The sequence below is a fragment of the Rhinolophus ferrumequinum genome, chromosome 19, assembly GCF_004115265.2.
Source record: "Rhinolophus ferrumequinum isolate MPI-CBG mRhiFer1 chromosome 19, mRhiFer1_v1.p, whole genome shotgun sequence".
Lineage (NCBI taxonomy): Eukaryota > Metazoa > Chordata > Mammalia > Chiroptera > Rhinolophidae > Rhinolophus > Rhinolophus ferrumequinum.
In genome coordinates, this window is record NC_046302.1 from 31,809,697 (window position 1) to 31,953,875 (window position 144,179).

Consider the following 144,179-nt stretch of genomic DNA (forward strand, 5'->3'; position numbering starts at 1 on the left):
ACCTCTGACAATGATGATGGCCACCACAATGATATCAGTAATGATGATACTAGCTGATGTCCTGGAGATTTTACAATGCAACAGGCATGGATCAAACCACTTTATAAGCGTTGACTTATGTCGTCTTTCCCAAAACTTTATATGGCATTTACTATTATTATTTTTGTTTTAAAAACAAATATACGAAATAGCAGCAAAATTAATGCTGTCATTGACATCCAGAACAACCATCTCCTGAGCACTACATCCAGAATTTTGCCGTCATTATCTTAAATTGCCCCTATAGCCTGATGTCAATGAAAACAATGTTATCAGCATTTTGCAGATGAGGAAACTGAAGCACAGAGTTCAGTGACTTGCAGAAGAACACACAGCTCATAAACACGAGAGTTAAATTCAAACCAGTCTTTTTGTCTCCAAACCCCTTTATCATTGCCTCAAGTTTCCATGGGTATGGAGCACAAAGTACAGGTATCTTGAAAGCCTGGGCTTTGGTCTTTTCAACTCTGCCTTGGAGAAAACCCCACTTCCCAGCTTCCCCGGGGACAGTAGGCACTCTGAGCTACAGAAAGTGCATCTGCCACTTCCCTGTTGATTCTCACTTGTCTGGAGATCCCTGTAGACTTGGCTTTCAGAGAGAGAGCCTTGGACATGTGCCTCAGTTCTAATCAAGTTGGACATGTGGGAAGAAGAGCTTTCCTTGTGGTATTTCTATATTTCTTTTCCTGGCCCCAGGTTAAACACAGAATCACAATGGAGCATTTCTACAGGGGAAAGAGAAAGAGGTCAATGGAATTTCTTCTGCATTTACAAAGGTCTGTGGCTTGGGCAAATTTTTATTCTGGTGCTCATCTGATCTGTGTCAGCTCACCTTCTCTGTGCATGTGCACTGGCGGGTTGGTGGCCAATATTTGCTTTGACAAGACTCGATTTCCCAGTGAGCACAGTCGTTTAGTGCAGCAAAAGAAATGTGTGCTGCCAACCACATGCTGATACTATTTCCCATCCATAAAGCTTTCCTGCCTGGCAGTCTATGGGGGATAAACCTCAAAAATTATCTGCCATGACTGACAAAGCTGGGATGTGCATCATTCTGTGATCTTAATTATTCTTTGATGATTTGGAAAGATTTTATGTAAAAGGTATGATCGTATCTCAAAGTATAGAATTCTAGAATATTAGTGCTGGAAGGGACCTTAGAGATGATTCAGTCTTTCACACTACATACAGACAAAATGAATCTCAGAGAAGTGACGTGTCTTGTTTGAAGTCACATAGGCTATTTTTTATCAGATTCTAGCTAAGATTCAAGGTCTAGACATTGGCCAGCCTCCTTTCAAGTACATTAGGTTGTACTTTTGTTCCACAAATATTATGTACATAACTCAAATACCTACTTGTTTGTTTACTGAATAACAAGAGGGGTTCAGGTAGCATTGCTGGGGCAGAAAAAGGGCAAACTGGAACAACAGGGCATACACCATGGGTATAGGGCAATAGGCCAACCACAATTTTGTTTTCTCTCTTTTACTCTCATTGTCTCTCACTGTCTGTTATAAGAAATAACTCAATTGTCTATAAATTACGTGTTCTAAAGTTTTAACCTTAAAAACATACTTGGATATTTAGAAAGAACACGAATAATCATAATTTTGATATACTAAAAATCAAATTCTCACTTATATCTATTTAATTTTATTAAACCAACAAGGTAACTACGTTGGGTAGCCCATCCGCTTATCAAAGCTCCTTAGAGGTTCTATGTTTAGTCAGAAGGCCGGGGAAGTGCAGGAGGGTATAAGCTATTAGCAGGCAGAGAAAACGAGATTAGAAGTAGTAGTGGGTATTCTGTCACTTGTAAAGGAACCCAATACAGGACCATATAACTGCTCGTCACATGGACTGTGTGATGACAGACAGTCCCTTCCTCTGGAATAGACAATAAGGGCATTTTATTATTACACAAAAACTTATGCTTGTAACATCAAGCCTTCAATCACCAAGAGTTAAACTTTCAGGTTTGGGTTACGTTTAAAAAGGCAGGAAAGTGGATAGTTCCCTCCTCTTATGTAAAAAAAAAAAAAAAAAAAAAAAAAAAAAGTGGCAGTTTAAAGGGGTCAGTGTCATTTATCTGGTAAATGTTCAATTTTTTTTTTTTTTCCAGAGCTGTACTTGTGGCGATTGCAGCAACCAGAATAACACTAAACACTGTCAAGTCCTCAACGAAATCAGAGGGCTGGAGAAAAGGGTATCTGCTGAGACACATTGTCTCTTAGATATTGGGGACAGTTCATTTTGGTTAAACTTAAGAAAGAGCATAATTTTCTACTTCCTCTTTAGTGCAATTCTGTTTCCATCATGTCCCCACTTCCAATGTCCTTCTCTATTCATTATGTCAACAGATCTTGATTTGTCCAAATCAGTGGTAGGGGTTTGGGAATACTGCATTAGAAAGACGCTTTTTTTTTTTTTCTTTAACAAGAATATTGGATCTTTCGGAGAGATTTCTATTTTCCTATTGTAAGATGCCAAAGAAACATCACATCTCTCATCGTGGAAAAGTGTGAGCACAAAGCTAAAGTGAATGTAAATTAAGTGCTCATCATTTCATTACTTACTATGTGAGATACAGTACGTAATGAAATATTATCACTTACTATAAAATATTAAACCTGTAATGTTTGTATTGGATTCTCTTGGAGTTTCTTGAGGTCCCGTCCCCAACTGAGTTATGTAATTTTCTCAACCTCAATCTTAATTTTTGTGGGTGGACAAGCAGTAGCCTTTAGTTTTCTAGAGTTTCCAGAGAGGACAGAAGCTCATGAAGACATTCAATTGCTCCAATTCATGCCAGTGTCTAAAGGTTAACATTTCCTCTAAAAATAGCTGAAGAATTTAAGAGGGTACTGGGAAGGCAGAGGAGTAGGGAGCACCAGGAATCCGTTTTACCCACCTAGACAATAATTGCACTGGCAGAATCTGTCTGATGTAATTACTTTGGAACTCTGAAGTCTATTGAAGCCTTCCAACTTCCAAGGGAAGCCTCCAGTGGTAAATTGTGGTTATTTTCAGTCAATTTCAGCTCTTAGCTCATAAGCAACTACCCATCCCCCACCCTCCAGCCCCATCGCAGACCGCTGGGCACAGGCAGCTTGCACACAGCTTACCGGAGCCAGGGTGCAAAATAAAGAGATTGTCCTCCAAACATCAGGAATTTGTATTCTGATCAGTGATTGCTGTTTATGATCATGAAGGTGCAGACAAAGGGGTGGGCATCTATTGTTCCCACTTCCTTTGTTATAAACTCCTCTTCTTCCTTGATCAGAAGCAATTTCCAGGGGACTTATAAGTCTGATACCTTCGTTTTTCTCCTTCATTTTTTTCTCTTTTTGGGTTCTAGATACTGAAGAATAACAACACATTCAAAAGCAACCACATATATGAAGAAAATTAGAAAGTTACTACACATGCCCAGGGTAACCCTCAGGCTCAGAAAAGACCTGAGAAGCCTTAAATGTATAGCTCAGGCTGATCCTCCACCAAGAGACAACCTATAACCATAAAAACAAACAATAAAACTAACAAAACAGCAAATCCTTGGAAAAAGAGATTATAACTACAAAAGCTATCATAGTATTAAATTCAAATGGTGTTTTCAACAAAAAAATCACAAGGCATACAAAGAAACAGGGAAGTATGGTCCGTTCAAAGGAAAAAATATATGAGCAGAAAATATCCCTGAGAAAGACCAAATAGTGATCCTACCAGACAAAGACTTTAAAATGGCTGTCATAAAAAATGCTCAAAGAACTAAAGAAAAATATGGAGAAAGTCAACAAAATGACATATGAACAAAGTATAAATATTAATAAAGAGATTGGAAACCTAAAAAAAAAAAAAAAAAGAAATTCTAGTGTTGAAAAGTACAATAACTAATTAAAAAAAAATCACTAGAGGAGGTCAACGTTGAATTTGAGAGGCAGAAGAAGGAATCAGTGAATTTGAAACTCAATATTTGAAATTATTGAGTCTGAGGAACAAAAGCAAAAAAGATGAAAGAAAGTGAACAGAGAAAAAAGGACTTGTGAGGCATCATGAAGTGGACCAACATACAAGTATTCATTGTGTAAGTTCAAGAATAGAGACAGAAAAGGGCAGAATGATTCTTTGAAGAAATAAATGCTGAAAACTTCTTAAATTTAATAAATTACATGACTATAAACATCTAAGGACATCAACAAACTCCAAGTGATATGAACTCAAAGAGATCCACACTTAGACACATTATAAACAAATTGTAGAAAGCCAAAGACTAAGACAATCCTGAGAACAGCACAGGAGAAATGAATGACTCAATACATGCAAGGGATTCTCAATAAGGTTATCATCAGATTTCTCAATAGCAACTTTGGAGGCCAGAAGAGACAGCTATATTCAAAATGTTGAAAGAAAGAAATTCTCAATCCTATATTTGACAAAACTGTCTTTCACAAGTGAGGGAGAAATTAAGACATTCCCAGATAAACAAAAGCTGGTAATGGCAGTTTATTACCAGTAGACCTACGGTGCAAGAAAAGCTAAAGGAAGTCTTGCAGGTTGAAATTAAAGGACATTTATATAAAAACTCAAAGTTGTATGAAAAAATAAAGATCTTAATAAAGATAAATACATGGGCAATAATAAAAGCTACTATTATTGTAAAGTGGTGAGTAAATCCAATTTTTGTTCTACGTGATCTAAGAGAATAATACATTTTTTAAACAACACAATTGTTGGTCAAAAAGCTAGTATTATTGTAACTTTGGTTTATAACTCCATATTTTGATTTCTACATAATTTAAGAGACTAATACATTTAACAAAAGCAATTGTTAGTTTATGTGTTAGGGCACACAATGCATAAAGATGTAATTATATGATGTCAATAATTGAAAGTTTGGAGACAGAGTTCTACAGGAACAGAATTTTTGCATGTTATTAAAGTTAAACTAGTATAAATTAAAATTAGAGTGTTATAACTTTAGGATGTTAAATGTAATCCCTATAGTAACTGCAAAGAAAATAGTTACACAATACATAAAGGAAATGAGAGAGAATTAAAACTTATTACTTTAAAAAATCAACCAAACACAAATGGAGAGGGTAATGCAAACAATGAGACACCCCCCCAAAAAAAGCTATAAGGCATATAAAAAACAAGCAATAAAGTAACAGAAGTAAGTTCCTCCTTATTAGTAATGACTTTAAATGTAAAGTGAGTACTTTAAATTATTTTCAATGTAAACTATTCAATCAAAAGACAGCAATTGGAAGAAAATATTAAAATAAGTGAGTCAATTCTACGCTATCTACAAATGACTTAGTTTAGATCCAAAGACACAAATAGGTAAGAAATGAAAGGATGGAAAAGGTTTCCTGGGAAAATAGTAACAAAGAGAACTGGAATGGGCTATAACCATAATAGAAAAAATAAACTTTGAATTAAAAATAAAGGTTAAGAAAGGAAAAGGAAAACGTCATCAAAATGGTGGCGTGAGGTGAGCCTCTATAAATCTCCCCGAGAATTTACAACTAATTGAACAACTATAACTCCACAAAGGACTCCCTGCGCAGCAAACAGGAAAGACGAAGAGGCCCACTACTGAATTCACCTAAAGGTGGGCAAATCCCATGAGCAGGGGAGGAAGGAAGAGAGAAGTACGGAGATGGAGCTTCCCGGGAGCAGGACACAGACCTAGCTCAGTGCTCCGACCTCACTGCATCCTGGAACTACCGCAGCTGTGGGAGAGGGAAGAACTCGGACTGCTAGGGCTCCGTTTATGGCCCACAGGGCTGATGGGACAGCATACAACACGGCTGAACCCAAGGCTCACGGCAGATACCTCAGAGAAAGGACTAAGGGAAGAAGGCTGAAAACAGTGGTTTAAGCCCTCACTGCGAAGCAGAGAACGGAATCCTTAGGCACTGAGATTAGCCGCCCCCTCCCTACACTCCCAGAGCTCGCCCTGTCTCCACCTGCGCAGTGCTAGAAGCGGAACAGCAGCAGTGTCAGATCAAAAGAACAGAATATTTGCTGTTCTGAGAACTGTGGACCACAGACACAGATTCGCAGTCCAGCTAGTTCTGGGAAAGGGGAGGGAGCTGTGGAAGCAGGACCGGCTGTGGTGGGGGTCACCGCCATTGCTCTGGGCCACCTCTCACAACTCACCCCACCCCTGGCCACACTTATCTGGGTGGATCCCTGCAGGAGTAAACAGAACTGCTGACACATATGGGCTCTGAATCTGGTGCAGGAAGAGCTTTGAAACTTCAAAAGCTCTCTGCATACCCACACCAACACTGCGCCCTGTGACCCAGGCGAACTATTGACAGAGGAGAAGCCTGTCTCCCAGGGAATCCCCCCATTATGTGAGAAGCTGGAATAGTGTAGAGAAAACACAGCACTACCGTGTGAGAGAGAAAAAAAGGCTGCAGTCCGAGAGAAAATAAAACATTCTACCAACAAGTACTGGAAAACAAAAGAAAGACCTCTTCCTATCAACCTGTTGCAGAAGCCACTCCTGTAAATGTCTAGAAAGATAAATAATAAATCAGTAATTGTCATGAATAACCAAAGCAACAAGACACCTCAGAAAGAAAGTGAAAAGTCTCCAGAAAAGGAACTTAAAGATATGGAAATATGTGACTTAAATGACAGAGAATTCAAGATTGCAGTTCTTAAAAAACTCAACGAGATGCAAGAAAACACAGAAAGGCAGTTTAATGAACTCAGAAACACAATCAAAGAAGAGCATGAGCATTTTACGAAAGAGAGTGAAATTTTAAAAAAGAACCAAATAGAATTTCTGGAGATTAAGAACTCAATGGAAGAAATTAAGAATGAAATAGCCAGCTTAGGTAGTAGAGTTCACCAGACGGAGGAAAGAATCAGTGACATCAAAGATAGAAACCTGAAAATGACATGGATGGAAGAAGAAAGAGACTTGAGACTTAAAAGAAATGAAAGAACTCTACAAGAACTTTCTGACTCCATCAGAAAGAGCAATATAAGAATAATGGGCATACCAGAAGGAGAAGAAAGAGAGAAGGGAAGAGAGAATATATTCAAGCAAATTGTCAATGAGAACTTCCCAAACTTGTGGACAGAACCGTATCCTTGAATCCAAGAAGCAAATAGAACACCTAATTACCTCAATCCCAACAGGCCTTCTCCAAGGTACATTGTATTGAAGCTGTCTAAAATCAAGACAAAGAAAGAATCCTCAAGGCAGCCAGGGAAAAGAAGACAGTAACCTACAAAGGAAAGCCCAATCTGATTAGATTATCATCAGATTTTTCAGCAGAAATTCTACAAGCCAGGAGGGAGTGGAACCAAATATTCAAACTATTGAAAGAGAGAAATTTTGAGCCAAGAATAATACATCCAGCAAAGATATCCTTTAGATAGAAAGAAGGAATAAAGACCTTTCCAGACATACAGAAGCTGAGGGAATTTTCTAATACACGACCTGCACTACAAGAAATACTAAAGAAGGCTATTTGACCACCATCAACAGGGACAATTTGTGGCCACCAAAACATAAAAAGAGGGAGAGTAAAGGCCTGAACCGGAATATGGGAATGGAGAAAGTAAGCGTGCTAAAGAAAATGGAATACTCTAGATATCAAACTTTCTTTTACATAAACTTAAGGGTAACCACTCAAAAAAAAAACCCAGAACTGAAATATATACTATAATAAAAGAAGAAACAGAGGGAAACATCATAGAATACCACCATACAGAAATAATAGACAACAACAAAAAGGCAAAGAAACAATGGAGACACAGCCTTACCAGAAAACTAGAAATAGACTGACAGGAAATCCTCACCTATCAATAATCACCTTAAATGTAAATGAACTGAACTCACCAATAAAAAGGCACGGAGTAGCAGATTGTATCAAAAAACTAAACCCAACCATATGCTGTCTCCAAGAGACACATCTCAGCTACAAGGACAAGCATAGACTCAAAGTACAAGGGTGGAAATTGACACTCCAAGCAAATGGTATCCAGAGAAAATCAGGTGTACCCATACTGATATCAGATGAAACAGACTTTAGAGTGAAAAAGGTCACAAGAGACAAAGATGGACATTTCATAATGGTAAAAGGGAATACACAACCAGAAGACATAATAGTCATCAATATTTATGCCCCCAATCAGGGAGCACCGAAATATACCAAGCAACTACTAACAGAATTAAAGGGAGAAAGTGACCAAAACACAATTATACTAAGGGACTTAAATACATCATTGACAGCTTTGGATAGATCATCCAAACAGAAAATGAATAACGAAAAAGCAGCCCTAAATGACACATTAGATGAAATGGACAAAATTGACATATATAGAGCACTTCATCCTAAAACATCAGACTATACAGTTTTCTCTAGTGGACATGGAACATTCTCAAGGATAGACCATATATTGGGGCATAAAATCAGCCTCAGCAAATTTAAAAAGACTGAAATCATACCAAGCATATACTCTGATCACAAGGCTTTGAAATTGGATATCAACTGCAAAAAGAAAGCAGGAGAAAACACAAAAACATGGAGATTAAACAACATACTTTTAAAGAACGACCGGGTCAAAGAAGAAATTAGAGGAGAGATCAAAAGATACATAGAAACAAATGACAATGAAAATACATCCTACCAAAATTTGGGGGATGCAGTGAAAGCAGTTTTAAGAGGGAAATTTATATCATTACAGGCCTATCTCAAGAAACAAGAAAAATCCCAAATAACCTCATGTTACACCTTAAAGAACTAGAAAAAGCAGAACAAATGAAACCCAAAGTCATCAGAAGAAAGGAAATAACAAAAATCAGAGCAGAACTGAATGAAATAGAGAACAAAAAGACAATAGAAAAAATTAATATGACAAAGAGCTGGTTCTTTGAAAGGATCAACAAAATTGACAAACCCTTGGCTAGACTCACTAAGATAAAAAGAGAGAAGACACTAATTAACAAAATCAGAAATGAAAAAGGGGAAGTTATCACGGACACCACAGAAATACAAAGGATCTTCCAAGAATACTACTAAGGACTATATGCCACCAAATTCAATAACCTAGAAGAAATGGACAAGTTCTTAGAAATAGATGGCCTTCCTAGGCTGAACCATGAAGAACTAGAAAATCTAAACAGACCGAACACCAGTAACGAAATTTAATCAGTCATCCAAAACCTTCCCAAAAGCAAAAGTCCTGGATCCGATGGTTTCACTAGTGAATTCTACCAAACCTTCAAAGAGGATCTAATACCATTCCTGCTCAAACTCTTCCAAAAAATTGAAGAAGAGACAGTACTCCCTAACTCATTTTATGAGGCCAACATTACCCTGATACCAAATCCTGGTAAGGACAACACAAAAAAAGAATACTACAGACCAATATCTGTGATGAATACAGATGCAAAAATCCTAAACAAAATTCTAGCAAATCGAATACAATAATGCATTAAAAAGATTATTCATCATGACCAAGTGGGGTTCATCCCCGGGGCACAAGGATGGTTCAACATATGCAAATCCATCAATGTGTTACATCACATAAACAAAATAAAGGACAAAAATCATACGATTATATCAATTGATGCAGAAAAAGCATTGGACAAGATGCAACATCCATTTATGGTTAAAACACTTAATAAAATAGGTGTAGAAGGAAAATACCTTAACATAATAAAGGCCATATATGATAAACAACCCTCAGCTAATCTCATAATTAATGGTGAAAAACTGAAGTCCTTTGCTCTACATTCAGGAACATGACAGGGCTGTCCCCTATCCCCTCTGCTTTTCAACATAGTGTTGGAAGTCCTTGCCAGAGTAATCAGGCAAGAGAAAGAAATAAAAGGCATCCAAATTGGGAATGAAGAAGTTAAATTGTCACTCTATGCTGATGACATGATGCTATATATAGAAAACCCTAAAGACTCCACCAAAAGGCTATTAGAAACAATCAACGAATACAGTAAAGTTGCTGGCTACAAAATCAACATACAAAAGTCCATTGCATTCCTATATACTAACACTGAAATCTCAGAAAGAGAAATACGAAAAACAATTCCTTTTGCAATTGCAGCAAAAATAATAAAATACCTAGGAATAAACTTAACCAAGGATGTGAAAGACCTATATGCTGAAAACTATAAGACATTTTTAAAAGAAATTGAAGAAGACACAAAGAAATGGAAAGACATTCCATGCTCATGGATTGGAAAAATCAACATAGTTGAAAATGGCTATATTACCCAAAGCAATATACAGAATTAATGCAATCCCCATCAAAATCCCAATGGCATTTATTTAAAGAAATAGAACAAAAAAATCATCAGATTTGTTTGGAACCACAAAAGACCCCAAATAGCCAAAGCAATCTTAAGAAAAAAGAACAATACTGGAGGTATCACACTCCCTGACTTCAGCTTGTACTACAGGGCTACAATAATCAAAACAGCATGGTATTGGCAGAAAAACAGACACATAGACCAATGGAATAGAATTGAGAACCCAGAAATAAAACCACATAAATATGGACAGATAATTTTTGACAAAGAAGAAAAAAACATAACAATGGAAAAAAGACAGCCTCTTCAATAAATGGTGCTGGGATAATTGGATAGCCACGTGCAAAAGAATGAAATTGGACTGCTATGTGTCACCATGTACCAAAATGGATGGGAGGAGGCTTAAAATAACTCCAGAAGAGTAGCTGTAGATCGAAGATAGTATCAGTGATGTATGCACAGACTGAATTCTCCATACCTCATTCATGGTCTTCTTCAGATATACACAAAGGGACAACAGAAAGAGGCTAATCAAATCTGATTTTAAAAAATGGGTCCAGGGGGGTGGGGGGTGGGAGACGAAGGTAAGGGAGATCAAGTATATGGTGATGGAAGGAGAACTGACTCTGGGTGGTGAACACACAATGGAATTTATAGATGATGCAATACAGAATTGTACACCTGAAATATATTAATTTTACAAACAATTGTCACCCCAATAAATTAAAAAAAAAGGTTACAAAAGACAAAGAAAGACATTTATTACATATTAATAAAATGTTCAATACAGCAAGAATATATAAAAATGATAAATGTTTATGTATCTAAAATAAAATAAAGATATGCAAAGCACCAATATATAAAATCATGAAAATACATGAAGCAACACTGACGACATAACTGAAGGGAGAAATATCTAGTTCTACAGCAATAGTTGGAGACTTCAATACCTCACCAATAATATGTGAAACAATCAGAGAGAAAATCAGTTCGGAGACAGAGAACTTGAATAACAGAATAAACCAATTAGATTTAGTAGACATACAGAGCACTCTACTGAACAATTGAATTTACATTCTTCTCATGTGAACATAAGACATTTTCTAGAATTGACTATATGGTATATCATAAATTAAATCTCAATAGATTTTTAAAGCAAGACTGCATTCAAAGTATCTTCTCCAATGATAATGGAATGAAATTAAAAATCAATAACAGAAAGAAAATTGGGGAAAAATTTAAATTTGTAGAAATTAAACAATGCAACTCTAAAACATTTACTAACTCAAAAGAGAAATCATAAGGGAAATTAGAAAATATTTAGAGATAAATGAAAATGAAAAGACAAAACAATAAAACTTACGGGATGACAGAAAGGCATTGATAAGGGAAAAAAGTATAGCCATAAGTGCTTACATTAAAAACACACACACACACACACAAAAAAAAAGATCTCAAATCAACAACCAACTTTATAACATAAGGAAATAGTAATAGTAATAATAATAATAATAAAAAGTACAAACTCTATCCAAAGCTAGCAGAGGAAGAACATAATAAAGATTAGAGCAGAGAGCCATTGGGCCCCACAGGACAGCAACTGCATAAGTCCACTCTACTAAGACCAGGAGACATAGAATCTCTACCTAATGCATAAAAACAAACACAGGAAGGCAGACGAAATGGGGAGACAAAGAAACCTGCCCCAATTAAAAGAACAGAACAAATCTCCAGAAAAAAACAACTAAAGAAAAGAAGACAAGCAATGTACCAGATGCAGAGTTCAAAACACTGGTTATAAAGATGTTCAATGAACTTAGCGGAAGAGTAGATGAAGTCAGTGAGAAGTTTAACAAAGAAATAGAAAACATAAAACTTGAGATAGAAAACATAAAAAGAAACAGTCAGAAACAAAGCATACAATAACTGAAATAAAGTACACATTAGAGAGAATCAACAGTAGATTAGATGAAGCAGAGGATCGAATCAGTGATTTAGTAGATAAGGTAGCAGAAAACACCCAATCAGAACAGCAAAAAGGAAAAAAAATCCAAAAATGTGAGGATAGTTTAAGGGGCCTCAGGGACAGCATCAAGTATATCAACATTCACATCATAGAAGTACCAGAAGAAGAAGAGAGAGAGCAAATAATTGCAATATATTGGAAGAAATAATGATGGAAAACTTCCCTAACCTGACAAAGGAAATTGACATACAAGTCCAGGAAGTGCAGAGAGTCCCAAACAAGATTAACCCAAAGAGGCCCACATCAAGACACATCATAATTAAAATGTCAAAGGTTAAAGACAAAGAGAGAATCTTAGAAGCAGCAAGAGAAAAGCGGTTAGTTACTTAAAAAGGAACTCCCATAAGACGGTCAGCTGATTTCTAAACAGTTTAGAAACTTTATAGGCCAGAAGAGGTTGTCATGAAATATTCAAAGTGATGAAAAGTAAGGACCTACAACCAAGATTACTCTAACAGCAAGGCTATCATTTAGAATTGAAAAAAAGCTTCCCAGACAAGAAAAAGCTAAAGGATTTCATCAACATCAAATAAGCATTACAAGAAATGTTAGAGAGACCTCTTTAAGAAGAAGATAAATAAATAAATAAATAAATAAATAAATAAATAAATAAATAAATAAATAAATAATATATTAATAATAAAATGGCAGTAACTACATATCTATTAACAACTACTTTAAATGTAAGTGAATTAAATGCTCCACTAGAAAGGTAAGGTGACTGAAGGATAAGAAAACAAAACCTTTACATATGCTGCTTACAAGAGACTCACTTCAGATCAAAAGATGCACACAGACTGAAAGTAAAAAGATGGAAAAATATATTTTATAAAAATGGAAACAAATAAACAAACAACTGGGGTATCAATACTTACACTGAACAAAGTAGACTTTAAAACAAAGGCTATAACAAGAGACCAAGAATGACCCAGTAATCTCACTACTAGGTTTTATCCAAAGAAACACAAAACCCTACTTTAAAGGGACATGTGCATCCATATTTTTATTGTGGCATTGTTTACAATAGCCAGGATGTAGAGGCAGGCTCGGTGTCCACTGATGGATGAGTAGATAAAGAGGAGGTAATATATATATATATATATATATATATATACACACACATACACTGTATACATACACTGGAATATTGCTTGACTGTGAAAGGGAATGGGTTCTTGCCATCTGTGGTGGCATGGATGGATCTGGAGGGTACTGTGCTGAGTGGAGTGTGTCAGACAGAGAAAAACAGATGCAATGTGATTTCACTTATATGTGAAATCTAAAGAACAAAATAAACAAACAAAATAAAAATTCATTGATCCAGAGAACATTTTGATGTTTGACAGATGGCAAGTAGGTTGGGGGTTGAGTGAAAAAGTGGAAGGGACTGAAACGTACAAACTAGTTGTTACACAGTAGTCATGAGGATGTAGTGTATAGCATAAGGAATATAGTCAATAAAGTTGTAACAACTATGTATGGTGTCAGATGGGTACTAGATTTATCAGGTTGATAGAGGGGAGAGGGGTTTGGGGGCAGGGTTAAAAAGGTAAAGGGATTAAGAAGTACAAGTTGGTAGTTACAAAACAATCATGGGGATGTAAAGTAAAGCATAGGGAATATAATCAATAATATGGTAATAACTATATATAGTGGGAATTAGACGAGTCAAGAGGATCACTCCTTAAATTATATAGATGTCTAACTACTATGTTGTACATCTGAAATTAATATAAAATAATACTGAATGTCAACTGTAATTGAAAATTTTAAAAGGGGTTGAAAATATGAAGAGGAATATGAAGTTTAAATTTCCAGGCATAAAACAAGTCATGAGGATGTAATGTACAGCATAGGGAATATAGTCAATAATATTGTGACAGCGTGGCACAATGTCAGATGGTTGCTGGACTTACGATGATCACTTTAAGTATTTAAGTGTTGAATAAATATGGTGTACACCTGAAACTAATATAATATTTTATGTTAGTTACGTTTTATTAAAATCTTAAGAAAAAATATAAATAAAGTGATACCTCCTTAAAGACTCAGGCATAAACAGTTTCTTGAATACAGAGAGTGCCAAGAAAATATGTACACACTTTAAAAAAGGAAAAAACTGTATTAAAATTGTAATACACAATATATACCGATAACAAAAGATGAATATAAATCATGTGTATACATTTTTTTGGCACCCTCAGTATTATTAAGGCAAATTATATAAGAAATCAACTTTTTATTTAGACTAGAATTTTATTTTAGTGATGTTACTACTGGATCGCCAATGAGAAATTACTTTTTTGAGCATCTGGGACCTTCTCATAATATAGGTTAACATGGGAATGAAAGATTATTAAGGTGCAGAGTGATCTTCTTCACTATCATGCTAAGTCTATATATACTTGGAATCTGGCCTTGATCTTATGACTTACTTTGACCAGTGAGACATTAGCAATTGTTCCACAAGAAGAGGCTTGAAAGCATGTTGCGCAGAGTTTGTCTTCTCTATTGCTCTTTGGAACCATGAGACCACTATATTAACAAGCCTGGACTGGTTTAATGGAGATAAGAGAACACATGGAGGAGAGATAAGTGTTCCCAGCTGAGCAGCTCCCACTCAAGACCAACCCAACCACTAACTACTGGGCATGAATTGAGTCAGCCTAGATCATCCATCCGCAGTCACACCAGCCAAAACCAGAAAAGCTACCCACCAACACTGACAGTTATGATAAATAATAAATATTTGTCATTCTAAGGCCCCCCCCCACACACACAAGCTTAAGGCTTTATATTATATCTCTATCAAATGCCAGAGGTAGAAGAAATCTTAATTGAACCTACCATTTTATAGATGAGATCGTTGAGGCCAGTGAGTAAAAATAACAAACTATTGAACCAATGGAATCTATTTTAACAATAACCTAGAGACTTAGTGCTTTGCTTATTAATGTAGAGGATAGAATGGTTTGTAAGACATAGCCCAGCCTTATAAAAGTCTAGTTTGAGAGTCATTGCTACTCTATTTAACTCAATAAATAACAGAGTGTCATGGCATTGATAGTAAATGTTGTGTAAGATCATATTTTTAATCCCAATGATCCTAAAACCTGCTTTTGTAAATAAAGTTTTATTGGAATATGAACATAATCATTTATGCATTGTCTATGGTTGCTTTTGCATGATAACCACAGGGTTGAGTAGATGCCACAGAGATGATACGTTTCTCAAAGTTTAAAGTAGTTACCCTGTCCCTTTACAGAAAAAAATAAAATAAAAAAAAGATCAACTCTGTTGTAGAGAATAACTTCAGTGAAGGCTTGAAAGGCTGTAGAGAACAGGTGAAAACCAAGATAGGTATTGAAGATAGGCAGCATTTGGGGGGGGAAAAAAAAAAAAGAGCGAGAAGGGGAGAGGGGAGGAGGGGAGTGGAGGGGGAAGGGGAGGAGGAGGAGAAAAAGAAGAGAGTATGTCTAAAAAGGGAAGCAATGAAAATGGAGGAAAAAAATAGATACGGGGTAGAGATTGTTAATGGATAGGAGAGGCAGAGAACGGGTAGGTGGCATGAAGACAGACCACAGAGAGTCCAGGGCCAGGCAGAAAAGTATCAACTGTAAAGACGAGAAATATAAAGCTGTGGAAATATTTGGGCTATGTGAAGGCATGAGGAAAGCTGTGTTTAAGGAAGTTTAACCTGACTGAGACAGGAAATGGGATGTGGAGCCGAAAGCCACTCTGATGACTTACAATGGTGATTGCTGCAGGCTAGAAGGTCTTGTTCAGGTAAGTTTTCGATGTGTTCCAAGTCTCCCAAATGCAGCACTAGTTCGCTGTGGACTGCCACCGTAGGGAGAATAGGAAGTCAGGCACAAAGTGGCAAGTACTACACAGGACCAAAAGAAGATACTACTCAGACCATAGACAAGAGAAAATCCCTGGCTGCCCTTTACCCTGTAATTTTTAAGGGTATTAGTTATCACTTTCAATTATTTACAATGAGCTAGGTATTGTTTTTTATTCATTAGCTCATATCATTTTTTTTTTCTTTTCAAATGCAAAAACTGAGGCATAGATACTAAGGATATTTCCAAAGTTCCGAAAGATCACAGGCTAGTAGGGTGGAAATTTCTAACTAGATTGAGTCTCTGAATCACGGTGATGCCCTGGCAGCCTATTGGCGGCTTCATATTTTTTCTCTATTAAAACTGCAGGGACTGGTGACTACTAGTCTAAGCCCTCATCTTAATGATAAGAAGGTGATACTCCAGAGAGAGGGAATGGTAAGTTAATTGGCCATCATTTCCTCTTCTGCCATTTCTTGGCAACTATTGTTCCTGCAGTTCTGGTGTTCCATGGTCTTAAGTTTGGGGTGGTTGGTCCTCAACTTAACTAGGAGGCCATTTCTGTGATCTTGTGGGAACTCATTCTATAATTGTCGGTTAATTATTTCTAGGGTGGGCCATTTGAAGGAGATGAAATCATGAACATTTGACTATGTCTGATGTGCAATGTCTTTTTAAACAGATTAATAAGGGAAGAGGAGGGGAAATGAAAGAATACAAGAAAACAACAGTTTACTGAACGGTAGCAAGAGAGAAGCTGTATCTCATACGATGGCATTGACCTCAGGCCAATTCTTTGGGGAATGGAGAGAATAAATTACCAGGATGTGATTTGAGAAGTGATATCCCAGTTGAGCCAGGAGGTCTTTGAAATTAGAAGGTCATTTGTGTGGTTAACAATGTTGCCGCAGCCAGTATACTGCTTTCTCTGGAGCCACAGTAGAGAAAATCATCCAAATAAGTGTGGGTTATTATTTTTTTAAAGGAAAGCTGAAAAGCATTTACTTAGTCCTTAGTGGTGTAGCAAGCAATGTGGAATATCTTTCATCTAAATGAAAAATTGGCAACATAACTTTTATGCCTAGATACTATCAGGGAAATCAAGATATTAATATACAGGCTGAGAGAAAATGAAGCTGAAATGAATTCTCTCCTTTTATTTAGTGGCTGAGGTTGGGATTTTTTTTTTCCAGTGGTAAGTGAACCAAATACCATTTCTTCTGGCTAGTTGTATCTTCTGGTTAATTGTAAGCTCTTATTGCCTGGCACTGTTTATGTGTTTCTACTGCATTTCAGAGTACCTAATATTGTGCTGGGATATAAAAAGTGCTTTGAAATGCCGGCACTTTGTTACGTGGTTTATAATCCTGACTCTGTAAGACTATTGGTCAAACCAAGAGATATTTATGGAGTGCCCATTATAGAAAAGTGTCTTTCCCCATGTGTTATTTATTAAGGACGCTCAAACACATTTTAAACAACATGAATTGTGCTGAGGGAGAAAGATGTTGGACCAGATCCCCAAATCCTCAGATCCTCTACTGGCCGTCTGACACCAGTATGTGTATGACAGGGTGAGATGCTGAGCACATATGTTGGGCAAGTTTAAGACTTGTTTTACTTCTATAACGTTCCGTACTAACAGCCTACCATGCTCTCCTCTGCTCATTCTCTCCTTGGCTCCTCCATGTTTGTCACTTCTGGTGCAGAAGGAAGGCAAAAAAGGACACTTCCAAGACCAGTGAATGGGGGGGGGGGGTCACAGTTGGGAGTTGGGAGGATTATACTACACTTAGTGCATGACTTGCAGAAAATATGTAATATGTTGGGATGATACATCTGTTTACCAACCTCAGTGACCTTCAGATATCAAAGCCAGTCTCCCGATCTTCACACAGAGAACAAATTTTGAGCACTGGGGCAACATTGTCCTACACTATTCAGAATTTTTCATTTCGCAATGAATTAGGCTAAGGGAGTACAGTAGTATCTATTGAGGTTATGACTAATATTATCTAAATATTTTACATGAGTACAAAGAAAGAAAAGGTCTCATCAGTGCCCTTGAGGAGCATACAGGCCAAAGGCTTAGAAACTTCAAAGACTAGAGACACACATGGCCAACGCTTAAAGGAAAAAGGACATTAATATAACTATATACTATTCATTTATACAATGGCATGGCTATAGAGCTCATTAAATTCAGAGTTACTACAAAAGTCAGTGGCTTCTCTACCCTTCAGGAAAGGACTGGAGATCCAGTTTAGCAATAATCAGAAAGAAGTGTTTTTGTAGAAAAAGAACATGATTACACATGATTATATATCTCCTATACCTGGAACTGGGGTATGAGCAGTGGAGGTGGGGATGGGTGTGAACAGATGCTATTCCACCATCATATTTTGATTCACACAATTCACATATTCACAGCATTTCTACCAAGTATCTTCTAGAGCATCATAAAGCCTGGCTATCGATGCTTTGTTATCTCTATGGTGAATGAGCTTGGAATTTGTGCTTTCTTTCAGGAAGGTCTGGGTTCAAATGCAGTTTTGCCGCTTCCCTCACTGTATCACTTTGGACAAGTTTCTAATCCTTTCTGAATTTAAATATTCTCACATGTCAAGTGAGATTATTATAATACTTAATTTAGGGCTGTGGATGTGAACATGAAATAGATTTAGTTAAATATATAAAGTCAGTGTTAATTCTTTAGTTAACTTTATAAGTTTAGTTAAGTACTGTGTCTCTCTGAAAATAAGAGCAGGTCTTATATTAATTTTTGCTCCAAAAGACGCATTAGGGCTTATGTTCAGGGGATGTCATCCTGAAAAATCATGCTAGGGCTTATTTTCCGGTTAGGTCTTATTTTCGGGGAAACACGGTATGTAAAGTGAATGCTAGTGAATGTTAATCCTTTCCTTTCCATACCTTGGAAGAATAACCAGATGGTAGAGTGGTAAAATCATCTGATTTGGTGTCAGAAGACCTTGATGTCACATGCAGCAGCTTGGGTGTGGCCTGGGGTAAAAGCAGGGAGATTCTGTGCCTCAGTCTCCTGGCTGAGAAATGAGAGGGTTCATTTGAAAAAGAGTACATGAACATCTTCAAGAAGGTACATGCCACAGAAAGCTGTGGGGGAGGAAGCAAAGACAAGAATTGCTTGGAAGGAAGGAGGCATCTTTCAAACTACCTGAAATTTTTACCAAGATCAGACCTTTATCTCAGGGATTTTGCAAAAAGTATATACTTTTATGGAGAACTAGGCTAATAACAATGTGACTATAAACTCTAAATAGCCTAAAGAAATGTCCCTTAATATTTAAGATAATGTCTATCATTTATGAGTGCATATTATTACCAAAACTGAGTTGGTACTTTATACAAAGCATTTCTTTTCTCCCTCAAGATCCCGTGGTAGGGTGGGGAAACTGAGTTTCAGATATAGTTCCCACAAATCAGAAATAGTGTAAATGGGATTCCAGCTCAGGTTTCTTTGGCTTTAATTGGAGTCTGCCCTAAACCAAAGCATTTCTTGTATCCAAATAGGTGTTGGCTTTTCAATTTGATACTGTCAAGAAACAATGCCTATTCAGTTCCTGAAGCCAGAATCTAAATCTTTCTTGGTATGCCTCCTTCAGAGTTTCCTTCCAGAAGAACATAAAGAAATCTTTCTTATTCTTTTTTAACCACAGCTGGTTTGAAGTCCAAATGTTTTCCTAACTTTTGATTTTACATTTACTAACCAGACTTGATTTCAGTTATTTTAATTTTGAAAAACCAAAACCATGTTCAAAGGACACACTTTTGCCCTGATTGGGAAAAGTTCGTTTTGAAGGCAATTCCAAACAGCAATTCCAAAAATGGCTCAGACCACGAAACTGATTATATGGCCTCTTCAGTAGACTGCTTTGACGATGAAAGGACTTTTATTAAAGTTTATATACTGGCATGGATTTTAAAAATTTAGCCTCAGTGCCTTATTAAATTCCTTGACTTCCTCAGTCCTGAAGTATTCCAAAACTGAAATGTGGCAGCTCCCCGTTGTTGGGATACACACACCAACAGAGAGAAGAGTATAATAGCAAAAGAACATACGGAGTCTCCCCGATCTCTTATGCCACTTTTCTGAGTTACTTACCCTGGAATCAATGGTTTTAATCAGCAGTTTGTTTTTCTCCTAGGGAATCTCATCTAGAACCCCCATGTTTACAACAAATAAATCTACTGCTGTAGAAGTTAATGTGTGACTGAGGGACCCAGAGCTTGACCCATTAGTCTTCTGCTAGTTGTGAGAGGCAGAACAAAGAAAGTATTCATGGTAGCCCATAGATTTTGTGGATACAGTTTATAAATATTGCTAAGATTGTCACCGGGGATTCAAGGGGATGTTTAAGAGAAGACTCAACCCGGAGTTCTTGTCTCTGCTAAAGAAAGCATTCAAGGATGAGACAGCTGTAGGAAAGTGCAGGGAGTTTATTAAAGCGAAAGTACACACTTGAGAAGGAATTGCAGACAAACTCAGAGATTAAGTCATGCTGTGCGAGTACTGAGATTGGGGGTTTTGAATCCCTCTCAGGGGCAGAACTTGGGGACATGGCATTGACCTCGTTCTTCTGTCTCCTCCCAGTAGGTAGGACCCTCATTTCCCAGCTCTTTTGTTCTTATTTAGTTCCTCTGGGACTGTCATGGTGTCAGGTGTGTGAGGGGAGTTGTATTGTAGTAACTGTAATGTAAATGACATTATAATGACATTACAGTTTGCTAAAGGTCAAGTTCCGGTCAGGGACACTGGCCCTGCCAGATAAAACTGGTTCTGTTTTTCTCTAGCTGCAGGTTACTTGTTACTTGTGTAACAACGGAAGTGCCTCATCTTGCAGCTTGGAGGGGAGGCCAATTCCCTAGACTACTTATCCTGCCTCAGTATCATTCATGGATTTTCTTAGATATTGCTTTAAAATGATAATTTTCTTGTATACCATATCCTAAAGTGTTAGACTTCAGTTTCCTGACTCAAAATGAAGTGGCTGGACTACCTGGCTTATCTGCAATGCTTCTTCTGATTCTAATAATTTGGGATCCCAGATTCTACTGATGACCGCATTCAAAAAGCGAGGTGAAAAATCTTTAGTGATGCGCTTCTCATACATGGCTTTATTTCATTAGAAGTGTGCTAAGGTACATATCCTGAGGAAGTTGGGATTCAAGTAACTTTCTTCCTCACTCTCTCCATACCAGCTCCTTCTATGATTAATCCATGTAATCATCTTCAGAAATATGTATCATTGTGTTTTACTGACATTATAGTGTTCAGTATCTGTACATATGTTTCCTATCTTGGCTCATTCCATTCACTGACATCAAACATTGTAATTCCTACCAGGTCACAAAATGCATCCAAATATATGGCAAATCATGCAACTAATTCAACAAATATTTTTTGACCAAATTACTCGCTTCGGAGCTAAAAGAAAAAGTTATGTTAATATGTTGACCTTTAACCTTCTGTATGACCTAGAATGCAACAATGTTGTGTTTAAAATGACCTGATTTGGAGACATGAGCCTTAAGGTCTTTTGTGACTCTAAAATACTGTTAATCTCTCTTCACTGTGCTAAACAGAGAAATATATACCTATTTCATACCTAAAACATAGTCCTGCCCCAAACAGATATGGAAAATCCTATTGAGAAAGGCAACTAGGGCTCCCTTGTAGGAGGCCCTGCATGCTCTTTTAGGCTATTTTAACTTGGCTTGTTGCCAGTGGAGAGTCTTTGAAGGCTTTTGAATAGGACGGTACTGCAGATAACACTTGTAGATAAAATAAGATAAAATTCTGAGGGAGACAAAGTAATGGAATATGGATACGATAAGTTCTCCCTTATCCATGGGGATACACTCCAAGAACCTCAGGTAGATGCCTGAAACTGTGGATAGTAACAAATCCTACATATACTACATTTTTTCCTATATACACATACATATGATAAAGTTTAATTTATTAATTAGGAACAGCAAGGCATTAGCAATAACTAACAGTAAAATATGCTGTAATAAAAGTTATGTGAACATGCTCTCTTTTTCTCTCAGCAAACTAGCATAACTTTCCTTCTTTACAATTTCTCAAATAGAAGATTTGTTCTTACTGTAGGTCTAAGCAACCTCAGGATATGTTTTTTTTTTTTTCCTTTAAGTCGAGAACTTTCACCTTTTCACTTAAAGGAAGCACTTCACGGCTTCTCTTTGGCATATCTGAAATGCCAGCAGCACTACTACTGCTCTCTGAGTCCATTATGAAGTAAAACATGGGTTACTTGAACACAAGCGCTGTGATACCATGACAGTCAATTGAATAACTGAAACAGCTATTAATACTAACTGACTAACAGGTGGGTAGTGTATACAGCATGTATATGCTGGATAAAAGGATGATCCATGTTCCAGGCAGGATGGTGCAGCATTGCCAGAGATTTTATGTTACTCAGAATGGAGCACAGTTTAAAACTTATGAACTGTTTATTTCTACAATTTTCCATTTAATGTTTTGGATGGTGGTTGGTCACAGATAACCAAAAATAGAGAAAGTGAAACCATGGATAACGGGGGAACTACTGTAGTATGGTATTAATTAGGGGCCTCCTTATGGTAGAGGGGAAAGTTGGGAAGACTTGTGAAGAGAAGATGGAGTAACCTATTACATTTCACCTTGGCACAGTTTCAACAAAGTAATTTGTCATGTTAATATTGTAGCCCATATCATGTTAATAGTGTAGCATCGAGTATTATTGTTTGCCAATTTACAGTAAAATCAAATAAACAAAAAACAATAACAAAAAAACACAAAGTACAGAAAAAGAGATATGTTTTTGTTTTTTTAAATACATATATTTCTTAATAATCTTCCAAAAGAAGACAGAGTCATCAGTATACCCACATCTGCCTTGTTTTCAAGGCAGGAAAAGGAGAAATTTAGGGGCAAAATTCTCTAAGTCCCTATGGGAATCAATAAAGCTTGAAGAGAAAATAAAACAATCTAGTTAGAATTTATATGAATGGGAGTAAATTTTTTGAGAATTTCTATATACACATTCCAGCTTTACTGTGTATTACCTACTGTCTTGCCATTTCTTTGACTCTTTTTCTCACTTATAAAATTGAGAATGATAATACTGACTTCATTGATTTATGAGGATTAAAATCAAGGAACACTGTAAATTAATCAGAACAAATTAAATTTAAGAAAACAAACTTTCTCTAAGGTGATTGTTTTTGTTGTGATTGCTCAAATTCATGTTAGAGTTCCACTACTTAAAACAGTTACCTATTTAATCTTTCAATTCTCAGTTTCCTCATCTGTAAAAACAGAACACCAATAGCAACTTCTTCTTGGGGTACTTGTGAGGAGTAATGAGGTTACAAGCATTGAAAGAAAACAATGGCTGACACATGGTCAGCCTTCCATTGATGATAGCAATTATTGTATCTATAACTTATACATATTAAAATTAATGGCGGATAAAGGAAAAGAGCAATCAGGTTTTGATTCATTTTAGATTGTTACCCTGGGTGGTAGAAAAAGAAATACTATTACTGACAATAAAACAACCTTATTACTGGATTTCTTAAGAAATATAATGAGACAAAGGCAAAAAGACAATTTAAGTATATTACCACTTCTTTGTCAGAAAGGAAATAAACACACACACACACACACACACACACACACACACACAGTGTAGTGCAAGACTTACAATGTTAATTTGACACACTACTCCAAATCATTTTCCAAAAGTTTCTAGCATATGCTAAGGAAGATAATTTGGAGAGCAGAATAAAGTATAAAAGATGAGTTTTAAAATTACATAGAAATTTCCTATTAAGAGGTATAAAAGACTGTTATTATATTAGTACATTTCCTTCCAGTCTTTTTTATAGTTTCATTAGTTAAATTCATACTCTCTATGAAATGTCTTAACTCTAATTTTACTTAAAATCATAGTATGAGCACATTCTGACTTTGTGCAAATTGTAACAAAAATATATTAAATAATTATACAGTTTCCCTCATATTATTTCAAGATTTCAAAAATCTAAGTAATAGATGTCATTTTTACATGGCCCTTGTTGTCAAAGAGGTTAAGAAGTTGGGAGGTTAACTAAATCAGTGTTCATTGACCACCAAATGAGAGTCTTTCTATTGTACTAGCCCTAGGCGCTGAATAAATACAAACTACATGGAGAAAAACAAGATTTCAGCTAAATACAAAGAATCAGGGTTTAGGATTTAGGGTATAGATGCTTGAGGGGAGAGAGAAAAAGTGGGAGGAAGTGGGATACAAGGGAGGAAGAGAGGAGAAAGGGAGGAAGAAAATCAAAGAACCATAAAGCAGTGTTTTTCAAGCTGTGGTTTGTGATCCATTGGCAGTCATGATCAGCATTTATAAAGAAAATAAAAATGAATAGAGGAGAAAATATTAGAGAGCATTACACATAATACTGGTAAATATTGTTTATGAAATTTTGTTTCAGTTATATTATGCACCCTGTCATGACAGAAAATGTATTTCTGACTAGATCTTGGCAAAAAAAAATGTTTAAAAAACACTGTGTTAGACTGCAAAAACTATAGTCTTTGCATAGTTACTGTCATCCATTGAACGTATTCCTTAACTTTATAGAAACTTAAGATCCAGGAATAAAAATGATTTGCTCATAGTTATAGAACATATAGTCAGAGTTGGATTCCGTTCCACTATCCTTTCCACACTGTACCAAATATTAAGTTGTGAATTGTATATTTTCCTGCTGTCAAACTCACAATCCAGGCCTTGTTCAGTTTGCTTTCAGATTATTTTTAGTTCTAGTGCAAGCCTGATGACTAATTGGAACCACCTATGTCTTGTTTGTCACATCGAATGGAGGGCTTGGACAAAACCATGGTATGGAGACAGGACTAAAATTACAGTTCCCGATTCAATGGCGTTTGTACTTTTAGCTCTACAGTGTTTTATAATCTTGTTGTAAATATAGTCAATGTCAAATTGTATGGTGATGATACAAAAGAACACTGTATGTGCCAACAGAACATTCTCAGGTATTATGCCTTTAAGTTAAAATTTATCGAAATAAAATGAGTGGGGCAGGGAGGGGGAAGATAGAAGCACAATGCAGTTTGCATTCTTCAGAAGCCTTGCTCAATAAGTACTGAGTTTTGATCGATTGATACAGTGTCATATTTGACTAAAGAGGTGGGGAAGTTGCTACTGTCACTTTGTGCTCTATGGCAGCAGAATGCACTATTGATTTTATATGTTGGATGGGTTGTCAGTGTATAGTGCATTGTTGATTTTGACTTTTATAGCCAACATGTTTCCTTTAATTGGATCATTTGTAAAAGAGAGGAGGGGACCTGTTCTCTTTTGACAGTGACTGATTACAATCATTTCATGTTTGTCAATATTTGATAAACCCACTGTTACCTAACAACATGGCTGCCTTTCTGCATGTGTTCATTCTGATTCCACTTCTCTATTTACCCCAATATCACTTGCAACCGATCTGCCCCAATTTTCACTCACGATTCACTGCTATATTTACTTTCAGCAACAGACATTCATTTTTTTTCTTAAGTTTGCCAAGCAAGTTTCTTCTGACATTGACAACCAATCTACTTCCCAACAATCTCTTTAGTCTCTAGCCCTTGCTGATCCCTTTCTCTTTGGTGACTGTTACAAACTGTCAAGGTATGCAGGGTGTCACAAATATCCAGCATGAAATCTGTAGTTGTCATACCTTTTGAGCTATCAGATCCGACGACTTCCTATCCGAAAGAATCACCGATTACCATTGACCATCTTTGCTCTCTCATATTGGAATTACTCCATGCCTATGGACCATAACCTGTAAATTCACTTTGGGTGGAAATCACGGTTCTTAGACCATTTCAGTTGTTCCAAGAAAGTGCCATTCTTTGTGATTAAGAGGAATCGTTGACTGTTGTTTTAATTGTGTCCTAGAGGCCCATTTATTTGAAATTGCTAATTTTATCTTTTATATTCTATAGTCCTCTAGTCTCTCCCCAGAAGGAGAGAAAGATTGCCAATTTGGTTGTAGTCCTTGTTCTTCCATGCAATAAAAAGAGAATCTTCCCAGCCCCCATTTGCACCTAAGTTTCTTAGACTCGGTCTTAAAACTGTTTCTGAGGTAAGTTTATTAGCAGTAGATAGAAAAAGAGTAGACTGCAATTAGGAGATATGAATCATGGCTCTGGACCTTGGGCAAGTCATTTAACTATGTGCACCAGAATGTATTCACCTATGCATTATGAAGGTTATACTAAATAGGTTTGAAGATTTCTTCTACAATTCTTTCTAATTCCATTGTTCTCACTGACCAGGCTGCAGTGCTCCCTGATAGAAGCTTACAGGGCAACCTATGTATTTTTCAGAAAGAGACCTTCTAATGTAGGTAGACAATTCAAGAGGTTGAGGCATCCTACTGTTTACTCTCAGGACAAATGTTGCCAGACTGCCTCTAGATGTTCTCTAAGTAATGATGGATGATGATACCGTTACTCTTTTTGTTGTTATTGTTGTTTTCTACAAATCATATGCTTTGTTGACAGGTTTTCCTATTTGTCCCAAGGGTGAGTGTTTCAGAGACCAATTCCTTTTAATTATAGGATTCTGACAGCCTATAGTCAAATATAGCATATTGGCTGTTTGCAGGTACAAACATTCGCTGTAATTTCATTGACATGAAAAAAAAAAATACAAGTGGAATTACTGAGATTCAGAGGAAGATATTATTGGCTCTATGGGAAGCAGAAAATACCAAAATGCTGCTTTGTAGGCATTTCTCACATAGCATTATATACAAGGAGACAGTTTCATTTATTTAGAATATTTGCAAATCTGGTTTAATAATATTAGGAAAAAATGTTGTGTGAACTTGGGATTTGACACACAATGTAAGTACTGTCATATTTAAGAGCTGAACTGACTTTACTAAAGATAGATTGGAGTCTGAACTGAGTGGGGCAACAAATTTGAGATAGTTTTATTTCTTTTTTTCTGATCATTACCTTCAGCTGTACACTGTCAAATTTCTCTTTCCATCCAACGTAATATATGCAGCTCCTAGAGTTAACAGGTCACTTTTTGGTGAAACTCAATCCCCTCCAAAAGGGACCTGGTGGTAGTGAGTGGGACCTGCTTTTCAACACCCCCTCCCCTCCTGCCTCCTTCATTTCTCCTCTGGTGTGTTGATTCATGGTAAATTGACGGAATAGATCAACTATTTCTTACTTAATTGTGATTCTGTCGAGAGCCTCAGTGTGGTGGACATTCAAGTTGTGGCTCAGAGGGGCACATGTTAAGCCCTATAAAAGACAGATTGGTTAATGTGGAAAATGTCTTCTATTGCTTCTCTTCACTTCCTCTTAGTTCCAACCTGTGGCAATGTACAAGGTATTTCACACTGGGTGACATCCAGGATGAGTGATATATTTTGGGTGAAATACATGCAAGTCATTTCAAGCCTGCCCATGCTTGATGTATTCAGTTGGCCCAACGGAAACTCACTTTATACACCTTTGCTACTTCAGTGATATGAGTGCAGTGGACGCCCCCCTCTCTTTGTCCACAAATTTTCTCCAATTCTTTTTCTCCTGCTCAAACAGGCCCAAGGTTAGATCAGCTAGAATGATGTCTCAGCAGATATTTAACCAGAGAATGAAAATCAGTTTTTTGGTAAACACTACCAGTATCTACAAAGAATTGGATATTGAAACACTCCTTTCTCAACAGGAAAAGGAAAAAAAAAAAAGTTACAACATTCTCTTCCAAATTGACATCTCACAGTTAAGTACATTTTCTTGAATTCCTCGTTTTCCTTTAGAGAGGCTGAAGTTCTGAGGAAAAGAACTGGGTCCTACAGGTATATGCATTGCACACAAGTTACTTTTAATGGTGTGTAACTTGGCACTTGTTTTCAGCTTTGTGATTTTGATTTTAAAATCTGAGTGGAAAATTCCATTCAATATCATTCTACATAACCTGAATTTGTGCTGTATTAAGATAATCTGAATGTATTGAAAACTTCATTTTTTTCTTGAGAAGGCCAAATTATATATTCATGAATAATGTGAGATTTAAACTCACACTATTAGATAATAACAAGACAAAAACCATTATGTGCTTAGGTGTCAGCAGTTTTACCCACTATTGCTTTGGCATCATCAGACCCAATGTGCAGATGGTGAAAAAGGAAAAGTATATCTTAATATTATAATGAAATAGTGGTCTCCCACCCACACTTTGAAGACAGCTGCTTAAACATTGTCGTAAGTACCCTTGGCCAGGTCAGGCAAGCCTAAGGATAAGTGACCAGAACTTTTCAAAGTTCTATCTATTCAACATTCCACTATGGTTGTGTGTGTTGAAGAAAGCTAGATCCAATATCATGCCAATGTCTAAAACTCTACAGTTCCTGTGTTGTGGTTGCATAATCTTAGGGAGAGAACAGTACAGAACGTCCAAAACAAGTACAATAAATAGTTCTAATATTTTGGAGGGCATAGTTCCATCAAAATGTCCCCGATATCATTTATGACAAAGGAACGTTACAGAATGTGTGTATCATATTTCTTTAGGCCAAGGAAAGAGAGAGTAGACAGGTATAAGTCCAGTGTGTTGGTAAAGCCCTACCAATTAAAGAGAGAGGAAATCATCCCCAAGCAGGTCAGCTTCTATACCTGGGCCACTCAGCACTTAATGTTCTTAGATCTTTAAAGGGCACATTAGCCAAAGACTAATATTTAAAATGCAAGGTAGGCAGTGAATTCTCTCCAGCCTTATTGTGCAGTGTTGTTGGCTTTATTTTTCCCCTTCCTCCTTTATTTTCTGCGTTTAAGGGTTTCAGTCATTTTTATTCATTTCAGCAGCAGGTGTAAAATAGTAGGCTGTCATCTGCCTTTTTGTAGTGCTTCAGGCCAAAATTATAAATGGGTTGACATTAATGGCAGTCCAGAATTTAGTGCTGTATTGGTAGATGGTATTGAAATGTTTTGATATGACAGATGAAAGCCTGCTGCTGAAACTTCAGTTAGACTTCAGCTGGCTACATCTGGCAGGGATTTTCTTTTCTTTCTTTTTTTTTTTTTTTAATGCTTTGCTGTTGGTGTCCAGTTTTTAAGGCATTTCTTCATCTTTATACTCCATTCTTCTTTCTCTCTTTTCCCTGATGTTGAATTTTTAATTTTTTTTTGTTGTTGTTGCCTTCAACTTTTGGCATGATTGAGAGCTAATGGAAAGTGAGGATGGTTTCTCTCAACTAGAAACTCAAACACCTTATCCTTCATCAAACCTCCTGAAGAAGGAAATGCCCAAGGCATTCAGAGATCTTCCACATGGCATTCACATGTCCTACACACACACACACACACACACACAGGTTAAAGTAAACATCAGGAGAGCCCTGGCAGGAAGAATTCTCTATAGTTGGCTATATAGGTCACTTTGCAGAAAAATAACAGTGTTCCATGTTTAAATAAGTTTTTGAAATGCTAGTTAAACAAAGATGAATGAATTTCTTTTCCAAAGAACTCCTCAGAGTTTTGAAGAGTGATTTTCAAGGTATGTTTTCTTTCAGTCACTATGGTCCTTAGGTTGTTACTTCTTCAGGTCTCTTAATTAATTTTACTTATCCATGGAAAGACTTGCTGTGTTAGAACAGACAAATGTTGACCTTAAGTACTTTATGTGAAAGACTATCCTCCACATATTACTTTGCTCAGGAGCTTCAGAGATAAAAATGTTTATTTTCCTGCTTCGTTGTGAATGCTGTACTTGTTCACACACATTTTTCTCAGTTACATAAGGTGGGCTATGGTACTGGGTGGCCTCAATTGCAAATTTCCTATTAACTAAATTTTTAGAAACTGTATAATCTGAAGAGCCACATTATATATCTCATTTCTGAAAATTTAAGAAGACTATCTGATCCTTGAAAATAATCTGTATCTATATCTATATTTATCTTTGCCTTTACTGTTTGAAATGTCTCTTTAAAGATTTACTCCATTATTTCTCTTGAAAATATCTGAGAATCTACCATCTCTGAGACTGTCAACAGGGGATATCTTTACATATAAAATTTCTCAATCCTTTGAATATTTCTAGATTTCACTATGTAAAACATTTGGAAATTGTTCAAATAATCTCAATGTTTACCATATATATATATCTGTCTCACAGGGAGTAGAATGAGACTTCATTCTACAGTAGATAACGTAATGTGGATGATTAGAGAGGCAATCTGGCACTTACTCCCTTGAGAGAGGGGATTGCAGGTAGGGTCAAGACAATGGAGGCAACTTCTAGGATAGCCAAGTAAGACCTAAAAAATTATGTAGGAGCTATATTATGACTAGCCACATTTGTCAACATAAAGACTTGGAAGTTTTCTCTAGAGGCCATAGGGTTACCTGGAGATTTTAACCACTGATGTGACATGGAAGAACATTTTGTGTAGAATGTGGAACAGCTGCATTTGACAAGAGGTACACTGTTTGACATAAACAACTATAAAGGTAGTACCATCAATTACCTGGTAGAATCTTCTCTCATTTGAGACCTACTGTGTGATAAAACAATAAGAACACTACTTGACAATAACAGATCAAATCAATTATGATGACAATTGTCACAGTCTACCGGTTGTTGAAGGGAAAATGATGATTTTATAGTATTTCTCTAAAATCTACATAACAATCTTTCCATACATTAAATTTAATTAAATTTAACATTTTTTCAATCATGTCACCAGATGATGGGTACTGTGCTGAATACCAGCAATAAAATAATGAACAAGACATAGCCCTTGCCACCAATGAGCTTCAACTGATTGATTGGTGCAACCAGGTGAGTGACCAGGAAATCTTCAACCCAGAGTAGTAAGTGCTACCATAAGCATGTGTAAAGGAAACCCAGAAATAGCTGTACATCTTTGCTTTCTTTACATTTTTGTTGGGAAAGGGGAATGGCAAAATGAGACTTGCTGAAGAAAGTATTATCCTAAAGGTTGGTAATACTACTACATTAAAAATAAAATTAAAATGTAGATTAGTTTGCTAGAGCTGCCATAACAAAGTACGACAGAGTAGGTTGCTTCAACAATAAAAATGTATTTTCTCACCGTTTGGGAGGCTGGAAATCCAAGATCCAGCTGTCCATAGGTTTGGTTTCTCCTAAGAACTGTCTCCTTGGCCGGCAGACGGCCACCTGCTACTGTGTCCTCACATGGGATTTTCTTTGTGCACGCTTGGCATCTTTTCCTCTTCTTATAAGGTCATCAATGCTATTGGTTTAGGATGCCACCTTTATATCCTCATTTAACCTTGATTACCTTCTTAAAGGCAATATCTCCACATACAGTCACATTGGGGGTTAGGGCTTCAAAATATGAATTTTACAGGAATACAATTTAGTTTATCACAAAAGGGAGTAGATATTTTTTGTGTTCTATATTCCATTTCACTAAAGTTTAGCTAAGTGAGCATAGCTAAGTTGATAAACTAATTCAGACAAAGGTGTTAACAGATTTAAAAATAATGTAATGCCTAACCTCTCCTGGCATTATTTTCTTTGTAAATCGGTATCTCACGTGAGAGTTCTCAGCTTTAGAACAACCTGAGGCAGGAGGCAGTTGAAGGCAATGGATGGATTCTGATAATACCCAAAATTACACCCACCATGGGATCACCTCCATAGTCTATGCGATAGGGCCAGTCCTGCAGTACTGTGCTGCTCTGGAAGAAAAGAAAATTATCACATATGGGATCCATACTTCGCTTGTTGTGTAGTATCATGACTACCTACATACCATTTATTCAGATTTGAATTGGGAAAACACATACATGAACACACACACACACACACACACACACGAACAACAACAGCTGTAGACGGATTCTCTGTGCTTCCTTTCCAGGTGTTGGGTTACCACATGTGCACAGAAAACAGTCCTAGGTTAACGACCTAGAAGGAAGGCTGTCTAGGTGTAGGTGGAAAAATCTGTGTAGGGAGAAGAGTGGAGAGATAGAACCAGAGTCCCTCACCCATCAGCAGATGGCAGGCATCCCTGGTCCTGGGGAAGTCCTGTAGAGGACCAGAGTTCTGACTGCTCTTGGGGTCTGAGAAACTGTAGGGTGCACCATAGATGCTCCCTTATTTATTTCAGTCAGAGCAACATGTTTCCATTGACTTCCATCAGCTGGGTTTCTGGCTGTGATTTCATTTGAATAAAGTTTTCCAATTGTAGGTTATAAAACTGGGATCTCAGGAATTGTGGATTAATTGGGTAAATCCAAAGATTTTGGAAGTATGTTCAGAGAAGCGGTTAAGGAAACAAGTGGAAGAAGAAGTGGTCTTTTCCATGGATTACCCCTCTTCTCCTCTGGCCTATTGACTCAGGATCCACTTACATCCACTCCATTTACATCACACCTCATTCCACAGCCTCAGAGTCTGCGGCGTAACTCTTATGCTCTGATCACTCACAGACCTCTTGGTCTCCAGTACGAATTGTGCCCCGAATCAGACATAGGGTTCTGTGGAGCGGAAGTCATATGTTTCCTTTGTTAGCATCCCCACTGGACATAGTATTATGCCCGACATGTGGCTATCCAGGCATTTGACATGTATTTATCTGACACCTACTATTTAACAGGCACTCTTTTCGACTCTGGGTTTATAGGGTTGAATAATTTTTTCAAGTTTTCCACTTTCATGGAACTTAACAGAAATGCTTGACTAATTGGTATATGAGATTTCCTGTGTGATAATGTCAGTGGTGCAATTCCATAAGACCCAAAGTTTTCAACTTATAGTTAAGAAAGTAAACAAACGATAGCAACAAACTCACTTTCTCATGTTTGCGCAAATCCAATTCTTGCTTTCTTTCCTTCAGCACATGACAAAACTACAGGGCCTCCCAGGGGCAGAAAGAATCCATCACAAGGGACCTGGAGTTATATTGGAAAGAATTCCGACCAAAGAGATTTATGAGGCAGTATAGTCACTGCTCAGAGGAGGGGAGGGTAGTGCTATAGCTTAAGATGTTTAAAACCTGGCTGCAAGAGAAGCAGGAAAATGCACCACAGGGAACAATTCCCTGCCAGTTTCTGAGGGATGGAAAAATGACTTAATGGCACTTTCACTGTCTTAACTTAGGTGATTTTTTTTCTAGTAAGCAGACATCTTCTATAATTCCCTTTGTAAATAGACTCATAAGATATAGATGTGCCTTTCCCTTATGTGACTTATACAAACCACTATTGTTGTTGTAGTTGGCTTACATGGAGTTGGAAATTCATGATTAAGTGATGAAATGGACTAGACAGGCTAAACTAAAAAAATCATTTCTTTACCCAAGTCCTGGGTCAAATCATGCTCAACTCCAGAGGCCAAGAGACACTATGGGGCTTTAGAAACTAAAAGGCTCATAGGCTCAAAAAATTGGAAGGGAGCCTGCAGGTTATCTATTTGAAACTTTGACATTAGATGTCAGTGGGCTGGAGGTTTTCATTAAAGCGCCTATGGGTGGAAAACTTTAAGTAGTTGGGAACGAAAACATAGTATATATTAGAAGTTCCCTGAGCATCTGATTCCAATTTTTTGTTCTAACATTATATCCCTAATGTGCCTTCTAAATTCTACCAGAATGCCCTCTAGTACCTCTAGCACAGTATCTCAAACAGTAGTTCTTATTTACAGCTAAGGTGCTCTTAGCCCTTCTCAGCTTGGCTATCATAAGATTCAGCTCAAATTCCTCCTCATTCAGATTAAAAAAAACAACAAAGCCAAACAAGGAAAAGCAACAAACTTTCCAAGCCAAGAGGCCAAGACTACTTGCTAGTTCTTTTGAATTCTAATGAAATACATTGTGTGTTCCACCTGTTTGGTCTTAGAATGAATTGGTTTGCATCACAAATAACTTAAACACAGACCATCTTTTTGATGTGGACCTACTGTGACCATTTCCTGTGTCATCCAGTATAGTAGAGGCTTGACTGATACTTATGAATTAGGAGGACAAAGTCATTTGTAATGCTGGAGAAACTGACTGGAAATAGAAAGCAATATGAGTGAGAGTATTGTACGTTGATCTATCAAATCTTCAAGGGACAGCTACATTTCCATGCAACCTAAATTATTCCAGATCATATAAAAAGGCAAAGCTTTTCAGCTCATTTTAGGTAATGGACATAAACCTGATACCAAGCTTGGTTAAGAGCATGTATGTATGCAAACACATATGCATGCACACACAAGGAATAACCACACCTATCAATATAGCTGGAAAAAAATGCTAAGCAAAATATTAGCAAATTAAATAATGTACCATAGCAAAAGAATGATACACAATGGCCAAATGAAATTTACTCCAGGTGTGAAAGATGGGTTCACCATTAGGAAAACAATAAATATAATGTATTACATCAATAGGTGAAAGAGAGAGAAAAAACATGACTGAATAGATGTGCATTCATAATGTTCAAATTTATTTCTGTTACTAAAATAAACAGACTAAAGTGAAAGAAAGTTCAGAATGAACTAGGAATATGAATAAAAACTTGTTTTCCAAACTATGTACGAGTTCACCTTATTTGACTACACAACTCCAGAGGCATTCCCAATAAATTCTGGAACAAAACAGAGATGCCCCCTAGCACTGCTATTATTCAACAAGTTTCTGAAGTTCTAACTGATACAATAGGATAATAAAAACATAGAGATATATATATATTGTTAAGAAAGTGACAAAAAGCCATTACTTACAGGTCATAAGATTGTCTACTCCAAAAACTCGGTTAGTCAAAAGAAAAATTATTTTGAGCTAACAATACAGTAAGGCTTATAGTTACAACGTAAGTACATATATGCTCATACATATATTCATATGCTTCTTAAAGATTATTGTGAATAATATAAAGTGGCTAGATCTCTGTGAAATTATCAAGAGTTGTGGATGTTATTCCTTTGTATTTTGTGGCATTATTTACCTATTAATTTTTTTAATATATTACTTATATAAAATATATTTCTTTTTCTCCTTTAGAAAAGGGGTCTTGGACAAAATGTTGAAAACAAAGAATATTCGATGTTTCGTCAAACTTTTTGAATCCTTTCTCTAAACTGTCACTTCCCTCCTCTGATCTACTTCCTTCTAAGGTTTCAAAGGCCAATCCAAGTTCTAATTAGTTCTGCTACCCACAAGCCACTACGGTATCTCTAAAAATAACTGACCACATTTGTACTATTAGTTAAGAAGTAGATGTAGCCGCATGTGCTAGTCTTCATTTTTCTAGAAATTAGTTAGAAGATGCTTTTTACTCGTAAGCGAGACCGTTCTTTCATCTTTGAATCGCAAAGTATACTTTGCATTAAAATTAAGGGATTCTAGACCAACTATCCATCTAAATGATTGGCACAGTGCCCAGGCTCTACTATATATTTGGACTTCATGGAATGTAGGCGGAGGTCATGGAGAGGACGTGACCTCCTGACCGGAGATTTAGACCCAGGCAATGGTGGCTCCTCACCTTCCTGCTCTGTCCTTGGAAGGTACATTCCACCCCCCATTTCCCACAGTACCAACTGTTTCAAGGCCGCAGCTTTAAAATAGTAAGGTTCTGTTGAGATCATCTGGACTGAATACTGGTATGTGACTGAACCCTGTTAAGGCGTCTATATAAACATTGAAGATTCTGGCAGGCAGGCGTGGAGATCCACTCATCTTGCCCAAGATAAGCTTCATATGTAAGTTCCCTTGCTTATTAAAACTGCCACCTACTAATCTGGAGTGGCCTGCCTCTTTCTTCAGTCTCTACTTGCCCTCCCTATGCAAGGACCAATTCGTGAACCAACATGAAAATTGTATTTATTTATTTTTAATCAGAAGGAAAAAGCAAATATACTATAATAATGATGACTAATATTCCATTATAAATCCAGCCTGGATAATATTTGTCTTTATACCAACACAGTCATAAAATATTTTTTAATAGAGGGACGGGCCTATGAAGTAAAGTGCCTAGGGTCCTTAAAAGTCATAATGCTGTCCTGAGCGATTCTAGTCTGAATAAAACACTGAACTTCAAAAGGACTTCAAAGCTATCCGAAGGCCAAAGGATGTCACTCCTTCCGGAAGATTCTGTGGCTAGTCCCTTGACAGACCTGAGTATCCGACTCCTGCATGCTTTTCACTGCAGCCAGAACTAAGTCTCTGAATCCTTCTCAGAACTTACTGTTGCAGACGCTAACAACCTCTACTCCTATACCACAGAGCGGGGTTTTCAGTTTGCTCTTATAAGCCATTAGTGACTGAAGTTAAGTTAGTATTTCTTAAGTGGAACAAAAGTATCAGAGAATATGACTCTAATAAAGCCAAGATTCATTTGGTTTTGTTTTTGGTCAATGTTATTGTTGTTTTGGTGATGGCTGCTAAGGATTCTTGAGAACTCAGAGGCGACAAGACTGTGTTTTCATTTGAAAGAAGGAGCTGAAAAATCAGGACAAGTGAAGTCTTATCTAATGAAACATAGGTAGTGTGATTCCATGGAAATAAATTAGATTTGACTGATAGAAACCAAATATCAGGAGATAACTTCAAAGATAATATTTTGGAAGTGGGAGATGTCTAAAGGGGAAAAGAATGTATTAATTGTATAGTAAAGAAACAAACTTTTGTCAAAAGATGAGTATATGTGTGTGCTTCTGTGTGTTTACATGCTGGGTCTCCATGTAAAACGTATTTCATACGGGGGGCCACAGTTAAACAAAGTTCTAAAGCCACTGCTAAAAGCACTCTTAGGAGAAGATCCCATTCAATCTCAGGCTTTTGTCTTACTCTAGAGGGGAAAAAAAAAAGAAAAAAGGCAAAGGGTATGGGGGAGCCGAGGGGAGAGGAGGAGATAAATGGCAAATGTCAGGGCTTCTTCTGAGCAAAACATCTGTTTATCAAAAAAAAGAAAAATAGAAAAAAAAATTAATCCAATGCCATTTTTCTTGAGAATAAAACTAAAGCAGACCCTGAAATGGCACTGACATCGGTGGTCCAAGCATCCCCTACTGCTTTCTATTAAGTTTGAAAGAATAGGAATAAAAGCTCCATGAGAGACTTCAGTTTCATTATGTTCCCTGCAGTCTAAAAAGCAATGGTAAGAGGCGTCAAGGTCTTTAAAGAAATCTGAACAATCACAACAGCTTCCAAATGTTTACTTTGAAGGAAGGAACATGTATTTTTCTCCACATGAAAACAACAACAAATAAAGCCATCATTCCCAAATCTGAGTGCACAGATGAAGCAATGTGGGAAATGGGCTAGGAAGGCCTTGACTCCTTGTCCAGGTCTCCTGGGGAGGACTGTGTCGGCAGTGAGGCAGATCAGCCCTCACCTGCTCTGCAAACACCTGCCTTGTTTCACACCAGCTCCTGGGTTAGACATAAAAGCTTAAAATGTGTGTATGTGTGTGTGTGTGTGTGTGTGTGTGTGTGTGTGTGATTTTAACTTACCTACTTGAAATACATCTGTGATTATCTCTTTGGACTTTCTGTTCATGTTTAAAGTTTTTTTTTTATAAGATGATGTGTTGCCCACAATCGAAATGTAAATATTCAGAGAGATAATGCTAGTTAAGTCTGGCTATCACCAGTGAATGACACTATAATATGGGTGCCCAAGAAGATAGTATTGAATGAATGAATGAGAATTCCATTAAAAAACAGAATAAGAATTCTCATTCACCCTAATTCCTTATGTTGGTTAATTCGTTAAACTCTATCCAGGTCTCATTTTCCTGAATAAAATAGGGAACGATATTTTATAATCTCTAGTCTCTCCATCCTATGGAATGTTAAGAGTCTCACTCCATACCACATGGAAACATTTGTGATTCCTATATGATTGAGTAGAGTATATCCTAAATACATTCGAACTTGACTGTCAATAATAGCATTATTTATCAAAGTGTGGACAGATTTCATCAGTATCACCTGGAACACTTGTTACCAACAAAGGCAGGAATATGCATTTGTAACAGGCAGTCTAGAGTATTGTTAAACAAAAAGGATAATTATTGCATTAGGACACACCTTTAGAGAAATCCTAGACAGTATTGGATCTGGGGGAAGAATGGCAGCACGGGAAAGGGGGTATTAGGGTTCAAAATAATCATGCTTGGTACCCCGAGGTGTAGTTATTTACTTTCTTACACTAAAGGGATGTGGGGAAGGACCCACGGTAGGGCCAGCACGTTTTGTCCCTGTGTCTAGGTTAACAAAGTTCTGTTATTTAAGACAGTCCAAAGAACAAATCCCTGCATGTTTGAGGATAATCACAGGCTTTGGAATCAGACTGGTTACTTGTACACAGCCTCGCCAGTCACACACTGCACAGTTACTATTCTAATACTGGCCTTAGAAGGTTGCTGTGAGAATTCTATTAAACAGTCTATGAAAAGTGTCTGGCCAATAGTTGCTACCCTGGCTTTACTGTCTACTTACATGTACTATTATCTTCATTCATTTATTTATTCATCTGGATATATTATAAATAATAAAAATTGTAATGATATCAATTATGGCTAATACTTAAAGCTCTGCAATGTTTTACAAACATCATCTCCTTTAGTTTTCATAATGCCCTGAGAGATATATTAGCATTCTCATTTCATGGAAAAGGGAATTGGGACATTGATAGGTGACATAACTTCACAACATTATCTGAATTTTCTTATCACCACTTACAATGTACTATTTTGGGGCTGGACATGGACATGTATACAACAAAGACCTCAATTTTTAAGATTCGTTTAGGCCAGATGGAAGACATATACATATAACTAAAACAAAGTGATATTAATAAGTTCCAAGGGTTATGAATCAAAGGCTATAAAAGTTTCGGGAAGAAAGAGGTCATTTCCAAGTATAGTAATAGGGAAGATTTCAAGGAAGAGGCACCTTTTAAATTTAGCCTTCAAAGACGTGTGGTCTGGTAGGTAGAGATGTAGGCAGGTCTGTTAAAGAAAAGGGCACAGCCAGAATAAAGTTGCAGAAATGGAAAAGCACAGAGTATGATGGGAGAGGAATACATAAGCCCAAAGTAGGAAATGTATGGAAAAGGTGAGGAAAAAGAAAAATGACTGATGTTCAGCGGACACCAGTAAATATTTATAAAACGATTGCAAAGGTAGTCTGAGGCCACTTGAGAAAGCCTTGAATGTCAGGCCAGGTTTTGGACTTTTCAGGCAGGCACTGAGCAACCATTTCAGATTTTTGAGTCAGAAATGACATGTTGAGAGCACATTACCACATTGGAAGCAGTTTCACAATAGCCCAAAAAGGGGAAAGACAGGAACAGTGATAAATCAGAAAGCAATTGTAAAATAATGGGCAAAAGTGAGGTTCAGAAACACAATGGGACCAGTGCTCATGGAGAGTAAAGGATGGAAGGTGATGAAAGATTTTCTAGAATTTAGCATATAACCTTATTCATACACAGAGAGAAGTGCGCGCGCGTCCACACACACACACACACACACACACACACACACACACACCCCTACTCTATAGTCTCTTAACATAGGACTATACATAATCACCCAAGAAGGCAAATATATCCTCCTCTTGGGAAAGAAGACCAAGGCACACCATTTATTTTTCATTTTCGCATTAATTTTAATTACAGAAATGGAATGTGTTATTCTACCTTTAAAATTGCATATCATGGGTGCATGCTGAGAGCCCTTTCAAACTGCATTTCAAACAATTCAATTTCTAAGGTCTGTGTTAAAGGAGATCAGGAGGAACAGACACCGTATCATTTACATATCTGCATTTCAATATGAGTTTTTTTAATGCCTGCCCTCCTTTCAAACAAATGACATCTTTTGAATCCTTGAATAAATACTTTTGGGGTTTGTGTCCCAAGGGAGGCCCCTGCTTAGCTAGAAGACAATAAATAGACTAAGAGCACCAGGCCTTAACTGTCAGATTTCTAACCTTCCCCAGTGTTTGCAAAGTGTTGGGCTATTTCTGAACCAAGATTTTGGTAGGTTCCGGCTGTCATCAACCCGGAAATGTGTTGTTCACCTTCCCTTCCCTGTTTCTGAACACTTTGTCCTGCAGCACAAATTTCTCCAGCACAGACAGAAAATATAAAATGCATGAGTCCTGGTAATCATACAGAGGAAGAGCTCCATTTGCATACCCTTCATAATTCAATTTAATTTTTTTTTTTTTTGTCAAGAGTTCTGAATGCTTTGTGTTTGCTTTAATCAGAATGTTGACATTTACACTGAAGCCAATTTCTCTTTTTCTCCTCCGTGTTTTGTTTAACCACGACAAGTGACAGCAAACTGGAAAGAACAGACTTTTTAAATTGGCTCCTTGCCCAGAATGCATCATTTCTCTTGTAGCTTTTCCCCCCTTTCTATGCATCACAAGAGGAAATGTGAAAACATACTCTGCGAACACAAGAGTGAGGTGTTAGTGCTTTTAGATAAAGATTTGTGTTGTATTTTAAAACTAGATTGCTGTAGAGTTTCAAGCTATTAGTAGGAACCTATTACGCCGTGGCTGTGGGTCCTTGGAGAGATATACTTAGTGTATTTCAGTAATTCAAGGCAAATAGAAAACTATACGTATGAAAATATTTAATGGCAAAAGCATTAACTGCTGAAGGCTGCAGGAAGCAATAAGCAAGCATGGCACCTGCCATTAACTCTTTCCAACAATATTTTCTCTGATTTTTCTCTGTCATGCCCGAAATGGTGGAGGCGAGCATCGATGTGAAAACAAACCAGCAGATATCGGCCATTCAGAAAAGCCTCAGTGAAGCAAATCCCCTGCCCTTTTTAACAGAACATGCTATTGTTGGGTTTCACGCTTGATGTCAAGCAGTTCTGTGAGAATGTAGCTTCTATTTGAATTAGAATTTGTCCATATATTTGATTCCATGGTTTAAACCAAAAATAAGTTTGCAAATGGCTTTTGTCAAACACAAGAAAAATACAGCACCAAACATCCACCTGGTTTAACTAAAATGTGTCCCTTCATGGAATAAATATAATTCTACCTTAACAAAGGGACAGCAAACAGGAAAACATTGGGTTTCAAATAAACCAGATACTGAAACAATAGATTCCTCTGATAGAGTATAATGTTAGTAGTCACTGTGGTACCACCCTACCTTCAGGAAGAAATCCCTCCAATGAACTCTTGACAATATGTCTCCTTCCTGTGTATCAGAAATCTGAACTAAATAAACTTCAGAGAATTATTTGAAGGGAATCAGAAGAAAGACCTAATGAGAGAATAATGCACTCTTCCCGATCTTTCTATTGCTTTACTAATGTGAAATTACACACATTGGTCAACAGAAAGTACAGAAATGCAGAAAAGAAGTCACCTGGACAATGATCTCTCACTCTGGGTCATGATTTACTACTGTGAATTCATTTTCAGTTGCTCATAAACAGTATTTTGTTAACTATAAAAACATAGAATGGAATACAACAAATGTTTGTACCTCAGTAAGCGAGGTGTTGTTGCATGAAACTATTTGTAAAAAATTATATGTGTGTATGTGAATTTAGTCATGATGTAAAAAATATTTCTATTTGTCAGCAGTCAAAAATTTTTCAAAAACACAGAAAAATGTAAATGCACCCAATTTATGCCAGACCTGTCCACTTGCTTATTGTGCCTTAAAACTCACCATTGCAATTTTTTGAAATGAAAGTATTCCTGAAAACTAAATGTGAGTTTACCAAATACCTCTCTTACCCTCAGAGGCCCCTGGAAGAAGATAAGAGCACTTGCTACTTCAGTAAAGAGAAGAAACAATCCCTGGCATATGCAGAAGAAGAAATACATTTTAATTGAAAATATGAATAAGTGAAGAGTGTTAATTAATATGGAGGACAGACCAGAAAAGGAAGGTAATAGAAAGTAAAAAAAAAAAAAAAAAAAATCCGTCTCAAATGTTACCAGTTGCTGACAAGGAACCTGTTAATGCCTATGAAAGGGTTACAAGGATAGAATGACTAGAAAGAGAAAGGCCATAGTCAAGTTACAAACCTAAGATTTTGAAAAAATTATTTGGGGCTAAGGGTAGCATGTATTAGTTTCCTAGGGCTTTCATAACAAAGTACCACAGACTGGATGTCTTAAAACAACAGAAATTTATTCTCTCACAATTTTGCAGGCTACAAGTAAAAAATTAAATCGTCAGCAGGGCCATGCTCTCTCTGAAGTCTATAGGGAAGAATCTGTTCCATGTCTTTCTCTTAGCTTCTGGTATTACTTACAATCCTTAGCTTACAGATGTATCACTCCCATCTCTGCCTCCATTGTCACAAGGTATCCTCCCTATGTGTCACCATGTCTATGTCTAGTCTCCTCTTCATATAAGATACTTGTCGTACTGTATTAGGATCCACCCTAAGGGCTTCATCTTCATTTGACCACATCTGCAAAGACCTTATTTCCAAATAAGGTCATATTTAAAGGTACCAGGGATTAGGTTTTCAACATATCTTGTCAGGGACTCAATTGAACCCACAACAGGGGGATTGATTAAAATGTTTTCATACCAAACCACTTTCTGAGATGATGAGGAGCAGGAGCAGGAATAGAGTTAGTTGTGTATTTATAACGAAAATTATCTGTCAACACGAAAGCCCTGCCCAAGGCTATGAAAAACAAATAAAATATTCTGGGAATGGAACTCTTCGCAGGGTAGACCAAAACCAAGGAAGGCGGAACAAAATATTTTAAATAACAAGTTTGAAATCATCTGACTACTTACAAGGAAGTGAAGAGTTACTGGGACAAGATCTGAAAGAAGACTGATGTTTGAGGCTGCTTTTTCCCTCAGGATATCTGCCAATTCTAGAAGAGGGGCTGGGGAGCTGAGATGCTAAAATGTTGAAAGCTGTTAATGACAGACTCACAGAGCTAAAGAATATTGGAATTCAAACCCTGCCAATGGAGTCTCTGGTAGGTTATACTCACCAAAACTTTCAGCTGGGTTTCCAACAGCTACATACTAGGAATAGGCAGGATATAGAGTAGCATTTGTGGATGTTAGAGTTCAGCTTTAAATCATCTTAATGCCTGGATGGATTAGGTGGTGTAGGATTGTTAATTCTACTACCAGCTGCCAGAAGCGTATATAACACTTCATGGAGGAAAAACATTATCCATGGTTTCAATAATTTCTAAATTTTATAGGCCTAGCTTCCAGCACTCAATGGAAAATAACCAGGTATAAAAGAACACAAGAAAATGTGATTGAAAAATAAACAATATACAGTAGATGAACCATAAATGATCAATATGGCGGAATTATTGCACATAAAATTTTAAATGGTTAAACATAGTAGACAACAAGAAATGATAAAAAGTCACAGAAATTTTAATTAAAAGAAATAAAAATGAAACTAAGTATTTTGTGGGTGGAAGAGAAATAGAGGCCTGGAATAGATAAAAAGAAAATACTCAGAGACATAACAATATGAAATATTTTTATAAAAAAGGTAAAAATATTAAAGCCATAGAGAATATGGAATATAGCAAAATGTTCTAACAGAAGTATAATTTGAGACCCATAGAAGAGATAGGAACTAAAAAAAAAAAAGTTTAAGGAGATAATGACAGATAATGTGTCAAATTGATGAAATACATCACTCCACGTTTTCTAAAAATGCAACAAATATTAAGCTGGATTAATAAAACAAAATCTTACATATATCACAGTAAAATGGTTTAAAGTCAAACATAAAAAGAGAATGTTCAAAGCAGCAAGAATAAGAAGAAAGGACAGATTTCCTTCAAGAAAGCAACAATACAACAAGATGAGAAGACATCATTCTTGGCTGACCATGAAACTTTGCTGACCCTTGAGTGACAGCTATGAAGCCAGGCTTAATAATAAAACTAAGACAAAAAAAAAAAAAAAAAGTGGAGACATGGGTGATTAGTAGACTTGACACAATTAGTCCAGACAAGTCATTGAACAAACAAAAAAAGCAGCAATAATAAGGATCCTGTGAAGGGAAATCAGAATCTATGATATATAAAATGTCCAATTTTCTCACAAAATATTATAAGGCATGCAAAGAAATTGGTCTTTATGTGGAATTTCTGAACTCCATACTCTCCCTTCACTTTGAAGAAGTTCTTTTAATATTTCTTGCAACACAGGACCACTAGTGATGATTCTCTTAGCTTTTGTTTGTCCAAGAAAGCCTTTATTTCTCCTTAACTTTTAAAAGATAATTTAATGGGGTGGCCAGTTAGCTCGGTTGTTTAGAGTGTGGTGCTGGTAGCACTAAGGTTACTGGTTTGATCCCCGTATCGGCCACTGTGAACTGCACCTTCCTAAAAAAAAAAAAAAAAGAAAAGAAAAGAAAAAGAAAAAAGATAATTTCACTGAATTCAGGATTCTAAGATTATGGTTTTTATTTTTATTATTTTTTTTTGTCTTTTTTTTTTCCTTCTAGCACTTTAACTATTTCATTCCAAGGTCTTCTTACTTGCATGGTTTCTGGTGTGAATTCCAATGTAATTCATATCCTTGTTCCTCTCTAGGTAAGGTGTTTACATTTTTCCCTCTGTCTTCTTTCAAGAATTTCTCAGTATGTTTTTGTTTGTTTGTTTGTTTGTTTGTTTGTTTTTCTTGTTATTGTTTTTTTTTTTTATTTTGAATATGATATGCCTAGATGTTGACATTTTGGAATTTATCCTTCTTGGTGTTTTCAGTTCTTCCTAGATTTTTGACTTCATCTCTGTCATTAATTTTGGAAATTTCTCAGCCTTTATTACTAAATGTATCTTCTACTTCTCTTTTTCTTTCTTCTGATATTCTCATTATGCATGTGTTGCATATTTTGTCATTGTCCCACAGTTTTTGGATATTTTGCCCCATTTCTCTCTCTCTCTCTGTTTGGTAAGTTTCTATTCACACAACGTCCAGCTTAGTGATTCTTTCTTTGGCCATATCCAGTTCACTGACAGGCTTATCAAAGACATTCGTCATTTCTTTGGTTTGTTTCTAGCATTTCATTTTGATTCTTTCTTAATTTTCATCTCTATACTTACGTTATCCATCTGTTCTTCCATGTTGTCTGCTTCTTCCTTTAGAGCCTTGAGCATATTAACCATAGTAATTTTTAAATTCTTGATTTGATAATTTTAATAGACCTTCCATACATGAGTCTACTTCAGATGCTTGCTTTATCTCTTCAGAGGGTGTGTGTGTGTGTGTGTGTGTGTGTTTTCTGTCTTTTAGCATGCCTTGCAACATTTTATTGAAAGCTAAATATGATGTATTGGATGATAAGAACTAATATAGATAAGATTTTGTGTAAGGTTTTGTTTATCTGGGTAGGCCTCATCTTGTATTTATTATTTGTCATAGTGGTATGTGTTAGAGACTTCAATTTTTTCTAGTGTCCTTGTTATCTTGTTATTGCCCCCGCCCCCCATTGTTTTGCGGTTTCCCTAGAAATCCTTCTTAAACAGTCTAAGACTTACAGATTTTTAGTATAATCTAGTGTTATACAAAGCCTCTATTTACGTGATAGTAAGGAATGAGGTCAGGGGAAGCCTTTTATAATGCTATAATAAGATCTCAGTCTTTTAGTGGGTTTGTACCCTTGAACTGCAATTTTCACAAGTATTTTATCATCTTTTGTTTTCCTCTTTAGGTGAGATAGGAAGGCTAGAGTTGGCTGGAGTTGTGTAATTTCATGTCCTTCATCCCAGACAAGGCTTTGGTGTAGTATTTTCTCTTACTTTAAAGGCCTTAGTAGTTGTGAAGAATTATCTGGGCTTAATTTAAAATGGTTATTTTTCTTGTGTATATTTCAAAATGGTTATTTTCCCCCTCCCTCTGGCCAGACTAGAGGAGATTTTCCTCTAGTATTCATCCTGAGAAACTGATGGGATTCCTGAAGGTATAACCCATGAAAGTGTGGGGGCCTCCAAACAGACTGAGCGTCTACGAGTTTGCAACTCTCAAGCTGGTTTACACTCAACTTCTGGGGATTTGTTCAGTTGCCATTTAAATGTTCTGAATATTACTGACTCTGGCAACTTTCGTAAGCTGATCTGTATCTCTGTACTTGCCTGTCTCTCCACTTTTTAGGGTGTTTTCTTATACTGTGACCTCAGTTCTTTGAAAGACCTTTAAAAAAATCATTGTTTTTCAGTTTTCTCAGCTTTTCCCTTTCTGTGAATATTGGAGTGATGACTTGCAAGCTTTTTTACATATTGGACCAGAACTGGAGACTGTATTGCTTTGATTATTGTAGATAGTGATTATTGTAGATAGTAATATAGTACAGTATAATACATGTATCATTTCATATATATTGTATGTATTATATTACATTATATATCATATATCATACCGTATATTTATATGTTATCAGAGTTTACTAGTGTTATCATTTTACAAAATTGAATGAAGTATATACAGTTTAAGCCCCTTTATGTTTCTTTATACTCCCCTATTTAATAGACCTTCCATACATGAGTCTACTTCAGATGCTTGCTTTATCTCTTCAGAGGGTGTATGGGGGTATGTGTGTGTGTGTGTGTGTGTTTCTGTCTTTCAGCATGCCTTGCAACATTTTATTGAAAGCTAAATATGATGTATTGGATGATAAGAACTAAAATAGATAAGCTTTTTCCTCTACATACATTTAGGGGAAGTATTTCCTCTATATACATTTAGGACCACACTGGGGAGTGTTTTAAGTTACTTTAACCATTAAACAAAATTTAGAAAACTCTAGAAGAGTAGGAAAGCCTAATGTATTTACCCATAGTCTTGCTTATACTGTGCTTTCTTCATTCTAATATCCCAAGTTTCCTTCTTTTATTTCCTTTCCTCTCGAAACATTCCTTTAATTCCTTTAGGGAAGATCTTGTAACCCACTGTCTTCATTTCCGTTCATTTGAGAATGCCTTAAATTTCTCTTAGTTCCTGAAGGATATTTAATTGGATATAGGATTGTGGGTTGGCAAATCTTTTCTTTGGGATTTGAAAAATGTTGCTTTACTTCCATTTGGTCTCCATATTTTCTGATGAGAAATCCAGTCTCATATGAATTACATTTCCTCTACAGGGAAGGTGTCATATTTCTCTGAATGATTTCACGGTTGTTTGTTGTTGTTGTTGTTGGTGTTGTTGTTTTCTTTTCTTTAGTTTTTGGAAGTTTACTTATGATGTCACTTATATGTTTTTGTGCATTTCTTTTGGATTTTCCTCTGAGATTCTTCATAAATCTGTAAATTATTTTTCTGGCCAAATTTGTAAAAATTTCAGTCCTTTCTTCAAATATTTTTTCAGTCATACCCTATATCTCCTCTACTTCCAGAACTCTGATGACATGAATGTTAAACCTTTTGTTGTAGTCCTACAGGTCTTGCAGTCGCTGTTCATATGTTCCAGTCTTTTTCGTTTGTTTTTTATTCCCTCTGTATTTCTGATTAAGCAATTTGATTATTTCCCATCTTCCTTACATTCTAGTAAGTCCACCCACTGAGATTATTTTGCTTTTGTTTTTTTCAATTCTAAAATTTGCACTTGCTTTTTCTTTTTATCCCCTGTTTATTTGGTGACCATTTCTATTTCTTTGTTGAGACTTTCTACTTTCATTTGTTCCAAATGAGTTTGTAATTGCTTATTGAAAATTTTTTCTAATGGATGCTTTAAGACTTTTGTCAGATCATTCTAGTATCTGTCATCTCAGTGTTGTATTTTTTCATTCATTGTGAGATCTTCCTCATTTTGGTATGACTAGTGAGTTTTGATTAAAACTTAGATACAAAAAATGGTCTCTTTTGTATTCTATTAAGAGACCATTTAACCTTCTTATTTAAACCTTTCTATTTTATCTGGCTTTCTTGACACCACTCCGGCAGGGGGAGGGTGGTGCTGCCTCTTTAATCCCAGGTGAAAAAAAGTCTAGATTCCCCACTTAGGGGATATTGACAACTGAGGAAGGGGGCCCCTCTTTACTGACTGCTAGGCAGGGTGGAAGTTACCGTCCCCATGTGGTCTTCACTGATAATGTATGTAGAGGTGGGTGTAGCCTAGGAATTGCTTAGTGATGGCTAAAGTCCTAACTCTCTGCTAGGCCTCCTTTGACTTCATCCCATCATGGAAAGAGAGGGGCTTCTTATTAATGTTGAATGGAAGTAGAAGTCCAGCCTCCTCATGTGGTCTCCACTGACACCACTGGCAGGGGTGCTCCTTACTAGCCAGTGGGGATAAAAGCCCAAGCTCCTTACTTGATCTTCTCTGATACCACTCCACTAGTAGTTTGGGGTGCCTCATTACAGTCTCATAAGGTTGGAAATATAGGTCTCCCATTCAGCCTTTACTGACCTGGATGGAGACTCAGCAACAGTTTTTGTTGCTGTTGTCTGTTGCTTGTTTGTTGTTTGTGATGTTTGGCTAGAGTTGAGCAGTTACTATCTAAAAGTTTTCTCTTTTGCTAGGCCTTCCTTTTCTTTGTCATTTGGCTGGAGAGAACAGCCTTTTGTTGTAACTTTTTCTTTTTCCCTCTGCACTTCTTGGTGTTTCTGGTTTGTTAGCTTCTTCAGCTCCAAGTCTGGGACGTGTGAGGCAAAAATAACAAATCCAGGGAACTCACTGTTTTTATTGTTAAGTCCTGAGATCTTTAGCCTATTTGTCTTATTCTCTTCACATTTCAGAACCATCTTATGTTTACTCTATTTAAAATGTCCGTAGTTAATAGTAGTACTTACCAAGAGTAAGAGGAAAAAGTATGTCTACCCCATCTTTCTGGAAGTGGAGATACTCCTCTTTTACTTCCCCTCAAATAAACCAATCTTCCACTTATTTCTTGGATTTCTATTCAATAGTCTATCCACCTCACACACTCTTGCCCACATTTTTATCGGGATGGCATTGTATCTCAGCTTAAATGTTACCTTCTTGAATGACCATACCAGAACAAACAATCTAAATTTTACAATATCATTCTCTGTGACGTGGCACTGTGCAATTTTATTCGTAATGATTAACATGATATTTTCTTGTTAGGTTTCTTTTTATATTTTGGTACCTATTTTTTGTCACTGGGATATAATATCCATGAAAGCAGAAACCTGGTCTATCTTGATAACTGCTGTCTCTGTATATTTCGAGAATATTTCTTGATACAGAGTGAGCATTCAACAACAGTGTGTTGTATTTGAATAACTAATACAATTGTTTTCATCCTACATTTTCCTTATTTAGTCCCTCATTACCCCCTGAAGAAGAAATATATTTCATCACATTGATAATAAGTGCTTTTTTTGCCTTTCTTGATAAGCTAAAGTTACTGGCAAGCGGGAGCAAATGTCTGATTGACAGACTTATGGCTTTGTGGTTACATCCTGAGGATAATTAACTATCCTATGCCAGGTGTGACCCCTGCTGAGAGTCAGCCTGTGCCCAACATGATGACAGAATTGGCCCCAAATGAGGCCACAACACTTGAGGATCTATAGTGACTCCTGAGGTTTTAATGAACCGAAGGCCCTGCCAAATATGAAAACCAAGGCAGAATTTAGGGACCAATTGACTCCCTAAAGAGCCCATGCAAATGATTTGAGAATTTTAGAAAACACGTTCTGTGGTCCCTCTTGCCAGTTTGAATGATTCCCAGCAGTGATAATATAGCCCTGTCATATTTTCTTGCATTCATTTTGTATATTTCACTTCATTTTTCTCCATGTCTGAGGTCAATAAATAGAAACTTAGTGTTTTCCTTTTAGGTTTTTCTCACCTTTTAACATGCAAATACTTCAGGGAAGGGGGACAGCTGGTCAGTCATTTTGATCTTAATGTAATGAGTTTATTAGACCCAGTCTGGAGAGGGAATTCTGACACAGCGCACACTATCCTACAAACATGGCTATCTTTTGAAGCTTACCAGTACTGGAAAATTTCCCCATAGGGGTATTTCTCATACATGTAGCAATGCGGTGACTCTGATTCATGCAGATGGAAGGCATGGCATGGAAAAATAACTGTATCTCAGAAGAAAGTGCCAGTATGGAAAGAGGAGTTATTTTGGGGGAGGTGTAGAACCTTGTATTCTAATTTCATTGGGTTTCATGTAATGAATGGTCAATGTGTCCAATGAAAAGTCTGCTTAAAGTCTTGTTATCATTTTAGATAACCGAGTCCTATTATCTAAATATCAGATTAATTGCTATACATAAAATACAAAATTGAACAATGTAGTTTAGAATGACATGGCAAGAGAGAAAATTAGATTTCTTAGACTGGGATGGCCACCTAAAAAGGTGACATCTGAACTGAGATTCAAGGCCATTCATTCCTATTAAGATATGGGAAGGAGATTTATAGGCAGAGAAAATAGCAAGTAGAAATCCATGAGGGAGAGACCAGTGCAGTTTATTAGATGAAATAAAAAGAAAGACAAGAATATAGAGGGCAGGGCTTTTTAGAGTTGTATGATCCTTAAACTATCTTTTCCAGAAAAGATAAGTACAAATGAATATTTGGTGGGATAACAAAATAGAAAATGACAGAGAAGTAAAATCTTGCTTATAAGACGTCCCAAATTGGGGTTTTGTGAATGTCATTTCTGATCTGATTATAGAATTTTGTGCTTAAAAATAATTATTTAAATAAGTCCTGAACAGAAAATCCAGAATGGTAGCTGAGGTCAGGAGCCCTATCTTGGATTTTCTGGCTCTAAAAATTTAAAACAGATTACAGATCTCTGCTTTAATCAATGAAAATGGACAAACCTAATTTTTGTGGGGAAGGACTTACCAATAAAAATAACCTTGATTTAAAATTAACTCCCTTCTCCTTATTTTTAAGTCTTATTTATTTATTTATTTATTTATTTATTTATTTTATTATTATTTTTTTTTTTTTTGATAGGGGGCCAGCTAAATACTCTCTATGATCCTCTTAACCTGGAACTCCATCATGGGTACAAACCATAGATGACTTTCCATATCACAGCAGTATAAATACACTTGCCTCCAAGCTTTTTGATGGGGCAAAAAAAAATGTAACTACGTGACATACTTGCATTTATGAGGAACGAGATGAGATAACAATGTGAAAACTTCTCCATAATTAGGCTAACCAATTGATGGATGGATGCTGAAAGATTTAAATATCCTTTTTCATTGGAACAGAGAATAAACATTTGTCTAAATGCCATTTGTCTGACTGATGGAGCTATTCCATCTCAATAAAGATATAGAGGTTCAAAAAAATGGCATTTTTTAAAATAGACAGAAACATACTTCTCCAAATGTTATTATTGTAAGATTTATGTTTGGACCTGGAAAGTGACATGGAATAAGGCCCATGTTACTCTCCCATCATCCTCTCCATTGAAAAATCAACCCAGCCTGCGCTTCATGGGGCCTACGCCTCCTATAAATGTTACTATACGTATGTGATAACAGGGTATAAGACTGCTCAGAGGCAGTGCAGGGAGGTCTGCCCAACCAGTGATCATATCCTGGGATCGATGGTAGATACTGGGAGTCAGAGAGTAGAGCCCTGAGATTTAGGATCAGAGATAATGATTCAAAAGTGCTGGGCCACAGAAGAGAAGTAAGGCCAATGCCAGGCGATTGGTCCTTCTGTAGATCTTTGCCATGAAGCACAAGATAAGTCATAATGTAGAATATAGGAGACAAACTAGTATCCTTTCCTTTCTCACCCAGCAATAATGTATTCTGAAATGTTGCTGGAATTGGCAGGAAAGGAGGGATTACATCCACTGAAGACATTCAGCCAGCACCAAGTCCTAAAATAGTCAAAGTATTATTCTTTGGCCAGTAGGACTTCCATAAAGTACTTAGGTCCTTTTAGAGACAGTAGAGAAATCTAGGTTGTATATGCTTATGTTGGGGGTACACAAAGCGGGGGCTTGAGCAAAATCTGTGATACGGTGAGTAGATGTCAAAAACAAGAGTAACCATATTTGGTGGGATAGAAGCCATAGCATTATTGCCTCTACCTGTGGGTTTCTGGGGATGGGCACATGAGTCACTGCATCCAGAACCAGGAGATATCTTTCTGTGGCTCTTGCTACACAGGAGAAGTCGTTGGTCAGTAGACTTCTGGATCTACTCTCTGTATTTCCTCCCCTCTCCAGAGGTCAACCTGGCTCAAACCCCAACCCTCTAATCATGTGTTTGGTCTTTCTGGTCATCACCCATATCCTGAATTATCTCATCTCTTAGCATAGACTCAGGTGTGATCCAAGAAGATTAGGAACAACAAAAACACTTTTAGTAGGTTGGTGCAAAAGTGAATCCTGTTTTTGCAATTATTTTTAATCTTTTCAACCACAATTACTTTTGCACCAACCTAATACTTCCCAGGAACCAATGGCAAAGGCCAAATTCTTTATTATATAATGACTTGAAAGAAAGCAAGCAAATTCCTAGATCTGTTGATCCCAAACCCACTTCCAGATAAGGCATTAGGAGAGGTCTAGATCAAGTGAGTATTGGTCTAGCTTGCATTTTTACCAAGAAGTTAAAAATAAAAACAGGTAAATATGAGTTGTTTGATAGTTCTGGTATATTTTCCCCTGGAAGATCCCATGGCTCTGAATTTGCAAACATAAGCCACCATTCCCATTGCACTAGACTTATTTAGATAACAGCCTATTGTTTGTGCTGACTTCTTTTGTTTTTCTCCTATTATGTTCTCATATTTAATAAGTGTTTCTTTATATTTTCACAATCCTAAAAATTTAGTGGAATAGAGTAGGTAAATAATAATGTGTAGTATTATGTTACTTGTCTAAAGTCACACAGCTGGTCAATGACAAATTTGGACTGTGAGATTATTAAAAGTTCAGGATTAGTATCCTGAAAGCTTGGGTTTTTGTCCCAAGTTTATAGAGCCTTTCTAAACTTTAGCCTGTCATCTCGAAGATGGAATGCAATGATACATCCAACCGCCACAGAAAGGTATCTCCTGGTTCTGGATGTAGTGACTCATGTGCCCATCCCCAGAAACCCACAGGTAGAGGCAATAATGCTATGGCTTCCATCTCACCAAATATGGTTACTCTATGATGACATGGGAAGCATGTCGAACATTTTCACGGAGCTTGCACAAAACAAACCTTCAATAAACACCACAAATTAACTATTACACACTGATATTTAATAAAACCCACCGCAACTGATAGCTAAAGATCTTACCCATTGTATTCCACTGCCATTGAAAAGAAAAAAAAGGATAATAATTTCATTATTGAGGAATTTCTGGGCTGACAGGTTCTGGCTATTTTACCTCTTTAAAAAGTTAAGGAAATGTGAATATTCTCTTTGTTTGATCCCACAATTCCTCCACCTTGGGGCACTATGTAAGAGAAGAAAATCAGAAATCAGAAAGTAGAGATCTGACTTGCTAAATGAGACACCTCAAAAACATCTCAGATCAGCTGCACATGAAATCTTCATTTTGAAGCTTTTGGAGTCTTGCAATTTTGAGTCTTGCAATTTTCAGGTTATGCTACCTCTTCACAGAAACTAATTCTGAATCTTTATAAGTTATAATAAAGTCACATGGCATTATATTTTTCTTCCTGCTTCAAGTGCTGTCTCCACTTGGGATGTTTTGGAATCTGGCCATCCAATACAGGGTTTTCTCTCTTGTTTAAAAATCTTATAAACCTTTGTTCTGTGCCCTGATAGCCACATAAACTTTGTTTCCTGAACTCATTTACCCTTTATCTCTTTAAATGTGTTTTCATTGAACTTTAAAAATATATTTGAGGAGGGGTTTGTCATGAATCCAGTACATGCAGTCTTTTAAACAATTAGCAAATGGATCAGAATCCTTATGAATAAGAGATACTTCAGAAAGACACTGACAACTATCTTAAGTAAAGGAAATGAGAAGAAAGCATGAATGAATTCTTTTTAACTACTAAGTGAGAAATTCTGAACTTGATGTAAAACCTAAAATCCCATAAAGCACCAATAAATTTGTAGGTATGAAAATTAGGGAAAAGAATGTCACGACAAGAAGCACCATAAGCAAAATCAGACCAAAAAAAAAAAAGTACAACACACAATACTCAAATCACAAAAGGCTAATTTCCCTAATACATGAAAATATTCTCAATCACTATTTGTAAAAGACAAATAGAAAAATAAACAACATATATAGTCTCAGAAAATAAATGTACATGGATTTGATTGTATGAAATAATTATAAACAAGACTCATAATAGAAAAATGCAAACTAGAAGAGCTATGAGGTGCCATATTCAATCTATGAGATTAGTAATGATATTTAAAAATGTCATGACGTATCTGCTGCCTTTGTAAAGGTGAATTCTCATACATCACTAGTGAGAGTACAATGTGGTACAACATGTGTGGGGAAAATTTAGTACAAATTGGTACAACGTGTATGGGGAAAATTTGGCAGTAGCTGTCAAAATTACAAATACACTTACTCTTTGAGGAAGCAAATCTACTGCTAGGATTATATCCTGATGGGGTATGTTATTAACTGCAGTTTGCTTCTAATAGCAAAAACTTGCAACAACCTTAATGTGTGTCAATAGGAGATTTAAATTAAAACATAATTGAAACATAATTATGGTATTATGTTCTAGCCTATTACCCTAATGGATGAAGGAAATACTATTTAGCAGTAAAAAATAGAATTAGAAAGTCTTTTGATACCAATGGGAATGATCCCTAAAATACCTTGTTAATTGAAGAAAAGAAGGTACAAAAGTGAGTGTGAAATGTTATAGTCAGCTACCGCTGTGTAACAAGGTAGGAGGTGGAAGATATTTATACATGTTTTTATATAACTTGCCTGAATATGCTTGGTGCAGCTCTGGAATGAAGGCCAGGAACCTGAGATCACAGGTGTTTGTAATGAAAGGAACTGGTATTTGGCACCAGAGTTCACATGGAGACCATTCACTGCACTTTTATTTGTATCTTTGATTTTTGAATCATTTTAATCTCTTGCCTATAAAAATATGCTTTAATTAAATTTTAAAAAATAAGCAAAAAATGTCTGTAGTTACTGCTTTGGATTTTTTTTCAGTTAAATATATATTCTATTACATTATTTCGATGATAAGTCTGATGAATGAATAAAATACGGGACACAGGGAGATAGAGGAGCAAAAGGGAACATAAATCATCCTCATAAGAGAATCTTTAAAGAGTTAGTAGAAACAAGTATTTATCAGAAAGCTATCTAAATTAAAATGAGAATTCCGTTTACCCACCTTCTGAGAACAGAGCTCGTCTGCATACTGAGGACTCCAGGTTGTCTACCATAGAGCATCTGAAATGGCAGGGACTGGCCTGGCTATGGTACCTGGGTATCTCTTAGTCAGCCAGGTGACCCTGAATAATTTACTAGATGCTCTTATCTTTTCATTTTGGATTCCTACTGGGAACATTTCCTATGGGGAATGTCAATAGAAAAAAAAAAAAATCATCACATTTTAGGGAAAAATACCTCTTCCTCATTTCCCTGTTTCTTAAAGATTTCATCCATTAGGATGGTAGGCTAGAACTCTCTGTAATGCTCCTTTCATTCCCTTTTCCCCCTTATTCTTCAATGCCAATGTCATTGTCCTGTTTTGTGACATTTTTCATTTCCCAGGTATAGCATGCAGGAGAATCAGTTCAGTCTTCTATGGCCTCATCACATCTAAATAATCAGTTAAATATTTTATTCTTTTTTTAACTTTATGGAGGAATGATTGACAAGTATAATTGTATATATTTAAAAATATTTTCCATTCTACTGTCATTATTAATAAAGTAGAAGGACAAAGAAGATGCAATCTGGAACAATATTTTAGGAGATCCTTGGAGCAAAAAGCTGTATAAAAATGGAGGAGTAGGTGACAGTGCAGAAGGACAGGATAGTGGGATTTACAAAGGGCACATTCAATTCATCCAGAGAAATGAGGTACACAGGCAAGACATATAACTCATGAGTTGGGTAAAGGGTCAACATGGCACTCTCTGACTCTGGAGATGGCACTAAGGCTGTAATGAAACAATGGATTGGGAAATGCATTGCAGATATTATGCAGACTATGTCTTAGCATTTTACGAGCATCTAGAATGATAGGTATCACCAATCAAGTTCTTTGGGAAACCTACTCTGAGACAAAGATTGACACAAAGTTCATTGGAGAATGCTCTAAGAAGCAGTGTCTGTGGGAGGGGAGAAATGAAGGATGCAGGATCAGGCAGAAGGAGAATCCGGACTGCAATACAGTAGCAACAGAGACCTAAAATGATTCTTTGGGGGTCTGGGATTAGCCCTAAAGAGTTATTCCAAATTAGGGCAAAAGGGACAGGCTTTTATCTTCCTCAGAATTTTACTGTAATTCCAGATAGTAAAGAAGAGCTGATCCCTAGGAAGGGGGTATGATCTTAGACAGAAATGCTTTCTTTAGCCAAAGGCCAATTTTGGAAAAATATAGACTGGGCTGAGAGCTGTCCACACTCCAGCATGTGGGGAAATTAACACTTCAGTCCTGATGGTGGGCCTTTGTTCAGCTACCACAGCATCCAGTACAAATGGGGCTGATCAAGTTACTGATGGGATATTAATCATAAACTGCTAGATATACCAAAAATTCAGTGCAGATGAATTGCGTTTCTTTAAGAATAGTGTGGATGGACCCATTTTGGATCTCTTTTCAGAAAAGAACAAATTGTGACTCCTATGAGTTATTCTAACAGTCACTTCCAGGATGTCTCCAGAATCTGATAGAGGAGGATTTGTGTTTGGCACTGGCATTAACCTATATTCCTGGCACAGGTCTTCATCCCTTCAAACACACACCTGAGAACTCAAATAGCTCACAGTCGGAACTGCCTGCAATCTTACTTGTGATAACAAAATGAAAAGGTTCAAGCCAAGAAAATTTTTAAAAGACATAAGGCATGACAGATGATACCTCACACCAAGAAAGCCAAGGGCAAGTTAATCCACCCTTACCTGAGGGCATTCAGATACGATGAAAACTGTGTACAAATCACAGCTGAGCCCTTCCCAGTCAGCAGGACCAGAAGCAGGGCTGGCCATATGTGTAGGTGAAGGAAGTGACTGCCTACACAGTATGATTTTGAGGGGCCAGGAAAGCCCTAAGTTTCCAAAGTACTTCCGCCAGATGTAGTTTATTTCCTGAAATTCCACCATGCCTTACTTATGGCTCTGATTCTTGTTAAAAATGTAAACACCATTTGCAATCATCAGTCCAAAAAAAGGAGGGACAGGGAGGTTTATCCTAATCATGCCAGGAACTAGCGTGTGATCTTGGATAAAACTCTTTTCTTTGGGACTTAGATTCTGTGGTTTGGCACAGTGTCTGCAATTCTGAGGCCTTTTGCTATTCCCCAGTGCATGTGTGGCTTCTGGATATTGCTTATTTCAGACCATCTTCATCATTATCAGCACCTACTTTGAAAGTTTGACTTTGGTTTTGTTGCTGCTATTGGATATCTGAAAATTTCTGTATCTTAAATATGGTAACATTTTTAGGCTATAGAACCAGTACGCTCCAATCAGGAAAAATTATGTGTCTTTTCCAGGAACCCCCCCATTAGATTGTGTGTGCGTGCGTGTGTGTGTGTGTGTGTTAGAAAAAAGAGGATAAAATATGCAGATCTCACCTCTAAATCTGAGCTCTAATCCCATTCTCTACAGTCTCTCTGGCTATTCTCTTCCAACTCTTCCAAGGCAACTGATCAAGAAACCATCACACAAATCAGAGTGCTGATAGTCTCTTTGGATATTCTTCAGTTCCAGAGTAGGGTGCAGACTTGGCCCCACTACCATATTTCCAATTCTCCTTTCTTATTTGCTCCTCAATTTCCCAATATAGTGACTGGTATGTTTTAATTTTAGTGGATGGGTAAATGAATGGGTCGATAGGCAAAATGAATAACAATTGTGAAAGACAATGAAAAAAAAAACAATACAGTTAGCAGAAAACAATTAGGGATGGGATGCTAAAGAAAATTATTTACTGAGCAAGATTAAGGAAATCAACAAAGCGTATAGAGATCCCTGTGATTAATAATTCAGGAAGCCACTATCACCCTTCAGTCTAAATGGCAAGGAAAAGAACTGTCTGGCAGGGTCGGTGGTGTGAGAGGGACCCACGGCCAGACCATGATGACAAAACAGGGAGGAAACAGAGAGTCTCTCTGGAGTCTCTCTCCTTCTTTCCTTTCATCTCTTGCTGGTCCTTCCACTGCCCAAAACCAATTGGAAGTCAGAGAGCAAAAAGGGATAACCGGGAATCAATCTTTAGCGGTCAGCAGCCAGACTCCTATTGGATAGAGAAAACAGTTGTAAATGAGGGCTATACATGGAGAATAGTAGAACAAGGGATATGAGAGCAAATCTTCATGGAGGGAAAAATGCAGGCAGGCACAAAAACTTAGAAAGAGAAGGAGCATTCACCAAGAGAAAGAGAAAAAAGTCATGTAAAGACACTGGAGACAAATGACAACGAATTCTAGTTTTGTAGGGTTTGGGTAAGAATGGTTCTGACAATGCCTTCCACGAATTTTGGTTCTCCTTTAATCCAAGGTTCTCTCAAGTAGCACTCTTAAGTGTCTAGTGCATTCTCAAAAAGGGAAAGCTTGGACAGTACACTTTACGGAATAAAATAATTACAAGAATTATAATTATTTCTAAACTACTTGATTACAGGCACTGTGCTAAAAGCTTTATCAAATTGATCTAATTTCATTCTCACAAAACCTATGAGAGATATAATTTCTATTTCACGGTTGAAGAAAATGAGGATAATGATCATATAGTGACTTGCCTAAAATTGTATAACTAGAAAGTGAGGGGACAGGTCTGTACGGCTTCAAAGCCCCATTCTCTCTTAAGCACTGGTTAATTATTTAGCCATACTGGTTTGTATGTAGATCATGGGTGTGGACTTTTCTTAAAACTGCATTTGAGCTAGATGATTCAACTAGGTTTGTTATTGCTGGCTACTATAGGCAATTAACAAGTGGTTGATATCTCCATTAGAGGGCCAAGGAGAGAACTTAAGTGATTCACATAACTGTTGAGGAGATCAATATGATGAATCAATTTGGAAAGCCAAATTTGTTGTTTACTATCTGTTTAAGACTAGACTGTGGCGTTCCAAAGAAATACGCCAGATACTTTAGGAAACCAAGTCGTATGTGAAATTAATTAGAACCTAAGTGTGAACACAGTAAATTATTTTGGTAAGACACAAAATCTTTGCTTTCCAGGTAGACTGCCCAAAATGTAAAAAAGCAAAAACAAAAACAAAACAAAACAAAAAACAAAACTTTCACAATCAGTTATCAAGAGCAAACTAATAGTCCAAGAAAACTTTGGATTTTAAAAGAGAAAAAATCGAAATCCAATTTTGCACCATTGCACTTCTGATATTAAAACTCATTCTTTAAAAACTTAAATAAACTCATTCCAATCTTAGCTTGAGCACATATAAAATTCCTTTCCCAAGATTCATTTTCCACAAGACTTCCATCATTTTTTTTATTATATCTATTCAGATTTTTTCCTATGTTTTTTTCCTCCTTATTCTGAAACAATCCGTTTTGCTTTCCTTACCTACTTTTCATGCACGGTTGTTTCCTATCACCTTTATTATGTCTAAGTAGTTTTAGTTACATATTCTGATTAGAATTCTTAATCCTTAGACTCTTTAATTCCTAGTAAAAACTGAGAAGTTGTGGAGTGTCTGTTTCACTAGCATCCTGTGGACTGGCAAAATTTTAAATACTTTTAATAATTTCTAGAAGTGTATTCTTCCCTACAGTAAATTTTTCAATGCGGCACAAACATGTTTACCCAAATAGACCCAGATACCTTTAGTTCCTCTATAAAGAAGAGCCAAAAGAGGATAAACTTATGTTCAGTATTTACTGTGTCAGTATTTTCTTATTTGGGAACAAGCTAGATATTCAATGAATATCCCTTATTTAACTTATTTCAGTATAACTTTAAAGTTTCAAGTTACAAAAAATATTTTAAAAACTGTTTTTCAGTAGACTTAACATAAAGCATAATTTTTGTTAAAACTTTTTGTTTATGAACGTTTATCTTACTTACATCTATTTAATTTACCTGTTCTTAACAATTCTGTTTAGATTACTCATGATAATTTCATGAGACATTAAACATTTAACTATCATCTTAAATTATCTTACTTGCTGATAATTTTTTTGTAACAGAGATAACATGAGCTTAGTTGACTTTTAGTAAACGTAGGTAGAAAAAAAGTATGATAGTTAAGCTGATAACTCTAAAGTCATGCCTGTTTTAATTAAACCAACATACTTAAACTAGCTTTTTAGAGAGAAACCCACATTTCTGCCCAGCCATATTTTGGGGCCTCCCACCTGACGGTTGCCAAGCCAAGTTGTCAGGACACAAAATAAGACATACAAGAAGGCAGTAGCTTCTCCCTGGGATAGAAAGGATTGATAACCAAAGGTCGCCAAAAGCAAATTCATGAGCTACAATTCAAAGTTCTAATTCCTACAATGTTTTCTCCTGCCAATTTGAATTTGGAAAGAAAGGGACAACATGAACCTTTACCTTCATCTCTGGACCAGACACATGGATAAATATGTAGGAGAGCTGATTTTGGTAAGAATTCTTACGCTTTGCAGGCTTCATCACTTTTCTCAGGATCCCATCTGCAGGTTCTGGAGTGAGTGGAGTGTCCCAGCAGGTCTCATCCTAGTCATCAGAAAATGTAATGGAGTGAAAACAAATTTTTCTCTACCCTTTATAGTGAGGGCTTGACTGAGGCCCCTTTATCTCTAAGGTACCTCATAAATGTATAAGCCGATCTAGTTAAAAGTTATCCATTGTGGCCACGGCGATTCAAGATTATCTTTGGTAAAGTTAACCTGCCTTAATATAAAATTTTATTCACCAGAGATGTCATGCAGTGTGTCATGGGGGTCTCTGGTCCCGCTCCCTGCACAGAACACAGGATATGGTGAGGCCAAAAAGGAACAGCAATAGAACCATGGATGGGGGTTCATACCACTGTAGTCTCGCTGGCAGCTGGGTTGGAAATACAGGAAGCAGGAGCCACACGATCTGCAGTCTGCCATCTGCTTCTCTGCCAACCAACAACAACCCTTTGCTACCGGGTTTCCCGGAAAATAAAACCTAGCAGGACAATCAGCTCTAATGCGTCTTTTGGAACAAAAATTAATATAAGACCCGGTCTTATTTTACCACAACATAAGACCAGGTCTTACATAATATAATATAATATAAGATAGGGTCTTATATTAATTTTTGCTCCAAAAGAGGCATTAGAGCTGATTGTCCGGCTAGGTCTTATTTTTGGGGAACACGGTAACTGCAATCCGCTGTCTGTGCCAACCAACCAACTTTGCTAGCCACAATCCACGCTTGCTAGCTCAGCCATGGCAGTTATATCTGTGGCCAATGGCCAACTGGTTACAACTGATGGCCAACTAGTTACAGCTGATGGCCATCTAATTACAGCTGAAGGCCATCTAATAAGTGAACCAGCACCTTTCCACGTGAGGCTGAGAGCCTGAAACTGCTCTCTGGGACTCTGTCTGCACAAGAGGCTTCATACAGGATGCAATCCAGTTTAAGTCAGACCCAGTCTCATCCAAGACCAAGTCCAGTTGCTAAGTCGAACTCAGTTCGACCCTGGATCTGGTCCGGTTTCTAAGTAGGAACAAGTCAGAACCTGGATCCAGTCTGATGCCAGTCAGGTTTCTAGGTCAGACTTAGTTTGAATCCTGTCGGTTTCTGACACAGAAATGCTCAAATAAAGTCCAAAAGCTCAGGACGAAAAAGCTGTGGAGATAGGATCTGAGAGGGATTGACCACTACATCCAGCGTCAGTGAGAAGGCAGCCCAGCTCAAGGGGATCAACAGGTATGTACACCTGGTTGCTCATTGCTCCTGGGGCTGTAAAGTTCCCGCTTTTGACCCCAGATCTGTTAAGAGATAAACTGAGGCATATTAAAACTTTAATACCTTATTTGAGCAAAAATCAATTTGAATCAGGCAGTATCCACTGTAGCAGATAGAAAGGAGCTCCAAGGTGCTGTACAAAATGAAAAGATTTTTATAGCCAGAGGAGGGAACAGAAAAGTTATACTAAGGAAAAAAAAAGTGGGTTGCTTATTGCAAAGTTGCTTTTCTTTAAGGGATGGCAGAGGTCTACGTGGCAGATTACCTAAATAGTGCTGAGCAGTCGATTCCTGAATGGCTAGTTTAAAATTTCATTTCTGCAAGAGACAAAATGGTAATGAAATTTTGGTTTGGTGACATGAGGCTTACCATAAGCAACTCTATTTTGGGCCTATTGTCTTGTTTTTAACACGGGACACATCACCCTATGTTGTAAATATTTACCTAGTTCTCTCTGTAATTAGACCATATGTTTCTTGAAAGCACAGCCTATGTCTTTTACTATCTTTGAATTCTTAACCCTAGCAACTTATCTTATCTGTAGAAGTCATCATTTTTTAATTGGACTGTCATGACTTATTACAAGACTTTGGAAAGTAGAAATCACTATTTGTGTGTACGTTATTGTCCTTGTATCATCTAAAAACATAGTTGAAGTCCTTCAACTTTCTTTGTGGACTGAATTTTTGTATGCCATATTATCATTTAAATTCAGAGGAGGAACTAGCTATTCCTTAGGAACAGTTTGGTGAATACTCTTGTAAAGGAAAGAATCACCTTGGAGTTTAAGAGAATTCTGATTTCCATACATCAGGTTTGCTTCAAGCAGTGAAGATCTGTATGTGGCAGGATAGAGAAAGCGGGGAAGCATAGCTTTTGGGGCTGGAAAGGAATTTAATATGTATTTTAAAATACAAATTGCATCTTCACATGGTGAGGTCCATGTTGTGATGATGGAAAGCAAATCTGTATTTTTGTAGCCAGGTTTCCACTACAATAATCTTAAAGCCACTATAAGATGGAGGTGCTGATAACCATGTGGAAATAACAGGAAAAAAATTCATACATAACTTCTCATTTTCTTAATAATGACTTCCTTATTTGTCTGAGTTTATTTCACCTCAACTTGGCTAGAATAATAATAAAATATGAATGCTTTAGAAATGAAGTTTTCTTGTTTGGTTTTTCTTGTTCCCTCCACTATCTCACCAAACAATAGAACTGATGTAGAGGAAGGCAGACGGCAAGTTAGTGGAGGAAGAGAATCAGTGAATGTGGGAATGGAGGGTTGTGGAGGGAGACAGTTAGAAAGAAGACCAGGAAAAAAAAACAGCATTCACGTCTAGTGTCTAATGGAACAAACATGCAACACTAGTAGAAAATATCTGCGTTGATTGTTATTTTGGTTTTGCGGGGGTTCTTTTGTTTGTTTTAGAGTGAGGCATTTGATACATACGATAGTTTTGTATTCTCTTTCTTTTTCATTCACTGAACAAATAATCACTTATTGAATAATTACTAACCACTTGTTTAGGGCACTGGGAACAAAGAAGAAAACGACACCCAGGTATGGTCCTGCAGCGATTATCGTCAGCCTATACAGGGAGAGTCCTTTCTGGTAGATACTGGATGTAATTCTACAAAATTCTCTAATTAATTTATTCAGTAACTTTATTTGTGAGTCCTCATACACATTTCATGAAGGGTAATGAGAGGTAAGAGATGAGCTGCCATTGGGATAAATCCTGGAGGAGAGGGCACATGCACATAGTCAGATATCATGGCAGTTCTCTAAAGTCAAGACATGACACGGGGACTTCCTAGGGAACACACACAACACACACACACATCCTGACTAATGTTTTGACAGTTTTCTCTGCCTGATCCATCTCCTCACAGTGGACAAGGAGGGAATCAGAATCATTATCTTCTTATAAAGTATTATTGTTATAATTATTATATAATTCTTTGTAAATATTAAGGATTGCATATTATATTAACTTCGGTTTGATTACAGAAATTACTGTCTCATTCACTTTTATCACAGTTTCATATACCTTTATAAAGATATGAGAAAATAACATTTCTTTTCCCTGTTTTCTTTTTTGGCTGGACCTGCAGTCTCAATCAAAAGAAAATTTTCTGAAAGGGCATGCACCTCTAAGTCTTGCAAATATCTGATGTGCTCACAGTGACAAGCTTTAGTTTGCTGTTACACTTTTCACACTTAGCTAAGCCCACTGTCCTCTTTTCTAAGACCTGCCCCAGGTAACATCCTGCTGAGTATTTTCCCTTCTCCCACTCCCAGAACCCACAGCCCTCATTCTCAGGTTCACTGACAAGCCGCTCAGACACTGGAGCTGATCTGAACCTTTCCTGCCCCTTCAGGCCCTGTTCCCATTCTCCCAAGTACAGTCACTGTGAGCATAGACTGAGCTGGTGCCACACCAGCAAACATTTCCCTTATAGCTATCAGAGGCCCTAGACCTGCATTCTCTCCAGCTGGTGACAGACGTTATAATGATAAGACCCTTCTGTTCACTCCATTTGACTTTACCTTGACTCTTAAAATATCCATCAAAGATACTTTTTTTTTTTTTTTTAATGAGAGTGACTTCATGCCTTATTGTTCTTAAAGGTGAGTGGTTCCTGAGCTGTGATGGGGGGTGGGGGAGGAGTGCAGTTGGAGCTCATTAAAATAATTATGCATTTGGAACAGTTTTTCTGAGAGTGATTGGATATTTCCAGTTGACAAGGAGCAATACAGGGTTCATTTTCTTGCTGTCTTTGTCTGGCTGTTCCTAGTCTCCTGACACTTCCACAATGGGATATAATTCCAGAGCTGTTATGTTTGATCATGTTTGTTCCCATATATATCCAATTCTTAAATTCCCCCAGAGAGGTTGATCTGAGTTTAAAGTGAAATATGGATGACTCTATCCTTTAACCATATTCCCTATTGCTCTCAAATTAATGCTGCTGGCTGCCAAACAACACAGGGCTTTTCTGGTGGTATTATAGAACCACAGATTGTATTCTATAGGAGACCATAAAAGTTACTGCATCCAATAGCAGCATTTTTATATAATGAGAAAACAGAGATGCTGAAGTATTAGACCAAGGTCACGTAGCTGTTTAGTGGTATCCCCTGGCAGGAACATCCCAGACCCCTAAAAAAGGGCTTGTCCTATCTCATAGCTCTATCTCTGTATTCATTTTATTCTATCACTTTCAATTCAAACTGTCACATTCACACATGATGACAGTAGAAGAAAGGGGAAAATGGGCACTTAGGATTCAGTTGAAAAATATTAACTTATGTCTCACCTGACTCACATATGAAAAGAGTATTATATGCCCAGTGCAATGTAATTAAGTCCACAGTCTGTCCGGTCAGTCTGCCTGGGAGTGCAGCTCAGCTCCATCCATTACTAGCTACGTAAACTTGGGCAAGGCACTCACTTCCCCTGTTTCCTCATCTGTAAAATGGGAATCATTATAGTACCTTCCTCATGGAGTTTATTGCTGGGCTATGTGAGTTGATCCATGTAAAGAGTGAGAACAATGTTTGGCGCATGGTAAGAGCTAGATAAGAGTGGATTATTATTATCATGAAGTCTTTTGCACTGAGAAAACTCTAAGTGGAAAAAATCAGAAGGAACTGGAAATATCAGAATTTCACTCAATTTCTCTCTCTCTTCTGGCATGTGTCTGCCTTATGCTCTTCAAATTTATTTCCCTTTACCTAGATTAGAACCTTGGAGTATATGTTTGTTTGATTTTAACCTGCTTATGTAGTTCAGGACCAAGCACTGCTTTCCCATAAAATGCATGTCCAGGAGAGGTTTGGTGAATCAGAGACTATGTCTGGGAAGAGGCTGGATGTATGTGAATGATTTCATATCAATAGAACAGAGCATTGGATAAGAAATAAGGCGCTTATCCTGTGTTGGCATTATCTTTTTGTTATCATGATATTGGAAATTCATTCATTCAACAAATCTTAGTAAGTGTCTAGAATGTGCTTGGCACTCTTCCACCTCAGTGGACAATGCAAGTCAAAATCCCTGCCCTGATAGTGCTTATAGTCTATTAAGGGATGATGCACAACAAAGTAAATAAGAAAATTAGATGTGTATGACAGGCTGGAAAGTGCTATGGAAGAAAATAAAGGAGAAGAGGTATGGCGGTATTGGGGAGGTTGGTGTAGCCAGGATAGGGAGGGAGGGTCTCAGAGCAGAGACAAAGTCTTTCAAGGAGCCTCAGGAGAGAGCAAGTGAGGTGGCCTGGGTGGGAAAGAGCGTGGTGTGTCTAGGACAACAAGCAAGCAGAGTGATGGGGACTCAGCAAGTGGGGTAAGGGTGGTCAGTGGTCTGAATGAGGTCCAAGGGGTAGCAAGGCCCCAGATCATTTCAGGACTCATAGGACATTGCCAGGCAGATAGTATATTTTGACAAGGTAAGTGACATGATCTGACTTTCATAAAACAGAATCACTCTTGTGGCTATTTTGAAAATATACTATGCTAAGGACTTTGCTAGCAACATCCAAGTTAATTACCTACACTGCAGGTGGATCGTTTTTTTTTTTTTTTCCCAAGATGAAAATAAAGTTTATAGAGGCTTGTCGTAGCAGATCAGAGATTCAAAATCAAAAATGCCTATCTCCAAATTCTATATTCTTAACCATTCATTCTTTTTTCCTCCTACATTCCTTTAAACCTTAGTCATATTATGGCTCTAAAAGAACTTTTAGTCTTTATTTTCCAGCAATATGCTTCTCCTTTGTTCCCTTAACATTTGTGAGTTAGAGAAGATCTGCATGTTTTCTCCATGCACATACTAACCTGGGGAAAATGTGTGTGGGAACCAGATGTCAATTCGCCAGGCATATGAGATAGTCTGACAAACTGACATGAATCACATGGATTGATATGGGCTATGCTGAGATTATCCCAAATATAATATGGATCGATATTGTGAGGACAGGCTGAGGCAAAGTGAGGGCTTAGGGACATATCAAATCTATCTTCTCCAGAGAGGACAGTGCTGTCTTAGAAATAGGTTATACTCCAAAATCAGTTATTTGCTTAGAACACAGAGGAGACAATGCCATAGGCAAGATGTTAGGTGTGCGGACTGGCACACAAATCTGATTTAACTGACAATGTCCCTGTGCTATAATAGCCTTCACAGTAACTTCTCAGACACCCTCTCTCCCTCACCCCAACAGTCTATTGCCAAGTCAAGTAAATTGTTTTGCTATTCAATATTCTTACAATATATTTCCTCCTTTCCTTTTCTCCTATCTCCATTTTGCTATAGATGTTATTATTCTTACCTAGAATTTTCAAACAATAACAAAAAAAAAAACAACTTTTTTCGCCAGTCTCTTCTCACTTTAATTTTTCTTCTTTCTATATACCTCACACAATAGATGATTATCTGTTGCCAACAGAATTAAGTATGAATCCAGTGCTAACACTCTAATCTATGTCCTCTGGCTTATTATCTACTGCTCACTTTATTCCTGTCAAATTTAATGGTTCATTTTTTCCCTGATGAAAACTACACTTTTCCACTTTTTATGATTTTACCCAATGCTTTTTTTCCCTTAAAAAAATTTTTTTCCTACTTCAACTATCCACTATCAAAATCCTTCTGTAAATAATACCTCACAATACATCTTCTGTTTTAGTCAAGGTAGGCTTATACTGCAGACAAAGAAATGTCAGTGGCTACACACAACAATTTATTCCTCACTCATAAGAAGTCTGCTGTGGGTCTGGGCCACTCTCTGGGGCACTGTCCTTCTTGTGATGGCTCAGTATCCAGGGAAGAACTTTTTGAGATGGCACCTCCATATCAATAAGTGCTTCCACAATTGACTTGGCAGAAAGGATCTCACATGGACAACTACGTGCGTACTCTGGTCTGGAAGTGACTCATCAATTCCATCCACAACCCACGGACCACCAACAGACATGTGGCTCTACCCAAGTAATAAGATGCAGTAGTCTCAGAAGTGAGTCTTCTTGTGTGTTTGGAAGAAGAGAAACCCAAGTATTGGTGAACACTCAATTTCTATTCCAGGCGTGGACACTTTTCATGTCTCCTTAACTGATAATAATGGAGTTATGTGTGAAAGTGTCCCCTACTAATAGGAAGGCAGTACTTTTTAATTGCATTTAAATGAATTCAAATAGGCAAATCCGGGATTATTAGAAAGACCCCAGTCTGTCTCTGACCTGACCAAATATGCAGTAACAGTCCCAGAGATGGCAGTCTCTGCTTCTAAACTCCATTCTTACACCTCTTACCTGGATACGCTCATGGCCTTAGAAACAGATAAGGGAAATATGATTAATGCTGGGCCTTCTAAGGATTCTTAAAGATGTTTTATTAATCAGAGAGCTTCCTTGTACCATCTTATATAAAAATAAGAACATGCATTTTCCTGATTTTGCCTTGATTATGAACTGTGAAGAAGTCTAGCTCTACGATATGGTGGAGAGGCAGCCTTTCCTAAGATACAATCTCAAATATTCCTAGAAATAACATGGAAAATTGGGAAAGTGCCGTAAATAACTTAGGACACAACACCTGTAATTCTGGAGACTTTCCCTGTATGGATGGCACTGAGGAGAGGCAACTTTCATCTGACTGTTCTAGCAGTTGTACTTTCGGCTAGTTTATTTCTGGAAACTATTGGGTTGAGGGCATTTCTGACAATGTGGGTTTTTGAATATGAGAGAACAATGAAGCGATATTGAGCCCAGATACTCCAGACATAATTTCAATTGGACGTTTCCTTGTCCTTGTAATGAGATCTATTTCCCAGAGCACAAAATATTTGAGATTTATATTGTGTTTGGACCATTAGGCCTAAGTTACAACCAATTGTCCTAGGCCTCTTCCCAATTAACTAAACTATGAATCCTCAAGTCAAATTTACATTTTGAGAGAAACCTCCCAGCAAAATGTCAACAGGGTATACACAGCAAGTGCTCAGTCAGTAAGGTTCTCCAAGATGCTTTCAAAGCAGTTAGTGTAGGGTTTGAGTCCACCCTGCTTCCACAGTGCTCTGACCTATTGAAGAAAAGCATAATGGTCAGGAAAAAAAAAAAAAAAAAGGCGTAGTCACAGACTCTTCATTCAATAATAATACATATATATTCATTTGTCAGTTAAACTCTATTATTTTTTATATCTTATAAGAAACAGTGGGTATGGTTTCTGGATAGCAAATAAGACTCCCCGTGTTTACACCAGCAGATTTTAAACATTTGGGGATTGTACCTTCTTTAAGCAACTAATAAGATCTTTTTAGATTGATTTTATGGATCTTCCGGTAAGATTTTATCAGTGTTTTATTTAGAAATACGTAGGCAAATCTGAATACATCTTAAGAGGTTAATAAACATCTGAAGTATGAACTGAGAATGGAACTGAGATTGGAACTGAAAATAAAGATCAACCAATAACCTGTTACTTCAATCACTCTCATGATAATGTATACAGAAATAAATCCACACTGCAAATAGTTATGGTAGCTAAGATGATGACCCGGTCTTCCACAGGCTCCTCTAAAGATCCCAGAAGAATGGACAATGTCTTCTCCAAATGTACACCTTTCCCAGCTTCTCACAACTAATGCCCACAATCTGTGGATTCAGAGCCATTTCAAATCACTGATTGAAATTTAACTGAGTCAGGAAATCCTCTAATGGGACTTAGTTAAGTTCCCTTGCTCTAATTATGATTCCTGATCTCCTATATCTTTTTTCAAATCTGCTTCTTCACCAACCAGTTCTGGGACTTGTACTCTGAGGATTTGAAATCATAACTCTCAGATCCCCCTTAAGCCATTGTTTTGTTTGGCTCAGTTCATAAGATCAGACTTTTGCTTTGGTCTCAACTTCTTTTATCTTGAACCCTATATTGAACTTCAGTTATTCTCTAGGTGTGCAGTCCAGTGGTGAGATCCAGCTAATTGGTCCCCCAACAAGGATGTGCCGGCTGAGATCTAATAATACCAAGCTGTTTACTGTGCCCTAAAAATACCTGTATGCTTTTGTCTGCTTTGTAACTCTGTCTGGAATGCCCTTCTCAGCATCCTGTCTTCAAAATCCCACTCTTTTCCCCCTTAATTACATTTGGGAGTAACTAGGGGATTTAATCCAAAAAGAAGCTCCCTGAGATTAACTCATCGCAATCAGTTTGGGCCTACTTCTCTATTCTTGTACACCGTGTCATGGCACTTGCTACGTTACATTTAAATGTCCTCTTTATGTGTCTGTCATTCGCCTAGGTAATGACCTCCCATGTGTAGGAATCATGATTTGTTCTTCCTTTTATCCTCTGCACTTATCACAATACTGGGCGTTTCTAGATACCCACAGGCAGGTGGACACTTTTGGGCATCTATTTCCTATAGCCCCAGCTTTGTTTCCCTATCCACTAATATATGCTCCTTGATGGTGATATGCCCCCATTAGTGATATACATATTGTGATACTTTACACACTGTGACTTTTATGGCTCACATTTATTTCAGAGAACATCTTCATAACTTAAGAAGTAACGTTAATCATGAAAATTGAAAGTAGCTTCTTTGAGTATATGGTGGAAAAGGCTCAGAAGAAAGAAGAGTTATGATTGGTCAAAAACATCATCTGGGGCCTCTGATGTGTAAAACAACAAGACACATGTCAACATTCATTTACCCATAAAGTGAAAGAGTTTTACGATAATTTCAATATTATTTCTCCATTCACTTCTTTTGCTGATATGAGTAGCCCAACTATCCTATGTGAGAATTATCTTAAGTCAGTGCATCGATGAAAAGTGTCAGTGCTGGCAGAACCAAAGGCAGAACGTGGTGAAGCCTCCAAGTTTTTACTGTTCTGTTATCCTCTCCCAAGCACCAGGCTTATCTTCATAAACTTTGACCACAATTAGGGAGGACTGGGGGTGGACAGGGCCATCCCTACACTGCACAGTTCTAGGAGGTGCCATTAAAAAATGTGGTAGTTAGAAAATAACAAGATATTCCCAAGTAGCTGCTTTAATATAAGGCGTATAAAATAGAGGGTTGTTAATTAGGGACTTCCCAAATACCCTCAATAAGAAACCTGTTCTGGGACCTATTTCCCTTCCTTCTTATTCTTCCCAATCCTCTCTGGAAATCTAGTCTCATCCTATCCTATCTAACCATTCTTCAGAATGTCAGTGATTCACTAAATAGTTGCTCTGTGTGAATCTCTAGTCCATGGTCTCTGAGTATATTTTTAAAGACGAGGCATGCAGTTCTTTGTCTGAAACAGCCTATAGTCTCAAAAAGTTGGTAAGTGCAGATAAAACCACCAGTGTAACATAGTGGCGATATACAGTGAAATTATAATTTTGTGGCACAGACTCTTATTTCTATGGGGATTCCAAGGAAAAAGGAAACCATGTAATAGAGATGGTTCCAGAAAACCTGGTGGAGCTTGACCTGCAACTGGAATGCAAAAAAACATTGCCCTGATAAGGAGTACCGCACTCCATATGGGAGTGCAAAAGCATATTGACCTGGGTTCAAATTTTGGCTCAGCTCTGAAACTGAAAATGAAGAACAAACATTTTGTTTTTATTATCCAAAAAATGGTCCTAATAATAATAATAGAGAGCGACATACTGTGAAAATAAATGGCTAGCTTAGGTAAAGTTTATGGCATAGTTTCTGGCAAACCGCTGATGCTCAATCAAATTAGTATAATTTCTCCTATTTTCCATGTTTTTTTTCTTTTTTAACCTGTGAAAAAAGTCTATCATTATCCCGAGGATACCGCTGGGAGTAGGAAAACATTAATTTGCATTAACAATGAAGTATAATTATTGATATTAGATATTTTCTTTATAGCAGAAGAGATGGGAGAGTACGCTGGCCCGGGGCACCCAGAGGGGGTGGGACATCACGGAGAGACAAAATGATATGGACAGGGGGAGAATATGATTTTCCAGTCTTGCCAGTATAGAACATTGCTTAGAGAATGGATTGTGGTCAGGTAGAAATAAAAGAGATTAGGGGCATTTCTACCAGGAACAGAGCCCACAATTCTTAGAAGGAGACTAGTTAGGCTGGAGTAAACAGTTTGTGTCTGGAAGTATATTTTGAGCTAACCTGTTTAAATAGAAATAAAAAGACAAATAAAGTACCCCTAACTTTAGGCAAGACACAGAAGTTCCTAAAGTGAATAGTTATCATTAGGATGTGGGATGGGGCAGTTTTGTATAATATGGACATTTAAAATCCCACTGGAAGGTTCAGTAGTTTGTCCAATATAGAGAGGGTACTAAAAGAATGTATACACATTTTAAGAAAGGAAAAACACTATATTAAAATTGTAATACCCAATATAAACCGATAACAAAAGATGAATACAAGTCATGTGTATATGTTTTTTTGGCACCCCTGGTATTTACAGAGTCAGGACATGTAAAGTTCCCAAATATCAAGGCCCCAAACTCCAGAAAGTGCATAGAAGGAAAAAGAGAATCACAGTTTTTGAAAGGAAAAAGAAAAAGAAAAAAAGGAAAGAAAGAAAAAGATGGAGGGAAGGAAGGAGGAAGGGAAAGAGAGAAAGAGAAACGTTTTTCCAGGCAGTGAAACTTCCCAACATAGTTGTAAGTTTTTCTCTCAAGAAAGTTGGCTTAGTCAGTGAAGGCAACTACTCCAGTATCTGGGGATCGTGGGGAAGCCAATAAGCACCTTCCATGATGAAAGGAATTTTTGCCCTCACTCCTACACAGCCACAGACTCATTTTCTATAAAGCTGGGGACAGACACAAGGAGAGAGTGTCTCCTTATCTCATAACCTGTGCTGCTGTCCATGCACCAGCAGCCGCAGTGGGTGCCTCTCATAAGATCCTACGGGAATCCCTGCCGGGTCTGAGGTATTGAACCCAATGATGTGTGGACACGCACAGGGGAATCAGCTCTTCTGAGATTTCACCTGGCCGAAACCACCAGGCAAGTGTTGGATTATGGTATTTCCCTCTCGGGCTTTGGCAATAGTGGAATTTCTCAATCAGAGCATGGCAATTGTACAGGGATTACTTGGGAGATGATTTTGAGTGACATGCCCGTAGACAATACAAGCAATGCCTCAAAAGGAAGTAGGAGCATGTGTCTGGGTCAGCCTGGATCTACAGGGATAGCAGATGCTGAAGCGTCTATGCTTATATAAGATGGTGCTCTGACAGGGAGCACGAGAGAAGAGGTAATTGATCGTGTTGGTCTTCTGTTCTGGATTGTCTGTTTTAGCTGCTCCAGAGCACTGCCTCATCACTCGATGCTTTGTGAGTGTGTCCACTCGAGGATAAGCACAACGTGAGGCTAAGGAATACAGAATGGGACAAAATAGGCAATTTCCCTTTCCTTTGACTTTATCATCTTCATAGTTTGGTTTATTTGTTGCTTACAATTAGTAGAGTGTAAGCAACGACCCCCTCTGAAATCTTTTGTTCTCTAAAGCTTACTTGTACCCCTGATGCTTTCCTGCCTGGCATTATTCCATTATTCACATTTTGGATCAGTCAGGCAAGTAACTATGTGAGGTCCCCGAGTCCATGGTGTATCATATATTTCCTGAGGGCAAGGTTCAGTCTGCTTTGTATCCCCAAGCCTGGCACATACAAATTTGCTTCTGTAATTAAATAAAGGAGTGTTTGATTGATTGAGTCTCTACTTAAAACTTGGCCATCCCCCCCCGTACAGAATTTGTGCAGCTGTGGTTAGTAGCAAGAAGTCTGGGAGCAAGACTGACTGGATTTGACGTCCACATGACTCAGAGCAGCTCGCTAAGTCCTCTGGGCCTCAGTTTTCTCATCTGTAAACCAGGAATAAAAGTAGTACCTACTTCATAAGCTGTTTCCAACATGCAATTAGTTAATACATATGAAGGACTTGAAAGAGTGGGTGGCACACAGTCATGTTAGGTGATTGATGTTGTTATTGTTGTTATTATTATTATTATTATTTGCATGGCAGCCCCTCTTTTATACAAGCTCACACACGTACTACTTGAGTTGCCTGTTATCTGTACATTTACTCTTTTTCAGAGAAGTCTGTTTCAAACAATCTGGTCTCTTCTTTAAATATGTATCATTTTATGTGTTCCAGTGTATGGTTGAGAAAATGTGGCAACAGTCACTGTGACACAGCAACAGTGCCTTCCTTTAGATTGTATTGCCTTTTCTGTACAAATACTGACCAACCTCTGACTACACGAGTATCTCCAAACCATATTTATGGAAACAGAAGGGGAGTTATAGCAAAAATGGAGATTTTACATATAACTTCGGATAGTTAAGAACTGACCACTGCTCTGGAGTTCCCATAACTTTAAGCCAATGATTCTGTCCGTTTCCTGGACGGAGACAATGAGGCTTTCAAGGAGCATAGAGATAATCAGTTCTTAAAATTCTATTTTTCCTGCAACATCAAAAGGTGCCTATACTTCGTTTTAAAAAGTCCAAATGGCAGAAAACTGAAAACAATGGCCATAAGACAAAACTGATTATTACTATGCTCTTGATCCAAATGACATCAAAATGAATTTAATTCCAGTCTCCCACAATCAGATTTTATTTGACACAGAAGTGGTCCTGTCACTTTTGTTAATTTAACAAACAGTAATCGCAATTTTGTAGATAGTGAATAATAATGGAAAGTTATAGTGTTTCATTTTATTAAATATATTATGAAATTCTCTGTTTAAATGTCTAGTTCTATATCTGCAATTCTGGAAAATGGATCAGATTTTTTTATTTCAACTTCTCATCCCACAAAATAACAGAACACATCCTCGGAGCTGATATGTACTTAGGGAAATGTGAATTAGAACTCAGATAGAGATGTTCCAGCCCACTTTCTACCTGTGCCTTTTCTAATTTGTAACAATATCTAAGATCATTGAACTACTTAAAACATATTAACATCTTATGCTTATATTGAACTTATTATGTGATGGGCAAAATTCTGAGAACTGTACATACATTAAAACATTTAACCATGTAATCCTCATAATGCCCCTATGAAGTAGATGTCCACATCACTAGTATATTATGGGTGGGAAAGAGAGACACAGAACAGTTAAGTAGCACTCCCAAAGTCACCCAGCTCTGAGTGGCAGAGCTCAGAGATAAACTGAACATCTGGCTCCAGACTCTGTGCTTTACAAGTGCTTACTGCTTCTCAAGATGAAAATCAGTGCAATCATTAAGTGTATTTTGATAATAATTTTCAGCATATTTTACTTTAGAAAAGTATTTTTAAAACTTAAATTGAGCCAGCTTTCAAATAACCTATACATTGGATTCCTTGGTAGACAAGCTTACCTTCCTGGAACTGTTGAGTTAAATTCAGTTTATTGTCCCTTATTGTATTTTTCCAACCTCAGTCATCTCTACCTTTTCATAAAAATTTGCCTTCATTTCCCCCCAAGATTTCCTTAGGCTTCTTGTCTTCACTGCTGTCCACTGGTATACGTCCCAGAGTGAATTAATTTCAACATTCGCCTACACAAGCCACAACCTGAATGGTAAACAATTCCAAGGGTGCATGTGATGAAACTCTACAATAGCCAGCACAATAAGAGACTTTTCCTGTTCAGAAAAAAAAGAGGTGACTTAATCTGGCTTGCCTTGGAAATGCTTCCTGGAGGAATCCAGATTTACAGCAAATCCTGAAAAGTGGATAGTCTCTAGATTCTGGAAAACGGAAAAAAAGGAGCTGAGTAGAGAGGACAGATCCAAGGTCGGCAGGACATTCTTCCTGGACACTTGATGACAACTGGGCTGCTGAAGCTGATGGCCACAATTGAAAAACAGTAGGTAACTCAAGCCTGTACTTTTCTCTAAGCTACTGTTTCTCTCCATAATATAATCGAGAAGTTTATGTTGCATAGTCTTTTTACTTAGAGTCGTCTTCCATTTTAGCAATAATACTGTTAATCTAGGCCAAAGCTTAGTTTTCAAATTAAAAAAAAAAAATCTGGATTGCAGGAATCAGTTATCTTTCACATTGAAACAAGCAATGCAATAATAGTTTTGAATTTGTTGTGGGTGTGAGCAGTAGCAGTGGTAAATCCATCCTTGATTCATACTGGTAATCAATGCTCATACCTGTGAATTCTGAAATAAAGGGATAATGCAGTAGGTAGAGGCTGACAAAGTGTAGAATGCAGGAAAATGCAGTGTTTTCTCTTTTATAGCGAAGCCTTGAGTCACCCAGAACTTGGATCCACATGCTAAATGATTTTCTGAAACATTCCCAGGATATATAGGTGTTTTTCATGGTCCATTCTTTGCCATATCATCCCTGGATTTGGGTTGGGGTCTTTAGATACTCTGCGTGCTAAGAGTAAAGGAAGTTGGCAGCTTAATTCATTACAATAATTCATGTGTTAAGTCTTTCTTTTTAAATGAGCTCTATCGTTCTGCAACTGGTGCATACAGTATTTATAAATATGAGTAATATGGTGTCCACTTTCTGGAGTGAAATCAAACAAAACAAAAAAATAACATTAAGTCAACCAAAAATGGCTGACTGATCTCTGCAGTAAACAGCAACCCTACCTTTGTTGCCCTCATTCAATGGATGTGTAGAGTCAGGAAATCATAGAGTTCCCGAGGTGAAGGGACATTTGGGTCTTAGCTGGTCAAGATCTGCACTTCTAGACAGGTGAGTGTCTGCCTAAGAAGAATACCCTGGAATTCCAGCCACGCAAATATACACATTTTTAGATGGAGCCTCCATCCCTTCGCATATTAAAGGGGTATTTTGTACTTTATTTGTGTACGGGATTGAGTGAGTGCCATGGTGAATAAATGGAATTATGCAGGTATCATCATCCTTTCTTTTGAGATGCTGGAAATTTAGGGTGTGAGGTGTGGTGAGAATGGAGTGTGCACTCCCATCTGTTGCCCAAAATCGAAAGGATGAAGTAGTAGCGATATGAATTGTTCCCAGAATGACTAGGAAAGTCATTTCATGTACTGAAAGGGCTGTGGATGCCGACTGCCGAAGGAGGCAAACAGCAGGTGAGGGAGAGCTGTCACCAAAATTTCTGTTTGGGTGAAGTATAAATAAAGCCCCAGACTCTAGCTACCAGCTTCCCAAACATGGACAGGTATTTTGTGGCCTGAACCAGAAGTATCTGTTTCAAAATTACCTGGCTCTACACAAGCTGAGTTTTAAGCCCCAGAAAAAGTGTCAGGACCATTACAGGGGGAACAGGTATGGCAAGAGCAGAATGAGGAAGATGAAGGCCTAGTGATGACAGTTGGGCAAATCACACTCTTGATCTCCATCAATCTGATTTCCTGCAACACTTGGTCATCTTCAAGGGAAAACACTTCATAAAAATCCTGAAGTATGTGTAATCAAATGTCAACATGCAGCTAATGCTTTCACAAGGTGTGTATAGTAGATTGAAACAAAACTTTTAATGCCATCATGGATAACCATGAAAAAAGCATTGGTAGATGAGGATAAAAGGGATCAAATATATGGTGATGGAAGGTGAACTGGGTGGTGAACACACAATGTGATATATAGATAGTTTATTACAGAACTATACACCTGAAACCTATGTAATTTTACTAACCATTGTCACCCCAATAAACTTTAATTAAAATAAATAAATAAATAACTATATAAATATTTTATAAACAAGTTACACTGACTTCTATTAAGCAGGTAGGCATACATGTAAGCATTTTAGTTTGGTAGCCACTATTTCAGCAATAAGAAAACATCTATACCTAACATCTCTATTACATTGAATCATCTCAAATGGAGGTGCAGATTAAGTGGCCACTTATAAATGTAAATCTTGGGGAGAATATAATGAATAACCAACAATCAAATACATAAAACTTTACTTATAAGGCAGGCAGCAGATTTTTTTGTTTTTGTTTTTGTTTCGACCAGTGAGCTTTCTACTATACCATAACAATGAGCTAAAAATATCTTTGGGGCACGGGAGGTTAACAAAACAAGGATAATTTGACCTGGAAAATGAGACAGAGTGACAAGAATTTATAAGGGCTATTGACTCACTTCCTTTAAAATCGTCAAGAAATGGCCCGTCATTATAGTAAGAAAAATTTGACCAGAGAGAAGGAAGTGGTTGCTGAAAGTGAGAATCTACAGTAATAATATGCCACAGGAATACATTTTACAAAATAGAACTGGTTCTCCAACCATCTATATGATGCAGTTAAATCTAATCTTGCCTAAAATCAAAGTGAAGAACTGGTTTAACTTTCAAGGTCCTACCCAAATTCTGTGAGATTGAGCTGGAAAGGATGAAAACATATGACCTTCATGAAAAACCCTGTTTCTTTTCCCACTTTTTATTGGCAATGGGACCCTGGGGGACTGGGGCACATGTTGTTCCAACAGAGGTCATGCTGGTGACATTTCTATAGATTTTTTTTTTTTTCTGCTTCGCAAAGAATCATAGATACAAGCACTGGAAAAGACCTATTGCTCCCTTCTTCTGTTCCCAGAGGCCTTACAGAATTGTTTCCAAAGTTCTTTCCTGCTATGTCAAGTTTAAAATAAACCAAGAAATGAAGTATCCTCCAGGGCCTTTGGGAGCTCCTTTGTAATCTAATAGATCTTCTATTTAGAATATGTTCTTTTGTTGTTGTTGAGTTGTATGAGTTCCTTATATATTTTGGATATTATTAGCCTCTTATCGGAGGCGTTGTTTGCAAAAATCTTCTCCCATTCGTTTGGTTGCCTCTTTATTTTCTCGATGTTTTCTTTCGCTGTGCAGAAGCTTTTTAGTTTAATATAGTCCCATTCATTTATTTTAGCTTTTACTTCCCTTGCCTTTGAAGTCAAATTCATAAAATCCTATTTGAACCCAAGGTCCATAAGTTTAGTGCCTATGTTTTCTTCTATACAGTTTATTGTTTCAGGTCTTATGTTTAGGTCTTTGATCCATTTTGAGTTAATTTTGTTACATAGTAAGAGATAGCAGTCTAGTTTCATTCTTTTGCACGTGGCATTCCAATTCTCCCAGCACCATTTATTGAAGAGGCTGTCTTTTCTCCATTGTATGTTTTTGGTTTCTTTGTTGAAAATTATCTGTCCATATTTATGTGGGTTTATTTCTGGGTTCTCAATTCTACTCCATTGGTCTGTGTCTGTTTTTCGGGCAGTACCATAATGTTTTGATTATTGTTGCCCTGTAGTACAAGCTGAAGTCAGGGAGTGTGATACCTCAAGCACTGTTTTTTTTTTTAGGATTGCTTTGGCTATTTGGGATCTTTTGTGGTTCCATAAAAATCTGGTGTTTTTTTGTTCTGTTTCTTTAAAAAAATGCCATTGGGATTTTGATGGGGATTGCATTAAATCTGTATATTGCTTTCACTAATATGGCCACTTTAACTATGTTGATTCTTCCAATCCTTTAACAGTGAATGACTTTCCATTTCTTTGTGTCTTCTTCAATTTCTTTTAAAACTGTCTCATAGTTTTCAGTATAGAGGTCTTTTTCAACAACAACAGAAAACAAACAATCCAATTAAAAAATGGGCAGAGGATCTGAATAGACATTTCTCCAAAGTAGATGTACAAATGGCTAGTAGACATATGAAAAAATTATCAACATCACTAATTATCGGAGAAATGCAAATAAAAAACCACAATGAGATATCACCTCACACCAGTTAGAATGGCTATCATCAACAAGGCAAATAATAACAAGTGTTGGAGAAGTTGTGGAGAAAATGGAACCCTCATACAGTGTTGGTGGGAGTCCAGATTGGTGTGTAGAGTGTAGAGGTTCTTCTAAAACTTAAGAATAGAATTACCCTATGACCAAGCAATCCTTCTTCTGGGTATCTACCCAAAAAATCTGAAAACATTTATCTGTAAAGATATATGTGCTCTGATATTTATTGCAGCTTTATTTACATTGGCCAAGATGTGGAAACAACCAAAGTGTCCTTCGATAGATGATTGGATAAAGACAATGTGGTGTATATACACAATGGAATACTATTCTGCCATAAGAAAAAAATGAAATGATGCTATTTCAACAAAACAACATGGAGAAATCTTGAGATTATTATGCTAAGTGAAATAAGTCAGACAGGAAAAGTTGAGAACCATATGATTTCACTGATATATAGTGTATAAAACTGAAAGCAACAAAGGAACAAGACAAACAAATGAAGAAACAAAAACACATAGACACAGACAATAGTTAGAGCTTACCAGAGGGTAAGGGGGGAGAAGGGTGGGAGATGAGGGTAAAGGGGATCAAATATATGGTGATGGAAGAACTGACTCTGGGTGGTGAACACACAATGTGATATATAGATGATGTATTACAAAATTGTACACCTGAAACCTATGTAACTTTAGTAACAATTGTCACCCCAATTAACTTTGATTAAAAAAAAAAAAGAATGTGTTCCTCAAAACAAGCCCATTGCAAAAGCAAACTATCCCATTCCTCTTAACCAATTTTCCCTGAACTGCTCAATAACTTCTCTGTTTCTTTGGTCACTGTTACCAAAAACCCTAATCACGTTGATAGCTTTGTCAACCACCCAGTTGACAAATGGGGTTTTGTCCATTTCAAATTTTCAACCATTTTGTTCAGGTGGCTTCTTTGTCACCATTTCTCTGAGGCATTTGGATTCTGACAAGTTAACAAGTATATGATAACCCCTGGCTGTAACCTGGATGGATTAAGGGAGTTGTGTGGGGAGAGGTGCTACGTTTGGCATCAACCCAGTTCTCAGTTTTCGGGTAGATGACACACTGAAGACTCCACCTTTCCTCCACCCTCAGGGACGACTATAGCTGTTGTGGAAAACCTCTATCTCTTTAAGTAAATATTTTGTAATAAGTAAGAGAAAAAATCAGTCCTATTAATTTTTTGTGCTCAAATGAACCTAGCCAATCATTACAGCCTGTGTGTATGCGTATATGTGTGTGTGTGTGTGTAGTTATAGTTATATAGTTATTATATATTTTGTTTCTTACCAAAGGAACGGTTGAATAGAACTATCTGGTTTAAAGGATGAGCCTGACTGATTACTGTAATTCATAGGGCCTTAATTAGCTGCACAAACCATTAGCTACAATTAGACTATTATAAAACACTTGATGCGCTATGTCAACCATGGGGCCTCATTTATTCTTGTGGCAGGGATCAGGAGGGGGAGGGCAGGCACGCTATACCGCCAAGCATGCTAATAAAGAATGATTTTTGATTTAAGATGTTGCCGATAGTGCCTCAAAATTAATCTCAATAGCTGTCTAATTTGTGTCGGTGGATGGTATATTTATTGTAAAATGACACCAAAGCTAAATGAGTTACCTGAAGCAGGAGTGTTAATGTCAGTGCCTGAAGATTCAGCTCCATATGCTGGGATACTGCGAGACGCTGGTGCCGAGTGCTCCCAGCGGACCACTTGGCCTCATCTGTCTCAGAAAGCTCAGCAACCTGACTTCCACTTTATGATCATTTAATAATAATAATAAAAGAAAAAGGGTGAAATGGACAGACGCTCTCTAGAACAGGAAGAGACAAAGAGAGGTGAGGAAAGGAGGGAGAATGGAACCTGCAGACAGGTATTGTTACGACAGGAGTTTCCTAGGGTAAAGCTTATCTCTAGATAATCATGGAAGTTAAGAAGATAGCAGAGCCCAAGGTGTCCTTCAGGAGGTTTTTCATTAAAGAAGAAATGAAAGGGCCATGCTAGTGGGTAATGGTCTCCCAGTAGGCAGAAGTAGAGTAGGAAACATCTTCTTCGAACACTCTGAGACCATAGGATCGTAATATTTCACATTTACAAGAGCTTTGAAGCTTTAAACCTCATTCATGTTCATTAGAGCTTCCCGCCAAGTGTGCGAGTCAGCAGTGGTGGTGAGGAAGCTTTGATCCAGGGCACTGGGGAGAAGTACCTATCCACAGTCACGTAGTTAGTTCTCAGGGCAGGACTAGAATTCAGATTTCCTAAACTATTGCTCTTTTCAGAACGTGTTTTCAAGGTAGTCTCTGAATCTGGAAACTCTTTAGAATTCTTAAATATATAAATAAAAAGGTATCTTGACTTTCCCCAGACTTTCTGGCTTAGAAACTGGAAGTAGTAGTGGAGTTCAAAAATTTGTTTTCAGAAAACTCCCCGAGTATTTCTGATGATCAGATCTGGAAGACACTGCCTAGACCAGTGGTACTTAAACTAGGACATATCTCAGATTCAATCTACAGCTGGGCCCCACGAAAGCATGTCTGGTCAGCCATTTCTGGGGCCTGAGAATTTGCGTTTCTAATAAATTTGCGCAGAGACAAATGATTACTACAATTAGTGGGGTAATCACATCATAAGGTAAATAAATGTCAAATGACTATATTGTAAACCTTAATCTAATATAATGTTGTATACCAAGTATGCTTAAATTTTAAAAATAAAAAAAATAGAGAGATTATTTTTTTGCTGCTTTAATAGTTCGAGTGGGTATTACTAGTCAGTGTGAAGCTTTCCTCTTCTGAGGATCCAGTAACCAAGGCCCCTTACAGCTTGTAGTACTACCATTCCCCGAAGGCTTCTGTGTTATCTTCCTCCAGACAGAGGGAGGGCAAGAAAGCAGAAAGTGGAGTGTGTGTGGAGGGGCACATCTCCTTAGAAGCCTTGGCCAGAAATGGCACCCACACTTCTGTTTACATTCCATAGGCCAAGGCTCAATCACATGCCATGTTCAACTACAGTAAGGGCCAGGAAATGTCATATCACACTGTGTCCAAGAAGGTGGGAGAATGGGTTTTTGATGAAAAGCTTTCAGTTGTGGCCACAGTCAGATACTTGGAAGATATCATATGCAGTTGGACAACATGAGGCAAAAGTGGGAGAGAAAGAGAAATAATCTGAGCATAATCTTTTGATCTCTACAAACAGTCATGCTGAATTTAGATCCACCTTTAAACTTCAAAGTCACATGGAACATTATTGTATTTATTATATAAGCGAGGGTCAGCTACTTTTCTGTCACTTAAATGATATCTAATAGAAGTAGGGGAAATGAATATGTAGTCTTTTGGGAAAATGATAGAGAACATGAGTCAATGATATAAAATAATAATCAATTCTTTAACATCTCCTTTTCTGTTCCTCTGCTAATTATGATGGATGCTCATTATGGCAAGACTATTGACTAAAGAGTCAAATATCTTGGCAATCTGTGTCAATGTAAAGTCAAAATTTCATCTACTGTTGGTGAGGCCCAGAGAAGATAAGCCCCAAAGCCAACATCGTGTCCTGAATCTCCTGGGATCTCACATGCAGTTCTGGTCACTGTTCTCAACATAAACATAGCAGAACTAGAAAGGACATAAACATAGAAGAACGAGAAAGATTTCAGGAAAAGGACATGCAGATAATTAAGAGGAGTTTGAGGGAATCATTGCTTGATAATGACTGAGGTATTATATGTAAGGAATACTTACATAGGAAAGAGACAGACATATGGAAAACGGTAGTGTGTTTAGAGGCCATAAAGTCATGAAATGAATGCCCAGAATTTCACCTGCAATTCAAAACTACCTGATGGACAATACTCCGTGCCAGACACAATGATTCCACCATGGGCCCTGACCTCACACACTCCCATGTCCTAGGTAAGGTGTTATGGTGTATCAGAATGCAGAGTTTGATGATTTTTCAGACATTTGGAACTGAGTTTCAAATCTAGCTCTACCCTCTAATGGTTAACGAACTGAAGAAGTTATTTAACTGCCCTGAGAAGACTTTTTCTTTTCACATGTAAAATGGGTATAAAAGTATACATGTAATATAGGACATGCCTTAAACAGTGTTATGGATATTGATCCTTACAATAGGATTAAATTCTATTTTAAGGATGACAGTAACCCTTGAAGCTTGGGTTTTAAGTTTGATATAAAATAACCTTATTAAACAAAGGTAGCGATAAACTGATGAAATATGGTATTCAAATAACAGATGAGTAACAGGAAAAAATACTAATGTCACTTTTCACATTATACCAATGGATGGATTCTTAAGAAAAACAATTTGTCTTGTCCTATCATAATACTTTAATGGAATTCATAAACCATATCCAGATCTCCTTTTCTCTCAAGTTATTTAAAAAAAGACTGTGATAGAGGTAAGAGTAGACTGGCCCCTCTGATGTCTGTTAACCACAGCACGTCCAATGGAGACCAATGTGACCCTTAGATAAGGATCTATTTCTTCTAATGCAATCCACTTTACAGGTATATTAGGCATAATCTGCCCCTTTCTCTATGAACATATTACGCTAAATCATATAATAGGATTTTTATATACATGTGTGTGTGTATATATTCAGAGGGTGCCAAAAATGTATGCACATTTTAAGAAAGGAAGAAAACTGTACTAAGATTGTAATAATATATACTGATAACAAAAGATGAATACAAGTCATGTGTATACATTTTTTGGCCATATATATATATATATATATATATATATATATATATATATATATACTGGATATACTGGGGATGTCAAAAATGTATACACATGACTTGTATTCATTTTTTGTTATCAGTATATATTGAGTATTACAATTTTAGTACAAGTTTTTTCCTTTATCCTTTCTTAAAATATGTATACATTTTTTGGCACCCTCTGTATGTGTGTGTGTGTGTGTGTGTGTGTGTGTGTGTGTGTGTATAATACATATATATATATATATATATGACATATATATCATATATACACATATCATATGTGTGTATATATGATACATATATATGTGTATATATATATATTTCACACATCATATATATATATATATGAAATATTTATTATATTTTAAGCTTTGTTTAATTGTATACCCAACAATTGCAAAAACCATCATTGGAAATGCAATTATTGGATTGGCACATTGGCCTAGTTTAGGAAGATCTGTATGTTATGGAAGAGTGGCTATGCATCCTATAAAGACAGTTTTCATGAAAAGAACTCAAAGAGTGAGTTAAGGGAATAAGTGAATTGATAGAAATGAAACACATCTGATCACTTTGATAATTTGACATGGGGATGAATATGAGTTTGAGACACAGAATTATTGCTAGGAAGGGATTGGAAAGTATCTTTGAAGAGATAATCCAAAGAAATCCAAACCAGAAATGACTTTAGAGGTTGTCTTGTTGGCCACCCTATTTCATAACTGAGTAAACTGAGGTCTAGAAAGAACTGAGGGGCTCTAAGCCTCCTTTCCTCAATGGTCAACATAGTAACTTAGCACTGTTAGTGGTGATCAGCAATGGGGGAGTGACTTAGACAGGACAATTCCATTATAGATATAGCTAGATATAGATATAGATGAAGAAGAGAAGTTTCTAGATCTCCTATCCCTATATTGACCAATTTTAATATATATCACAGAAGCTTAGTGATTCTTACATGAATAAAAACTAATATGTGTAAATCATAATTTATAAAAACAGAATATAATTTTTTGTTTTTTACTAATTGATGCATGACACAGTTTCTTTAAATAGCAAACTCACCATATGTATGCAGAAAGCTTAGTTACACAAAACCTTTCAGGAATGTAGTAACTCTGTAAAATTTAGATAGTCTTGGGAATGTAGGAAGCAATTTATATTCTGCGAGGCAAACATGAAGAAACTCATGATACAAAATTGTCACTCTCCTGCTAATCTTTGAAATATGAAAGTCACCATAATTAAAGAAATCCCAATTCTATAATATATTCTTTCTCCTTTAACCTTCCCAAATGGAAAAAAAAAAAAAAACACTAAATAAGATAGTGGAACGTGTCAAATCAGCCCTAATATTTGGTCTCTGCTCAGGAACTATGGCACCACTCTATAATTGTAGCTAAGAACATAATCCTAACTTCAAGAGATGACATTTAGGAATAAGACTCCACTGGAAGAGGCTGTCTCAGCTGTAAATCCAGGTTTATCGAAGGCCACCCCACAACCATCACACAACGTGGGAACCTCTGTCGATGAACTACAGAGATGTTGCCCAAATCGGGGAATTATCCAGTTTCTTCTGTGTAGTACCAGTCGATCTGCCACTTTTAAGTTCTAATACCTGTAGCCTCTGAGCAAAGAAAGGGCGGGTTAAACGGCTGCGGGAGGAAAATACGGGCCTTCTTTGTTGCAAGACCTGGCTCAATCCTCCTAAATTCGTTTAATGTGATATTTTTGCTCCTCCTTGTTCTGAAAGAAAAAAGATCCCTTAGATCCAAATTTATCACAATCGAAATAAAAAATGTAAAAGTTCAGTATAAAACATTTAACAGCATCAGTTAATAATGTATATGATAACATATTGCACTAATATATTGACAAATGTGGCAATAAAATATTAATGTGATTATGTATCATCAAATATACCAGCCATTCATCCTCTCTTCTCCAGTTTAAAAACAAAGCAAATCCTGAGACTAGAAAGTGGAGATAAAATCTCCAAGTGTGATTTCAATTAAGCACATCTCAGAGAAACTCTACCCACAAGCTCCTAAGGAGGCAGGTTTTCAGTTTGATTATGACAAAGTGCCTTTAGGAGCGGTGACAAAAGCCACAAGAAAATGACTTCTATATTTAAATCCAAATCTAGAAATCAGATCTGGTTAGCCTTGGGCAAAGCTGAGATGTCAGTAAAGTTTGTTTTTCACAGCCCTCTTCTTCCTTTTTAGGGCCAGTTTTATCAACTTAGCTGGGCTATGGAACTGTTCCACGATCAAACACTAATCTAGGTGTTGCTGTGAAAGTACTTTGAAGATATGATTAAAATTCATAATCAGTTGACTGGAAGTAGGGGAGATTGTTTCAGGTAGTCTGGGTGGGTCTGATTGCATCACTTGTAAGGCATTAAATGCAGAACTGGAGTTCCCTGAAAAAAAATTTTTGTCAGTGGTCTGAAGCTTCAGCTCAGGTTAGATTTCCAGCCTGCTCATCCTGACACTCCTGTATAGATTTCATACTTGCCTAGCCAGGCCCCCTAATCACATAAACGAATTCCTTAAATAAATCTCTAAAGTGTATCTCCCACTGGTTCTGTTTCTCTTGTTGAACTTTGTATTTCAAGATGCATTGCTACACTAAACTGCCTAAAAAAAACTTCAGTTATCAGGAAGTAATGTGTTCCCCTTGATACCTGGGCATTTATGAAATCAAATTTTGTCCTATATAAAACATACGTAATTGCAAGCAGCTATGAACAAGTAATGGATGAAGCAAAGAAGGGCCAAGCAGTGCATCATTCTACCTCCAATTTATGTCATATAGGCAGTCCTCTAATTTGTTTATAAATCAGGCTAGACCTGAAATCATGTTTTTAAAGGAGTTGCCAATATTTTATTATTTTTTTCTGAGATTTTCTTCTTACAGAGGTACATAATTGAGGGCTTGGGATTATACAATTGCCATTTGGAATCATTTTATATTCCTTTAAAGTTTAACCAACATTTGAAGTATACTAGTGACCTATAAGAAAACAGTCTATGTTGAATTCTTTAAACCATACAAATAATAAAGCAGTACATATGGCATAGTCTGGTTTTAGGATATGTGGTTAGAATCATTCCCAAGTTTACTCTCTCTGGCAGAATGGTTTATTGTTCCAAATTTTTCAGTTCCTCTGTTATAGAATTAAATATCCATATTCTTTGCCGTGTGACTTTGGAGTCACCAGAGAGGCAGAGTGTATTTTCCCACCTGTCTAAGGTCAGTAAGATAATGTGACTTACTTTGGCCTGTGGAATGTTAGCAGGTTTCACAGGAGCAGAGACACTAAATGGGCTTCTATGCTTTAGTTTGATCTCTTGTGTTTCCGTGGTCCTTCCTCAGAACATGTCCCAGGTCACTTTTGCAAGGAGAAGGAGAGGCATATGGAGGAATTTTGTATTTACTTTGCAGCCTGGAGCCAAGTCTAAATGAGTTTTGCTGAGTCCAGCCAAGCCCAGTTGAGATCAGCTACTCAGGAGCTAGAAGAACAAAATACTTTTATTGTAAGCCAATGAAATTTTAGTATGTTGTTATGCACGATTTTTCAGCAGCAATATTGACTATGGACTATGCCTAACCCATTTTTGTCTTCACAACCATAAATTAGAAAAGAAAAAAAAATGGTTAGTGTTGTATTACTGTTTTTGTTTTGGCAGAGTTTTTAAGTCAGAATTTGGCCTCTGAGACCATTTTAGAATACATTTTCAGGGGAAAAAAGAGAGATAAAACGAATAAAGAAATATAATTTTAAAAACTTAAATGAAGATGAATGGTAAAAATAGGTTAGAGTTGCTCAACCGTTTCCCTGGTCCTAAACAGGGAAATATTAGGCTAGACAGACAAACATTGATTTACTGGTGGAGAGGCAGTATCCAATTGACAACTTAAATATTTATTGATTTGACCAAATCACCCAATGATACAAATTATGTGTATAACCCTATCGGACACACCTCTCTGCCAAACCATTCTTTTACCTAAATTTTCGCCTAAAAATGGCATATTCTTATATTCTTTTTATGAACACAAATTAGTTTGCCTATTTTTGAAGGCAATTTGCCAAGGGTTGTGAAAATATAAAATGGACATGATTTTTGACACAGCAGTACCATTTAACAAATTATTTACAGGATACTAGGAAAGACACCCAAACCACAGTGTCCATCGAGACAAACTGAATAAATTTATTGTAATAATATTTAATTTGAATACCTGTGGTCCACAATAGAACGGGATTTGTATGTAGAACTATGGCCACATTACCTGGATATAGTTATAGATGGGAAAAAGCAATGTGCAAAACAGTGTGAATAATACAACTTCTTAAGTGTGTGCCATATTTAATATACGTGTGTGTGTGTGTGTGTGTATATATATATATATATATGTATAGTTATGCACATCAACTTTTCATTCTGAAGAACTCAGAGCAATCTTATTTGTGACTGCTTTTGGGAAGAATGATGCCGTTGTTTCACTTTATATCTTTCTGTACTCATATTGCCTCTTCGTTCCTTTCCCTTCCTCCTTTCCTTTTTTTCTCTCTCTCTCCTTCCTTCCTTCCTTCTTTCTTATGTGGGAGCTGTTTAGCAGAATGGAATTATGACTTGGTTGTTGTTATATCTCCTTATGTGTTTGTGTATTATAAAAACATGAATGAATGACATAAAGAGATGGGCCTCTCATCTTGAGGACTTTTTTCAAACCACTTCTGTTCAGAAATGACTTAACTGCCCAAAGCACACAGTTCTCTTTACTGTTGTCTCTACCATTATCACTTGTCACCAATTGCCATATTGTCCCTATTGTTATTTGGCAGATGGCATATTGGAGTTAATAAAATTTTTTCAGAGGATTTAAAAAAACACTGGGAAATCATTCTGAATTAGTTGACAACCTCCTGTTTGACAGGAAAAATTTCTTCTTCTTCTGAGCTTCAATATTGTCACCTAAAAAATGAGAAAAATGAATACAATAGTGCCAAGCAAAATCTTAATGACATAGTACAAAACTAAGGAAAGTAGGATGCATTGAGTATCTACTATGTCAGGTACTTTTACATATGTGAATTAATTTAAACGCCTTTAATAAACTATCATCTGCTATTTGTAGATAAGCAAAATTGAAGCTTAGTAACCGTCAAAAATCAATCAGCAAAAATAAATGGAATACTAGTTGTCCCATTAAAAAAAAAAAAAAAAAAAAAACAAAGAACTCAATCCGCAAGTAAGACAGTGGGACAGGGTTCAACCTACATCTGATTGAACCTCCTGTGCATGTTTTTCCACGATACCCACTGCCTTTTTCATTCTAATACAATCGTAGGCTTTGTCCCTATTAATGTGATTTAAGGCATGAGTAAGCGGTTTAGGTAGAATGTGGAGATATGAATGGAACCGTACAGTCACTAGACATTAAGATGTTACTAGTCTCCTTTGGCCACTTACCATAATATCCACTGTGAGCAATGGTAGTTTCTGGCCAATTTACTCAATAACCTACCACTTTGAAGAATGTCATGTGCCTCAAGTATAGCATCTGGCTAATTCAGATGCCTGCACTCGAATATACATCATTGAAATAAAAAACATTGATCAGCGACGGATCCTTAGGCTGAGCATTCCTTACTGTCCACATGTTAAAATATACTTCTCCATGGACAATTTTATGGTGAAATTGCCTCTAAACATAAGTCAAGGCATCTCTAGCTGCTCTGTAAGTTTAGCCATTAACTCAGTTAGACTAAAACAGATAACATAAAGTTTTTATCACCTAAAAAGTTGTTTGCTTATTCCAGTATTTTTTATCTAACTTGTAATTTTTAAGGGGTTGGTGAGAAGTATCCTTACACCTCTGCAGCTACCAGTTTTTGCTTTTTGTGTTTTTTTCTGGAAGATCTGAAACTTCAACAAGCTTCAAATCTTTATGAACTCAGAAAGCAATAAAGTCTAACCCCACAAGAGAGTGTCAGTTATAGAAAGACTGAATAATAAAACCTTTTTTTTTTTTTTTATTTTCCTTCTTGCAGTACTCATCTTTTCAAAATGGTGATACACATTGTGGAGAAGACAGTCAGAAGATGGGGGAAAGATTAGTCTCAGAAATTAGAAATTTTGTGAAGTCTCCATCTTTTATTTTTCTATGTGATATTGGGAAGCTGTTTCTTTTTCCCATTCCCCATCTGGGTATAATGGCATCTTCAAATTCTTCTCAAAAATATTGCTTGAAGAACAAATAGTAATAATAGCTAAAATCTGAGTGTCTTTGCAAAGTGCTGTTATAAATGTTTTTCCTATAGCAGCTCCATGTTTTGTTTCTGTTTTCAGGAGAACTGTGAGTCATAGTCATTGAAAGGTCTGCTCAAAACCTCACCCAGAATCGGTGATATAGACAGAATTACACTCCAGATATGCTGCCTCACAGTTGGTGCTTGCCACATAACCTGTTCTTTTTCTCACCCAAGAGACACCATTTATTTCTTCTGAATATGCTCCTAGTAAATTTACTTCTCTCCTGAGTTGTTTAATCTAAAGTGAGGGAGGGTTTAATTCAAGAGTTCCATAACACTAGTTGGTGTAATATATTATCAATCTGTTTGCTCTTTGTAAGAATATCGAGATCATCAAGCGTAATCCAACTCATATACTGTGAGGCAAGTCGCCCTGTCATTCATCATCCATGATCCTGTATATTGAGTTTGTTCTTCTGACATGGATGTTTCCCTGAAAAGATATTGAACCAACAGTTTATAGCTTTAAAGACATTTGGCCAGTTCTCTATTTCACTCTTTACATGACCTGCGGATTACTGCTTTATTCCAAGGAGCCAACAAGAAAGAGCTCTCTACCAACATAGGGTTGACTTGAATAATTTGTGGTCTCTTTTCTCTGTGTTGGGAAGATGAATAGGGCTTGTCAGGAGTTAAAAGAGAAAAATGCCAGGCAAGAACAACTTATTTAGTTCGGTAAATTGAGGGGAAAGCAGTAACTTAATATATATTTTAAATATGTAAACACATTATCAAAGTGAAAGAAACACTGTTTCTTTCTTCACTGAATCTGATGCAAACTTAATTCAGCTTTTTATTTAACAGGACAAAGGTTATCATGGGATTTTATTAGTAATAGGAAAACCATAATACACGAATGTTGGGGATTTTATATACAAAGATACAGATGTCTCCGATGAGAGAGGTGCTCAGTTGACACTTACTACCGTCTCTGCGTTTTAGCCGCAGGAGGCATCCAGAAATCCTTTAGTTAGTATCATTTTTTTTAATAAGGAAATGGAGAAAAGGGGAGGTTAACTGATTTACCTAAGATACTAGGAAGCAATGTTGTGACCAGTATACCCTCCAGGAAGCTTAACTTTGGCGTTAGACAAATATAAATTTGAATCTTTTCACTTATGAAATCTTCAGCAAGCTATTTAATATATCTTCACCTCAGTTTTCTACATCTTTAAAATTAGTATAATATTAATACCTACCTCATAGGCAATGGAGTTTAAATAAGGTATAATGTGCACTATGTGCTTATTATAGGGTATGGTACCTCATAAGCCCTCATTACGCGGTAGCTCTTAAGATTTATCTTTGTTTCTCTGACTGCCCCAGGCCAAATCAGATGATTCTCCTCGCTTCTCACTGCACCAGTGCATACACTCATTTTATTGCTCATCTTTTCATATCGCCAATGTCTGTGTCCTCAAGGTAATAATTTACTGGCAGGGACTATCTCTTTTGTTCTTCATTTTCTGAATAAATGTTAGAATTCAAGAGTTAGATGAATGAATGCAACCATGATGAGATAAATGCCTCTTCAATGAATGACTCTCAGTTTCAGATACATAGTAGGACTCAATACAAGTATGTCTGTACATAAACCCATGAATGGAAAGTTGTGTATTTGCTCCTTAGCCCATGCTCTTAAATATAATGTTATACTATTATTATCATGTTTTACCTCATAAGATTGGAACATTAATTAATGTAGACTGAATGACTGAAGGAGTGAATAAATGAATTAAAGCGTGGCATCCATAGGCTCCTCTGCCTAATAGTTATCTTTAGACAAGAATATGAGACAGATTCTTCATCAGAAAGAAAAAGTCAATGCATCCTGTAAACTTACTCTATTCCAATGCGAATGTTAGATTACTTCGGCAAATGGGTAGTACATGAGGTTGAGGCAAAATAATTAGGCAAAACTTTGTTTTAAAATACTCCGTTTAATTTAGTATTACTACAACTGTAGTTCTCAATCAGTGCCTCTTAACTGAAAAAATTCAAGTGTCCAAAATTCCCCATGGGGAATATTTCTGAAAGGTCTGACAGATTTCAGAAGGCCCTGGATTATCATCATCTATAGAACATTTCATGCTAATGAGTGGATATGTTAAAAATATGATTTAAAATCATTTAATCCTGTTCTACTTCATTATTGATGCCACACGGAGCCACGGAAACCCTTAGCGTAGAGAATGTGTATGAACACAGAAAATGAAAGCATCTTTTCCCTTTTATTTATGGTCTTTGATGCATTCTTTGTTCTTTGCTACCACAATTTTGCCACTATGACCAGCAGTTCATTGAACTAACAGATTGTCTCTCCATAGTGATTGCATTGTACCACATTTGTTCACATTGTAACTTTCTTTCTTTTTGTTTTTTTTTTTTTTAACCTGCAGTACCAGCCCACTCATATTCAGAATAGGCAGACAACTAGTGATAAGAGTTCGAAGGTACTGAGGATGTCCAGGAATGATGCCCCTACTGCCAGACATGCCAACTGACATTACAACTTTGGAAACAGTCCCTAAGTTTCAAAGGTTTCCCAGGCAAGGAAATACCCTCCTATTGAGAGGTGGCTATTCTGAAGAGACTTAGCCCCTCAAGCCATTATCAACCATTAACACCACAGCTAAAAATATTTCAGACACTGATTTCCACTGTGGGACTTCCAGAGAAGAGCAGAGCGCTGTAGGAGAGCAAGGCAGAATAATAGCCCGGATGTGGGAACAAGCTAGGGCAGAGAGCCTGCTGCATGCTGGCTGGGCAGAGGTGTTCTAAAGACTGTGTGTCTAGTTTGCAATTACTCTGGGAACTGGACAGATGATCAAAATTGTCCTTGGCCTCTCAGAAGGAGGGTGTATGAGTCACACCTTACATAGAAGCTTTAAAAACACAAAATCTTTTGGTTTCTAGGCTTAGGCTTTCCAGGTTTCATCTCCACAGTAAAAATAAGAAAAAAGTTGGATGGAGAGCTGAGGCAATCACACAAGTCACTAAAGATGCCAGGTCTACATCGTCTGAATGAAGGGGAGAATAAAATCAACAAACCAAGTAAACTTGGCCAAAGTATACTTTGTGTTTTGCTTAAAACAAATAGTTGATATAAAATATTAGATGATCTGAATTATCTGGATAATTGCATCTCTCCATTTTTTGTGTAATTGCCAGTGCATGCAAGGCCTGAGGAGGGTACATTTACAGTGTTTTTCTTGATCAAATTCTCACATAATTATTCAACTGTCAACAACTTTTGGCCTGCACATACTGCCTCTGCATTCCTCTGGGGAATAATTATTGCACTGGAGACCTTTTCTGTAGGTTCTGTTCTCAGTAGAGAAAGTATAAGGCAAAGCAAATCTACTTGTTTATGGAGACCTTTTCATAGACTTTTTAGAACAGACCTACCTCTTTCCTGAAACCTGTCTTCACTCTCCAAATAAACATTACATTTTCCATCTCAGGACAGTCCAGGCTCCGTGTTCCAACACAGACACCATCAAGAGCTCTCCTGATGAACAGAACCATCACCATTTTGTTGTGTTGAGTGAGATATGCAAGCCAAGGGCGGGACTGGACAGAGGAGGTCCTCCCTACAATAAAGGGATATTTTTTTAAAGGGGATACATATAAGAAAAAGTCAAGTTGTTGGAGTGATTGAGAAACTCTGAGAAGAGAGATATGAAAAGGTTTTTGAAGTACTTGTTGCTGTCCCCCCAAACCTTCTACAGAACGTCCGTTGTTCCTGAAGGTGCCATGGTCTTGGAGTTGTCCCATCGTAGTGCTGAAGCACTGAACCCTGCTGCAGCATGAGCAGCAGGAAGCACAGAGCCTGCCATTCTGGCAGTGGTGACAGAGGGCTTGTGTGTAACACTGATTGATTTCTGCTCTGGCTTACTCTCACTAATTCATATGTCCCACTGAAAGTCCATATTTTATCCATCTTTATGTCTCCCTTATGCTTTGCACACTTATTTTCAAAACTGTAAATATCAATTGGATTTGGGGCAAAAATTAATCTCCTCATGGGCAAGCATGCCATTTTCATGTACATAAACTTCAGTTATATGGAGAGGATAGAGTTACATTTTCTGGGTTAAGTTCTACATGCAGTAAGTGCTCAATAAATGTGAGTTAATAAAAGTGGTCCTGTTTCGTAGGCTTTTGATTGCCTGCAAGAGGCTTCTATTCCTGTTTTGTTTGACAGTGCCACCATGAAAGCCATGCAGACCGCTTATTGTCCTCTTTCAGGTGGCACCATTCCCCAGGACAGTGAGGTGAGCAGTGCTCCCGGAAGATGCACTGTCTGTATAAGGTGCTAACCATGTACTCCAGGAAGGAAAGGACACCAGGGCAGTTAGTGAAAAGTAATAGTTTCAACCGCCCAGTTTCTTAATCTAAGATATCCCTGGGATGTGCTTGCAGCTTCGTTCATGTATAGGATTTCCTTTTCCTTTTCAAGATGTTCCATCCATACGTAGGAATATCCACAACAAAGACAATGGTATGGCAGGAGGTTTACAAGACTGTCCAGAAGGATGCCGAATGTAGAACCTCATTTTGTAAGCATCTCAGTTGATCAAAAGAAAGATAATCAGCTTTGCAGATATTTTTATATAAATTGCCACTTGTTTGCTCAGTCTGTCCATACAGCAGGTGGTCACATGTCATATTACAGTAAGTGATGTGTCCCGAAAGAAAAATGGAGCTTGTGAGACTCGGCGGGGATGATGGACACCTCCTTGGTGCCTCCCTACCTTCCATCTTATGGTGAGGAATTACGGTTTACATCTATCCGGTTCTGTGGATTAAGGGATTTTATTAAACTTTTGATATTAATTAAGCTAAATTTCACAAAATGGATGGGAGGAGACTTAAAATAACTCCAGAAGAATAGCTGCAGATGGAAGATAGTATCAGTGATGTATGCACAGACTGAAATCTCCATACCTCGTTCATGGTCTTCTTTAGATATACCCAAAGGGACAACAGAAAAAGGCTAATCAAATCTGATTTTAAAAAATGGGTCCAGGGGCGTGAGGGATGGGAAATGAGGGTAACGGGGTTCAAATTGTGATGGAAGCAGAACTGACTCCGGGTGGTGAACTCACAATGGAATTTATAGATGATGTAATACAGAATTGTACACCTGAAATCTATGTAATTTTACTAACAATTGTCACCCCAATAAATTAAAAAAAAATGGGTCCAAACATTGAAATTATCAACGACTATTTAACTACAGATATGTTTCTATTGTTATTAACAAAGAAACTTACTCTAAGCATACCTTGTCCCTTGAGAGGCTAACAGCTGATCATAAACATAAAAAAAAAATAATCTGTAACAGAAACCAAACGTCTAATTTTTCAGCAATATTTTAAACTCCTTTACACAATTTATTTTGAAGTACTTATAAATAATAAATGTATAAATGAATAAATAAATACATACAAATACATCTGCATATATTGGAACTGCACGCTCAAAAGTGTTTTAAAAGTACTCTATTTTGCTTTAAAACAAATCTTAAGCTTTGCCTCTTTTGTGCGTGCTAAGGCATGTTTAACAAACATTACCTGAACTGCTTTTAATCCAGGTTGCCCCCTCTGTAATAATGTTACATTATGACTTTTTAATCTTGCACATTAAGGGCTTTCATTAAAGTGAACTCAGGTTAGCATTTTTAACCTGCTCTAAAATGCTAACATGAGCCACAGTGGGCTGCCAGCTCAATAATATTCCAATTGTCCCCAGCTTCAAATGGCCCATTGAGGCTCTATTTGTTCCAGTCTATTGGTTATATATGTATTTGTGTGATTTTTTAAAACATTTAGTTATTTACCTACAAGGCCTGAACAGCTGTCCTACTAGGTAAAGGCATTAGGAGACAGTTGAATGTTAGACCCGTTCAATTTAAATGCATTTTTTTAATAATGAAAAACATTTTAAAGGCAAAAATCTCCTACTTTTAGTTCTGTTCTCTCTATCGTGTAAACATAGATTGTAGGCGTACATGCTCTGCATATTAAACTCTGTTATAAAAAGTACCTGTATAAAATCGTATTTGCTTATGCTGTGGGTCAGTGACCATATCCAAAGTACAAGATTTCAGTGATGTTCATTATTGCTTTTTCTTTTAATGTCAAAAGTAGTTAGACTGTATTATAGTTATTTCAAACCTATAGACACAACTTTATGAATGTAGTATGTTTAATTACACCCACGCGCACACACATACATACATACTGATTAATCTAATAACAAAAATGAATTTAATGTTTATTCTGTTTAGCCAAGACAGTCAGTGTAGACGGTTATCCCTCCAGCCATTACTTTCAAACTCCTGAAAATATTTAGATTTTTATGTTAATCCATGCACACACCTATACACAAACTTAACATTATATATTCTAAAGACGTGTTGAACTAATCCTGGAATAGCCTTAAAAGAAAACCAGGAGGAACCAGTCCCCTGAACAAAATATTCCTTTAGGACCTACGTAAATTACATGACATGCTAAGAATGCTTTACCTATGCTAAAAGAAGAAGAACAAATGAGAATGTAAAGAACTCTGATTTTATGCTCCTTCAGAAGCACAATAAATATTTTATGTTTTACTTCATCCCCTGCAATGTAAACTCCTTCTAGAAAATGACCCTACTTTTAGATCATCCTAAACATTTTAGGCCAAGGGCAAGGGTACCACATACCTAATATCTACTATGTATTTAAGAGTTATAAATTAAGCTAACGAAGTATTAAATAAATTGTTATAGCTTACTTGGACAAGTGTGCCTTCATAACAACCTGGAAAGCTGCATCAAATTTAAAATTCCCAGACTCCTCAGAGCTCTGTCTGAACATGGAAGTGTGGGGAAAGTAGCCTCAGCCTAGGCTGTCATCCACCTGCCTTTCCTTCCCATTCCCTGTTAGTCTCACACTGTAAGGGAATCCCCCAGTCCCTATGCCTGACCTTTGAGAACCTTTCCCCTTAAATGACCCTTGGTTATCCTTCCGGTCTAGGGGTTTGTGTACTCCCAATACTATCCAGCATCATGGGCCTGGGAAAAGTCCCATGCAGTACCTAGAAGCAGACTCAGCCATTTGCAAAGGGAATTCCATGGTCTGCAGAATCCAGAGCAGGTCTGGAGGGGAGAGCAGACTCCATGTTGGCATGCCCTGCTAGCCCCGTGGACTCCAAGTCCTTGCCCAGGCTCAAAGTCTTTGCTATTTATGTGTATCCCTTTCTGGTGCTTAGTACAGAGTCTTTCGAAGCACTGCTTGGTAAATATTGATTGATTAATGATTATTTGATTAATGTTTGGTGAACTTTTTAGTTTATTTACTCACCACAACCACCACTCTGGAAAATGAAACCCATGAGATAAATATTGTATTGATTAACCTCTCTGCAGTCATCTAATAAAATGAATAATTCACTTTATCTTACTGTTAGCCTAAAATCATGGCTTCCTCTTAGAATAGACATGAAATTTTCATGCAATAAATATAGAAAGTAACTCAAAATCTCACAAATCTCAAGTTTATTTCAAGATAGACATTTTGGTAGTTTTAGAGTATTGGTGTTACTGCCTGGCCACCTAGATGCCCTGAAGAATTAGAAGGGGCTCCATCTGTCAGTTCCCGATGGTTTGTCTGACGTGGCTATTACCCTGTTGATTGGAATGCCACTACTTTTACATCTCTTTATAAATATAACTCCTAAAACGATATAAGTGTCCTTTAAACCACACGTTTAAAAAGTTACTGAATTTCATGATATGTTTTTCTAAAAAAAACAAAAGACAAAAAATTTCAAACTTGATCATCTCTAGTCTTTGTTTGGTCTAGCAGCTGCCTTGGATGTTTTGCAAAACCATTTTTTTTCCAATATGATTTGCAATTTTAGACACTGGATCTTTCCCTTGAGAATCACAGAGGGCCTATGCTCCAGCTTTTACTCAATCTTTTTCAAATCCCAGAATGATAGAAATGTGCAAAAAATTAAAACTCCTCTACTGAATTAAGACTCCTCTACTGAAAAAAGTTAAAACAGATAATCCAAACAGCAAAAGTGTGTGGGTTTGAATGAAATGTCTTTAAATCAGTGGTTGCATTTTAATGTTTCATATGATTAGCACATTATAGATATGTCATAGATAAATAATTAAAACTTATTAATATCCATTTTTAGGAATCCCAAACAATTAGTAACCTCATGCATGGTGAATTCTAATTCTGTTTACATTTATATTTCTAAGGCTGGTATTAAGGCACGGGATAAATTAATAAACCACTAACACAGACTATGGAGTGCCTAAAAGATGCCATATTGAGAACTACACTATTTCCATAAGTGATTTAAACAGAGTAGAAGCATAAATTAGATGGAAATAAAACATAAACACATGAAATGAGAGAAAAAAATTTAGTTGCTGCTGTGAGTTAACTAGATTGTAGAAGTTTTTCACTATAGTAAGTTGTTATGCTTCACATTGAATCATGGCATATTTCAGTTTAAGAAACAGACTCAATATAACAACCGTTAAGTAAAAACTCACAACTTGATTATGTGTTATTACATCAATATTCTGCTTTAATCTCATACCGATGTTAAATAGAAAACTAGTACGAATTCGAAAATACTTAAATATTCTAATGGCTTTAATACTGTTATAATCTCTTTCTTCCAAATAGTTTTCTTTTTTTTTAATTTTTTGAAGTAGGAGTATGTATAAGTGTGATGGATTGTCATGTTTTTCTCCACTAAGGAATATTAGTAACATTCATTTCACACGTAACATTATTTAAAAGTCTCCAATAATATGCAAGGTAAAATTTCCTAAGGTTGGGAAAAAAGAAAAAAAAAAAAGGAAACAGTCACTTCTACACCTTTTAAAAAAGAATACATGCTATAGGTTTTCGATTTCTCATTGGCATATGTCAGTTCTCCTGTTTATGTGGCTTTACATGTGTCTCATTTTTTCCACCAACCTCTGCAACGTCATAATAGTTACAGGGTTTCATACAATCCCTGGCACCTGAAAGAAACATTTTTTTTTTTTTATTTCTTTTCCCCATCAGCTCAAGAAGCTCAAACATTTGACCATGTTCACACATTTCCCCAGGGATGCTGCAAGATACAGGAAGATGAGATGGTTTTATCTTTTGTTCCCTGCAAGTGTGGCAAATCCCTTTCTGGCAAAGAAAATGAATGGAAAGATAAGTGAAATGTCAGGATAACTTGCTGCTTAACTCAGGTCATATGTTGAGAGACAAAGGGGGAGGGAGAGGGAAAGGGAGAGAGAGAGAGAGAGAGAGAGAGAGAGAGAGAGAGAGAGAGAGAGAGAGAGAGAGACACAGAGAGAGAGAGAATATACACATTCACAAGCTCTAAGTATGTCCTGAGGTTTATATAAACACTTATATAGCTATTTCATTGCTTAATTAAAGCTTTTAGTGATATACATTTTCTGTACATGAATGAAACAACTCACACCCTTATTTGCCTTCTACATGCTATATTTTTTTTTTTTAAATTTCCAGGTCAGAGAGTTTACTTGATAAAACTGAAAGTGGCCCTCACTTGACTTGGAATCAAGAATAACTGCCTTTTGACTTACCACAAATAAGGGCAGGTCATGCAACACTGTGCTCCAGATCAATTCCATTCTTATATATAAACTTCTTTGGAATGAAAAGACCTCAACTTAAAGAACTATCTGCTGATTTGTTTCCCAAAATGTCCTTTTCTCAACACTGGTTCAAGGAAATATGAATTTACCACAGGCTCTAACTAATTTGATCATTCTCTGGATAAAATTTTCCTTTTATATGTATGTATGATTTTTCTAGTGTTAAAATTGAGCAAATTAAGCACAGTTTCATTTTCTATGCGGAAATAGGCAAAAGAATGAAGTACCACTTGTGGTTCTGGGCATAGGTAAATTTTATGGAGACCACGAGATGGGATTTTTGGCTTATCTAAGTTCCTGTTGCCCCAAATTTCTCAACCTACTGCTATCCAAAGTGTATATTATTAAACTTTGGGTGGAAGCACTATCTGGAGAAGACAAATCCTGTTAAAATGTAATCTTGTTGCTCAGCAATGAACTTAGTACTGCTTTTATCATGCATGAGCAAATTAATATGGATATGTTAAAATGTGAATATTTAGGACCACTAACAAAAGGAAGGGAGTTGTGTCTGCCTACCCCACACTGGACTTATGAGAGATCCATGATCTGCCAACCAGACTACAGGGGGAAACCTTGAGGTGGACACAAATGGTAGGAGATAGGGAGACAAAAAAAGAGACAGCATTTCAGAACAGAAGGGAACCATCTTGCCCTCTTCAAGAGAGTGAACGTGATTCAGCCTCTCAGGAATTCCTTGGGAGAAATGACCTCAGGGTAGATGCCATAACCTTGGTGAGTCCAGATAGCACTGCTTTGAGTGACCCGCTCTTCCCAAGGGTGGGGGATTATGGAGGCACCAACTATAACAGAGGAGGTGGCAGGGAACCAGAGGCAACAGCGTCATCAGGCAAAGCTTGTAAAGATGAGGCACTCAGCAGTGTGTGTAGGAGTTAGAGAATGTTACGGGGCCAAGTGCTGAGCATTCCTCCACCCTCAGTGCTCTGTTGGAGAAAAAGTGAAACCTCGAATGGGCAGAGCTGAAACTTGAGCAATTATGTCAAGGTGGATCTCTCCATAAGGAGAAATAACTTTAAAAGGGGTCTAGTATGTATCAACATACATGGAAAATCAGACACAATTTTCCTCCTGTTAAAGTTCACACTCTAGCGGATGAGACAGACAAAAACCAAACAAACACACATTTGCCATGAAGGCATGAAGATACGTAAACCCCAAAATCAATAAAAAGGACTTCTGATTGCGCAAAAGGAGGTAGAGACACGTAGAAAATTTATTTTAGATGGATAAATAAAGGTTTCATTGATAAATAAAGGTCCAGAAAGGTTTCATTGAGGAGGTAACAAATAAGTTAGGAACCAAAGAATAATAAATATAGGGAGGAAGCTCCTGAGTCCCTAACTTAGAAGAGAGCTGGACCAGGCAGGAACAGAAAGAGCAAGACAGTGAAAGGGTAGGAAAGGAGAAGGTTAATACTGCACATGAGATTGGAGATAAAAACTGTAGCGTTAGGGGACATGTTTGAAGTCACACTAAATAAAAAGTCACTGCAATGTTAAGGGGGAAGAGGCAAGATCAAATCTGCATTTATAAATAAACACTTCTGTGAGAACCCAGAGCAGAGCTAGGCAGCAGAGAGGGGGCAGTTAGAGCTATTGTCATCCGAGGGAGATGGCATGTCCAGGGCTGATATGGTGGAAGGAGGGACAGGACGCGCTGATTATATGTGGCAAGTGAGGAAGAAGGAGGGACTGAGAACCAGAATTGAGCCTTTTGTAAAGAACTAAAGTGGAGGGCACAGAGAATGAGGAGGCAGACTAGCTGTTTTGGGGGAAATTATGAGCTTTCATTGACACGTTTAGATAGAGATGTAAGCTAGGCAGTTGTATATGGAATTCGGGAAGAAGGACAATAATAAAGACAGCCTTTTGTTTGTTTGCTTAAATCCTGTTGAATTTTCTTCTGCATGTTAGTGGCCTTGAAGAGGCAGTTTTTGCTGTCACTGTTACTCATTCACTCATTCACTCATTCATTCATTCATTCATTCAATCATTCAAGGAGATGTATTATTCAAGGCATTGAGCCAGTTGCCATGAGGGCAGGAAGATGAGTAGTATACGCTCACAGGTTAGACGACACCCAGACGGAGCATACCTGGCTTCCCTGACTCCAGCACCATGCGTGGGCTTCAGAGTCGCATTATCCTTGCTTCAGCATGACTTTGGCCAGGAACTGGACTTGGGCCTTCTTTTTTCTTTTCCCCATCTCTTTTTAAAATGTATTTATTTATTTATTTTCTTTATTATTATTATTTTTTAAGGAGGGCGCAGCTCACAGTGGCCCATGTGGGGATCAAACCGGCAACCTTGGTGCTACCAGCACCATGCTCTAACCAACTAAGCTAACCGGCCACTCCTGCCATTTTCTTAATGTCATGTCCCCATCCTTAAAAATAAGGACCCAAACATCTTAGTTCATGGCACTTTGGGAAATGTTAATGTGGTAAACTTGAGAGAACCGTGACCAACACATGATCTGTTCTTAATAAATCTGTTAGTGTTGTTTGTAGTAATATTTGGTCACATTAAATATAAGTAGTGACAAATAAATATAGACACTAGTAAACGGGAAATTCTTTAGAAGAAAAATGATCAGGATGCCAAAGCATCAAGCGTAGCCTGACAGAGAACACAAGAGAAACAGAATGTTCTTTGAAGAAAGGTTCCCGAGATATTTCATGACTGCATTAAAGTGAACTTCTGTAATAGATAAAGTGATTAGATTCTTTCCTTCTGAAAGCAACATTAAGGCACTGGATGGTTTGCTTTATTGGTTAGTGAATTCCACAGTAGGACAGTGTTCAAGCTGAGCCTCAATAATATTTAAGTGAAGGTAAAATAGAGGGCCAAATACTCATAAGGAGTGGCTGAAAAAGAAGACCTCCTAATTCTTTTACTTTAATCCAAGTGCTATTTGTAGCTAAGAGTTTACAGTCTAGAGTATTTAAGATAGGAGAAATTAACTGTATTAAAAGACAGAAAGGGGCATGGTGTTTTAGAAAATTTTCTTTTGAGTACAGCAAAGGTCTCCCCGGATCTTTCAAAACTCAGTGTGCTAAATTTGCGCCACTTTGATAAAGTCTGGCCTATGCCGGCTATTTAGTCATATCTGAATTGTGATTTGTCATTGTTTTCGTATTGTCTCCCTAACCAAACTTTCACATTTAGAAAGGAGTAAATGATGCCAGTAATTCAGTCCACCATGTTCTCTGAAATTAATATTTGGACATGTGACCTGACAAATGATTTTTGCCCCTTCCAGTTGCTAAGGGGGGCTCTGGAAAATGCATCATCATAATTAAATTTATAGGACATATCATGGCTTATGAAGTTAATAGAAAATAATATTGACATTGTGATAATTCAGGATCTATGCCCCACGTTTCATATTCAGTTACAGACAGACTGACTGTATGAATTAATCAAGCTGGAGTGTGTTTCCAATGCGGACACAAGCTATGAACTGAAGTCCCTGTCAATTATGTGAAAAGTTTTCCCAATTCCATGCCGCAGAAACTTACAAGAGGACCAACTTACCATGTTTCCCCAAAAATAAGACCTAGCTGGACAATCAGCTGTAATGCATATTTTGGAGTAAAAATTAATATAAGATCTGGTATTGTATTATATTATATTATATTATATTATATTATATTATATTATATTATATTATATTACATTAAAGACCCAGTCTTATAGTAAAATAAGACCAGGTCTTATATTAATTTTTGCTTCAAAAGATGCATTAGAGCTGATTGTCCAGCTAGGTCTTCTTTTTGGGGAAACGTGGTATAATGAAGTCCCAGTGCTGCTACCTCTTGTCCTCTAGGAATTTAGATCCTGGGCAGAGGCCATTATCTTCCTGATCATTCTGAATCACCCGCCATTCAGAATGGAAGGTTCGGGACACATGAATAATACCACACTAGAAGGGGAGCATCTGTGTTCCCAGGCCTACCAAGTCCCATATGCCTCCCTGTATACCTGTCGTGGCAGGGCTGCAGGAAGAGGCCAATTATTTTAGAAGGCTTTTGTTTTGCAGAAAGGCAGGTTTGCCGACTGCTGCACATTAATTCCTGCCTGGAGATACAATAGCTACCTGGTTAGTTTTGCCTGCAAATGTTAGCCCACAGCATAACATCCCTAATCCACAAACTACCACAATTAAGAAGAAAAGAGATTAAGGCTCATGTTGCACCTGATTCGAGAGTAACTATGATTTAATCTACTAGAAGTCTTCATAATACGACTATCTGGCCTGCTTCCATGGTGCCGATAGAAGAAACACGTTGTACGGGGAGAGCTCTAGCAATGGGCCAGCTTCAATGGCAAAGATGCAGGTGGGAGCTCCATGATAGAAAAGACAGAGCCTCTGCTCAAACAACATCTTATAGAAAGCATGCCCATGGAGAAGGGGATGGGGTCAGGATCCTGGAGAAGAAAAAAATATAGCTAGTTTGAAAATATGTTTACTATTATAAATGTTCCAACTTGTTTTTAGCCACGAAATTGATTAGGCTCCAACTCGGAAAACCAAAAGCACACCAGTTATTTCAACAATAGAATGTAATAGAGCAAGTTAGTAAATATTGGAGGACTGAAAGATGAAAAAAAAGACCACTGAGGTAAGACAGAAGTAGACATTGTCGGAAGCAGCTTTCAGCCCGAGGCCCCACAAAAAGAGTTTGGTGTTGTTAGAACCCAGAACACTGGAGGAACCTGCAGAACTGAAACCAGACTTCCAGGAGGGCTCACTGTGCAGCTGCTGCTTCAGAAACTGCAAGGAGGGCCCCTGTACGGCCAGGAACAGTCTGTGGAATGCTGGACTCTCTGAGGAGGCACAATGGGGCTGGTCCTGGGAGTAGAGGTAACATTTTGTAAATTGGAATCAACTGCTAATGGAACCAAACGGTGCTGCCAGAGTAAGAAGCTTTTGTGAACAAAAACACAAGCTAGAGCATCTACCTCCATCCTTTATGTCCCCCTCTAGGTGCCCTGTGGGAGAGTTGGAAGGTATGTTTAGAGCTGAGAGACGGTAGCTTAATGACCAGCAAGAACAACCACAGGGTTAATTTACTCTGAGACTTCATACAACAGCACCTGGGATATTTTAATGACATGGGCAGTTCATTTTACCAACGAGGAAAGCAAAACAGAGAAATGTAAAATGACTGGTTCAAGGATTCAAAACTTGAGCCCCAATCTCCTGACACCAGCCTACAGCTCTTTCCTCCGATCCAAGCATCTTTTCAGAACCTCTTTGTTCAGTGGGGACTTATGTAATAAAATTCAGCAAGAAACCTTGAATATTGCAATCAGACGTCAAGTCTCCAAAGCTTTCTGCTTCTTTTTCAGCTCCTCTACACCTGTTAATCTAGCACCTTACATCCTGCAATGGTCATTAAAAACTCACTATCTCTTTTGTGGAAAAAAAAATAAAGATTATACAAGAATAGTCATCAATGTATTAATAGTTTCTGGATTGCTGAGGCAGGAGGGCTGATTTGATAAGTAGGGAACTTGGGTCTCTAACACTTTGGCCACTTACATGAATCACTTAACAAGTACATGTGAAGGAGATGGAGAGTAAATAGCCTATCAGAGGATCAATCCATACATGTAGTTCTCATGCCATTGTACTAAAATTATTCTTTTGTTTTTGACATTCTCTTTTAAAAGTCTATTAAATCGTTATTCTCAAAGTAGAGAAAAATATCCCTCTGTGCTCTTGTGTAAAGTACAGAAAAGTACAAAAAGTGTTTAAGATGTCTGATGGAGGTTTTTCCCCATTTTTGGTAGACAATTGTATCAAAAGTTTAGAGATATTGAAAAAAAATTACCAGGGGGTGGAAAAAAAAAGTCACACATTGGAAAAGAAGCATGTGAATCTGATAACAAGGACACTTTTTTTTGTCTTTTTTTAATCTGTTTGTCCTTCCTTCAGGTTAGTACTATTTACGCATTCACTAATTTTACAATGAAGAGCTTTTAAACATATCAATAGATCAATAAATCTATGATGTTAGTGGGCTGTACTTAACCTGTATGGGAGGGTTTCCCTTGGATGATGCATTATATTGCTGTAAGTGCTGCTACTAAAGACATGTATACCTATAGATTGCAAGTTTATCAGTCAAATAGATAAGGAAGCTTTGTAGACTGGGTACAGCCTGAACATATTCCAAGTAAGGAATTAAAGGGGGTGAGCTTTCTGATTTCCTGAGATCCAAACCATCTCTCTTGCTATTTTCAATCTCTTCCCATGCTTCTGGAGGTGCTGGTTCCCATCTCTGTGCCTTTTCACCTTTCTCTTCCACCTGGAATGTCTCCACTAACACTCTCTACCTAACGACAAATCCACCCTTTTTGGAAGGCCAACCTGATAGCCAAGTTCCTCTAAGATGTTCTCCCATATATTATACTGTTTATCATAATTCAATATTCTCTCCCTTCTTAGAAATACTTAAGAATGATACACTTTGCCTTTCAATGTTACTATTATTTCATGGCTGTTTAATGTGTCTTGGCCTTCAAACTCGTCAGAGAAGGTTTTCACCCCATCTACTATCTATTGTGCCAGCTGAGAAGGTAGTAAGGGCAATGTATATTCTGGATGCTTCCTTCCTTGAGTCACCAGTGTTACATTCATAACATGAGCAATTTCCTACTTTTGTACAGTAATTTACAAATTCCTAAGCAGTTCTACAAACATTATTTATCAGAATGATGTGTGAACTATGGTTGCTAGATAGTGTCGTTACTCTGTAATTAAATAAAGAAACTAAGATCTGATTGGTTAAGGGAATATCTCATAACAGGAGTCAGCAAGTGAAGAGCTAGGACTTGATACTAGAATTTCTAAAAATAAATCCAAAAATATTCTGGTTAAAAATTTTAGGATGTGTCTTCTATCCTTTGTCCTAGGAGAAATTCATTGAATCAATTGTAAGTGAAAACGAATAAAACAAGGCTGTAATTTTTCTCAAACCGTGATTTTACAGATTTCCTTCACCAGAATGTTTTTGGTTTTTCTTGGTGGTGGTGGTGGTGTTTAAAATTCCGATACCCACGAGCTCACTGCAGTTTGATGAATCAGATCTTTGGTGCAAGGCCTAACTATGGACATTCTGTTTCAAAATTTACTGGTGTAGAAAACTCAACAATTGAGACAAACTATCTGGGTGGTTATATTTTTTTTTGCTTATGAAAGAACTTTCTTCTTTGAAGCTCTGTCTCTTAGAACAAACTTTCTGAATTTTCAGTTTATTAATTTCCCAACTCCTTCATCATTTGCAAGTGTCACATTCATGGAGTAACTATAAAATAGTGATAAAACCTCCCTTAAACATCCATCAATACATTTAACTGTAGCTATCAATCCCTGGGGCATGTTTAAAGGTGAGAGGTTGGGGAAGGAAGCCCTAGGTGGCAGAATATTATATTTTGCTAACACTATCGACAGGCAAAGGGCATTTCATGTGCAGAGCACGTACTCATTTCTAATGTCAACTGTTCTGTAACTTCTTTTATATATATGTGCCAAGGCAATTTGGAACAAAACTAGCGATGTTACTAGAAACACAGTTCCTGGGATATGGGTAGTCCTGTTTTCTGAGAACAAGTTCAGAAAGTGCGCTCTATCACCATCATGATGCTTGGAAGTACCCATCTGAGTGGAAGTAGCTTGGAAGTTCATGGATTGGAGTACATGCAGAATGAAGAGAATTCAGGGTAGTCCACTGTGATGCAGAGGTAAAACACTACCACAAGAGAGAAAGACCAAGACTCTAACAAGGCTCTTAGGGCATCCTAAATAGCTCAGTGTAGGGCGATTTATCACCACCACCAACCTTCTGTAAGATTGTATTTGTAATATCTCCAATATGCCATCTTTCTAGGTATCTGTGTACATACATACATGCGTGCATAAATGTAATTTCATTATTTTCAAAGTTATAATTCATTCAACAACTATTAACTGAGTGCCTATAGAGAGCCACAGATATACAATTTCCTTCATGTTTATCCCAGTCGCTTTCATTGATTTCCCCTTTCCTGTTTTGTTTCTGAGTCGTGTGGCATGCTGTATGGACTAAAGTAGGTTGTATCGGACTAAGTAACTCATTCTAGTTCCCATCATGTGTACAATGCTTATTATTTGGAAGGGTTCCACCCACTAACAACTCTGGCTTCAGAATATATTGTTTTCAGAGCTCTCCTGACATCACTCAGGCGTGCTGATTGTATACAAACAAATATGTCTGGGCTTGATAAGGCTAAATTGCATATAAGCTCAAGTTCTTCTTTGCTATTACGTTTAAACAAAAATAACCATGTTATTTTCAGATCCAGTCAGAACACAAGAAAAGCTACCAGCTCTTGCCAAATAACAAAGGACAGATTGGTAAGAACAGAGAGGGAAAAAGACAAAACTTATTTTTCTTCTTTGAACAAGTGAAGCGAAGAGTCCAATTGGAAGGCTGGAGGCATTGTTTGATGGCCTCGGCTGGGGTGAAGCCAGCTTCCCCGTGCCTTGATCCCTTCTAGGCACAAAGCAGCTCTTTCTACAAGAGGCAATGCTGACTGTATTAGTCAGGGTTCTCCAGAAAAACAGAATCAATATGATGTGTGTGTGTGTGTGTGTGTGTATTTACATATGTATGTATTTATATGACACACACACATGCACATGCATATGTGCATATATCTTGTCTCTCAGAGATTTCTTAGAAAGATTTGGCTCATGTGATTATGGTGATTATTATGGAAGGCGACAAGTACTCAAGAAGATCTGCAGTCAGCAAGCTGAAGATCCAGGAGAGCTGATGGTATAGTTCTAGTTCAAGTCTGAAAGCCGGAGAACCAGGAGAGCCAACAATGGAAAAGCCAGCAGGCTCTAGACCCCCAGACAGCCAATGTTTCAGTGCAAGTTCAAAGGTCAGAAAAGACCAATATCCTAACTCAGCAGTCAGGCATGGAAAGTTTCCTGTTAGTTATTAGCCTTTTTATTCAGGTTTTCAACTGATTAGATGAGACCCGCCCAGATTAGGGAGGGCAATCAGCTTTCAACAGTAGACTGATTCAAATGTTAATCTCATCCAAACATACCCTCACAGACATAACCCAGAATACTGTCTGGACAAACGTTTGGGCTCCCCATGACCCAGTGTAGTTGATACATAAAATTGACCATCACACTGACCTTGAAATCAAGGTCTCAAAAGACTGGAGACTTGAAGATCATGCAGTCTAAACCCCCGCTTAGGACAGGTATCCCTTCCTCTGCGTCCTTGAATGAGTGTCATCCAGATTCTGCATACGTATTCATCTCAAATTATATTTTCCCAGGTGACGCACTCTGTTGTTGGATATTTGGACTAAAGTAGTTGTTAGTCTCTGACCTAGCCACTTTCATATTTCTGTACCTTGGATCAAGTCCTACCTCAGCTTAGGACATTTCCTCAAGTAGTTCTTTCCCTTTGAGTCTTCTCTTATGTTGTCAGGGAGATCCTAAGACCTTTGCCCTCAGGAAGTTCACTCCAGTAATAAAGGGCTAACAATCACACTACAAGGGAAAAGCTATTGAATGTGCAAATTTGTGCAAACAGTGAATGGAGGAGGGAAGGAGGCGTGAGGATCCTAGTTTCTATGCCTGTTTCTAGCTCGAAGCAGACTGACTAGAACCAAGCCACACTATGGACTAACACCCTCTGTGTACCTTATGTTGCATTACACACTATACAGAAACATGAATTCTGAACTTGAATTATTACAGTGCTGATGGAGAGAGAAAGGACATGTTACAAATGCAGTGGAAGGTACTGAGCAATATATGAGAAATAGTCAGTGGGTGGGCAAGCTGAAGAAGCTCAGAGGAAGTAATCAGGGGAAGCAGGTGGTTGAGACCGGTGGGCTTTGTGCTTTGATCCTTAAAGGATGAGTATTGTTTATCTTCTCCTAAAGGGAAGGTAAGAATTCCTACCCGAAGGGGAACGGGTCCCTGTAAAGGGACAAAGGTGGTGGGAGTGAGCAGTTCTGTTCAGAAATCCTTAAATGGTCGGCTCACTGAGATGCAGGCTTCTGAGCTTATGAAGGTAAATTACTCACAATTAGAAAATGCCTGAGGCCCAGACATAATCAGGCTCCATAAGATTAGGAGAAAATCCTAAAGAAGTTTGCTGGCTCTAGGGATTTAAGGTATTTATTTACCCAGACTGTAGGAGCTGTTCAGACAGATATGAAACTTGCCTCTCTACAGCTGTCCTCCTAATGGGCTGCATCGGGTCCCTGGCGGCTACCTCTTGGGATGAATAGAATTTTCAGTCTCTTTCTGCACACCAATTTTCACACCCCAGCTGCCAAAAAGGGGGGCAATTAATGTTGCTGCTGACAGTTATTCCAGTTTGGGTCCAGACCCTTAGGGTGAAAAATCTCACTGGGATACCTAACAGTTGTATCTGGACTTGCAGTACAGAGCTGTTCAAAAAAATAATAAAATAAAATAAAAAGGCCGCTAAGTGCTAGCATCTTAGAACATCTTTAGAATGAGAAAAAAATCTACCTCCTTTACCCTTTAATTTACTTTGGAAAAATTATTGGCTGTATAACATGTGCCCAGGTTTGTGCTAAATTCTGTAGTGTGGATACAAGGGGAACAAAAACAAAAACAAAACAAGATACAGAGTCTGACTCCAGGGAATTAGAAGTCCAGCATAGAGAACAAGTGACAGATCAAGGTACAGTGTCTCAAACAAGACAGTCGTTCTAAACGCCTTTGTTGAAGCAGACATCAAGTAGAATCCAAAAGAAGCAAGGGTGGGTAAACCATGTAAAAGGTAATAAAAAGATCCACAGTAATTTATTTACTATCAAAATGTTAACAATCCCTCCGTCATATTCTTCCTGGTATTGGTTCTCTTTTATCATGTGAACCTTTAAGAGTGCAAAATATTGCACACACCCTTTGTCCTTCCCATTGTAGAGCCTCCATGCATGCAGCTTTTGCCATGAGAAATAGTTAAGTACAATTAGTTTGTACCTCACGTCTAGTTATCACTCAGCTGAGCTGGCTGCTGAAGCTCTACATTTTCACGTAACACTCCTGTACATATCTCCTTTTTAATTATTTCTACAGGTTTTAATTTGTAAACTGTCATGTGAGATCTGGGGGTTGCATTTTGCCAGAGAAACTGATATGATTGCAGAAGCAAATTACAACTTTACCTGAAGCATTTTTCAGACCAAAAAAAAAAAATAAAAATAAATTACATATTTCTAGTGTTGGGGGCAAAATGCTCTAGAACAAGCTTCTGAGCAAACACAACAATTCTGGTCTCCTGAAAATTGATATATTCAATTAAAAGCTCACAATTTGGTTAGCTTTCAATAAATGCCATTTAAAACCGAAAGCTTCACTGTTATAAGCATGGCACCAGGTAATAAAGCTTGTATCATTGTTGCTCTCAAGATTTTCATCCAGTAATATGCAGCTTCCAAACTCTTATCTTCGAGCTCAGAAAGCAATTTGACTCACATTGTAGGTCTCTTGCAATAAATACCATCATTATTTTAACTCGATACTCCTTATAGTAAAAGCTTTTAATTTCAGGTCCCACCGAATTGAGAAGAGGTGGGACTGAAATTTGATTTAAAAAGAGAGAGAGAGAGAGAGAGAGAGAGAGAGAGAGAGAGAGATTGAAAAGTGTGACATGGTTTTAGAAGGCATCCTTAAAAGTTCACAGGAACAAAGTATTTTAAGAAATGTTAACAGTTAATAAGCTCTGAAAACCCAAGACAGTCACAAACACATACATAGTTAAAAACTACTTTTAGCAATAATTATAAATATAGATTTGCTATAAACACAACACACGTATATATTTATATATGTACGTGCATAAGTATGTGTATATATATATTTGCTAGTTACAGATGCCTTTTAGCTGATCGATATCGTATGCACTGAATGATACTAATGACCTCTGTGTTGGGAAGAGTAAGGCTCAGTCATCATAAGTACTTGAAAGTAATAGAATTGAATCAAACTGCCCCCAGATCTGACTTCATTAATTCACAACGTCTTGTCCTCTAACAAGAGTAAATTGATGTTTTCGTTCTAGTGCATTTAATCAAATACTAGAAGAGCAAGAAGGAGAAAAGGGTGGAGGAGGAAGGAATGCAGGCAACTCTTACTTAATATTTTAAATGAGAAGTCACAGCTGTCAATTCTCATTGACATTTTCCTAGACTGTGCTTAATTAATGCCTTTATTGCCATAAACTGTGTCTGTTTCCGCTTGCTCAGTAAAAAACTGGGAGAGAAAGCCATTTAGTCTGAAATATTGCCTCCCCAAGATGTTAACCAGCAAGTTTAGCTAGCTCTACTTTCTCATCAGAATCTAATAAGCATTTGAGCATGTAAATGCCTGTTCACGGTAAGGTATCATGGAAGACCTTGAATGCCATAGCATGGAATTGGCACCAAGGAGGACCATTAGAAGTTTCTATTAGGGCCGTGGATCAATTTCACTGTCATTTTTTTTTTTAATAAATTTTATTGGGGAATATTGGGGAACAGTGTGTTTCTCCAGGGCCCATCAGCGACATATCGTTGTCCTTCAATCTAGTTGTGGAGGGCGCAGCTCAGCTCCCAGTCCAGTCGCCATTTTTCAATCTTTAGTTGCAGGGGGTATAGCCCACCATACCATGTGGGATTGAACTAGCAAACTTACCATTGAGAGCTCGCCCTCCAACCAACTAAGCCATCTGGCCACTCCTCATTGTCATTTTAACAAGGCATTTCTGGCTACAAAATGGTGAGAAGTATGGATTGGAGTGTAGGAGCGCCTGGCACAAGTACATTTTTTAGTACTTGTGGTCCAGAATAGACCAGATGAATGGAGGAATCCAGGAGTCCCAGCAGAGGGTATTAAGGATGATGGTGAGGAAACACATTCAATGTAGATTAAGAGATCTAACTAACAAGCGTATGCCTCTGTGTATCAGGCATGAGGTTTGGGAAATTCTTTGTGATGTTTCCTTGTAGTCTACCTTGAGATAGCAATGTCTTACTCGTGTGAGGAATAAGGAAGAAGACCCTATACAGACTTATCAGGACGATTATCTAACCCCTCCGTCCCAGCAACATTACCATGTAGCCTGGGAGACAAGTTCAAGTACAGATTTCAATCAGTAAATACTTAATTATTTGCTACAAAATGCATTATGTAATCACTTACAAAGCAACAGTGACCAGAAAATGTCACTGTTGGTACTAAATTATATGGTAAAAACTAATGGTACTATATTATATGGTAAAATCTAAAAGAATTGAGGAAATTAAGGAAATTCATTGGAGGCGTGTCGGATTAGGAGAAGCTTCACTCAAGAGTTGAGAGTTGCGTTAGTTCTCACTCTGCTTGGAAGTGGGAAGCAGCCTCCTGGGTAAAGGTAGGGCCCACAAGCGAAGGCAGTCAGGGGCAGAGGATAAACAGAGCCTTAGAACAGGGCACTCCTGGGCAGGAAACCTGGCCATGACTCTCTGCATACTTGTGCCTTGGTGCTTGCTGTTAACAGAACCTCTCCAAATGGAAGTGGGACAGTGGTGCTGCTACTCTGGTTGTTACATAGAACACCCGTGCGAGATGGAAGAAAAGTAGGTAGGTCTTTTCAATGAACAGATTGGTTAAGACCATGAACACAGGAGAAAAGAAAGAGGCATAGGGTTGTAAAATTATGATATATGCATATGCACTTTTTGGTATGTGTATTATATTTCAACAGAAAGATGAAAAAAAAAAAAACAAAAAAAAACAAAAGCCCAGTGCGCAGGATGAATTACATGGTCTCTCAGTAGAGCGGAGACCGACACTTACAGATGCCCATAGCGTTTATTACTTAATGGAATAGATTAATTCTCCAGATGAATTAGCACATTTCCCCACCATTTCAAATCTCAGATACTCTGAAATGTCCACTACGGTTCAAACTATATCCTGTGACCAGAATTTAGTAAATGCCTGTTGAATTAAATTTTATTAGTTAAAAAGAAAAAAGAAAGAAAAAGAAAAAAATAGAGAAATAAGAAAGTTAGATAGAAATATACTAAAAACAAATTGATTTGCATGTTAATCCATGGAGCTACCTTTGGAATTTTGCTGAATTTTGGAATTTTGCTGAAATGCCCAGGGGACAATGGTTTGTTTTTCATTCGATCCCTGTCCCTCTATGTATGTCAACAGTACTAGAAATGTTTCAAAAAAAGTGCATTTTGTGAGTTTCCAATGACTTACTTGCTCACTCATCTCATTATCTGGCAGGCCGTTTGTCTTTCTTTTTTTCCTCCATCTAACAAATGTAAAACCTCCAGGGTTTTCTATACATATCCTTTTTGAAAATGTTTGTTTTTGTTTGTATGTGGGTGTGTGTTTCTCTAAAATATAGCCGGAACCCATTAGAATATGCTGTCAGAGTCAGTGGTAGGATTTTGTGTCACTTCCCTTTCGACTTGAAAAATAGCATTTTGAAAAAAATATTTTTCATGCACGACATTTTTCTCCCTATTCACTTTGATAGCACCACCTGCTTCGGGAAATATATATTTTCCACAAACCACTCAAATGAACTAATCCATTTTCACTATGTGTCCTTTTTGGCAAAATATCTACAGAATTTGCTTTCATAAAGATAAATTCTGTTGCTTTGCTTCTGTCTTTTTTTTTTTCCTCTTTCTCTCTCTTTATGAAAGGAAAATGACTACTTGTTTTCTTCCTTGTGGGGAAATGCATACAGAAATGAAATTGTAGAAACAATTAAAACCAATGAGTGAAACTCTGATTGTGGACAAATTTATTTTAATGTTTCTATTTCTCTCTCTCTCTCTCTCTTTTTTTTTCCATTTGTAAAATGAGAATTTTGGAGCAAAATGTCCCTCAGGTGTTATTTGCTAAAGCTTCTTGTCTGTGATATTTTTACCTGGAATTAGAGATAGATGTAACATGTGCTTCTTAGTGTTCTGGTACTGGTACAGTCAAGTCTCACGTAGTTTGTGGAATTGGTGGTGCTATCAAATTTGGTGACAATGTTCCCATGTGGAAAGAAAGAGGCTGGAATCATCTTTGGGATTACATATGCCCTCATCAAGGGTAAGCAACCAAGAGAAGAATAGAACTCAAGTAGACTCTGTTTCTTACAGATCACTCAAAAATGTTAGTCATCAAGAAGTTCCTCTTTGATGGCATGTGCAGGTATGTGTTGGTGAGCCTGCTCCCCAGCTGTGTTCCCAGAACTGAAGATTTGCCCAGGGGTTTCCTAGTCAAAGTGGTGGGATGTCAAAATGAAGAGAGACTTGAATCGTAATGTGGACCTAACATCTCCAAGCTTTAAGTCCTGTATTTAAGGAAAGGGCAAACCTCCACTTACCTGGTTGAGATTTGGGAAGATCAATCAGTATCTATGAAACTACTATACATGATACATATATGTGTGTGTGTATACACATCCGGATGTGTATATATACATATATTTATACATTTATATATACATACATTTTAATGCATTGTGTCTTTTGACAAAGATAACTAGAAGAAACACCTTCTGTGGGAATGTGACAGAAATTGTAAGATCCAGACTGATTTAGACTGAGCACAGGATGTCAGACTTGACGAATCCATTTTCAGAATCATGCCTTGTTACAGAAGTCAAGCACTGCATAGGCATTTGGATGATTTTCATTCAGAAATCCCAACCAATGCTTTGAAAATGTCATAAGTGACTATCTTGGAATCTAACCTATATCATGCAGTATTTCGCGTTGTGGTGACATGATCAACACCACCTCTGAGAGACTTCCAGTTTCCAGGGGAGGTGGCAGAAAGAAAAAGGGTAAGGGGAAGAAGAGAAAGGAAAAATGTTCATTGAGCTTTTATTACATGCTAAGCCTATTATATGCACTGCCATTTAAGAATATCATGACTTCAGAAAGTAGGTATTATTATTAACGGCATTTCAGGAACGAAGAACTATATAAAGGCTGATTGACTTGCCCAAGGTTACACAGCTCCTACGTGTCAGACCCAGTAGTCAACAGCATGCAGCTTGACTGAAAATCCTGAGCTTTTAACCACTTCTCTAAACAGCTCCTCTTTTCTCTGTTTCCTAAGCCAAATTCAGTACAAGGGAGAGTGACTTCTAATCATGATTTTAAAGTTAATTTTGGCATGGGTGCCATTAATCCCTTCATTGGACAACTTTGTGCCCACTTGCTCAGTCAATGTTCTTGGCAGCCGGTGAACTAGGACCCCAGCTGTGTGGTACAAGGCAACTGCTCAGTGAGGGGGCTCTGTTTGAATCATGACGTTGGTATATTTAGGCGTCCACTGGACCAGGCATTAGAAGGCCTGGGCTCTGATCCCTTTGCTACACTGAGCAACTTTCATGAGGTTAGTTGCTCTAATCTCTCTAAGGTTTAGTCTTCTCATTTATATAGGCTAATAATGTCAGTCCTATTGTTATGTTGAAATGAGATACTTCAAAGAAAGCACAGAGAATGTGCAAAATCAAGTTATGATCCCTATTTCACCAACAGGATAACATGTGGCCAGAGAGATCATTGACATACAGAGTAACAAAGCTAAATAAAAGAATAACTTTGAGTCTAGTGCTTTGCCTCCACATCATGCTTCTCCCTAGCTCCCGTTTTAAGTCTGTGGTTTTAAATGAGAAAATTCACAAAACCTATGTCCTGATCAACTGTTGCCACTCTACTCCCTTTTCAAAATGGTTAACAAATATTAGCCATAATCCTGTGTGTCTATCCAAAAACAGCATGATTTAAATTGCTGTGTGTGGACAACCCATGGCATTACTACCCAGAGTTTGACTGAACCAGTGTGTGCTGGTTGCACTCCTTTGTTTAGCTTGGACTGAGGTTAGTTTCTCTTCTGAGATGAAGAAGCTATCGCGACTTGCTGTTCTTGAATGTCCTTCTAAGCAGGATTTCCCAAGAGCTTTTCCCTGAAGAAAAGCAGAGCAGAGGGCTGGTTTTAGAAGTGAGTGCCACATGGGAGAATCACAGCCTCTGGGGAAAGGTCTCACCACATGCTATTATTAGCATATGGAGTTTGCAAGGGAAACCACAGCTCGGAGTTTGCAAGGGAAAAGTGAGACTCCGCTTGCATGTGCATGCACCCTGTAGGTGCTCGGGTGCCAAGCAGTGGAAGGACTCACCGACACCTCCTCAGAGAGCATCTGTCTTCCTTGTTCACGGGGAAGGTGTGCAGTCACGCTCTTCTCTGTGCCGCGCCGCACTTGAGAAGAAAGCCCTGTCGGAGAAGGCAGTCGCTATGATGCCAGAGTCAGATTGGAGCAGGAGCGCCTCTCAGGGTAAATTTCCACCGAGGTAAAGCAGAAGAACAGTGGGGTGGAAAGGGCATTGCGTGGGCAGCCAGGACAACTGGGTTCTTGTCCTGGGAACCACAGCCAAACGACTAAGTCCCTGGGTCTGTCGATTCATCTGGAAAATGAATAGAATGGATTTGCAGAACTCTAAGTTCCTTTCTTGGGCTAAAATGATAAAGACATAGATATAGATCCTCTCACTATATATCAGAGTCTTTATGCCTTCATTGCACTGTACCTACCAGTAGTGCCGTGGAGGCCTGCTGATACAATGTTTAGTAGCCTGATGTGTCTCTATTTTACCATTGATATAAATTTAATGACTTCAAAAGTCCCTTCCAAAATGACCATGCTAAGACTCTTTAGTCCACAATTTTTTAATTATGCACATGTTGCATTTCAATAGAAATATATATATTTTTTTCTCCCTCCATATTCCTTACTTCATAACAGCTAGATCCCCTGGATCCCTTCAACTGCAGACTCAAGCCCATCTCCTGAGCTTCCAGTCTCACTGTAAAGACTCTCCATCCTTATTACCATTAATGGTCTCTTTTGTATCAAATTAACTTACATCAACAAATTATAGTATATAAGTGTTTCCTAAAAGTCTAAAAATGTCAATTGCCTCAAACAGGAGTACAACAGTGTTAATAATAGACATAATAATATACTTTTTAGGAACATTCCAAGAAATTCTGAAACTGTTTGAATCCTGTCTTAGCCACCTATTAGCTGTGTGACCTTAGATAAGTTACCTAACTTCTCTGGACTTCAGTTTCCTTTTCTGTACCTAATTCATTATGGATTTTGGAGTACATACTTGCACATACTCACAAACATGCACACACCCAATCACTGAATCTGTATGCCTCCTTTTTTTACATCATTTCTATACCTGTGAGTTCATGCACTTTCCTAGACACATTTGGGAGATAGAAAATTCTGTAATAATAAATGTGAAGCATAAAGTGAGCTAAAAGCTACATCATCACGACAGCACCTAGTTATCAATAATGCTAACTCTGATACAAATCTTTGGCCAAAAAAGGAAAAGTAATATTTTCTAAGTAACATTAAGGGACACAAAATTTGGGAGAAAATGGAAAACAAACAAAACACTAATCAAAATTGCCACTGACTAATTAAAAAAAAAAAAAAATTGATAGTCAGAGAAGTACCCATGCACCAATATCCAAGGAAATAAGATATGCCAAGCCAAGACATTGTTCATGCAGGCTAGATAAGGTTCACAGATTCTCAGAGCTAGATGAAGCTGCTCAGAATTTACCTGGGTCGGTGTCCAGATGTCATGAGAGAGTTGATTGGGAATGATTTATGACTATTGTTGTTATTATTATTATGAACCAGATTACTCATTTTATGTGTTTTCAACAAATTTTCTGTCGATTGTCAACTTTCCAAAAAAAACACCAAAAACACCTACCGATCAAGCAAATGTAAGTTTATTAGATGTATTAAAAAGCCAAGGCAAATGCTACCTTTACAGAATCTTAACCCCAGCACTATATTCTCCAAAACTCATCTGTTAGATGACTCAGAGTCCTTTCCAGAGAAGGGACTTGAATTTGAACCTTTCAGTGAAAGGAAGAATTTGGAAGTCTAAAATAAGATGTGCTTTTAAGTGACCATAATGTTTAAGTGCTATATATTCACCAAGTAATGAGGAAGGACAAGACAATCACCTTTTGGGTGATTCTCCAAAGGACCACCCTGGATCCATGCTTAGTAACATAAGTGGCACATTTCTTAAAAAAAAATTAAAAAAAGACAGAAAAGCTTTAGGTGGACCATTTCAGACTCTCCCCAAATAGAGGCTAAAACCTCATTTGTCCCAGATTCTCCATGTTGTCTAGGCCCTAAAACAGCCTACAGACCCTGGGTTCTCAGGACCAGGATCCACATTCCCAGCTCAGGTGTGTGAAGAAGGCTCATCATCCCAGACTGCACCTAGGTCTCAGGGTCCCTCCAGCTGATGGGGTTGTCTGGGGTCTTCATATCCACACTGAGCTTGTCTGTTGGTGGTGGGAGTTTTGGAGGAGGGACAACAGAGGGTAGGTATCAGATTCCAGACCACAGAGCCCATGAAGCCTACAAAGACTCCTGTCTGCCTGTCTGACTATTATGGAAGCAGAGGGAAGACTATATATTTAGCATGGACTTTCCTTCTTGACTGCCACTGCACTAAACTTAGAAGTGTGTCCTGAACACATGACGATAATCAACACTGACCAGTATGAGACATAAATATATAGAATGACCATTGATTATTTTAAAGACGTAATTCAGTCTTGTTGTAGTCAGATGGGTATTGTCTTTCAGCTTCATCACATTGAGAGTGCACGTGCTTCATTCTAAAGATGTTGTCATCCTCAAGATACGTGCAGTACTTCTATAAGCATGGATTCAGAACCACGTTATGAACCACAGAAGAAAGCACTATCCTATTACCCCGTACACCAGAATCACTCCCTCCTCAAAAAAATATTTTTCCCAAAGTTTTCCAAGTTTGTCTTTAAAATGATTTTTGGGTGTTTCTCAAAAATAAATCCATCCTACTAGATGGAGATTTTTTAGCATAGAGGATATTCTAGCAAACATGACACATTTCCCAGAATAAAGTTCTCTAAACGTTTTGCATAGGAACAGCATTTTTGAAAATTGCACATAAATTTCCACCGTGATTTCATTGAGATTTTCTTTGGTTTATGTGTAAGTACTAGTATAAGTGTTAGTTAGCTATCAGTCTTACCTTCTACTGTAATAAAATAATTTAGTAGTGTCTGCCTCGGCAACTAGAATATGGGTTTTCCTATGAGAAGGTTTACAAATTATGTGTCTCTAATATTATCTACTATAGTATGTTATAGGAATAGAAACTTCTTAAGTATTTCTCAATTGGCTAGTTGATAACCAGTTCCTCTGAACTAGTGGATGTCATTTCTGGCTATACACTATTGAAATCATCCAGATTCTGATTTAATGGGTCTTGGGTAGGACCCAGGCATCAGTATTTTTTAAGAACATCCCATTGACTTTAATATGCAGCCAGCGTTGAGAATCACTACTCTGACTCTACATAGAATTTTAATTTTCAATGTCTTGGTTCCTCACATGACTCTTTGCTAAACCTCTCAAGGATTGCCAGGACTTTTAAAAACCTAGATGCCAAAATTATAGTAACTATTCATCATTATTTTAAATACAATAATATAGAAAGTAGAGTCTTATTGGATCTATTAACAATTCTCACAACAAGTATTCAATAAAGACTTTTAAGATGTTGAATAAACTTGGCAGGTAAATAAGGTCCAAAGGAGAGAAATGTAACAGAATAAGTTATATTAATTGGGGGTGGGGGGTGAAGGGCAGTAAGAAAAAACAATATAAAAGTACAACTTCAGATGCTCTAGATAACATACTATATATACTACATATATATATATATATATATATATATATATATATATATATCATATAAACGATGAGAATTTCAACTTGGAGCTGGGGATGGGGTAGCGGGGAAGTATGTAGAGATTTGGTCAGATTTAGTGTATGTTTTAAGGGCAGAGTTGACAATATTTGCTCATGTGTTGGACATAGGGAGGGTGAGAATTGCTCTTTGTTTTTTTATATTTGTTTTTATTTAAAACAAATATATGTGTGTGTGTGTGTGCTTATATATACTAGTAATTTAAAAAAATGCTTATTGCCCTAACCTTTCCCCTGAGCTCCAGTCTCACACCTCTAGCTACTTACTCATCCTTCCTACTTACACGTCTAATAGGCATTTTAATCTTAATGTGTCCTAACTGCCCTCTTGATCTCTCTTCCTTAAACATGTTCTCCCCAATGTCTTCTTAGTCTACTCTTTACTCAGTTGTTTTGGTCATAAAAGCAAAGAGCAATGCTCACCCTCCCTATGTCCAACACATGAGCAAATATTGTCAACTCTGCCCTTAAAACATACACTGAATCTGGCCAAATCTCTCCACACCTCCTCCTGACCCTGTCCTCAGCTCCAAGATGAAGTTCTCATCATCTGTAGCCAGACTATCAAAATAGTTTCCTAACTCTTCTCCCTGCTTCCACTAATGGTCATATCTCCCTTTTCTTCACATAGCAATCAGTGATCACATTCAGACATTCATTGTATAACTGTACATCTTTGCATAGACATTATAATAATGTCCCATTACTCTTGGAATGTCCTGTAAGCCCAGCGCTGTCCCCTGCCTACTTCTCTGACCTCACCTTTGGCCACAGTCTCCTGAATCACTCTATTGTTCTTGATCTTGTTGCTATTCCACCCACATGACCAGTTCACTCCCAGTTTAAAGCCCTACATTTCCCATTGTCTCTTCCTGGGACAGTGTCCTCCAGGTACTTTCATGGCTCCATTCCTCTCTGCTCTAAGGTCACCTCTTCAGACAGCCTTCACTGAAATACTTCTCTGAGCCCAGCCTCTTTCTCCATACCCATGCTCTATTTATTTTCTTTTTGGCACACATTATCATCTAAAATTGTATCATTTACTCACTTATTTCTTTATTTTATATCTATTTTCTCCTTTCAGTAAAGCCCTGAGGTAAAAGATTATCTAATATTCTCTCACTGCGTCTCCATGGCCTAGCACCAGGCCTGGCTCCGAAGAACTGAAGAATGTTTATTAAAGTAAATAACAAAAGAAGGAACGAATGCATTTCTCATTTTGAAATTCAAGTTAACTGAAGGCTCCAGTCTTCCCTGAATACAGGTCATCCCTAGAAACTTCACAGCCAAACATAAGTAGACGTGGAAATGAGAGATGCTTCAGGCCTACGACCTGGGTACTTGCCTGGCCAGTCTTGCCAGGTTTCTCAGTCTTGAACCTGCCTCTTTCTTGTTTCCAACTCTGTAAAAAATTCTGCTTTTACTCTTTGGCATTTACTCTTTGGCATTCTGTCTCCCAGACTCGGTTTTTAATGTCGCCACGTGGATTTAGCTCATCTACAACTGCATTGGTTAGAATACCAGCCTTTATTACAGCTTGGAACTAAAATCAACAGGGCCTCCCTGGTTCACCATTATGAGGAGATTTTAACACTCAGAAATTTTGGAAAATTGAGCAAGTTTTCTTAACTGGCACCCTTAATCTTCATAATAATAGCATATTCCTAATGCGTTCCAGGATCAGAGGCTGCAGGGAAACTTCTTCCATAATTCTAGCAACTCAGAAAACTGGCAAATTATCTTAGTCTTTTCCTTCCATGTTAAATTTCTTTATTTATAAAGAGAACAGAATGAAAAACACATATTATAGGAACAGAAAGAGTATAGTCTATTTCTAGACTAAAAAGATAAAATGATATTTAATAAGTGCATTTGAAATTAATCTCACTTCTCATTATGTTGAAAATTCTCTTTTATCTAAAGTTATTTTGACAGCGTGGATATTTTGGGCCTGTAGTTAATTTACATATAGGCTTTTTATTCTTTCATATGATACAGCCAGGGCTGGTTGAGCCAGTGCACACAGGTAAGGTTTTACTAAATGTTTATGACCAATGTTTTATTTTGATTGGTTTAGCATCCCTTATGACTATTAAGTATTTTGAATATCACCCTTAGAAGCACCACTCACCAAGTATCTGTGAAGCATTATCATGTGTAGAATACTGGGCTAGTCTCAGAAAATAATTTAAGTCCTGGCAGCTGCCCTTGATGAGATTACAAATTAGAAGTGGACGATGGATGTAAACATATGTGCATGCGTCATATGTGTGAGTGTACACACACACACACACACACACACAATGCAGTTAAAGACATGTAGTAGCACAAGTATTATCTAAATAAGTGTGAAGACAGAGTCAGTTCAATGCTATTTCAATCTAAAAATACTTTCTGAGCCCCTGCTAAGTGTAAGGCACTCAAGGATAGTGTTCTAGGGACACCTGGATGGTGGCAGCGGGTCCCTCTTGTCATGTAACTCAGCATATGAGAGAGAATAAGAGGATGGAGACTGCAGAATAATCACACGCTGGAGTGTCAAGGACAGCTGAGTGAATGGCAAGAAATTATCTGGGTCTTGAAGAATGAGTGGGAGTTACATGAAAAGGAAGTTACGCCAAAAGACTGCCAGACAAAGAACAATTTAATCAAAGCAGGTACAATAAGAAAGTATAAGGCTTGGTTGGATAAAGTGGCTCTTTAGATAACAGCATGGGATCTAGTTTGGTGTCAGGTAGGAGAGAATATACAAAGGGAGGTCAGAGTACAGACTGCAGAGTGTCCTGGAAAGTAGGCTTGGTTTGTATTTGCAAAGGGAAGCTTCTACAAAATAGAGAAGTGAGACATAAGGCCAGATGTGAGGTTAAAACAAAACAAGACAAAACAAAAATTTCCAATTGAAAACAAACTCAATGCCCATCAATGGCAGACTGGTTTAATAATCATGGTACATCCATAAAGAGGAATATTATGGAGCTATCGAAAAGCTCTAAAATTTTGAAAAACAGATCTTTTGAATGAAATTGATAAAAATAGTCATTACATAACTCTCACAGTAATTTTAAGTGAACAAAAACAAGCTGCCACAATTGGAGTTTCTAAAAAAAAGACCATTTTTATAAGGTTGGACAAAAGTTAGTTTTAAGGGCATCATATACATATATGGTGACGGAAGAAGACTAGACTTCAGTGGTGGGCACTCAATGGGGTATATGGATTCATATTATAAAGTTCTACATGTGAACGTTATATCATGTCACTAACCAATGTTATCCCAAGAAATTTAATTTAAAAACCAAATGATTTTTTAAAAAGTTAGCTTCTTCATCTTTTTCGCTAGAATAGAGTTCTAGAACACTTCCCAGAATGATCACTAAAGTCGGCATGATGAGCTCCAGATGGCAAGAGTAGAGAGATGGCAATAACTGCTGTGAGACTTTCCAGTCTGGTTTTAGGTTAGTTGGCACATCACTGAATGTGTTAATGTATAACTCAATGTTTAAATTGTCATTTGCTATCCATATTTTTTAAGGACAAAAATGGGGATCTGAAGCAGGAGATTTTCGATGTAATATGTGGAGTTGACAGACAAAGAAAGAGAACATTAACCTGGCATGGATAACTTATGTATCACAAGTTACATATTTTAAGTAAATGTTCACTGGATCATTTAACTTGGCATTTATAACTTGTGTCAAAAATAGAAACTTTGTTCAGCGTACAAGGTACAAGACTTATCATCTTCTACGGGGATAGAGAAAAACCTCATCTAGGCAAGAGCAGAAATCTTCCAAACTTCTTTGACTTTGAGAAGGTTACAGAAAATGTTGACAGTGTCAATGCATGCGGCATGATTTATCATGAGCTTCAGAAGGCCCTCAATAAAGTTCCACATGACAGCCGTCCATTGAAGGCAAGAGCTAAGGAGATCCAGGGTAGAGCATGGGAGTGAATAAAAAACTAATTTAAAAAAAAAAAAAAGAAAGAAAACTGAGGACAGATCTGCTGCTGACATGATGAGCTACACTGCCTCCCAGATAAGTTTAATAATGGCTGAGCTTCTTATGTAATTGTCTAAGTTTTCAGAGTGGGGAGCAGCATCTCAAAATATTTATTGTGATAGAATTGCAGAAACCAGAGAAACTAGGTGCTTAATAGACTAGATAAGATTAATTTCAAGTTAAACTGCCCCTAGCCTGGTTATGTTTTTACAGATTGCCGCAGTATTTGATCAGGAAGGAGGCAAAACATAAACACTCTCAGTGAACCAGCAAGTTGGCTTTTTCAACAGCAGAAATAGCTTTAGCAGCTAAGATGGAGCTAATGAAACTCAAGATATGATGGAACATAGGTTAGGAAGCAGGATACCTGAGTTCCATCCACCTGTGAGCACTTAAGCCATTTTACCTTTTAGGGCCAACTTTTAACCTATAAATGTACAAATTGGAGCAAATAATTTCTGAGGTTTCTTTCAAGAATAATCTTAAACCGTAATGATAAATTTGTGACATAAAAGGTTGAGTATTTACCTTGCGTGACCAGGAAATATAGAGGTGTCTAGATAATTTCATTTCACAGAGCAGAAAGAAACCCCTTCCAGTCCCAAATTCATATAAACTGCACATAATAGAAATAATAATGAAAGAAATGCCAAGCATTTTTTGTAAATTAAAGTTGTTTTTACTAAATTATTGGGCCATATTTTTTGGATGTGTGCTCTCAAACAAATTAATACTGCTTGCAAGGAGAAAAAAAAGGACATGCAAGTGTTTCAAATATATTAGATACATAAAAGCTGGAGTACGCGTAATCGTCTTGCAAGAGTTCTTAAATCTCTGTATATAAACTGTTTAAAAGTAAATTAAAATTATTCCTTAATGAAATACAAATCTGAAGTCACTTGAATAACTAATCATTTTATGACCCATGCAGTGAATTTTTAATGCCTGCTTCTACCTGATTATTTTAGATATGTCTGTGTTGTAAATTAAAAGCTACATAAATCATTAATGTGTTGATACAGATCAGTGAACTGCTTACACTATATGTGATTCCTTAGGACATACAATGTCTGATTCACCTCCCTCCCTTTCAATTATATAGCTGCCAGGCTCTTTTCCTCTGTTCATCTTCTGCAAGGTCTTATTTGGTAGAACTGCATGTTGAAGCTTTTATCACCTTCCCAATATAGTCTGATGTTTCCAATCAAAGGGGGCTCACAGTATAAAAATGAATAAGTCCAAAACCAAAGAGAGTGGAGATAGGATCTATGAGTTGAGGTACTTCTCCTTCTTCTTCTTTTTCTTTCTTTCGTTCTTTTTTTTTTTTTTTTTTTAATCTATGTTCCCAGGAAACTGTAGCAATAAGACATAACCTCTACACTTTTCTTATATCAGTGCACCCTCTTTCCTCTTTTTGGAAATGCTCTTTCTGTACTTTGAGTTAAAGGGTCCTTGTTGCCTAGTAGGAGGGCTCTCGTTTTCTCCCTCCATCAATCCAATAATTATATTTCCTTCAGAGGCCAGCTTAAGATCTTCATTATCTATGATGCTGATTAAGCTCACCCATAATTAAAGAAGTACAATCATTGGAATAACTATATTGAATTAATTTTACAAAGTCTCTGCTATGAGAAATTATTTCTTTGAGATGCTATAGAAAGATTAAAAAAAGAGAAAGACATGGCCACTGGAGTATAATGGGAACAGCAAATTACATTTAAAAAAAATGTCAAAAGTGGTAAATACCATGAGAGAACATCAAAGAAAGTGCTATGGGTATTCAATTGAAGAAGAATCAATATAGAATTCAAAGGAAGAATAAGAAATTGCCACAGATACATGGGGGAGTTAAAAAAAAAAAGTTCAAGTTAAGGCAGATAGTCAAATGGTCAAATGTGACTCCAATGCAGGCTATAAATCGGAACATAGTATGATTTTAACTTTTTAAATGTTGGGTTGAAAAACTTTGAAATGTTTCAGATGTTGTGATTTACAATTTTTCTTAATCTTTAAAGTAAAATTGTCATTGAAAATTTTTGAACAGAAGAGAAATTTGCTCTGTTATGAGAAGAAAAATTCCCTTCAGAAAAGAAAATAGAAAAATAAACAAATATCCCCAATTTATCATCATAATGTCTAGTATAAAACGACAACAAAATAGTAGATATAGTAAAGAGAAAAAACAATCAATAGAAACCAACTACAACATGACTCAGATGTTATAATTAGCAGACATAGATTTTAAAGTAGGTATTACAAAAATGTTAAAATCTTGAAGAATTTTTTTTCTTTACAATCTTAAAGAAAAAGGAAAATGAGGAACGAAGCGATGAGCAAATATAAGTAGAGAAATAAAAATATTAAAAACAATATAATTCTAGAAATGAAAAGTACAGTGTCTGAAATTAAAAAAAAAATCATTGATGGACTTGATAGCATATTGAATACAAGAAAAGAGAACAGACAATATTTTAAAAATAATAAAGTTGGTAGTCTCAGTAATCTATGGAACAATATCACCTAATCTAATATAGAAGGGAGATACACCAAGGAGCTCTGGGCAGACAGGAAGAGCAACAAGTTGCAATTTTTTTGAAAGTCTGACTTTTAGGACAAGTTTAATTAAAGTGAGAAGTAGTGCAACATTTGAAGGTAAGACAAAAGAGCACTGCACAGAACAGAAAAGAGAAAGGAGAGTCCAATGGGAAAGCTGTAGAGCCATCTTTGGGAGTTACTGGGAAATTCAAATTTCATCTTGATTCTTCTAAGTCTAAAAATATAAAAGCATGGAACTAGAAATTCTATTTGGGAAAGTAGTTTGAACAATATATATGATTTAAATTGCATGAATATACTAATTCTCAAAATCAGCGGTGTAAGGAAACAGGCTAGACTTTTGTTTTTATTTCTCAGCTGATAAATACAATAACCTTAGGGTGCCACTGAAGAACAAGGACAATGAAGTGAGAGGGACTTGGGTTTAAAGGTGAATATTTCACTAAAGAGTTGTCCGGCTCAATCAGTTGCATATTTTCTGAGCTTCAGTTTCCTGATCTGAAAAATGAGGATATTGTCTGCGTGCCTTGCAGTGTGATTTTGAGTTTTAAAGAAGGTGGTGTGTGTGGAGGTGCCTGACATTTTGCTTGGCAAATATTAAGTGTCCATAAATACTAGAATGTCTTTACCTTGATTTGACCATTAACCCAAAGTAGAAGGAAACCTGTGTCTGCACTGTGGGTTCTTTGTGTTCTGCACTTCATCTTCTCTTAAAAGGTTTCTGCATGAAGGAAATCACCAGCAAAAGGAATCAAATAGTTCCAGTTTCTCAGAGTAAACCACCTCTCCTTCTGCACAATAAAGTTAACCAGAAAACAAAAGTAATTTTCCAGTATTATCAGCCCAATTTCTAATATTTGAAGGACAGGAAGATTTTGCTTTACTTTGATTCATTTATATGGTTAGACAGCTTGGAATAATCAGTTAATAGCTTATATGTGTGCCTGTGTATACAGAGCTTACACAAAATACTGAAAGCAAACTAGTCGACGGTAGATTGAAATTAGAAAAGTGTTCTAAGTTATTGGTATTACTGACAGAACATTATAAATTCTTCATTATAGATTTAAAGTCTTCTCTGATTTTCACATTTCCAGTTTTTTAAAATTCAAAATTGGATCATATTTTATGCTTGCAGGTTGTTTTCTCAATAAACACAGGCTTTCTTATTGGTTTCCTTTTCTATTCCTTCACATCTGGTTGATTATGTCCCCAATTAAATTGCATTCCAATTTTTCTTATAATCGTAATAGTAGTACAACTTTTTCAGATCAAATAAAGCCTCCCCAAGGAGTTGTTTCTCTTACATCCTGGCTAAAGTGCAGCTCATTTTGAACAGTCAATAATGATTTGGATCTACTATATTTTACTCATAAGCCCTGAAGCTCTTTTTTTTTTTTTTTCCAAAAGAATTAAAAAGGGAGAGACAAAAAAACAAAAAAAAACCCCTGACATTAAAAATGTTCTATGTTGAGAAACTGGCAAAACAAACAAACAAACAAAATAATAATAATAATAATAATAATAATAATAATAATAATAATAATTTCAATGCAGCGTTTCTTTATTTTATTCATTTATTAAATAAGCACTAAATCATCTCCTGTGCATACAGACCTTTTATGTTCAATGCTATGGCCTAGGAGTTTGTACCATATGGTGATAGGATTTTTTGGCATAGTTGATTTTTTTGTGTTTGTTTGTTTTAAATAAACACAAGAGAACTTCTACACCCATGTGAATATTTTCCCTCTTAATCAGTCTTTCCTTCAGAAGTCTTGATATGTATTCCAATCTCCTATCCCCACTCCCCACCCCTTTTTTCTTTTAACTTGGAAGCAGTCAACTCTTAAGAATTACTTGGTGCCAAGCAAAGATATACTGAGTTTTAGACCCGTAAGGGACCATAGAAATGATGTTGGTAGAATACTTGATTATGTTGCAGGTAAACACTGCATCTGGGCAGAAATTCAAATAAGCATGAGCAGTATAAGAGAAGGAAGGGATAAGGGTAGGAGGGCTAATTGAAAAGAATGGACTTGCTGGGCTTTGAAATTTGGCTATGTCTAAGGAGTAGACAGAGGCCAGGTGAGCAGGACTTGGTAAATGAGGAGAGTAACCAAGGAAAGTGGTAGACTAAAGAATGGGGAGAGGTGTAGACCCTTTTGGCAAATATTTTAGGGGGGTTGTTTGTTTTAACCGGGCTCTGAGCAGCATCCTGGGAGAACATCTATGTCCAAAACCAAATCTAGCAATTGTCAGTATTAGCAGCCAATTAGAAACATAAAGACGAAGAAGCAGACATATGACCGCACAGCTGTCTCAGCAGGTGGGTGGAGAAAACAGGAGTAGTCTGCATAGGCAGTATTTCGCCAATTAATCATGGTTCCTTACCTCTCTCTTGGTCTTTATTGTATCCCTAAGGGTTAATAGTATGTGTCAACTAGGGTATGGTGCCCAGTTGTTTGGTCAAACACCAGTGTAGATGTTGCTATGAGGCGATTTTTAGATGTGATTAACATTTAAGTCAATAGACTTTGAGTAAAGGAGATTATCCTCCATAATAGAGGTGGGCCTCGTTCAAAGAGTTGAAGGCTTTAAAGCGAAGACTGAGGTCCCTTGAGGAAGAAAGGATTCTGTCTCCACTCTGCCTTCCTTTGGACTTGAAGACAACTCTTGATGGAATTTCTAGTCTGCCAGACTGCACTGTAGATTTTCAACTTGCCAGCTCCCTCCTCAATCATATGAGCCAATTCCTTAACATAAACCTCTCTCTCTCATACATGCATATATATATATATATATATATATATATATATATATATATATATATATATATATATGAGCACCAACAGGTAAAGATGTAGAAGGAGAATGGGGAATGACTGTTAATGAAATATGGGGTTTCTTATTGGGGTGATAAAACTTTTCTGAAATTAGACAACGGTGATGGTGATACAACCTTGGGACTATACTACAAAACACTGAATTGAGCATTTTAAAAGAAAACCTTTATGGTGTATGAGAATTAATCTTAATTGTTTTGTATTTTTTAATGGGGGAACAAAGAGATAAAGATGTAAGACATGCTCACAAGTAGGCCATTCTCTACTAGCTCCATTAGTTCATTACCTAAAAATGTTTGCCTGTAACCCTCTGGCACTGCAGTAACACAGAAGTGGAAAGTCATAGGCAACCAATGGTCACTGATTCTAATGTGATCACAAGAACCTCCGTTAGAGCCTCTTCTTCAGCAGTGGACCTTGGGGAAGAAAGCTTCTACCCTTTTTCAACAGAGGAAGATACTCTGGCCTTCCACAGGATTGTAGAGGGTCATCCAACCTCTCTAGTCAGGAGACATCCTAAATGTCTGCTGGCGTCCATGCTCAGCATGGACAGCCTTCTGTAGATACCCTCAAAGCCCATCCATGTTGCTGAGAACACTGATTGCCTCCACTCCTGACCTGCTCTACAGACCTCAGTGGGGCCTGGTGTGATTACCACCCCACATCCATGGGGACGTCCCGGCCCCCAGAGCAGCCACTAGCATTGGTATGCCCATGGAGAGAGCTGCTGCTGGCTCTATTGTAGTTACCATAGTCACTACCACGGGGTAGTGGGGGTAGCCGTCCCAGTCCTGAGAGAGTGGGTCTGGGTCTATAACCCCATCCTTGGCAGAGGAACTACCTTCCCGTGGACAATGTAGGGTCTAGAAACTTAGAAGGCCAATTCTAGTGCACACACTGTTTTACCTCCTGAGGGCATTGGTAGAGGTCTGTTAAGAGTTGGGCCAGAGCTGAGGGAGCAGATGGAGAAAAATGCCACCTGGCAACCACGCTGTAGTATCTGGATTCCTCTGGGGAGCTGCAGACACTGTCATTGGACTGTTACTACCTACCTCTCTTATTGAAGTACAAAGCCTGCACCCTGGAGACAACATCTTCAGTGAGGAACATCCCGGCCCTGATCTGAGAGGAGAGCAATAGCCCGAGACTGCATGTCCCTCCCCGAGCATCACCTCAGCTCATTAACTTTCTTGCATAAACCATTTTCTCCTCAATTATTATTCCTCTTCTGACCTCACCTCATTGAATGAAAAACCCATTTTCAAGTAAGCAGTTGACTGTAGTTTCAGTTGTTAGGGAGAGGAGTGTTGACCAAAACTAACTAAATAAATAAATAAATGACCAGGAAAAGGGGAGGATTTCGTGTAAGGAAACCAGAGTAAAGGGCGAGAAGGAAGATGCCAAGGAATGGGAAAATCTGGGACAGCCTAAAAATATTTAAGCAGCAGAAGCTTCTCAGCAAGAAGAAGTCGTGGTGTTAATGTGATGGCTGAGGCCTCTCCTTGGAGAATGTTCTTCATGTGCTTAACTGACTCACCTCTGTGTGAGCTAGTAAAGGGTTTCCTCACGCAGGATTTAGACATCTGGGGCTTCAGGTTAGTGGGCTGGAGCATCGAATTGGATATTGCAGAGGAGAAAAGGAAGTTTGGGATGTTTTGTTTATGTCTGAGGGGTGGTAAAGGGAAAGAAAAAGCTATAAAAGCTGGCTTTTGTTACTGTGGTAGTAATAGCTGAACCGCGTAAAGCTTAGGCTAAGAGGATGAATAAAGATGTCTCAGGTAATGGCCTGAACACCTCAGGGTCAGCATCAAGCAAAGCAGCTGGGAGAACCCAAACATTTGTTTTGTGGTTATAGAAAGACAGCCTTTGTTGATTTTTCTTTTTTTCCCCTACATCACATCATGATTTGTTCTCAGTCTAGAATTGATGATGGTATGCAATCAAGAACGTACAACTTGGTGACTATAGCTAATGATACTGTATTGCCTATTTGAAAGTTGCTAAGAAAGTAGATCTTAAAAATTCTCATCACAAGAGAAAGCAATTTATAACCATGTATGGTTATGGATGTTAATTAGACTTGTGATCATTTTGCAATATATACAAATATGAAATAATTGTGCTGTACACCTGAAACTAATATAATACTGTATGTCGATTTTATCTCAGTAAAAAAAGAAATATCTCAAAAAAGAACTGATGATGAAACTATGTCTGTTAACTAAGTTCATTCGTTTCTTCACTAAATAATGAGAACCTACTATAAGATGTGATTTATTTGAAAATTATAAAGAATGTTACTTTCCTGGTCTACCCTATCTCCTCCTCATATTGTTCAAAAACTTTATTGGACACTGAAAGACTTCTGATGGATACTTGTTGACTAGAGAACTCTGGTTATGTAATAGTCATTCATTCATTCATTCATTCATTAATCAATTTGCAGATTGTTTACTTCATGCACCCAGTAGTGTGCTAGGTGCTGAGAATTAATGTATGGCTGGATGCATGCTATTATGCAGGTATACCTAATTTTCCATTATGAATATGCTCTTAAAAATTTGTGTGCAAATTGAGTCATATTTAAATGAAGTAAACGAGCCTATTGTTTAGGGAAAACCCTGAGGAAAATCCTTTTCTTATGTGGAAAGACTTTATGTGATGATAACTATCATATTCCAATGTGTCTGCTCTGTAAACCTGTATTTCCATATGCTAGCTTTTCCTAAATGAGGAGTACCACCTGTATTTTATTCCCAGTTCGTGGAGGTAGTAACATTTCAATTGCTTGCAGAGTCTTACCCTAATCATTTTCTTTCTCAACATTAAAAAATGTTGAATGGCCAAACACTCATCAAAAATGTCAAAAATGTTTTCATTTGTGAAAAATTACTCTAAATGTTGAAGTGGCTTGATTAGGTTAGAGTGGTTTTTATATCATTTTCTATAACCACTTAACTTAAGGATAACTTTTAATGACATCCTACCAAGAGCTTATAGAATTTTAAAGCAATCAGGATGCTTTGCTTCCAATATAGCAAGAGGAAAATTAAGCTAATGTATGCTACATATAAGGCCTTCTACTATGTTCTATATTTATGTTCTTTAGGAATATGCAATATGATATTTTTAGCCATATGATATTAACTTATATGTGTAAATCACTTTGTATTTTTTTAGAGTGTTTTAATGGGTATCTATTTTGAACCTTGTCTAGCAATAATCTGGCATATAATTTAGTTTCCTGTTCGGAAATTCATGTAGAAAGTTATCCAAAATCATTAAACTAGAACAAATTTTTGTTTTCATTTTATTTTCATCTTTGAGAAGTGAACACTTCAAATCTCTCCTTGAACTGAAAAATATTCAATAATTAAATAGTTGCATATAGTAAGTTCTCGATGACATTTTTCCCCAGTGAGGATGGGATCCTAAACAAACCACTCTCAGTATCAGAGTAATGGTAGGATAAGGTTTGAGGGTTCTCCATATCCTCACCAATGCTTTTTATTGTCTTTTTGGTTATAGCTATTCTTGTAAGTATAAAGTGGTATCTCATTGTGGTTTTAATTTGCATTTACCTAATGACTAATAATGTTAAATGTCCTTTCATGTGGTTATATGCCATTCATATATCTTCTGTGGTAATTTGAATAGAAGGTTCTTTACAAAACATAGTACCTGATTTAAGAGAGTCCTTATTCTTGGGAGAGGTGGTGTAACCTCTGCTTACCTATCTGTTGAACCATTAAAAAGGACAGGTGAAAATAGTCACAGCTCCATTGGAGTGGAGACACAAAAGTGTTCTTTCTTTTAACCTAAAACTTACTCTAACTCCTTCAACTTCAAGGTAAGGAAGAAACTGTGGGCAGGACTGAGGAGTTTTACAAAAGCCTATACATTCCTGTCAGAGTGTACATGGATTCTATCTCCACTTCTTAGCTTTTTTCTGCCTTCTCACATGTACCATGAAGAGGTCGAAGGTGGATAAAAAGCCTGACACCTGGAATTCCATTCATCACTATTCTATCCCCATGAAACCCTCACAAACTGATATATACGTTGAAATAAAATGAGAACCGCTTAAAATACCCATTTCTGAATAGATCACTTTGCTAATTTTTGCCTGTTGGGCAGAATAGAATATTTTCCCCGTTAGTTAGAAGATAAGGTTCATGCTCATCTAAGGAGAAGTCTCATCTCACGCAAAACCAGGACACACGTTTTCCTGAAGCACTTTGTATGAAGAGAAAGAGGGACCAACATATCAGCTGTTTGTTTGATTTTACAGGACCCACCCTGGCCTGGCCAGCCAGTTTTATTCAATGTTAAATAAAGCCACAGGCTTTGCAGAGAACCACTCCATGAGCGCATCCAGGAATCAATACCATTTCCCGTAACCCAGCAAATCTTGAAATAACCAGGGCTTTTTGCATAAACTTTGCTTTAAAAATTGCATAATCTATTTTAAGAATCTAATTCCCCCAAAAGGTACTGCATTCATCCTAACCAGCTCCAAGGCAAACAGTGTGATTGGAAGTACATTCATAATTCAACATGGTTAAATGCCAAGGGCCGAAGAGATAGCACCCCACTCACCAGTGTGGAATGGGATGACATTCATGGTTGATTCAGCTCCTTGAAGCAAGCTATGTAATTGGAGAAACCTAGGGAAGTGACCCCAGCAATATGTCCTGCTGATATCAAAATGGATTCTCGTAAGTCTGACAAGTGACCAGTTTGGAGGTTTCTTTTGAATCGGAATAAAAATGATAAGTTATAATTTTTAAGATTTCTAGAAATATATCTAAAGTGAGACAGGGAGTGGACTAGGAGAGAAATATTTTTGTCTATAGTACCTATAAATATAACCAGTATCTCTTTATAGTTCACACATTTCTTTCCTCTCTATTTTCATTCGAGTCACATACTCTATGAGGTAGAAGTTGTTATATGCGTTTTCAAATGAGGAACCTGAAGCAAGAAGCATTTAAGTGAGAAGCAGTTTAGTCTGGTGGTTTGAAACAGAACATCTGGAGTCAGAGTCAGACCTATTAGGCGTGAGTCCCATCTTTACTGCAACCTAGAAGAGTGAACTGTGATAAATTACCCAAAGGAATAAACTGTGACAAATCACCTAATGTCTGTTTTCTAATCTGCAAAATGTTGATTAAAATGGTCACTCTGCCATCAGGTTGTTGTGGGGATTAAATAAAACACTGCATGTAATCCACTTACTTCAGTGGACAGCACATAGTAAGTGCTCGGTACATTTTAGCCTCTTTCCTAACTGTTAAGGCCATACAAGCCCGAAGTGCAAACTTCAGATAGGACCCACCCACATTAGGGAAACTGAATTAACTGATTCTGTATCTCACTCTCTTCGCTCTATCTCCTTCTGCCTCCTATGTTGTGTAATACTCTTTATTTAAATAATGAATACTCAGTCAACACAAATATAGTAATCCCCTGGTATCAGCCATAGAATTATGATGGATACTTGGAAGATGTTTAAATGCATAGTATTTATTTCACAAGACCTTGCAACTTTATTTGCAAGATAAGCCATACACATAGGAGACAAATGCTGTCATAAAGCACGTTAAAGCCTCAGGTGAGTCATACTGAGAATAGATGTCATTGAGGTTCAGGAAAAGGAGATCTATGGCCTAAAATAGGGAAGATGGTTTTTGTCATGGTTATTTTTATTGTTGTTCTTATTGATTTTTAAGGACGTGGACAGACTTAAGCTAAGCCTTGAAGTTCTAACTTTGATGAGTGAGGAAAAAAGGAGTGGCGAGATGGCTAGCATGAGAAAAGGAACAAGTCAAAAAAGAACTTGGAAAGACAGGTAAGAAAAGGAGAATGTTGTGGAGTTAGGAGCGATAACTTCATGTTGAAAGGAGAGTGAGACTAAACTCATGAGGCTGGGATCAACGGGTAGGGAGGCTTTATTTTAGTGATTAGATACACTCACCTAAGTGTATCTGGTGAGCTGCCAAGCACCTCTAAGTGGACTAACTCAGGGTTCAGTGACTTCTGTGGGCCTGGTAGAAGCTTTATTCTGTTCACTATTAACTGATATAAGACAACAAAATTTGTGTTCTTATCTAGTTCAGTACCATACCCTAATTTGATCTATAGCTAAAGATAAAAATGTTTCTGTGTGTGTGTGTGTGTGTGTGTATTCCTTCCAGGAACAGTTTTAACTCTGATTCTCCCATTTCCTGCAATTCATTGTTTATGGAGCTGGCCCCAGTTTAAGGAACAGCTGGGAATCTGGCTCCCTAGCCTTCAGGCCATTATTGACTACAAGTCTTCCAGCACAACCAGATTAATGGGATTGGGTACAACTATAGTAGGTTGCACTAATTAATCAATTTTATTTTACTTTATATACTTGTAGTTGAAGCTTTTACACTTAGTATGCAAATTTATGTAAATTAAAATTCAAATACATGCAAACAGATATGCAAATATGTGTCCCTAGATTTGCAAGGGAACAAAATCTGGTTGCCCTACTGTAAGTTCCTGAAATGCAGTTGGGGGAAGGGAGAGAGAACTTGAACTACTCTTGCAGCTTGATCTGCCTTTAATTTGTTAATATATGCAAGTTGAAAATGAAAATAAAAACATGTTTTACTTCAGCTGCTCCTTATGTTATAAAATAGAAAGCTGAAAATCTGCAACAATAACAGGAACAAAATCTGTGAGTCTCCTCATTGAGATAAGAATTCCAAAGTTTTATTTATTCCAAAATCATCTGCCTTTAGGCAGCGAGTCTCTTAAGTGTAGGTTTCTAACTATCAATTGATCTGATTGAAGCTATAACCAAACCCAGACGAAATGCTCATAGAACCCTAAAACACAAAACCTTGTCATAGAAACTTTGAGTTGTATATAAACTGCTTAGTTTCCATAATGGAAACCGAAAAAAGTTGGAGAAAAATTTAAATAATGAAAAATTACAATTTAATTAATTCATACTAAACAGATATTTTTATTTAAAAGATCTTTATTTCCAAGTAATCTCAAAGAGCAATAGTATATTCTATGAATATCAAAATGGAAAATTCCTAAAGAAAAACATAGGCCAACAGCTTACTTGAGAATACATTGCAGTAGAGGAGATATGTATCTGATACTTGTAATGCTGCATATTGCAATTATTTGCAAGCAGGTATAATCAACGGGAAAATAGAAAATGAGTGAGCAGTAAATACTAGAACAAGCCCAGGCCCAGGCGACTGAAGAACTGGATTTACTGCTGGCCCTGACACATCAGTACTATGACATTTCGCCACAAAAGCAATCTAGGCCTCAATTTTATCAGCGGTAAAATAAGATAATAATAATTGCTTGACCTTTTCAAAAGAATGCCATGCCTTTCAAATGAGAAACAGCAAAAGTACTAAACAGATGTTAATTACTTCTACAAAAGTTTATCTGTGGTCATTGCAAAGTTTTTCTTTCTGGAAGGCCTCTAAGCAGTCGAAACTTGGTTGTGGATTCTGTCTGATCAATTAAAGATTAGAAAATCCACATAAGAAACTTAATGTTTCAGGACAGATAATTCTGTAGTAAGTACAACTTGGAGTTATGTTGGTAAGGAGACATAGTGTAATGGAATAGTAAAAGGAGACTGTTTTTTAAATTTGTGATCATTTTCTTCTCTGTACAATGAATCTAGAATATTATGAATTAAATGGTCTCTCTGGCTCTCAGGTTCTGATTCTGGTGCCCATAGACTCCTATCTTGAGTCCTCTATTTTGTATATCAGACCAGACTACACTGGTTGGCTTTTTGTCCTCCTGACATATCCCTCTTTTCAGTTGCCACCACTTCTTAGCACCACAATCTTTTTGTCCATTGATTGATGAAATCATTTTGCTAAAGAATGTCAATTGCTGAAAATGATTTTTTAAATGTTTGTTTATTGGTTGAATAGTCACTCTATGAATGTTGCCGGGTATTCAGTATAAATAAGACATGATCCTTGAACCTAAATATTAAAGCCTTATGGGAGAGAGAAGACATTTTTATGTCTCCTAAATCTAAAGTTGCCTCACTCGTCAGGTGAGGGTACAAAAATATTCTGAGATAAGAAAGGAAATGTCTCCAGTGGTAAGCTAAAAGCATATGATTGGGTCAGTCAGTGCAAAACTAATGTTTCCTGAGAGCAGACTTTCAGGATCAGGTGACTGCTTGAAGGAAATTAATCTTGCAGCACTATGTAGCTTCAGGAACAGAGGTAAGGGCCTGCATGTGTGTGTGTAATGTATCTAAGTCACCTTTTCTATGCCTTAGGTGAGAAACAATGGAAGGGTGACAGTGAAAATATCACACAGGAAACGTCACTCACGAGGAGTCTTGGCAAGTGCTTTGTTACAATAGACAAAAGAAAAATCAGAGCTATGCAGGAACTCAAAGCCTTCATCCTATGTTTATAGTAGAACGGGGCTATCATTAACAGAAGTGCTGGCGATTTTGTGATGGGGAGGTACTGGAGCAGAGAAAATGAGTAGAGTTTAGAATTTGCCTTGATTCAGAGATGCTTTGGTAGACAGACTTTGTAGGGAATAAAAAAAGCCACGCTAGAGCCTTGTAGAGAGGGAATGAGTGTATCTGCATAAAGGAGTGAGCTGAAATCCTGGATGAAGGTGAGTTCAGGGAGGAAGGGAATAGGACAGATGAGGTGGGCTGTTTGTGAATACCTCAGTTTAGAGGCCCAGGAAAAGAGGTGGGCATTTAGCAATCTGGAAGTAGATGAGACTCGGTAATCTAAGGTGCTCAGGAAAATGAGAGAAAAGAGACTTTCAGGAAGGATGAGCTGGTGGGCAGTGGGCAGTGCTGTCATTAGTATCTAATAATAGGAGAGGGAAGTCAGTGGGGCCAGCAGCCAGCTGATGTTGGCGACACAGCCTTGATGAAGTATTTTATTTATTTATTAAAAATAATGCCATGGAAATGATGGGGCCACAGGGAGAATTTGCTGATGATATTCTCTTAAGTGAAAAAAGTCAGTACACTTATTTTAAAGAATGCCAGTGGGGGAGTTGAGTGGGGGAGGAGGTGGAGGGTAGGGAAGGATGTGAAGATATTTAACAATAATTATGTATGATTAGCATGGATATGTGTGATTTCAGTGCCCACCTTTGCATTTACATTTTTGATCACACTGGCTCTGCAATTAAAAAATGTTGATGCTAAGTATTGGTACTTTGATTTTTGTTAATGAGAAGAGAATAGAGACTTTAAATGAGGCCTTCGTTTTGAGAAAAGGCCAAATGAAATCCTTTCATGTCTCTGTGGGAAGGAAGATCTACAGTGGGTCAAACCTAAAATTGCCATTTGATTTTACATAAAGATGATTTCGCTTCAGCAAAATATCATCTAACATGTTGAAACAATTTACATTTTACTTACTTTTTATGTTTTTCAATATATTTTTGATTTTATAATTCTACATAACCTAAAGGTATAAGAAGTTTATACCTAATTTTGTGGTTGTGAAATTCCATGCTATATATTCAGAGGGGGCCACAAAAAGTATGCATTTTAAGAAAGGAAAAGCTGCATTAATCGTTATACTCAATATATACTGATAACAAAAGATGAATACAAGGCACATTTGACCTCTGCACTTACAAGAGGTGCTCAAAGTGTCCAGACACTTTTTTCTTTTTTTTCCTGTGAAAAAAATTTACACTTAGAATTAGCCAGCTGGACTCAGTTTAGATGATCCCAATGTTGTTGGCAACATCCAAAGCATCATAGTCAGGAGCCAGTGGAACATATGCCTGCTTCTCTCCATCAGGCCTGATCAGGGTGTTGCCCTTGGTCCCGTCAATGTCACAGAGCTTCTGCACAGCAGGTTTGATCTGGTGCTCGTTGGCCTTGACACCCACAATGAACACACGTGTGTTGTTGTCTTCTATCTTCTTCATGGCTGACTCAGTAGTTAGGGGAACTTGATGATGGCATAGTGATCAAACTTGTTTCTCCTGGGGGCGCCCTTCTGAGGATAACTGGGCTGCCTTCGGAGCCGCAGTGCCTTGGACCTTCAGAAGGTGGGTGCCGTGTGGATCTTCTTTTTTTGTGACTGTGGACGCCTTTCAGCACTGCTTTCTTTGCCTTCAAAGCCTTTGCTTTCACTTCAGCTTTGGGTGGGGCAGGGGATTCCTTCTTCACTTTCGGTGCCATCTTCATCCAGACACTTCTGATTACAGCAAACTACTGCTTGAGCATTGTTGACCTAAGTGTCCACTTGTGTACATTTTTTGGCATCCCCAGTATATGTGTGTGTGTGTATATATATATATATATATATCGGTCTTTCTTTCTTTTTCTTTGTTTTTTCTTTTCCTTTAAAAAGAGGTCCTATATTGCTTAGGCTTGACAAACATTGCTATGATCATGGGCTACTGAGGATTTGAAATGTGGCTGGTCTAATTAGGATGTGCTGCTAGTATAAATACATTCTGGATTTTGAAGACTTTTTATACAGAAAAAAGTAAATATCTTATTAATAATTTTATATTGATTATGCATTGCAATGATATTATTTTGGATATATTGCATTCAATTATATACCGGGGGTGCCAAAAAATTGTGTACACGTTTTAAGAGATGTTATCTATACTCAAGCACTAGTTTGCTATAATCAGAAATGTTTGGACACTGATGTTAACCACTTTGAGCACCTCTTGTAATTACAGAAGTCAAACATGACTTGTATTCATCTTTGTTATTGGCAGAATATTAAGTATTACAATTAATACAATTTTTTCCTTTCTTAAAATGTGTATACATTTTTTGGCACCCTCTGTATATCATTAAAATTAACTTTACCTTTTTTACTTTTTCTAAATGTGGCTGCTAAATATTTTTAAATTCTATGTGTAACTCTCAGGATCTTTCCACTGGACAGTGCTGGTCTGTATTACATATGACCTGGCAGCTAGGCCTGCCTGCCACTGATAAGCGTTCTGTGTCTGTCACATGCTGCCCCAGTTTACTTGAGATTCAGAGGCCAAGGAGGGGAAGGGATCTGGGACTGAGATATAGATGTATGAGTGCCTCCATGTGCCTTTCTGGCCACAGCCTCTAAGAAAACACTTCTATGCACAAATCAAGTGGGCCTAATTAGGTAGTGCATAAAGTACCACTCAACCAGCAACGGGACCTGACAATGAGTTATCTGTAAATAAGAGATACACATCATTTGGTCTTAGAGGTCCGTCCTGTGTGTTGGGATGACACAAGAGAAGATCTCAGAATGTTCTTTACAAAGTTCTCTTGGGAGTGGTCCTTTCCCTTTCAGTATTCAAATTATAGGTCATTGCCCAACTAAATCTGACCAATCCTCTAAGGGACAGCCAGTCTTATGTTTCCTGTGAAAGCTTTGCCCTTCACAAGTTCCACACAATTCAGGGACTCACTCGTCCTCTGCACCAGAGTTCTGGTCTTGTGTTGTATTTAAACAGTGTGTGTTAGCTTACTCTTCAGCTCACCCATGCGGTGGAGGGATGACTGATGCCTTGAATCCTCCAGCACAGGATTGGTTTTCTGCTGGTGGTGATCACACAATAATTGAATTGAATCAAATATATTCTTTAAATTGGGAGGGTTCATGCACACACACACAGGTACACGCACACACAACTCTACAAGGAAAATGTATGTGCACAGGTATCAGTTGATATGCAAATGTCAATTAAGATATTGTAAGTTGAAGATATTGGAAGTGGAGAATGCATTTAATACACTGAGCCTACATCATAGCTTATTCTCCCTACTTTAAATGTGTTCAGAACACTTATATTAGCCTACAGTCGGGCAAAATCACCTACCACAATGAATAGAGTGTCAGTCGTTTACCCTCATGGTCACGTGGCTGGCTGGGAGCTGTATCTCATTACCACTGCCCAGCATTACAAGAGAGTATCATACTGCATATATCACTAACCTAGGAAAAGATAGAAATTCCAAACTTGAAGTATGGTTTCTACTGAATGCATATGACTTTAAGTTGAACCGTTGTAAGTCGGGGATCACCTGTAGTAAGTAAGGGAAAAGAGAAGAGGCAGAGAATGAAGGGAAAGGAAATCTCCTTTATTTCTTCTGTGTCAGTTTGTGTATGTGGCCCAGATGTATGAGTATATTTTAGTAGAGGCATATTTAGATCATGCTAGCGCTGGGAATATTTATGTGCTGATGTATATAGGCAGAAAACGTTGTGTTTCTTGTTGCTTTTACCGTTGTATCATGGTCAAATCACAATCTTCACTTCTTATTCCTAAAGCTTAGGATGACGATGCAAAATTTGATTCAGTATCTGCTAATGGCCTCTGGCCACCGTAATGGATTCATCACCTAGTTTATGTATGAGGTTGATAAATCAACAGTGGAGAGAACAGAGAAAAAAAAATGGAAACAGAAGCTTAAGAAGTAAACAATGAGGTCAACTTCTGGTTGAGGTCAACTTCATGGACATCAACATTTTTATTTATTTATTTTTATTATTGGTTTGGAAGAAACTTTGGTTGAGGAGAAATTTTACAAAACATAACCTGACTTCCCTTAGCTTTAAGAAAGGCAGCTGCTGCGGATGTTTATAGTTAATAAACTTTATAGACAAAAGGAATAACCTCCCTAAAATATCCCCCTCCCACCTCATTTTATTTAGGAAAAGCACTGAGCATTTCCATACAGTTAAAAGTGAATCATATATTCTCGATTCCTTGCACACGTTTAATTTCCTCATTGGATAGCCCAAGGTCTTTTGACTTCCCTGAGATTTGCCATCAATGACCTAGGTAAAGTCCAGTGAGTATGGCAAGAATAGATAGTCTCACTGTCTCACTCACTCAAGAAAATAATTGGGTTATCCATGAAATGTTGCCTGAGGCTCAATACTACCTGTGTTTCAGACTCATGCTCCAGAAAGCAGCTTACCCTACCATGAAGATGTTAATGA